General features: G+C 33.6%; 1 protein-coding gene and 4 non-coding genes across 5 annotated transcripts; 2 read left to right on the top strand and 3 right to left on the bottom strand.

Moving 5' to 3' along the window:
* Positions 1-54,440: 54,440 nt before the first annotated feature.
* On the top strand, positions 54,441-54,511 carry Trnag-gcc (transfer RNA glycine (anticodon GCC)). The gene has a single exon. It is a non-coding gene; the product is annotated as a tRNA-Gly (tRNA).
* Positions 54,512-59,185: 4,674 nt separating this feature from the next.
* Positions 59,186-59,256, bottom strand: Trnag-gcc (transfer RNA glycine (anticodon GCC)). Its single transcript has one exon. It is a non-coding gene; the product is annotated as a tRNA-Gly (tRNA).
* A 5,682-nt stretch (positions 59,257-64,938) lies between these two features.
* On the bottom strand, positions 64,939-65,009 carry Trnag-gcc (transfer RNA glycine (anticodon GCC)). The gene has a single exon. It is a non-coding gene; the product is annotated as a tRNA-Gly (tRNA).
* A 4,511-nt stretch (positions 65,010-69,520) lies between these two features.
* On the top strand, positions 69,521-69,591 carry Trnag-gcc (transfer RNA glycine (anticodon GCC)). The gene has a single exon. It is a non-coding gene; the product is annotated as a tRNA-Gly (tRNA).
* Positions 69,592-76,453: 6,862 nt separating this feature from the next.
* On the bottom strand, positions 76,454-126,287 carry LOC129003941 (ADP-ribosylation factor-like protein 4A). Its single transcript, XM_054432289.1, has 3 exons — positions 125,618-126,287; positions 80,233-80,433; positions 76,454-79,169 (listed from the first exon to the last, which is right to left on the bottom strand). Exons 2-3 carry the CDS (start codon positions 80,407-80,409, stop codon positions 78,735-78,737), a joined length of 612 nt encoding a protein of 203 aa, XP_054288264.1. The 5' UTR covers positions 80,410-80,433; positions 125,618-126,287; the 3' UTR covers positions 76,454-78,734.
* Between the last annotated feature and the right edge of the window lie 17,892 nt (positions 126,288-144,179).

Below are 144,179 nucleotides of genomic sequence, written 5' to 3'. Positions count from 1 at the left end.
ATTTTCTAAATTACTTTGTTAAATTATGTTATAATATCACGAAAAATATAGTTCATCACACGGGCAAAAAACGTTTTTCAATCTTACCTCAAAAATGAATTTGAGTGAAACTTCAGCTTGGGTCAATAATAGTCACTTTACGCCCAAGGGATGCAATATACTATTTATATTTCACAGTGAATAGGAAAGTTGAAGTTGCTCTCAAAATTAATTGGAAGGTAGTTAGGTGGTCTGGAGAGGAGAAATAACTATCAGCTCTTCAATAGAGCTCATCAAACCCAGCCCTGTAACCTAGTTGTGGCGCATCAATAAAAGACTTCAGGGAATATTCTCTTCAGTGTGTTGACCTAGATAGGAACAAAAGTGACTGAATAGGATTATTGTAACTATTGTTCCAGTAAAATAAGTAGTATTGTCTATCAGATTTAGACGTTAATGATATAACTCTCTTTAACGAAATAACTCTCGAAAATAAAAGAATTGGTTCATTAAATAGAAAACCATTGGTTCGTAATGTAAGCTTCACATTTTCAGTGTTCAGTTTGGTATACCAACAAAATTAAAAGTTTTTTTCCATCTTATTAGACAAATTTGTACGTAAAAAGAAACAAAACCGTTTGAAACATTTCCTGAACCATTGCTATATAGGCAATTATTAACTAGATTATGATTTGACACAAAATACTCGTCGAGAAAAAAATATTCAAAGTGGTATGGTAAAAGTTTGGAATGATACTTAAAATATACAGGCTCGTAAGCATTAGACCTTGTAAATAAATGTTCTTCAAATCCATAATGGAGGCAGTGGTCAAATAGAGAAAGTTTTTCTCATTTCAGATACTTATCCGTTCTTTTATTTAGACATGTGAACCTTATTGTCCTTGATCTAGCATTTTTACATAGTAAAATCCACTGGTGAATTCGAGAAACAAACCCTTGCCAACAAAGACATACATCCTAGTGTCCAGAAGATTAGATTCTTTATGAGTGTATGAACAGCCTTATATTTCGAATCCTTTTAATCACTTACAAATCGTGTGAATTTCGTCATTTTTAGCGAATTTCCCATATAGGGAATAAGCTATTACCGTAGTACTCATGGTAAGACCTGGACGCGGGACCGATTTTTTTTCATTTTGAGGTCCCTAGAGGCCAAAAACACCATCCGTTCGAATTCATATATATATATATATATATATATATTTATTTATTTATATATATGTGTGTCCGTTAGCGCGATAACTCGAGCAAATAAAATGATCCGATTTTGATTAAATTTGGTACAAACGTGTAAACCTACGTTTATTCGAGCGAGTTCGCGATCCAGCATAATCGGACCATGGGAACAGGGGTTTATGGGGGGTTTTATGGGGTAAAAATGTGTTTTTCCCATTTTTTTCCCTAAAAACAAAGAATTTTGCAATTTATTTCTAAACCGTTTTGTAGAGCTTAAAAAAAGAAATAATTTAGTATATTGAAGCGCTGTTGTATGCCTGACGGTCACAGAGAAAATTCAAAAATAGTTTAATTTAAAATTCCCATGTTATTCTTATGGAGAAAATAAAAATTGTTGTAGTTTACTTGTTTATGGATATATATTGATAAAATTTGGCAAATTTATTTATTTCATCCCATACTATTCACGTATGGTCAAAAAACACTTTTTACCTCCCCCGTAGCAGCAAACCTAAGCACTTGTTAAATTTAATCTATAAGTATAAAAGAAGATGTTTGTATATATATATATATATATATTTGGCAGTGATAAACTCAGACACCACTGAACCGATTGCCACGAAACTTGGTACATACGTGTAGAATTTCATGGAATAGGTTTATACACCATCAATTTCGTGATCTGTCCAATCGGCTCCGCCCCAGTGGCTCTGGAGTTTCCCATGTTAACCTTATGAGAAATGGAATTAATGAATCTTAACAGCTGTTTCAATTAAACAAGTTGGTTCTGTTCTATGATGTTCAATAGCATTAAAGTTACAAGGATTACCAACAGGGTGCAGCACTATTATTTCTTTTACATTTATGACAACAGCTAATTTGCAACCAAAAGGTGAGTGAGCATAGCGAACTAACTTCAACCTGGAGGCGAGTTAGTGTAGTGAACGAGCTAATCTGAAGGCAAGTGAGCGTAGCGAACGAGCTAACCTGAAGGCAAGTGAGTGCAGCGAACGAGCTCCAACCTAATGGTGAGTGAGCGTAGCGAACGAACTTTAACCAGGACGTGATAGAGCCATGCGAACGAGATCATCTTGAAAATTAAGAAGTTAAACGGGGCAAAGCCCGCGGGTTACAGCTAGTGTTATTTAAATAGGGAATAAATTAATATGTCTTATTTATGGAAATATTTGAGTAAAAATGTAATCAGACAAGTTGAAATTCGCTTAGTCTGCAGGTTTGCTGCGGCGGGGGTATTAATAATTAACATCGATTGGTCGAAGAAATCGCGTTTGGTACCGAAACAACTGCTTTAAATCATTACATATTTTGTGGGATTCCTTCCATGTAGCACCAATGTATTGTTTCTTCTCAATTTGGACCCAGATCAAAATAATCATCAAGCCAATATGTTTTCTAACAAAGCTTAGACGTTCGCTACTAATAATAGGCCTAGGTCTCCACCCACGAATACTAGAAACTAGTATTCGTGGTCTCCACCATTATTAAAATAAAACTCGATCGTAACATCGTGGTGGTGTGAACACACGATAAAAATTTATAGAATAAAGCATTATGTTTTAATTTGCGTCAAACATTGTAGTACCACATGAAACTAAAAATCCAATTTATATAAACAATTTTTCCATATATTTTTGTTTAAAATATGCTAATTTTCTTTTAGTACCGAATTCCTAAATTCTCCTCATAACGTGTCACTTTTCAAACACTCTTACTGTTTGATGATCGATGTTAAAAAATTCTGTAAACTTAACTCATAAATAATTCAGGCGTAATTGTTTGTAACATAGAGTCTACTAAAATAATGCCACAATGGAAAATACATTTCACTCTACGTTGTGTGACAGGGCTACACAGCACTTAAACAATTAACACTATACATGGCTTCGCTTTTAAACTTTGCAGTTAGTTTTAGTTATTTACTTTTCTGAAACATTTGTGATGTTCATTTTAATATTACTACGCTGTTGCATGTTTGATTGTTTTAATATAGTTTTGCCTGATGTAATACTCAGTGATCCTTATCGGTCTTTAGCACTATTGTTAACAGATTTAGGCCTACCAATTCATACATAAAGTAGCAAACTAGATTTTAAATTCAATTATTTTTTAAGATTTTATTGGATTTTCCCTGATCTGTTATACCTGAGTAAGATACTGCGATATTTTAATAAAGTTTCAAAGCTAATAATTTCTCTAAAGTCAAATTTGAGTTAGTTTGAATAATATTTTCAGACAAAAATCCAAAACACCAACTAAGAAAATTACTTTGTAATATATTTTTTATTGTAAATTCAAAAGTGCATGTAAACTTGATTATTTTATAGCGTAAAAAGATACTTCCAATACAAGAACAGTAGTTATAATCACCTTGAGTAACACAATTTGTATTAGAACACACCTTGGTACAATTTTCAATAATTTAACATAAAACAATTATGTGCAGGCTACGTAAAAATGGGAGATAAATAATCAGAAATTCATAAATAAAACCATACATAGCAATAATCGGTTATTTAACCGAGCATAATGTTCCTTACAATCGAATTATTTTCGGCTACATTAGAAATTCTGTAAAACTAATTCATCGCCCTACACATTTTTCAACCCTTTTTGACATCTCAGGATCAATATCATTTATTCCAATAACTTCTGTAAATATGTGGGGCAATGTAGACATAGAACTATGTTGCAACATGTAGGTACATGTTGGACACAACAAAGGCAGGGTTGGGGTGGTTGGACGTTGCGCACTGTTAACCTAGTTGTAGGATCAATATCATGTACATTGTACATCCTAACATACCGATAACTCCTCTACATATGTGGGACAATGTAGACAATAGAGCCATGTTGCAGCAAGTAGGTACATGTTGGACACAAAAAAGGCAGGGTTGGGGTGGTTGGACGTTGCGCACTGTTAACCTAGTTGTAGGATCAATATCATGTACATTGTACATCCTAACATACCGATAACTTATCTAAATATGTGGGACAATGTAGACAATAGAGCCATGTTGTAACATGAAGGTACATGTTGAACACAACAAAGGCAGGGTTGGGGTGTTTGGACGTTGCGCACTGTTAACCTAGTTGTAGGATCAATATCATGTACATTGTACATCCTAACATACCGATAACTTCACTAAATATGTGGGACAATGTAGACAATAGAGCCATGTTGCAGCATGTAGGTACTTGTTGGACACAACAAATGCAGGGTTGGGGGGGGGTTGGACGTTGCGCACTGTTAACCTAGTTGTAGGATCAATATCATGTACATTGTACATCCTAACATACCGATAACTTCTCTAAATATGTGGGGCAATGTAGACAATAGAGCCATGTTGCAGCATGTAGGTACTTGTTGGACACAACAAAGGCAGGGTTGGGGGGGTTGGACGTTGCGCACTGTTAACCTAGTTGTAGGATCAATATCATGTACATTGTACATCCTAACATACCGATAACTTCTCTAAATGTGTGGGGCAATGTAGATAATATAGCAATGTTGCAACATGTAGGTACATGTTGGACACAACAAATGCAGGGTTGGGGGGGGGGTTGGACGTTGCGCACTGTTAACCTAGTTGTAGGATCAATATCATGTACATTGTACATCCTAACATACCGATAAGTTCTCTAAATGTGTGGGGCAATGTAGATAATATAGCAATGTTGCAACATGTAGGTACATGTTGGACACAACAAATGCAGGGTTGGGGGGGTTGGACGTTGCGCACTGTTAACCTAGTTGTAGGATCAATATCATGTACATTGTACATCCTAACATACCGATAACTTCTCTAAATGTGTGGGGCAATGTAGATAATATAGCAATGTTGCAACATGTAGGTACATGTTGGACACAACAAATGCAGGGTTGGGGGGGTTGGACGTTGCGCACTGTTAACCTAGTTGTAGGATCAATATCATGTACATTGTACATCCTAACATACCGATAACTTCTCTAAATGTGTGGGGCAATGTAGACAATATAGCAATGTTACAGCATGTAGGTACTTGTTGGACACAACAAATGCAGGGTTGGGGGGGGGTTGGACGTTGCGCACTGTTAACCTAGTTGTAGGATCAATATCATGTACATTGTACATCCTAACATACCGATAACTTCTCTAAATATGTGGGGCAATGTAGACAATAGAGCCATGTTACAGCATGTAGGTACTTGTTGGACACAACAAAGGCAGGGTTGGGGTGGTTGGACGTTGCGCACTGTTAACCTAGTTGCAGGATCAATATCATGTACATTGTACATCCTAACATACCGATAACTTCTCTAAATATGTGGGGCAATGTATACAATAGAGCCATGTTGTAACATGTAGGTACATGTTGGACACAACAAAGGCAGGGTTGGGGTGGTTGGACGTTGCGCACTGTTAACCTAGTTGTAGGATCAATATCATGTACATTGTACATCCTGACATACCGATAACTTCTCTGAATATGTGGGGCAATGTATACAATAGAGCCATGTTGTAACATGTAGGTACATGTTGGACACAACAAAGGCAGTGTTGGGGTGGTTGGACGTTGCGCACTGTTAACCTAGTTGTAGGATCAATATCATGTACATTGTACGTCCTAACATACAGATAGCTTCTCTAAATATGTGGGACAATGTAGACAATAGAGCCATGCTGCAGCATGTAGGTACATGTTGGACACAACAAAGGCAGGGTTGGGGTGGTTGGACGTTGCGCACTGTTAACCTAGTTGTAGGATCAATATCATGTACATTGTACATCCTAACATACAGATAGCTTCTCTAAATATGTGGGACAATGTAGACAATAGAGCCATGCTGCAGCATGTAGGTACATGTTGGACACAACAAAGGCAGGGTTGGGGTGGTTGGACGTTGCGCACTGTTAACCTAGTTGTAGGATCAATATCATGTACATTGTACGTCCTAACATACAGATAGCTTCTCTAAATATGTGGGACAATGTAGACAATAGAGCCATGTTGTAACATGTAGGTACATGTTGGACACAACAAAGGCAGGGTTGGGGTGGTTGGACGTTGCGCACTGTTAACCTAGTTGTAGGATCAATATCATGTACATTGTACGTCCTAACATACAGATAGCTTCTCTAAATATGTGGGACAATGTAGACAATAGAGCCATGCTGCAGCATGTAGGTACATGTTGGACACAACAAAGGCAGGGTTGGGGTGGTTGGACGTTGCGCACTGTTAACCTAGTTGTAGGATCAATATCATGTACATTGTACATCCTAACATACCGATAACTTCTCTAAATATGTGGGGCAATGTATACAATAGAGCCATGTTGTAACATGTAGGTACATGTTGGACACAACAAAGGCAGGGTTGGGGTGGTTGGACGTTGCGCACTGTTAACCTAGTTGCAGGATCAATATCATGTACATTGTACGTCCTAACATACCGATAACTTCTCTAAATATGTGGGGCAATGTAGACAATAGAGCCATGTTGCAGCATGTAGGTACTTGTTGGACACAACAAAGGCAGGGTTGGGGGGGTTGGACGTTGCGCACTGTTAACCTAGTTGTAGGATCAATATCATGTACATTGTACATCCTAACATACCGATAACTTCTCTAAATATGTGGGGCAATGTATACAATAGAGCCATGTTGTAACATGTAGGTACATGTTGGACACAACAAAGGCAGGGTTGGGGTGGTTGGACGTTGCGCACTGTTAACCTAGTTGTAGGATCAATATCATGTACATTGTACATCCTGACATACCGATAACTTCTCTGAATATGTGGGGCAATGTATACAATAGAGCCATGTTGTAACATGTAGGTACATGTTGGACACAACAAAGGCAGGGTTGGGGTGGTTGGACGTTGCGCACTGTTAACCTACTTGTAGGATCAATATCATGTACATTGTACATCCTGACATACCGATAACTTCTCGAAATATGTGAGACAGTTTAGACATTTTTGTTATCAAGTACCGGGGACCAAAGCCATGGCTCGGTATAGTTTATTTCGATTGTAAAAGCAATACACAGGAAACTCACGTTTCATTTACACCTGATTTAATTTAAATTTTTTATGTTGTGATTGTTAACCACAACACATTAGTTTATTTTACTTATTTTTATTTAAGTCAATGATATATCACTCGTCTATTATAGCCTATACGTTGCATAAACATTGTTCTGGCAGTTTGTTTAATTAATTAAAATAGCTGAAATTTTTAAATTTATATTCTAATATACATAATATAGCCATATTTATTTCCCTGTTAAACCAAAGTTTGTTTGGCCTCAGTAATTGGGGGATTAAGTTTTGCTAGGAGAGAACCAAGTAAAATAATCCAGTATTTGATTGGAACTAATTCCCCTTAGTGTATATCGAGTAATCTTCATTGTAATCTTTGCCCAATTGTAGTATCTAATGTTTTCCCCTTGTACTGTATGTTGTAATTTGCTAATATATTGTGGATGGCTTATTACACAAAATGTTACAAGACGTATTGTTTACCTTTTCCTTGTTATTTTGTTCAACCAACATGGTTACTTGACAACCCAAATAAATAAAATTCAAATTGAATTGAAGTTAAATTTTCAAATTAGTTGTATAGTGAATTACGAATTTCCCGGAGGTAGTGGCTGTCGATCACGTTTTTAGGTCATAAATAATTTATTTACAACATTTCGAGGAAATCGTCGAAACCTCATCTGCAAACATACATACAAGCATTCATTGCTCATATAAGGGTATATAATAATAATAATAAAATAATAAATAATAATATAGAATGTCAATGATAAGTTTATATTTTCACTGGAATCGTAGATTTTTCCTTTTACCTAGTAATAGATCCTTGAGTAGCAGTATAAACCCCTGAAATGAATTGTCTCTTTGAAATTCTTTGTGACTTACATCGTAATCAAAATAATGTTAAGGATGTTATTTGGTCTTGGAAAAAGTTTGTATGACTTTTTTAGAGTACCAAACGAGTTGTAAGACCCATATTTTACTTAATATTATTCTACTGAAAAAACAAGTTTTTCATAACACTTAGGAATAGGATATCACAGTTTTTCGAAGTACGTTCTTCTAACCACACTTTTTATACATAATTTTTAAAACAGGGGTTCATACTAGTTGACGTTTTCTTGTTGCCTAATCATGGTAACAATGATTTATTGCGTAATATTATTTTTTTATTATGCTCTATTTCAAACAAAAAGTTGGATCGACTTATAATCTAGCTATGAAATTGAATGACTTGTTTTTAATTTTCACCCTATCCCACATTGATCTCTCGGGTGCAGGGTTGTAAGACTGATCTATATTCATGAATAAATGAAGTTGCTATGCTGAGTCGTCTTAACGTGAGGGTGCAATGGTGGGGGAGGCAGAATCAAGGGTTGCTGCAACTACGAGTTTCAAATGTCTTGAAACTTATGTATTATTATCAACACTTTTACTATTACTGCTTACATTAGTTTATTAGTGTTGTATTACTTCAACATGATAATCGTGATTGGTATAAAAAGTTAGGTATGGAATAAGTATGTTAACTATCACATCCTAAAACATTTAAATGTTTCCTAATACCTAATGGTATTAATGGTAATTACCATTTCCTAATGGTTTCAGTGGCACTTTTAACCAATTTAATAACAAAAGGAAAATGTTCTTTGTTTTATTGTTGTCGTACACCGATTTTCTTTTCCTCTTCACTTCATATTCATCCCGACAATCTGTATTCTTTAATATATTCAGAATCATATTTAATATATGTACAGTAATATATAAGATTTGTCCATTTATTTGAATAATGTAGAAATAAAAATAGGTTATGGATTCAAAATGAACTTTTTATTATTATCTTATACCATTTAGTGGAGCTCTCAAACACAAAGTAAGTTCTTGTCAGTGAGATCCATCTCTTTTTTTGTTTTCTTGAGAGATGAACCGCCTACGGTAGGCTCCGACTACCGGGCTAAATGCTATAGTTGATTGGAAAGATTTGATCCAGGTACTCTATGAAAGAATGTTTGTAGATACGCCTCACCCCTAAAACTATAATCCTGGCGTACCTAAAATATGATTTCACTTTATTAGGTGGTACATTTTTGAATCCTAATACAGTTCTGAGTTACTATTCTTAGATAAAGTGTCACTGTCCCAAAGATTTATTATTAAGTAGTATTTTTAGTAAAATTGTTGTGCTTCAGGTGATTAATATGCTCATACAGTACTAAAATTATTTCTAATTCCTAATACGACTTTAAAAATGCTAACTTGTCAAGTACTCCTGTTACGTTCTACATTTAGTATTCAATAGTCAATGTGTCTACACTAGTAGTAGTAGTGAACAAGAACAAGAATTTTGGAGTCTTTTAGAGAAAAATAAAACAGACTGTAAATGAATGTGTTTCTTACTACCGAGGAAAAAGGGAAGAAAAATAATATACCGTGTAAAACCACAGAATAAGAAGAGAGACAACAAGCTTTTCTCCGCTAAAGGGAAATCCGGGGTAAATCTGCAACAATATGTTTTCTTCTTTTAGGGAAATCGGATGTTTCCTCCCACATATACTTCACATGTATAAAGCAAAAAAGTTAGGGTTTCACCTCAACAGGCTTACACAAATCAGCTTGTCAGTTTTATATTGTTAAGGTATATTTTAGGAATTCTGTGAAATGAAATAGCATGTTGATACATTTGAAATAACTCGAACGTCAGATATAGTTTGACTATGCAATTGCATTCGTACTTGACTATATTTTGATGGAAAATTATTTAAGATGCTAATAATGTTTACTTTATGTAGGTTGGTTGGATTTCATCTACCCCGTTTTTCTTCAAATTTCAAGAGTAAACCAATTTTTACTGTAGCATTGTTGATTGTAATGTACCCAATAATTCCTTACCACATTGACAGTATGAAATTAAGAAACTTAATAAATTACAGGGGGTTGAAAAATATAAATAAAAACTGTTTAGTAGGTAGTAAAAATCCTAATTAATGAAAAGCCTGGCACAAGCATTATATTTCGCCTGAATCTAGAATCGATATAAAAATATAATGTTAAGAACAGTTTTCAGTGTATATAGTTCCAATAATAATGGCAGGACTTTATGATAAAGTCATAAACAGTACGAAGTGGTGTTTAATATTCTATATAGGTTATTGTTCAGCAATTACACATTAATGTAATAACTGAAGTGTATCTAATTTTGATCCATTTTAGTGGTGAAATAGTGCTAACATGTTTTTTCAACTTATAAATCTTTAAGGAGTCTTTTGGACGAGGGATAAAAGTTTGAAAAGACGGAGATAATCAGTAAATCACCAAATACAGTTGATTTGCTGCCTTTCCACAAGACTCTTTTATCTTCAGTCTTTATGTTTCGATTATGTTCTGATTTATACACTCTTTATACTCTTTTAATCTATGATATCACTAATATTGTGATAACTAGAATGATATATTTTGAAATTACTGTTTGTTCTCTGTGTTATAACTGGAGTAAAAGAAACTCAAACGTCACTGCACACACTAAACAATTTCAAAACATAGTTTTTTTAGGTATCAATATAAAACTGATTGCAGTAGTCAATGGCCAAGCATAGCCCTTGCTGACCACATCCATTAGATATTACATACACACACAGTACACATTACAGTATATACACCGGGAATTTACAAAATACTGTGAAAAACTATCCAAGCAGGTTATTCTATTCATTTCTTTTTAGATTTATTACTCTAAGGTAAAAAATTATCATTACGAAACTTTCGCAATATTTGCAAAGCTATAGACAATTAAAGACATATACCTTACGTGTAGTAACTTGGATACTGAAATAAGTATCCTCAAGATACCTATATATAGCTTGGTAAGTGGATTCTGAACCATCGTAAAATGCATGATTTGATAACTAAAACTCATTGTTGATAGGCAGGTTTTGACTTGGGCCTTCAAATAAGATCCACACAGAATACTAGAAAATACACGAAAATATTGCAAAATGATATAGGAATAGTTGTTAAATAATAACAAAAATTAACTATTTTGCTGGTTAGTTAGTTTAATTTAATTATTTGCATGTACTTTGTTCACAATCACGTTAAAAACTACTAACAATCGGTTAGGCGAAGGTTAAGAAGAAGGCAAATAAATCAGTTCGGTGAGGTGGAAATCGACAATCGACATTTTGCGCTATCACGGAAACTCGGACAATTAATTTGTCTGTGATTCATTTCATCGACTACTGTACATGTCTCGGGGTCTCAGATGGATTTTTAAGGTTTTTTTTTAGTTTTTAGACTCTAATCGTCGACCAACTATCTTACATTTCAGTAAACAAACTATAAAAAATGTAAACCATTGACTTGTGTGTTATTGTTTGGTTTACAAACAACATACTGAGTTAATTACTAGATTTTACCTACGACCGTTTATTAAAGTAGCCCACAGAGAAGTAATATAAAGAGTAGCCGTTTCAGTAAAGTTATTAGAATTGAAAAGTATCTCATAACAGCATTGTTTACTTTCATAACAGCATAGTTTTACTCATAACAACACGGGTAACGGACCAATGAGGTTCAAGGATTGAGAGAGAAGTAAAATTGTAATGATTTGAAATTCGACTAATCAGCTGTTCAGGCCAATTTAATTGTGGATTGGTGCAATTAGTGTTTTATACAATGTTTCGTTGCATCACTGTCACTGACAGTGAGAGGTTATAAACGAAAACATAATCTCTTTTAGAATTTATGAGTAGTGATTTTTAGTAATTAAAACAATGTCGTAGGTAAAGTAGTGTGTGCAACTCGCGTAAATAATGTTAACGACACTCGTAGAAGTTTTTAAGGCACTCGCCAAGGCTCGTACCTTAAATTTTCTACTCGTGTCGTTATATCTTTACGCAATCGTTGCGTAAACTACTATTCTTTTTGTTTACTATAATCAGCCACGCACTTCTTTCCGATGTAATAGGCTGTATGTTTAGTATGATTAACAAACACTTTTTATTTGCTCAATTCGGTTCAATTTGAACATAAAGATAGACGAAACACAATTAATTGGAAAAAAACTCAAATCTGTATAAAAACATAATAAACACATAACGCAATTAATTAACAACAATGATTTTTAAAGTAATTTATTATGTAATTTATTATGACCGCATGTTGAGTTTTGGCTAAGAATTATTACGAAATTAACAAGAAACAAATGATAAAAATTAAAGTCAATCTATAAATTCAAAAATGTTCAACCAAATATTTTTTTCCATATGTCAAAATCCCAAAGACTGTTCCACGCCAAACCCTAATCTGATCCCGAAACTAAATCCATCAACCCTAGTCTTGTTTAGAAAAATCTTCTCACGGATAGAAAGGCGAACCCCAATTTCTTTACAGTTGAAAAACTTTCCCGTCTGTTATTTGGCTGATCCACACAAAGTATCGGGCGAAGCCTCCCTCACTCGGGATATCCTATTACGGGGCCAGGGTGCGGGTGGATCAGGGAGGACAAAGAAGATAAGATTGCAGGTAGAAGGTCAGGGAGGTTATGGGGGAGCACCTGCAAGAACCCTGTATAGGGTGGGAACAGGGATTTTGGATTGATCTGGAAATAGTACCTCTGGAATAGCATCTAGAAAGCTAAAACGTACTGTGTAAATAATTGGAACTTTTATTGTAAGCTGTATACTTCGGGGCTTAAGGGGATTTAAATAATTTAGAGATTTTTTATAAACAAAAATTTGCATTCGGTTGGGATATGTTAGAAGTTCTAAAACCTCTTTATAAAGATACAAACAATTATTCTTGTAGTTGAAGTGCTAGACCATTATTTGAAAATACGTTTCTTTAGTTGACACTACTGTAGCTATACGACGATACGAATCACACACAACAAAAGGACGGTTCGATGAAACCACTGAGCTAACTATAAAGTACATTGAGATAACCACAGAAAAGTAGTAAAGATATCATACATTTGTACATCTATAATATTAAAACGAAACAGTGTTTTTTATTTCTTGATTCTGAATCAACCACTCGACGGATTTTCATGATTTTTGTGTTGAAAGAAAGATAATTTTAAGAACTAGGGAATGTCGAAGCCATAATTTTAGTTTAGGGTCCCAGTTTTTTTGAAATTTTAAAAAGTCTAGCAGCCGACGCTAAGATTCTAAACTAGCTTTTGTTTGGCATAAAATAATTTGCTTAACATAACAGCTGTAAACATTCAGCTTTCGTGTCACAAATTCAGCATTTGGATAAAAATGTAAAGACATACTTATGGTTGACTTATTTATACTATGTGTAATGCTAATCATTGATACGTTCAATTCTTCTGTAAGAGGATGACAGATTAATTAAATATACATAGTAAAATACTAGGATGTTCAAATTATTTTTTTAAACAATCTTTGTAATCTTCGATTTGTTTTAGAGCAATATAATTTTGTTTTAACTAACAGCTGGTTAAATATAAACTATGGAACTATGAGGTTATTTTATTTACTCTTATTTTGTCATTGATTATAGGAAATAAGTAAGATTAGTACAGATAATTAGACCACAGTTTAAAATAGTTTAGACCAAAATTAATTAAACCACAGTACAAATCGAGGCTCTGTACACGAGTCTTAATAAAAAAGGATAAATGCAAATTATTTTACTGCTCCACTTTTCAAGGAAAGATTAGATAAATAACAATGTTTACCGTACATATTTTAATTCTTCATGGTAGCTTTTTGTTTACAATATTGATGTCATAAAAAGAAGATCAAGAATAATCAGGAATCACGATTTTAAATTACCACCACAACCTCAGCCGGGTTTTATACAAAGATAAACAGATGGATGACATAGATTGAACACAGATGACATAGGTTTACAATTGTTTCGGAACAAGTTTACAACTGTTTCGGAACAAGTTTACAACTGTTTCGGAACAAGTTTAGAACTAGTCTGGAACAAGTTTACAACTGTTTCGGAAAAAGTTTACATTTGTTTCGGAACAAGTTTTCTAAATGTTTTAAATCAAGTTCACAACTATTTTGGAACAAGTTTACAACTGGTTTGGAACAAGTTCACAACGGTTTTGGAACAAGTTTACAACTGTTTTGGAACAAGTTTACAACTGTTTTGAAACCAGTTCACAACTGTTTAGCAACAAGTTTACAACTGGGTTGGAACAAGTTTACAACTGTTTTAAAACAAGTTCACAACTGTTTTAAAACAAGTTCAGAACTAGTTTGGAACAAGTTCAGAACTAGTTTGGAACAAGTTCAGAACTAGTTTGGAAAAAGTTTACAACTGTGATAAAACAAGTTTTTCAACGGTTTTAAAACAAGTTTAGAACTAGTTTGAAACAAGTTTACAACTGTTTCGGAACAAGTTTAAATCGTTTTGAAACTAGTTCAAAACTGTTTTGAAACAAGTTTTTGAACTAGTTGGGAACAAGTTCACAACTGTTTCGGAACAAGTTTAGAACCAGGTTGGAACAGGTTTACAATTGTTTCGGAACAAGTTTACAACTGTTTCGGAACAAGTTTACAACTGTTTCGAAACAAGTTAAGAACTAGTCTGGAACAAGTTTACAACTGTTTCGGAAAAGTTTACATTTGTTTCGGAACAAGTTTTCTAAATGTTTTAAATCAAGTTCACAACTATTTTGGAACAAGTTTACAACTGGTTTGGAACAAGTTCACAACGGTTTTGGAACAAGTTTACAACTGTTTTGGTACAAGTTTACAACTATTTTGAAACCAGTTCACAACTGTTTAGCAACAAGTTTACAACTGGGTTGGAACAAGTTTACAACTGTTTTAAAACAAGTTCACAACTGTTTTAAAACAAGTTCAGAACTAGTTTGGAACAAGTTCAGAACTAGTTTGGAACAAGTTCACAACTGTTTTAAAACAAGTTCAGAACTAGTTTGGAACAAGTTCAGAACTAGTTTGGAACAAGTTCAGAACTAGTTTGGAACAAGTTCAACTCTAGTTTGAAACAAGTTTACAACTGTGTTAAAACAAGTTTTTCAACTGTTTTAAAACCAGTTCAGAACTAGTATGAAACAAGTTCACAACTGTTTTAAAACAAGTTCATAACTGTTTTAAAACAAGTTCACAACTATTTTGGAACAAGTTTAGAACTAGTTTGGAACAAGTATACAACTGTTTTAAAACAAGTTCACAACTGTTTCGGAACAAGTTTTCTAACTGTTTTAAAACAAGTTCACAACTGTTTTGGAACAAGTTTACAACTGGTTTGGAACAAGTTTACAACTGTTTTGGAATAAGTTTACATATGCTTTTAAACTAGTTCAAAACTGTTTTGGAACAAATATAGAACTAGTTTGGAACAACGTCAACATTGACCTAGGATACTGCAATTAGACAAACCATCCTTTTATGAAATCGTGTTCAGTTGTGGTTACGTTTGGGGGTGCCTATATCAGCGCCCCCAAACGTGAAAATATCACTTTTATCTCAACTATGAATATATTGTAGTTTAAATTAACTAATATGGGAAATTACGATGTACATCAGTTTACAACTAATTTGGAACAAGTTTACATTTTTAAACAAGTTTTTCAACTGTTTTAAAACAAGTTCACAACTGTTTTGGAACAAGTTTACAACTGTTTTGGAACAAGTTAACAACTGTTTTGAAACCAGTTTACAACTGTTTAGCAAAAAGTTTACAACTGGGTTGGAACAAGTTTACAACTATTTTAAAACAAGTTCACAACTGTTTTAAAACAAGTTCAGAACTAGTTTGGAACAAGTTCAAAACTAGTTTGGAACAAGTTCAGAACTAGTTTAGAACAAGTTTACAACTGTGTTAAAACAAGTTTTTCAACTGTTTTAAAACAAGTTTAGAACTAGTTTGAAACAAGTTTACAACTGTTTCGGAACAAGTTTAAATATGTTTTGAAACTAGTTCAAAACTGTTTTGGAACAAGTTTTTGAACTAGTTGGGAACAAGTTTACAACTGTTTCGGAACAAGTTTAGAACCAGGTTGGAACAGGTTTACAATTGTTTCGGAACAAGTTTACAACTGTTTCGGAACAAGTTTACAACTATTTCGGAACAAGTTTAGATCTAGCCTGGAAAAAGTTTACAACTGTTTCGGAAAAAGTTTACATTTGTTTCGGAACAAGTTTTCTAAATGTTTTAAATCAAGTTCACAACTATTTTGGAACAAGTTTACAACTGGTTTGGAACAAGTTCACAACTGTTTTGGAACAAGTTTACAACTGTTTTGAAACCAGTTCATAACTGTTTAGCAACAAGTTTACAACTGGGTTGGAACAAGTTTACAACTGTTTTAAAACAAGTTCACAACTGTTTTAAAACAAGTTCAGAACTAGTTTGGAACAAGTTCAGAACTAGTTTGGAACAAGTTCAGAACTATCTTGGAACAAGTTCAGAACTAGTTTGGAACAAGTTCAGAACAAGTTTGGAACAAGTTCAGAACTAGTTTGAAACAAGTTTACAACTATGTTAAAATCAAGTTTTTCAACGGTTTTAAAACAAGTTTAGAACATTTTTTACAACGGTTTACAACGGTTTTGAAACAAGTTTAAATATGTTTTGAAACTAGTTCAAAACTGTTTTGGAACAAGTTTTTGAACTAGTTGAGAACAAGTTTACAACTGTTTCGGAACAAGTTTAGAACCAGGTTGGAACAGGTTTACAATTGTTTCGGAACAAGTTTACAACTGTTTCGGAACAAGTTTACAACTGTTTCGGAACAAGTTTACAACTGTTTCGGAACAAGTTTAGAACTAGTCTGGAACAAGTTTACAACTGTTTCGGAAAAAGTTTACATTTGTTTCGGAACAAGTTTTCTAAATGTTTTAAATCAAGTTCACAACTATTTTGGAACAAGTTTACAACTGGTTTGGAACAAGTTCACAACGGTTTTGGAACAAGTTTACAACTCTTTTGGAACACGTTAACAACTGTTTTGAAACTAGTTCACAACTGTTTTGGAACAAGTTTACAACTTGGTTGGAACAAGTTTACAACTGTTTCGCAACAAGTTTACAACTGTTTCGGAACAAGTTTACAACTGTACTTAAACAAGTTCAAAACTGTTTTGGAACAAGTTTACAACTGTTTTAAAACAAGTTCACAACTGTTTTAAAACAAGTTCAGAACTAGTTTGGAACAAGTTCAACTCTAATTTGAAACAAGTTTACAACTGTGTTAAAACAATGTTTTTCAACTGTTTTAAAACCAGTTAAGAACTAGTATGAAACAAGTTCACAACTGTTTTAAAACAAGTTCACAACTGTTTTAAAACAAGTTCACAACTATTTTGGAACAAGTTTAGAACTAGTTTGGAACAAGTATACAACTGTTTTAAAACAAGTTCACAACTGTTTTGGAACAAGTTTTCTAACTGTTTTAAAACAAGTTCACAACTGTTTTGGAACAAGTTTACAACTGGTTTGGAACAAGTTTACAACTGGTTTGGAACAAGTTAACAATTTTTTTGAAATAAGTTCAAGAATGTTTTAAAACAAGTTTACAACTATTTTGGAAAAAGCTTACAACTAATTAGGAACGAGTTTACAACTAATTTGGAACAAGTTTACAACTGTTTTAAACAAGTTTTCCAACTGTTTTCAAACAAGTTCACAACTGTTTTGGAACAAGTTTACAACTGTTTTGGAATAAGTTTACATATGTTTTTAAACTAGTTTAAAACTGTTTTGGAACAAATTTAGAACTAGTTTGGAACAACGTCAACATTGACCTAGGATACTGCAATTAGACAAACCATCCTTTTATGAAATCGTGTTCAGTTGTGGTTACGTTTGGGGGTGCCTATATCAGCGCCCCCAAACGTGAAAATATCACTTTTATTTCAACTTTGAATATATTGTAGTTTAAATTAACTAATATGGGAAATTACGATGTACATCAGTTTACAACTAATTTGGAACAAGTTTACATTTTTTAAACAAGTTTTTCAACTGTTTTAAAACAAGTTCACAACTGTTTTGGAACAAGTTTACAACTGTTTTGGAACAAGTTCACAACTGTTTAGCAAGAAGTTTACAACTGGGTTGGAACAAGTTTACAACTGTTTTAAAACAAGTTCACAACTGTTTTAAAACAAGTTCAGAACTAGTTTGGAACAAGTTCAGAACTAGTTTGGAACAAGTTCAGAACTAGTTTGGAACAAGTTTACAAATGTGTTAAAACAAGTTTTCCAACGGTTTTGAAACAAGTTTAGAACTAGTTTGAAACAAGTTTACAACTGTTTCGGAAGAAGTTTTCCAACTGTTTTTAAACAAGTTCACAACTGTTTTGGAACAAGTTTACAACGGTTTTGGAACAAGTTTAAATATGTTTTGAAACTAGTTCAAAACTGTTTTGGAACAGGTTTTTGAACTATTTGGGAACAAGTTTACAACTGTTTCGGAACAAGTTTCCAACTGTTTCGGAACAAGTTTACAACTGTTTCGGAACAAGCTTAGAACTAGTCTGGAACAAGTTTACAACTGTTTCGGAAAAAGTTTACATTTGTTTCGGAACAAGTTTTCTAAATGTTTTAAATCAAGTTCACAACTATTTTGGAACAAGTTTACAACTGGTTTGGAACAAGTTCACAACGGTTTTGGAACAAGTTTACAACTCTTTTGGAACACGTTAACAACTGTTTTGAAACTAGTTCACAACTGTTTTGGAACAAGTTCACAACTGTTTCGCAACAAATTTACAACTGTTTCGGAACAAGTTTACAACTGTTCTTAAACAAGTTCAAAACTGTTTTGGAACAAGTTTACAACTGGTCAAAAACAAGTTCACAACTGTTTAAAAACAAGTTCAAAACTAGTTTGGAACAAGTTCAACTCTAGTTTAAAACAAGTTTACAACTGTGTTAAAACAAGTTTTTCAACTGTTTTAAAACCAGTTCAGAACTAGTATGAAACAAGTTCGCAACTGTTTTAAAACAAGTTCACAACTGTTTTAAAACAAGTTCAGAACTAGTTTGGAACAAGTTCAGAACTAGTTTGGAACAAGTTCAGAACTAGTTTGGAACAAGTTCAGAACTAGTTTGGAACAAGTTCAGAACTAGTTTGGAACAAGTTCAGAACTAGTTTGGAAAAAGTTTACAACTGTGATAAAACAAGTTTTTCAGCGGTTTTAAAACAAGTTTAGAACTAGTTTGAAACAAGTTTACAACTGTTTCGGAACAAGTTTTCCAACTGTTTTTAAACAAGTTCACAACTGTTTTGGAACAAGTTTACAACGTTTTTGGAAAAAGTTTAAATATGTTTTGAAACTAGTTCAAAACTGTTTTGGAACAAGTTTTTGAACTAGTTGGGAACAAGTTTACAACTGTTTCGGAACAAGTTAAGAACCAGGTTGGAAGGGGTTTACAATTGTTTCGGAACAAGTTTACAACTGTTTCGGAAATAGTTTACATTTGTTTCGGAACAAGTTTTCTAAATGTTTTAAATCAAGTTCACAACTATTTTGAAAAAGGTTTACAACTGGTTTGGAACAAGTTCACAGCGGTTTTGGAACAAGTTTACAACTGGTTTGGAACAAGTTCACAACGGTTTTGGAACAAGTTTACAACTCTTTTGGAACACGTTAAAAACTGTTTTGAAACTAGTTCACAACTGTATTGGAACAAGTTTACAACTGGGTTGGAACAAGTTTACAACTGTTTTAAAACAAGTTCACAACTGTTTCGCAACAAGTTTACAACTGTTTCGGAACAAGTTTACAACTGTTCTTAAACAAGTTCAAAACTGTTTTGGAACAAGTTTACAACTGTTTTAAAACAAGTTCAGAACTAGTTTGGAACAAGTTCACAACTGTTTTAAAACAAGTTCACAATTGTTTTGGAGCAAGTTTAGAACTAGTTTGGAACAAGTATACAACTGTTTTAAAACAAGTTCACAACTGTTTCGGAACAAGTTTTCTAACTGTTATAAAACAAGTTCACAACTGTTTTGGAACAAGTTTACAACTGGTTTAGAACAAATTAACAATTTTTTTGAAATAAGTTCAAGAATGTTTCTAAAACAAGTTAACAACTATTTTGGAAAAAGTTTACAACTAATTAGGAACGATTTTACAACTAATTTGGAACAAGTTTACAACTGTTTTGGAACAAGTTTACAACTGTTTTGGAACAAGTTTACAACTGTTTTGGAACAAGTTTACATATGTTTTGAAACTAATTCAAAACTGTTTTGGAACAAGTTTAGAACTAGTTTGGAACAAGTTTATAACTGTTTCGGAACAAGTTTAGAACCAGGTTGGAACAGGTTTAAAATTATTTCGGAACAAGTATACAACTGTTTCGGAAAAAGTTTACATTTGTTTCGGAACAAGTTTTCTAAATGTTTTAAATCAAGTTCACAACTATTTTGGAACAAGTTTACAACTGGTTTGGAACAAGTTCACAACGGTTTTGGAACAAGTTTACAGCTGTTTTGGAACAAGTTTACAACTGTTTTGAAACCAGTTCACAACTGTTTAGCAACAAATTTACAACTGGGTTGGAACAAGTTTACAACTGTTTTAAAACAAGTTCACAACTGTGTTAAAACAAGTTTTTCAACGGTTTTAAAACAAGTTTAGAACTAGTTTGAAACAAGTTTACAACTGTTTCGGAACAAGTTTTCCAAATGTTTTTTAACAAGTTCACAACTATTTTGGAACAAGTTTACAACTGGTTTGGAACAAGTTCACAACAGTTTTGGAACAAGTATACAACTGTTTTGGAACAAGTTTACAACTGTTTTGAAACTAGTTCAAAACTGTTTTGGAACAAGTTTTTGAACTAGTTGGGAACAAGTTTACAACTGTTTCGGAACAAGTTTAGAACCAGGTTGGAACGGGTTTACAATTGTTTCGGAACAAGTTTACAACTGTTTCGGAACAAGTTTACAACTGTTTCGGAACAAGTTTAGAACTAGTCTGGAACAAGTTTACAACTGGTTTGGAACAAGTTCACAACTGTTTTGGAACAAGTTTACAGCTGTTTTGGAACAAGTTTACAAATGTTTTGAAACCAGTTCACAACTGTTTAGCAACAAGTTTACAACTGGGTTGGAACAAGTTTACAACTGTTTTAAAACAAGTTCACAACTGTTTTAAAACAAGTTCAGAACTAGTTTGGAACAAGTTCAGAACTAGTTTGGAACAAGTTTACAACTGTGTTAAAACAAGTTTTTCAACGGTTTTAAAACAAGTTTAGAACTAGTTTGAAACAAGTTTACAACTGTTTCGGAACAAGTTTTCTAAATGTTTTTTAACAAGTTCACAACTGTTTTGGAACAAGTTTACAACGGTTTTGGAACAAGTTTAAATATGTTTTGAAACTAGTTCAAAACTGTTTTGGAACAAGTTTTTGAACTAGTTGGGAACAAGTTTACAACTGTTTCGGAACAAGTTTAGAACCAGGTTGGAACAGGTTTACAATTGTTTCGGAACAAGTTTACAACTGTTTCGGAACAAGTTTACAACTGTTTCGGAACAAGTTTAGAACTAGTCTGGAACAAGTTTACAACTGTTTCGGAAAAAGTTTACATTTGTTTCGGAACAAGTTTTCTAAATGTTTTAAATCAAGTTCACAACTATTTTGGAACAAGTTTACAACTGGTTTGGAACAAGTTTACAACGGTTTTGGAACAAGTTAACAACTGTTTTGGAACAAGTTTACAACTGTTTTGAAACCAGTTCACAACTGTTTAGCAACAAGTTTACAACTGGGTTGGAACAAGCTCACAACTGTTTTAAAACAAGTTCAGAACTAGTTTGGAACAAGTTCAGAACTAGTTTGGAACAAGTTCAGAATTAGTTTGGAAAAAGTTTACAACTGTGATAAAACAAGTTTTTCAGCGGTTTTAAAACAAGTTTAGAACTAGTTTGAAACAAGTTTACAACTGTTTCGGAACAAGTTTTCCAACTGTTTTTAAACAAGTTCACAACTGTTTTGGAACAAGTTTACAACGGTTTTGGAACAAGTTTAAATATGTTTTGAAACTAGTTCAAAACTGTTTTGGAACAAGTTTTTGAACTAGTTGGGAACAAGTTTACAACTGTTTCGGAACAAGTTAAGAACCAGGTTGGAAGGGGTTTACAATTGTTTCGGAACAAGTTTACAACTGTTTCGGAAAAAGTTTACATTTGTTTCGGAACAAGTTTTCTAAATGTTTTAAATCAAGTTCACAACTATTTTGGAAAAGGTTTACAACTGGTTTGGAACAAGTTCACAGCGGTTTTGGAACAAGTTTACAACTGGTTTGGAACAAGTTCACAACGGTTTTGGAACAAGTTTACAACTCTTTTGGAACAAGTTTACAACTGTTTTGAAACTAGTTCACAACTGTTTCGCAACAAGTTTACAACTGTTTCGGAACAAGTTTACAACTGTTCTTAAACAAGTTCAAAACTGTTTTGGAACAAGTTTACAACTGTTTTAAAACAAGTTCAGAACTAGTTTGGAACAAGTTCAACTCTAGTTTGAAACAATTTTACAACTGTGTTAAAACATGTTTTTCAACTGTTTTAAAACCAGTTCAGAACTAGTATGAAACAAGTTCACAACTGTTTTAAAACAAGTTCACAATTGTTTTGGAACAAGTTTAGAACTAGTTTGGAACAAGTATACAACTGTTTTAAAACAAGTTCACAACTGTTTCGGAACAAGTTTTCTAACTGTTATAAAACAAGTTCACAACTGTTTTGGAACAAGTTTACAACTGGTTTAGAACAAGTTAACAATTTTTTTGAAATAAGTTCAAGAATGTTTCTAAAACAAGTTAACAACTATTTTGGAAAAAGTTTACAACTAATTAGGAACGATTTTACAACTAATTTGGAACAAGTTTACAACTGTTTTAAACAAGTTTTCCAACTGTTTTCAAACAAGTTTACAACTGTTTTGGAACAAGTTTACAACTGTTTTGGAACAAGTTTACAACTGTTTTGGAACAAGTTTACATATGTTTTGAAACTAATTCAAAACTGTTTTGGAACAAGTTTAGAACTAGTTTGGAACAAGTTTATAACTGTTTCGGAACAAGTTTAGAACCAGGTTGGAACAGGTTTAAAATTATTTCGGAACAAGTTTACAACTGTTTCGGAAAAAGTTTTCTAAATGTTTTAAATCAAGTTCACAACTATTTTGGAACAAGTTTACAACTGGTTTGGAACAAGTTCACAACGGTTTTGGAACAAGTTTACAGCTGTTTTGGAACAAGTTTACAACTGTTTTGAAACCAGTTCACAACTGTTTAGCAACAAGTTTACAACTGGGTTGGAACAAGTTTACAACTGTTTTAAAACAAGTTCACAACTGTGTTAAAACAAGTTTTTCAACGGTTTTAAAACAAGTTTAGAACTAGTTTGAAACAAGTTTACAACTGTTTCGGAACAAGTTTTCTAAATGTTTTTTAACAAGTTCACAACTGTTTTGGAACAAGTTTACAACGGTTTTGGAACAAGTTTAAATATGTTTTGAAACTAGTTCAAAACTGTTTTGGAACAAGTTTTTGAACTAGTTGGGAACAAGTTTACAACTGTTTCGGAACAAGTTTAGAACCAGGTTGGAACAGGTTTACAATTGTTTCGGAACAAGTTTACAACTGTTTCGGAACAAGTTTACAACTGTTTCGGAACAAGTTTAGAACTAGTCTGGAACAAGTTTACAACTGTTTCGGAAAAAGTTTATATTTGTTTCGGAACAAGTTTTCTAAATGTTTTAAATCAAGTTCACAACTATTTTGGAACAAGTTTACAACTGGTTTGGAACAAGTTTACAACGTTTTTGGAACAAGTTAACAACTGTTTTGGAACAAGTTTACAACTGTTTTGAAACCAGTTCACAACTGTTTAGCAACAAGTTTACAACTGGGTTGGAACAAGTTCACAACTGTTTTAAAACAAGTTCAGAACTAGTTTGGAACAAGTTCAGAACTAGTTTGGAACAAGTTCAGAACTAGTTTGGAACAAGTTCAGAATTAGTTTGGAAAAAGTTCACAACTGTGATAAAACAAGTTTTTCAGCGGTTTTAAAACAAGTTTAGAACTAGTTTGAAACAAGTTTACAACTGTTTCGGAACAAGTTTTCCAACTGTTTTTAAACAAGTTCACAACTGTTTTGGAACAAGTTTACAACGGTTTTGGAACAAGTTTAAATATGTTTTGAAACTAGTTCAAAACTGTTTTGGAACAAGTTTTTGAACTAGTTGGGAACAAGTTTACAACTGTTTCGGAACAAGTTAAGAACCAGGTTGGAAGGGGTTTACAATTGTTTCGGAACAAGTTTACAACTGTTTCGGAAAAAGTTTACATTTGTTTCGGAACAAGTTTTCTAAATGTTTTAAATCAAGTTCACAACTATTTTGGAAAAGGTTTACAACTGGTTTGGAACAAGTTCACAGCGGTTTTGGAACAAGTTTACAACTGGTTTGGAACAAGTTCACAACGGTTTTGGAACAAGTTTACAGCTGTTTTGGAACAAGTTTACAAATGTTTTGAAACCAGTTCACAACTGTTTAGCAACAAGTTTACAACTGGGTTGGAACAAGTTTACAACTGTTTTAAAACAAGTTCACAACTGTTTTAAAACAAGTTCAGAACTAGTTTGGAACAAGTTCAGAACTAGTTTGGAACAAGTTTACAACTGTGTTAAAACAAGTTTTTCAACGGTTTTAAAACAAGTTTAGAACTAGTTTGAAACAAGTTTACAACTGTTTCGGAACAAGTTTTCTAAATGTTTTTTAACAAGTTCACAACTGTTTTGGAACAAGTTTACAACGGTTTTGGAACAAGTTTAAATATGTTTTGAAACTAGTTCAAAACTGTTTTGGAACAAGTTTTTGAACTAGTTGGGAACAAGTTTACAACTGTTTCGGAACAAGTTTAGAACCAGGTTGGAACAGGTTTACAATTGTTTCGGAACAAGTTTACAACTGTTTCGGAACAAGTTTACAACTGTTTCGGAACAAGTTTAGAACTAGTCTGGAACAAGTTTACAACTGTTTCGGAAAAAGTTTACATTTGTTTCGGAACAAGTTTTCTAAATGTTTTAAATCAAGTTCACAACTATTTTGGAACAAGTTTACAACTGGTTTGGAACAAGTTTACAACTGTTTTGGAACAAGTTAACAACTGTTTTGGAACAAGTTTACAACTGTTTTGAAACCAGTTCACAACTGTTTAGCAACAAGTTTACAACTGGGTTGGAACAAGCTCAAAACTGTTTTAAAACAAGTTCAGAACTAGTTTGGAACAAGTTCAGAACTAGTTTGGAACAAGTTCAGAATTAGTTTGGAAAAAGTTTACAACTGTGATAAAACAAGTTTTTCAGCGGTTTTAAAACAAGTTTAGAACTAGTTTGAAACAAGTTTACAACTGTTTCGGAACAAGTTTTCCAACTGTTTTTAAACAAGTTCACAACTGTTTTGGAACAAGTTTACAACGGTTTTGGAACAAGTTTAAATATGTTTTGAAACTAGTTCAAAACTGTTTTGGAACAAGTTTTTGAACTAGTTGGGAACAAGTTTACAACTGTTTCGGAACAAGTTAAGAACCAGGTTGGAAGGGGTTTACAATTGTTTCGGAACAAGTTTACAACTGTTTCGGAAAAAGTTTACATTTGTTTCGGAACAAGTTTTCTAAATGTTTTAAATCAAGTTCACAACTATTTTGGAAAAGGTTTACAACTGGTTTGGAACAAGTTCACAGCGGTTTTGGAACAAGTTTACAACTGGTTTGGAACAAGTTCACAACGGTTTTGGAACAAGTTTACAACTCTTTTGGAACACGTTAAAAACTGTTTTGAAACTAGTTCACAACTGTTTTGGAACAAGTTTACAACTGGGTTGGAACAAGTTTACAACTGTTTTAAAACAAGTTCACAACTGTTTCGCAACAAGTTTACAACTGTTTCGGAACAAGTTTACAACTGTTCTTAAACAAGTTCAAAACTGTTTTGGAACAAGTTTACAACTGTTTTAAAACAAGTTCAGAACTAGTTTGGAACAAGTTCAACTCTAGTTTGAAACAATTTTACAACTGTGTTAAAACATGTTTTTCAACTGTTTGAAAACCAGTTCAGAACTAGTAAGAAACAAGTTCACAACTGTTTTAAAACAAGTTCACAATTGTTTTGGAACAAGTTTAGAACTAGTTTGGAACAAGTATACAACTGTTTTAAAACAAGTTCACAACTGTTTCGGAACAAGTTTTCTAACTGTTATAAAACAAGTTCACAACTGTTTTGGAACAAGTTTACAACTGGTTTAGAACAAGTTAACAATTTTTTTGAAATAAGTTCAAGAATGTTTCTAAAACAAGTTAACAACTATTTTGGAAAAAGTTTACAACTAATTAGGAACGATTTTACAACTAATTTGGAACAAGTTTACAACTGTTTTAAACAAGTTTTCCAACTGTTTTCAAACAAGTTTACAACTGTTTTGGAACAAGTTTACAACTGTTTTGGAACAAGTTTACAACTGTTTTGGAACAAGTTTACATATGTTTTGAAACTAATTCAAAACTGTTTTGGAACAAGTTTAGAACTAGTTTGGAACAAGTTTATAACTGTTTCGGAACAAGTTTAGAACCAGGTTGGAACAGGTTTAAAATTATTTCGGAACAAGTTTACAACTGTTTCGGAAAAAGTTTTCTAAATGTTTTAAATCAAGTTCACAACTATTTTGGAACAAGTTTACAACTGGTTTGGAACAAGTTCACAACGGTTTTGGAACAAGTTTACAGCTGTTTTGGAACAAGTTTACAACTGTTTTGAAACCAGTTCACAACTGTTTAGCAACAAGTTTACAACTGGGTTGGAACAAGTTTACAACTGTTTTAAAACAAGTTCACAACTGTGTTAAAACAAGTTTTTCAACGGTTTTAAAACAAGTTTAGAACTAGTTTGAAACAAGTTTACAACTGTTTCGGAACAAGTTTTCTAAATGTTTTTTAACAAGTTCACAACTGTTTTGGAACAAGTTTACAACGGTTTTGGAACAAGTTTAAATATGTTTTGAAACTAGTTCAAAACTGTTTTGGAACAAGTTTTTGAACTAGTTGGGAACAAGTTTACAACTGTTTCGGAACAAGTTTAGAACCAGGTTGGAACAGGTTTACAATTGTTTCGGAACAAGTTTACAACTGTTTCGGAACAAGTTTACAACTGTTTCGGAACAAGTTTAGAACTAGTCTGGAACAAGTTTACAACTGTTTCGGAAAAAGTTTACATTTGTTTCGGAACAAGTTTTCTAAATGTTTTAAATCAAGTTCACAACTATTTTGGAACAAGTTTACAACTGGTTTGGAACAAGTTTACAACGTTTTTGGAACAAGTTAACAACTGTTTTGGAACAAGTTTACAACTGTTTTGAAACCAGTTCACAACTGTTTAGCAACAAGTTTACAACTGGGTTGGAACAAGTTCACAACTGTTTTAAAACAAGTTCAGAACTAGTTTGGAACAAGTTCAGAACTAGTTTGGAACAAGTTCAGAACTAGTTTGGAACAAGTTCAGAATTAGTTTGGAAAAAGTTCACAACTGTGATAAAACAAGTTTTTCAGCGGTTTTAAAACAAGTTTAGAACTAGTTTGAAACAAGTTTACAACTGTTTCGGAACAAGTTTTCCAACTGTTTTTAAACAAGTTCACAACTGTTTTGGAACAAGTTTACAACGGTTTTGGAACAAGTTTAAATATGTTTTGAAACTAGTTCAAAACTGTTTTGGAACAAGTTTTTGAACTAGTTGGGAACAAGTTTACAACTGTTTCGGAACAAGTTAAGAACCAGGTTGGAAGGGGTTTACAATTGTTTCGGAACAAGTTTACAACTGTTTCGGAAAAAGTTTACATTTGTTTCGGAACAAGTTTTCTAAATGTTTTAAATCAAGTTCACAACTATTTTGGAAAAGGTTTACAACTGGTTTGGAACAAGTTCACAGCGGTTTTGGAACAAGTTTACAACTGGTTTGGAACAAGTTCACAACGGTTTTGGAACAAGTTTACAACTCTTTTGGAACACGTTAAAAACTGTTTTGAAACTAGTTCACAACTGTTTTGGAACAAGTTTACAACTAGGTTGGAACAAGTTTACAACTGTTTTAAAACAAGTTCACAACTGTTTCGCAACAAGTTTACAACTGTTTCGGAACAAGTTTACAACTGTTCTTAAACAAGTTCAAAACTGTTTTGGAACAAGTTTACAACTGTTTTAAAACAAGTTCAGAACTAGTTTGGAACAAGTTCAACTCTAGTTTGAAACAATTTTACAACTGTGTTAAAACAAGTTTTTCAACTGTTTTAAAACCAGTTCAGAACTAGTATGAAACAAGTTCACAACTGTTTTAAAACAAGTTCACAATTGTTTTGGAACAAGTTTAGAACTAGTTTGGAACAAGTATACAACTGTTTTAAAACAAGTTCACAACTGTTTCGGAACAAGTTTTCTAACTGTTATAAAACAAGTTCACAACTGTTTTGGAACAAGTTTAGAACTAGTTTGGAACAAGTATACAACTGTTTTAAAACAAGTTCACAACTGTTTCGGAACAAGTTTTCTAACTGTTATAAAACAAGTTCACAACTGTTTTGGAACAAGTTTACAACTGGTTTAGAACAAGTTAACAATTTTTTTGAAATAAGTTCAAGAATGTTTCTAAAACAAGTTAACATCTTTTTTGGAAAAAGTTTACAACTAATTAGGAACGATTTTACAACTAATTTGGAACAAGTTTACAACTGTTTTAAACAAGTTTTCCAACTGTTTTCAAACAAGTTTACAACTGTTTTGGAACAAGTTTACAACTGTTTTGGAACAAGTTTACAACTGTTTTGGAACAAGTTTACATATGTTTTGAAACTAATTCAAAACTGTTTTGGAACAAGTTTAGAACTAGTTTGGAACAAGTTTATAACTGTTTCGGAACAAGTTTAGAACCAGGTTGGAACAGGTTTAAAATTATTTCGGAACAAGTTTACAACTGTTTCGGAAAAAGTTTTCTAAATGTTTTAAATCAAGTTCACAACTATTTTGGAACAAGTTTACAACTGGTTTGGAACAAGTTCACAACGGTTTTGGAACAAAATTACAGCTGTTTTGGAACAAGTTTACAACTGTTTTGAAACCAGTTCACAACTGTTTAGCAACAAGTTTACAACTGGGTTGGAACAAGTTTACAACTGTTTTAAAACAAGTTCACAACTGTGTTAAAACAAGTTTTTCAACGGTTTTAAAACAAGTTTAGAACTAGTTTGAAACAAGTTTACAACTGTTTCGGAACAAGTTTTCTAAATGTTTTTTAACAAGTTCACAACTGTTTGGAACAAGTTTACAACGGTTTTGGAACAAGTTTAAATATGTTTTGAAACTAGTTCAAAACTGTTTCGGAACAAGTTTTCTAACTGTTATAAAACAAGTTCACAACTGTTTTGGAACAAGTTTACAACTGGTTTAGAACAAGTTAACAATTTTTTTGAAATAAGTTCAAGAATGTTTCTAAAACAAGTTAACAACTATTTTGGAAAAAGTTTACAACTAATTAGGAACGATTTTACAACCAATTTGGAACAAGTTTACAACTGTTTTAAACAAGTTTTCCAACTGTTTTCAAACAAGTTTACAACTGTTTTGGAACAAGTTTACAACTGTTTTGGAACAAGTTTACAACTGTTTTGGAACAAGTTTACATATGTTTTGAAACTAATTCAAAACTGTTTTGGAACAAGTTTAGAACTAGTTTGGAACAAGTTTATAACTGTTTCGGAACAAGTTTAGAACCAGGTTGGAACAGGTTTAAAATTATTTCGGAACAAGTTTACAACTGTTTCGGAAAAAGTTTTCTAAATGTTTTAAATCAAGTTCACAACTATTTTGGAACAAGTTTACAACTGGTTTGGAACAAGTTCACAACGGTTTTGGAACAAGTTTACAGCTGTTTTGGAACAAGTTTACAACTGTTTTGAAACCAGTTCACAACTGTTTAGCAACAAGTTTACAACTGGGTTGGAACAAGTTTACAACTGTTTTAAAACAAGTTCACAACTGTGTTAAAACAAGTTTTTCAACGGTTTTAAAACAAGTTTAGAACTAGTTTGAAACAAGTTTACAACTGTTTCGGAACAAGTTTTCTAAATGTTTTTTAACAAGTTCACAACTGTTTTGGAACAAGTTTACAACGGTTTTGGAACAAGTTTAAATATGTTTTGAAACTAGTTCAAAACTGTTTTGGAACAAGTTTTTGAACTAGTTGGGAACAAGTTTACAACTGTTTCGGAACAAGTTTAGAACCAGGTTGGAACAGGTTTACAATTGTTTCGGAACAAGTTTACAACTGTTTCGGAACAAGTTTACAACTGTTTCGGAACAAGTTTACAACTGTTTCGGAACAAGTTTAGAACTAGTCTGGAACAAGTTTACAACTGTTTCGGAAAAAGTTTACATTTGTTTCGGAACAAGTTTTCTAAATGTTTTAAATCAAGTTCACAACTATTTTGGAACAAGTTTACAACTGGTTTGGAACAAGATTACAACGTTTTTGGAACAAGTTAACAACTGTTTTGGAACAAGTTTACAACTGTTTTGAAACCAGTTCACAACTGTTTAGCAACAAGTTTACAACTGGGTTGGAACAAGTTCACAACTGTTTTAAAACAAGTTCAGAACTAGTTTGGAACAAGTTCAGAACTAGTTTGGAACAAGTTCAGAATTAGTTTGGAAAAAGTTCACAACTGTGATAAAACAAGTTTTTCAGCGGTTTTAAAACAAGTTTAGAACTAGTTTGAAACAAGTTTACAACTGTTTCGGAACAAGTTTTCCAACTGTTTTTAAACAAGTTCACAACTGTTTTGGAACAAGTTTACAACGGTTTTGGAACAAGTTTAAATATGTTTTGAAACTAGTTCAAAACTGTTTTGGAACAAGTTTTTGAACTAGTTGGGAACAAGTTTACAACTGTTTCGGAACAAGTTAAGAACCAGGTTGGAAGGGGTTTACAATTGTTTCGGAACAAGTTTACAACTGTTTCGGAAAAAGTTTACATTTGTTTCGGAACAAGTTTTCTAAATGTTTTAAATCAAGTTCACAACTATTTTGGAAAAGGTTTACAACTGGTTTGGAACAAGTTCACAGCGGTTTTGGAACAAGTTTACAACTGGTTTGGAACAAGTTCACAACGGTTTTGGAACAAGTTTACAACTCTTTTGGAACACGTTAAAAACTGTTTTGAAACTAGTTCACAACTGTTTTGGAACAAGTTTACAACTAGGTTGGAACAAGTTTACAACTGTTTTAAAACAAGTTCACAACTGTTTCGCAACAAGTTTACAACTGTTTCGGAACAAGTTTACAACTGTTCTTAAACAAGTTCAAAACTGTTTTGGAACAAGTTTACAACTGTTTTAAAACAAGTTCAGAACTAGTTTGGAACAAGTTCAACTCTAGTTTGAAACAATTTTACAACTGTGTTAAAACAAGTTTTTCAACTGTTTTAAAACCAGTTCAGAACTAGTATGAAACAAGTTCACAACTGTTTTAAAACAAGTTCACAATTGTTTTGGAACAAGTTTAGAACTAGTGTGGAACAAGTATACAACTGTTTTAAAACAAGTTCACAACTGTTTCGGAACAAGTTTTCTAACTGTTATAAAACAAGTTCACAACTGTTTTGGAACAAGTTTAGAACTAGTTTGGAACAAGTATACAACTGTTTTAAAACAAGTTCACAACTGTTTCGGAACAAGTTTTCTAACTGTTATAAAACAAGTTCACAACTGTTTTGGAACAAGTTTACAACTGGTTTAGAACAAGTTAACAATTTTTTTGAAATAAGTTCAAGAATGTTTCTAAAACAAGTTAACAACTATTTTGGAAAAAGTTTACAACTAATTAGGAACGATTTTACAACTAATTTGGAACAAGTTTACAACTGTTTTAAACAAGTTTTCCAACTGTTTTCAAACAAGTTTACAACTGTTTTGGAACAAGTTTACAACTGTTTTGGAACAAGTTTACAACTGTTTTGGAACAAGTTTACATATGTTTTGAAACTAATTCAAAACTGTTTTGGAACAAGTTTAGAACTAGTTTGGAACAAGTTTATAACTGTTTCGGAACAAGTTTAGAACCAGGTTGGAACAGGTTTAAAATTATTTCGGAACAAGTTTACAACTGTTTCGGAAAAAGTTTTCTAAATGTTTTAAATCAAGTTCACAACTATTTTGGAACAAGTTTACAACTGGTTTGGAACAAGTTCACAACGGTTTTGGAACAAAATTACAGCTGTTTTGGAACAAGTTTACAACTGTTTTGAAACCAGTTCACAACTGTTTAGCAACAAGTTTACAACTGGGTTGGAACAAGTTTACAACTGTTTTAAAACAAGTTCACAACTGTGTTAAAACAAGTTTTTCAACGGTTTTAAAACAAGTTTAGAACTAGTTTGAAACAAGTTTACAACTGTTTCGGAACAAGTTTTCTAAATGTTTTTTAACAAGTTCACAACTGTTTTGGAACAAGTTTACAACGGTTTTGGAACAAGTTTAAATATGTTTTGAAACTAGTTCAAAACTGTTTCGGAACAAGTTTTCTAACTGTTATAAAACAAGTTCACAACTGTTTTGGAACAAGTTTACAACTGGTTTAGAACAAGTTAACAATTTTTTTGAAATAAGTTCAAGAATGTTTCTAAAACAAGTTAACAACTATTTTGGAAAAAGTTTACAACTAATTAGGAACGATTTTACAACTAATTTGGAACAAGTTTACAACTGTTTTAAACAAGTTTTCCAACTGTTTTCAAACAAGTTTACAACTGTTTTGGAACAAGTTTACAACTGTTTTGGAACAAGTTTACAACTGTTTTGGAACAAGTTTACATATGTTTTGAAACTAATTCAAAACTGTTTTGGAACAAGTTTAGAACTAGTTTGGAACAAGTTTATAACTGTTTCGGAACAAGTTTAGAACCAGGTTGGAACAGGTTTAAAATTATTTCGGAACAAGTTTACAACTGTTTCGGAAAAAGTTTTCTAAATGTTTTAAATCAAGTTCACAACTATTTTGGAACAAGTTTACAACTGGTTTGGAACAAGTTCACAACGGTTTTGGAACAAGTTTACAGCTGTTTTGGAACAAGTTTACAACTGTTTTGAAACCAGTTCACAACTGTTTAGCAACAAGTTTACAACTGGGTTGGAACAAGTTTACAACTGTTTTAAAACAAGTTCACAACTGTGTTAAAACAAGTTTTTCAACGGTTTTAAAACAAGTTTAGAACTAGTTTGAAACAAGTTTACAACTGTTTCGGAACAAGTTTTCTAAATGTTTTTTAACAAGTTCACAACTGTTTTGGAACAAGTTTACAACGGTTTTGGAACAAGTTTAAATATGTTTTGAAACTAGTTCAAAACTGTTTTGGAACAAGTTTTTGAACTAGTTGGGAACAAGTTTACAACTGTTTCGGAACAAGTTTAGAACCAGGTTGGAACAGGTTTACAATTGTTTCGGAACAAGTTTACAACTGTTTCGGAACAAGTTTACAACTGTTTCGGAACAAGTTTACAACTGTTTCGGAACAAGTTTAGAACTAGTCTGGAACAAGTTTACAACTGTTTCGGAAAAAGTTTACATTTGTTTCGGAACAAGTTTTCTAAATGTTTTAAATCAAGTTCACAACTATTTTGGAACAAGTTTACAACTGGTTTGGAACAAGTTTACAACGTTTTTGGAACAAGTTAACAACTGTTTTGGAACAAGTTTACAACTGTTTTGAAACCAGTTCACAACTGTTTAGCAACAAGTTTACAACTGGGTTGGAACAAGTTCACAACTGTTTTAAAACAAGTTCAGAACTAGTTTGGAACAAGTTCAGAACTAGTTTGGAACAAGTTCAGAATTAGTTTGGAAAAAGTTCACAACTGTGATAAAACAAGTTTTTCAGCGGTTTTAAAACAAGTTTAGAACTAGTTTGAAACAAGTTTACAACTGTTTCGGAACAAGTTTTCCAACTGTTTTTAAACAAGTTCACAACTGTTTTGGAACAAGTTTACAACGGTTTTGGAACAAGTTTAAATATGTTTTGAAACTAGTTCAAAACTGTTTTGGAACAAGTTTTTGAACTAGTTGGGAACAAGTTTACAACTGTTTCGGAACAAGTTAAGAACCAGGTTGGAAGGGGTTTACAATTGTTTCGGAACAAGTTTACAACTGTTTCGGAAAAAGTTTACATTTGTTTCGGAACAAGTTTTCTAAATGTTTTAAATCAAGTTCACAACTATTTTGGAAAAGGTTTACAACTGGTTTGGAACAAGTTCACAGCGGTTTTGGAACAAGTTTACAACTGGTTTGGAACAAGTTCACAACGGTTTTGGAACAAGTTTACAACTCTTTTGGAACACGTTAAAAACTGTTTTGAAACTAGTTCACAACTGTTTTGGAACAAGTTTACAACTAGGTTGGAACAAGTTTACAACTGTTTTAAAACAAGTTCACAACTGTTTCGCAACAAGTTTACAACTGTTTCGGAACAAGTTTACAACTGTTCTTAAACAAGTTCAAAACTGTTTTGGAACAAGTTTACAACTGTTTTAAAACAAGTTCAGAACTAGTTTTGAACAAGTTCAACTCTAGTTTGAAACAATTTTACAACTGTGTTAAAACAAGTTTTTCAACTGTTTTAAAACCAGTTCAGAACTAGTATGAAACAAGTTCACAACTGTTTTAAAACAAGTTCACAATTGTTTTGGAACAAGTTTAGAACTAGTTTGGAACAAGTATACAACTGTTTTAAAACAAGTTCACAACTGTTTCGGAACAAGTTTTCTAACTGTTATAAAACAAGTTCACAACTGTTTTGGAACAAGTTTAGAACTAGTTTGGAACAAGTATACAACTGTTTTAAAACAAGTTCACAACTGTTTCGGAACAAGTTTTCTAACTGTTATAAAACAAGTTCACAACTGTTTTGGAACAAGTTTACAACTGGTTTAGAACAAGTTAACAATTTTTTTGAAATAAGTTCAAGAATGTTTCTAAAACAAGTTAACAACTATTTTGGAAAAAGTTTACAACTAATTAGGAACGATTTTACAACTAATTTGGAACAAGTTTACAACTGTTTTAAACAAGTTTTCCAACTGTTTTCAAACAAGTTTACAACTGTTTTGGAACAAGTTTACAACTGTTTTGGAACAAGTTTACAACTGTTTTGGAACAAGTTTACATATGTTTTGAAACTAATTCAAAACTGTTTTGGAACAAGTTTAGAACTAGTTTGGAACAAGTTTATAACTGTTTCGGAACAAGTTTAGAACCAGGTTGGAACAGGTTTAAAATTATTTCGGAACAAGTTTACAACTGTTTCGGAAAAAGTTTTCTAAATGTTTTAAATCAAGTTCACAACTATTTTGGAACAAGTTTACAACTGGTTTGGAACAAGTTCACAACGGTTTTGGAACAAGTTTACAGCTGTTTTGGAACAAGTTTACAACTGTTTTGAAACCAGTTCACAACTGTTTAGCAACAAGTTTACAACTGGGTTGGAACAAGTTTACAACTGTTTTAAAACAAGTTCACAACTGTGTTAAAACAAGTTTTTCAACGGTTTTAAAACAAGTTTAGAACTAGTTTGAAACAAGTTTACAACTGTTTCGGAACAAGTTTTCTAAATGTTTTTTAACAAGTTCACAACTGTTTTTAAACAAGTTCACAACTGTTTTGGAACAAGTTTACAACGGTTTTGGAACAAGTTTAAATATATTTTGAAACTAGTTCAAAACTGTTTTGGAACAAGTTTTTGAACTAGTTGGGAACAAGTTTACAACTGTTTCGGAACAAGTTAAGAACCAGGTTGGAAGGGGTTTACAATTGTTTCGGAACAAGTTTACAACTGTTTCGGAAAAAGTTTACATTTGTTTCGGAACAAGTTTTCTAAATGTTTTAAATCAAGTTCACAACTATTTTGGAAAAGGTTTACAACTGGTTTGGAACAAGTTCACAGCGGTTTTGGAACAAGTTTACAACTGGTTTGGAACAAGTTCACAACGGTTTTGGAACAAGTTTACAACTCTTTTGGAACACGTTAAAAACTGTTTTGAAACTAGTTCACAACTGTTTTGGAACAAGTTTACAACTGGGTTGGAACAAGTTTACAACTGTTTTAAAACAAGTTCACAACTGTTTCGCAACAAGTTTACAACTGTTTCGGAACAAGTTTACAACTGTTCTTAAACAAGTTCAAAACTGTTTTGGAACAAGTTTACAACTGTTTTAAAACAAGTTCAGAACTAGTTTGGAACAAGTTCAACTCTAGTTTGAAACAATTTTACAACTGTGTTAAAACATGTTTTTCAACTGTTTTAAAACCAGTTCAGAACTAGTATGAAACAAGTTCACAACTGTTTTAAAACAAGTTCACAATTGTTTTGGAACAAGTTTAGAACTAGTTTGGAACAAGTATACAACTGTTTTAAAACAAGTTCACAACTGTTTCGGAACAAGTTTTCTAACTGTTATAAAACAAGTTCACAACTGTTTTGGAACAAGTTTACAACTGGTTTAGAACAAGTTAACAATTTTTTTGAAATAAGTTCAAGAATGTTTCTAAAACAAGTTAACAACTATTTTGGAAAAAGTTTACAACTAATTAGGAACGATTTTACAACTAATTTGGAACAAGTTTACAACTGTTTTAAACAAGTTTTCCAACTGTTTTCAAACAAGTTTACAACTGTTTTGGAACAAGTTTACAACTGTTTTGGAACAAGTTTACAACTGTTTTGGAACAAGTTTACATATGTTTTGAAACTAATTCAAAACTGTTTTGGAACAAGTTTAGAACTAGTTTGGAACAAGTTTATAACTGTTTCGGAACAAGTTTAGAACCAGGTTGGAACAGGTTTAAAATTATTTCGGAACAAGTTTACAACTGTTTCGGAAAAAGTTTTCTAAATGTTTTAAATCAAGTTCACAACTATTTTGGAACAAGTTTACAACTGGTTTGGAACAAGTTCACAACGGTTTTGGAACAAGTTTACAGCTGTTTTGGAACAAGTTTACAACTGTTTTGAAACCAGTTCACAACTGTTTAGCAACAAGTTTACAACTGGGTTGGAACAAGTTTACAACTGTTTTAAAACAAGTTCACAACTGTGTTAAAACAAGTTTTTCAACGGTTTTAAAACAAGTTTAGAACTAGTTTGAAACAAGTTTACAACTGTTTCGGAACAAGTTTTCTAAATGTTTTTTAACAAGTTCACAACTGTTTTGGAACAAGTTTACAACGGTTTTGGAACAAGTTTAAATATGTTTTGAAACTAGTTCAAAACTGTTTTGGAACAAGTTTTTGAACTAGTTGGGAACAAGTTTACAACTGTTTCGGAACAAGTTTAGAACCAGGTTGGAACAGGTTTACAATTGTTTCGGAACAAGTTTACAACTGTTTCGGAACAAGTTTACAACTGTTTCGGAACAAGTTTAGAACTAGTCTGGAACAAGTTTACAACTGTTTCGGAAAAAGTTTACATTTGTTTCGGAACAAGTTTTCTAAATGTTTTAAATCAAGTTCACAACTATTTTGGAACAAGTTTACAACTGGTTTGGAACAAGTTTACAACGTTTTTGGAACAAGTTAACAACTGTTTTGGAACAAGTTTACAACTGTTTTGAAACCAGTTCACAACTGTTTAGCAACAAGTTTACAACTGGGTTGGAACAAGTTCACAACTGTTTTAAAACAAGTTCAGAACTAGTTTGGAACAAGTTCAGAACTAGTTTGGAACAAGTTCAGAATTAGTTTGGAAAAAGTTCACAACTGTGATAAAACAAGTTTTTCAGCGGTTTTAAAACAAGTTTAGAACTAGTTTGAAACAAGTTTACAACTGTTTCGGAACAAGTTTTCCAACTGTTTTTAAACAAGTTCACAACTGTTTTGGAACAAGTTTACAACGGTTTTGGAACAAGTTTAAATATGTTTTGAAACTAGTTCAAAACTGTTTTGGAACAAGTTTTTGAACTAGTTGGGAACAAGTTTACAACTGTTTCGGAACAAGTTAAGAACCAGGTTGGAAGGGGTTTACAATTGTTTCGGAACAAGTTTACAACTGTTTCGGAAAAAGTTTACATTTGTTTCGGAACAAGTTTTCTAAATGTTTTAAATCAAGTTCACAACTATTTTGGAAAAGGTTTACAACTGGTTTGGAACAAGTTCACAGCGGTTTTGGAACAAGTTTACAACTGGTTTGGAACAAGTTCACAACGGTTTTGGAACAAGTTTACAACTCTTTTGGAACACGTTAAAAACTGTTTTGAAACTAGTTCACAACTGTTTTGGAACAAGTTTACAACTAGGTTGGAACAAGTTTACAACTGTTTTAAAACAAGTTCACAACTGTTTCGCAACAAGTTTACAACTGTTTCGGAACAAGTTTACAACTGTTCTTAAACAAGTTCAAAACTGTTTTGGAACAAGTTTACAACTGTTTTAAACAAGTTTTCCAACTGTTTTCAAACAAGTTTACAACTGTTTTGGAACAAGTTTACAACTGTTTTGGAACAAGTTTACAACTGTTTTGGAACAAGTTTACATATGTTTTGAAACTAATTCAAAACTGTTTTGGAACAAGTTTAGAACTAGTTTGGAACAAGTTTATAACTGTTTCGGAACAAGTTTAGAACCAGGTTGAAACAGGTTTAAAATTATTTCGGAACAAGTTTACAACTGTTTCGGAAAAAGTTTTCTAAATGTTTTAAATCAAGTTCACAACTATTTTGGAACAAGTTTACAACTGGTTTGGAACAAGTTCACAACGGTTTTGGAACAAGTTTACAGCTGTTTTGGAACAAGTTTACAACTGTTTTGAAACCAGTTCACAACTGTTTAGCAACAAGTTTACAACTGGGTTGGAACAAGTTTACAACTGTTTTAAAACAAGTTCACAACTGTGTTAAAACAAGTTTTTCAACGGTTTTAAAACAAGTTTAGAACTAGTTTGAAACAAGTTTACAACTGTTTCGGAACAAGTTTTCTAAATGTTTTTTAACAAGTTCACAACTGTTTTGGAACAAGTTTACAACGGTTTTGGAACAAGTTTAAATATGTTTTGAAACTAGTTCAAAACTGTTTTGGAACAAGTTTTTGAACTAGTTGGGAACAAGTTTACAACTGTTTCGGAACAAGTTTAGAACCAGGTTGGAACAGGTTTACAATTGTTTCGGAACAAGTTTACAACTGTTTCGGAACAAGTTTACAACTGTTTCGGAACAAGTTTAGAACTAGTCTGGAACAAGTTTACAACTGTTTCGGAAAAAGTTTACATTTGTTTCGGAACAAGTTTTCTAAATGTTTTAAATCAAGTTCACAACTATTTTGGAACAAGTTTACAACTGGTTTGGAACAAGTTTACAACGTTTTTGGAACAAGTTAACAACTGTTTTGGAACAAGTTTACAACTGTTTTGAAACCAGTTCACAACTGTTTAGCAACAAGTTTACAACTGGGTTGGAACAAGTTCACAACTGTTTTAAAACAAGTTCAGAACTAGTTTGGAACAAGTTCAGAACTAGTTTGGAACAAGTTCAGAATTAGTTTGGAAAAAGTTCACAACTGTGATAAAACAAGTTTTTCAGCGGTTTTAAAACAAGTTTAGAACTAGTTTGAAACAAGTTTACAACTGTTTCGGAACAAGTTTTCCAACTGTTTTTAAACAAGTTCACAACTGTTTTGGAACAAGTTTACAACGGTTTTGGAACAAGTTTAAATATGTTTTGAAACTAGTTCAAAACTGTTTTGGAACAAGTTTTTGAACTAGTTGGGAACAAGTTTACAACTGTTTCGGAACAAGTTAAGAACCAGGTTGGAAGGGGTTTACAATTGTTTCGGAACAAGTTTACAACTGTTTCGGAAAAAGTTTACATTTGTTTCGGAACAAGTTTTCTAAATGTTTTAAATCAAGTTCACAACTATTTTGGAAAAGGTTTACAACTGGTTTGGAACAAGTTCACAGCGGTTTTGGAACAAGTTTACAACTGGTTTGGAACAAGTTCACAACGGTTTTGGAACAAGTTTACAACTCTTTTGGAACACGTTAAAAACTGTTTTGAAACTAGTTCACAACTGTTTTGGAACAAGTTTACAACTGGGTTGGAACAAGTTTACAACTGTTTTAAAACAAGTTCACAACTGTTTCGCAACAAGTTTACAACTGTTTCGGAACAAGTTTACAACTGTTCTTAAACAAGTTCAAAACTGTTTTGGAACAAGTTTACAACTGTTTTAAAACAAGTTCAGAACTAGTTTGGAACAAGTTCAACTCTAGTTTGAAACAATTTTACAACTGTGTTAAAACAAGTTTTTCAACTGTTTTAAAACCAGTTCAGAACTAGTATGAAACAAGTTCACAACTGTTTTAAAACAAGTTCACAATTGTTTTGGAACAAGTTTAGAACTAGTTTGGAACAAGTATACAACTGTTTTAAAACAAGTTCACAACTGTTTCGGAACAAGTTTTCTAACTGTTATAAAACAAGTTCACAACTGTTTTGGAACAAGTTTACAACTGGTTTAGAACAAGTTAACAATTTTTTTGAAATAAGTTCAAGAATGTTTCTAAAACAAGTTAACAACTATTTTGGAAAAAGTTTACAACTAATTAGGAACGATTTTACAACTAATTTGGAACAAGTTTACAACTGTTTTAAACAAGTTTTCCAACTGTTTTCAAACAAGTTTACAACTGTTTTGGAACAAGTTTACAACTGTTTTGGAACAAGTTTACAACTGTTTTGGAACAAGTTTACATATGTTTTGAAACTAATTCAAAACTGTTTTGGAACAAGTTTAGAACTAGTTTGGAACAAGTTTATAACTGTTTCGGAACAAGTTTAGAACCAGGTTGGAACAGGTTTAAAATTATTTCGGAACAAGTTTACAACTGTTTCGGAAAAAATTTTCTAAATGTTTTAAATCAAGTTCACAACTATTTTGGAACAAGTTTACAACTGGTTTGGAACAAGTTCACAACGGTTTTGGAACAAGTTTACAGCTGTTTTGGAACAAGTTTACAACTGTTTTGAAACCAGTTCACAACTGTTTAGCAACAAGTTTACAACTGGGTTGGAACAAGTTTACAACTGTTTTAAAACAAGTTCACAACTGTGTTAAAACAAGTTTTTCAACGGTTTTAAAACACGTTTAGAACTAGTTTGAAACAAGTTTACAACTGTTTCGGAACAAGTTTTCCAAATGTTTTTTAACAAGTTCACAACTATTTTGGAACAAGTTTACAACTGGTTTGGAACAAGTTCACAACAGTTTTGGAACAAGTTTACAACTGTTTTGGAACAAGTTTACAACTGTTTTGAAACTAGTTCAAAACTGTTTTGGAACAAGTTTTTGAACTAGTTGGGAACAAGTTTACAACTGTTTCGGAACAAGTTTAGAACCAGGTTGGAACGGGTTTACAATTGTTTCGGAACAAGTTTACAACTGTTTCGGAACAAGTTTACAACTGTTTCGGAAAAAGTTTAGAACTAGTCTGGAACAAGTTTACAACTGGTTTGGAACAAGTTCACAACGGTTTTGGAACAAGTTTACAGCTGTTTTGGAACAAGTTTACAAATGTTTTGAAACCAGTTCACAACTGTTTAGCAACAAGTTTACAACTGGGTTGGAACAAGTTTACAACTGTTTTAAAACAAGTTCACAACTGTTTTAAAACAAGTTCAGAACTAGTTTGGAACAAGTTTACAACTGTGTTAAAACAAGTTTTTCAACGGTTTTAAAACAAGTTTAGAACTAGTTTGAAACAAGTTTACAACTGTTTCGGAACAAGTTTTCTAAATGTTTTTTAACAAGTTCACAACTGTTTTGGAACAAGTTTACAACGGTTTTGGAACAAGTTTAAATATGTTTTGAAACTAGTTCAAAACTGTTTTGGAACAAGTTTTTGAACTAGTTGGGAACAAGTTTACAACTGTTTCGGAACAAGTTTAGAACCAGGTTGGAACAGGTTTACAATTGTTTCGGAACAAGTTTACAACTGTTTCGGAACAAGTTTACAACTGTTTCGGAACAAGTTTAGAACTAGTCTGGAACAAGTTTACAACTGTTTCGGAAAAAGTTTACATTTGTTTCGAAACAAGTTTTCTAAATGTTTTAAATCAAGTTCACAACTATTTTGGAACAAGTTTACAACTGGTTTGGAACAAGTTTACAACGGTTTTGGAACAAGTTAACAACTGTTTTGGAACAAGTTTACAACTGTTTTGAAACCAGTTCACAACTGTTTAGCAACAAGTTTACAACTGGGTTGGAACAAGTTCACAACTGTTTTAAAACAAGTTCAGAACTAGTTTGGAACAAGTTCAGAGCTAGTTTGGAACAAGTTCAGAACTAGTTTGGAACAAGTTTACAACTGTGTTAAAACAAGTTTTTCAACGGTTTTAAAACAAGTTTAGAACTAGTTTGAAACAAGTTTACAAATTTTTCGGAACAAGTTTTCCAACTGTTTTTAAACAAGTTCACAACTGTTTTGGAACAAGTTTACAACGGTTTTGGAACAAGTTTAAATATGTTTTGAAACTAGTTCAAAACTGTTTTGGAACAAGTTTTTGAACTAGTTGGGAACAAGTTTACAACTGTTTCGGAACAAGTTTAGAACCAGGTTGGAACAGGTTTACAATTGTTTCGGAACAAGTTTACAACTATTCGGAACAAGTTTACAACTGTTTCGGAACAAGTTTAGAACTAGTCTGGAACAAGTTTACAACTGTTTCGGAAAAGTTTACATTTGTTTCGGAACAAGTTTTCTAAATGTTTTAAATCAAGTTCAAAACTATTTTGGAACAAGTTTACAACTGGTTTGGAACAAGTTCACAACGGTTTTGGAACAAGTTTACAACTGTTTTGAAACCAGTTCACAACTGTTTAGCAACAAGTTTACAACTGGGTTGGAACAAGTTTACAACTGTTTTAAAACATGTTCACAACTGTGTTAAAACAAGTTTTTCAACGGTTTTAAAACAAGTTTAGAACTAGTTTGAAACAAGTTTACAACTGTTTCGGAACAAGTTTTCCAAATGTTTTTTAACAAGTTCACAACTATTTTGGAACAAGTTTACAACTGGTTTGGAACAAGTTCACAACAATTTTGGAACAAGTTTACAACTGTTTTGGAACAAGTTTACAACTGTTTTGAAACTAGTTCAAAACTGTTTTGGAACAAGTTTTTGAACTAGTTGGGAACAAGTTTACAACTGTTTCGGAACAAGTTTAGAACCAGGTTGGAACGGGTTTACAATTGTTTCGGAACAAGTTTACAACTGTTTCGGAACAAGTTTTCTAAATGTTTTTTAACAAGTTCACAACTGTTTTGGAACAAGTTTACAACGGTTTTGGAACAAGTTTAAATATGTTTTGAAACTAGTTCAAAACTGTTTTGGAACAAGTTTTTGAACTAGTTGGGAACAAGTTTACAACTGTTTCGGAACAAGTTTAGAACCAGGTTGGAACAGGTTTACAATTGTTTCGGAACAAGTTTACAACTGTTTCGGAACAAGTTTACAACTGTTTCGGAACAAGTTTAGAACTAGTCTGGAACAAGTTTACAACTGTTTCGGAAAAAGTTTACATTTGTTTCGGAACAAGTTTTCTAAATGTTTTAAATCAAGTTCACAACTATTTTGGAACAAGTTTACAACTGGTTTGGAACAAGTTTACAACGTTTTTGGAACAAGTTAACAACTGTTTTGGAACAAGTTTACAACTGTTTTGAAACCAGTTCACAACTGTTTAGCAACAAGTTTACAACTGGGTTGGAACAAGTTCACAACTGTTTTAAAACAAGTTCAGAACTAGTTTGGAACAAGTTCAGAACTAGTTTGGAACAAGTTCAGAATTAGTTTGGAAAAAGTTCACAACTGTGATAAAACAAGTTTTTCAGCGGTTTTAAAACAAGTTTAGAACTAGTTTGAAACAAGTTTACAACTGTTTCGGAACAAGTTTTCCAACTGTTTTTAAACAAGTTCACAACTGTTTTGGAACAAGTTTACAACGGTTTTGGAACAAGTTTAAATATGTTTTGAAACTAGTTCAAAACTGTTTTGGAACAAGTTTTTGAACTAGTTGGGAACAAGTTTACAACTGTTTCGGAACAAGTTTAGAACCAGGTTGGAACAGGTTTACAATTGTTTCGGAACAAGTTTACAACTATTCGGAACAAGTTTACAACTGTTTCGGAACAAGTTTAGAACTAGTCTGGAACAAGTTTACAACTGTTTCGGAAAAGTTTACATTTGTTTCGGAACAAGTTTTCTAAATGTTTTAAATCAAGTTCAAAACTATTTTGGAACAAGTTTACAACTGGTTTGGAACAAGTTCACAACGGTTTTGGAACAAGTTTACAACTGTTTTGAAACCAGTTCACAACTGTTTAGCAACAAGTTTACAACTGGGTTGGAACAAGTTTACAACTGTTTTAAAACATGTTCACAACTGTGTTAAAACAAGTTTTTCAACGGTTTTAAAACAAGTTTAGAACTAGTTTGAAACAAGTTTACAACTGTTTCGGAACAAGTTTTCCAAATGTTTTTTAACAAGTTCACAACTATTTTGGAACAAGTTTACAACTGGTTTGGAACAAGTTCACAACAATTTTGGAACAAGTTTACAACTGTTTTGGAACAAGTTTACAACTGTTTTGAAACTAGTTCAAAACTGTTTTGGAACAAGTTTTTGAACTAGTTGGGAACAAGTTTACAACTGTTTCGGAACAAGTTTAGAACCAGGTTGGAACGGGTTTACAATTGTTTCGGAACAAGTTTACAACTGTTTCGGAACAAGTTTAGAACTAGTCTGGAACAAGTTTACAACTGGTTTGGAACAAGTTCACAACGGTTTTGGAACAAGTTTACAGCTGTTTTGGAACAAGTTTACAAATGTTTTGAAACCAGTTCACAACTGTTTAGCAACAAGTTTACAACTGGGTTGGAACAAGTTTACAACTGTTTTAAAACAAGTTCACAACTGTTTTAAAACAAGTTCAGAACTAGTTTGGAACAAGTTCAGAACTAGTTTGGAACAAGTTTACAACTGTGTTAAAACAAGTTTTTCAACGGTTTTAAAACAAGTTTAGAACTAGTTTGAAACAAGTTTACAACTGTTTCGGAACAAGTTTTCTAAATGTTTTTTAACAAGTTCACAACTGTTTTGGAACAAGTTTACAACGGTTTTGGAACAAGTTTAAATATGTTTTGAAACTAGTTCAAAACTGTTTTGGAACAAGTTTTTGAACTAGTTGGGAACAAGTTTACAACTGTTTCGGAACAAGTTTAGAACCAGGTTGGAACAGGTTTACAATTGTTTCGGAACAAGTTTACAACTGTTTCGGAACAAGTTTACAACTGTTTCGGAACAAGTTTAGAACTAGTCTGGAACAAGTTTACAACTGTTTCGGAAAAAGTTTATATTTGTTTCGGAACAAGTTTTCTAAATGTTTTAAATCAAGTTCACAACTATTTTGGAACAAGTTTACAACTGGTTTGGAACAAGTTCACAACGGTTTTGGAACAAGTTTACAACTGTTTTGGAACAAGTTTACAACTGTTTTGAAACCAGTTCACAACTGTTTAGCAACAAGTTTACAACTGGGTTGGAACAAGTTTACAACTGTTTTAAAACAAGTTCACAACTGTTTTAAAACAAGTTCACAACTGTTTTAAAACAAGTTCACAACTGTTTTAAAACAAGTTCACAACTGTTTTAAAACAAGTTCACAACTGTTTTAAAACAAGTTCAAAACTAGTTTGGAGCAAGTTCAGAACTAGTTTGGAACAAGTTTACAACTGTGTTAAACCAAGTTTTCAACTGTTTTAAAACAAGTTTAGAACTAGTTTGAAACAAGTTTACAACTGTTTCGGAACAAGTTTTCCAAATGTTTTTTAACAATTTCACAACTGTTTTGGAACAAGTTTACAACGGTTTTGGAACAAGTTTAAATTTGTTTTGAAACTAGTTCAAAACTGTTTTGGAACAAGTTTTTGAACTAGTTGGGAAGAAGTTTACAACTGTTTCGGAACAAGTTTAGAACCAGGTTGGAACAGGTTTACAATTGTTTCGGAACAAGTTTACAACTGTTTCGGAACAAGTTTACAACTGTTTCGGAACAAGTTTACAACTGTTTCGGAACAAGTTTAGAACTAGTCTGGAACAAGTTTACAACTGTTTCGGAAAAAGTTTACATTTGTTTCGGAACAAGTTTTCTAAATGTTTTAAATCAAGTTCACAACTATTTTGGAACAAGTTTACAACTGGTTTGGAACAAGTTCACAACGGTTTTGGAACAAGTTTACAACTGTTTTGGAACAAGTTTACAACTGTTTTGGAACAAGTTTACAAATGTTTTGAAACCAGTTCACAACTGTTTAGCAACAAGTTTACAACTGGGTTGGAACAAGTTTACAACTGTTTTAAAACAAGTTCACAACTGTTTTAAAACAAGTTCAGAACTAGTTTGGAACAAGTTCAGAACTAGTTTGGAACAAGTTCAGAACTAGTTTGGAACAAGTTCAGAACTAGTTTGGAACAAGTTCAGAACTAGTTTGGAACAAGTTCAGAACTAGTTTGGAACAAGTTCAGAACTAGTTTGGAACAAGTATACAACTGTTTTAAAACAAGTTCACAACTGTTTCGAAACCAGTTTTCTAACTGTTTTAAAACAAGTTCACAACTGTTTTGGAACAAGTTTACAACTGGTTTGGAACAAGTTAACAATGTTTTTGAAATAAGTTCAAGAATGTTTTAACACAAGTTTACAACTTTTTTGGAAAAAGTTTACAACCAATTAGGAACGAGTTTACAACTAATTTGGAACAAGTTTACAACTGTTTTAAACAAGTCTTCCAACTGTTTTCAAACAAGTTCACAACTGTTTTGGAACAAGTTTACAACTGTTTTGGAATAAGTTTACATATGTTTTGAAACTAGTTCAAAACTGCTTTGGAACAAATTTAGAACTAGTTTGGAACAACGTCAACATTGACCTAGGATACTGCAATTAGACAAACCATCCTTTTATGAAATCGTGTTCAGTTGTGGTTACGTTTGGGGGTGCCTATATCAGCGCCCCCAAACGTGAAAATATCACTTTTATTTCAACTATGAATATATTGTAGTTTAAATTAACTAATATGGGAAATTACGATGTACATCAGTTTACAACTAATTTGGAACAAGTTTACATTTTTTAAACAAGTTTTTCAACTGTTTTAAAACAAGTTCACAACTGTTTTGGAACAAGTTTACAACTGTTTTGGAACAAGTTTACAACTGTTTTGGAACAAGTTTACAAACGGTTTTTAGACAAGTTTAAATATGTTTTGAAACTAGTTCAAAACTGTTTTGGAACAAGTTTTTGAACTAGTTGGGAACAAGTTTACAACTGTTTCGGAACAAGTTTAGAACCAGGTTGGAACAGGTTTACAATTGTTTCGGAACAAGTTTACAACTGTTTCGGAACAAGTTTACAACTGTTTCGGAACAAGTTTACAACTGTTTCGGAACAAGTTTAGAACTAGTCTGGAACAAGTTTACAACTGTTTCGGAAAAAGTTTACTTTTGTTTCGGAACAAGTTTTCTAAATGTTTTAAATCAAGTTCACAACTATTTTGGAACAAGTTTACAACTGGTTTGGAACAAGTTCACAACGGTTTTGGAACAAGTTAACAACTGTTTTGGAACAAGTTTACAACTGTTTTGAAACCAGTTCACAACTGTTTAGCAACAAGTTTACAACTGGGTTGGAACAAGTTCACAACTGTTTTAAAACAAGTTCAGAACTAGTTTGGAACAAGTTCAGAACTAGTTTGGAACAAGTTCAGAACTAGTTTGGAACAAGTTCAGAACTAGTTTGGAACAAGTTTACAACTGTGTTAAAACAAGTTTTTCAACGGTTTTAAAACAAGTTTAGAACTAGTTTGAAACAAGTTTACAACTGTTTCGGAACAAGTTTCCCAACTGTTTTTAAACAAGTTCACAACTGTTTTGGAACAAGTTTACAACGGTTTTGGAACAAGTTTAAATATGTTTTGAAACTAGTTCAAAACTGTTTTGGAACAAGTTTACAACTGTTTCGGAACAAGTTTAGAACCAGGTTGGAAAAGGTTTACAATTGTTTCGGAACAAGTTTACAACTATTCGGAACAAGTTTACAACTGTTTCGGAACAAGTTTAGAACTAGTCTGGAACAAGCTTACAACTGTTTCGTAAAAGTTTACATTTGTTTCGGAACAAGTTTTCTAAATGTTTTAAATCAAGTTCACAACTATTTTGGAACAAGTTTACAACTGGTTTGGAACAAGTTCACAACGGTTTTGGAACAAGTTTACAACTGTTTTGGAACAAGTTTACAACTGTTTTGGAACAAGTTTACAACTGTTTTGAAACTAGTTCAAAACTGTTTTGGAACAAGTTTTTGAACTAGTTGGGAACAAGTTTACAACTGTTTCGGAACAAGTTTAGAACCAGGTTGGAACAGGTTTACAATTGTTTCGGAACAAGTTTACAACTGTTTCGGAACAAGTTTACAACTGTTTCGGAACAAGTTTAGAACTAGTCTGGAACAAATTTACAACTGTTTCGGAAAAAGTTTATATTTGTTTCGGAACAAGTTTTCTAAATGTTTTAAATCAAGTTCACAACTGTTTTGGAACAAGTTTACAACTGGTTTGGAACAAGTTCACAACGGTTTTGGAACAAGTTTACAACTGTTTTGGAACAAGTTTACAACTGTTTTGAAACCAGTTCACCAGTTTTCGGCCTCAATGTCAATATTTAAATTCCAGTGAATTAACTGTTCATAATAAGGAATTATGTTTAGTCAAATTATATTTTAGAATACTGTGAATGTACTATAGTCAAAATTATTTTTAAACCCGAAATATTTGGTCAATTAAGTAAAAACAATATTTTTTGACCATAGATATGTGTTCTGTATTCTTGTAAAATATATCATACAGTTAATTATTGATTAGGTTTGTAACCAATAACGCATTAAAATTTCTCAAAAATGTGCACAGATAAGTAGTCTAGATATATTGAAAAGTTCCATGGGTCATATTTTAATATGACTAATCATTATGTTTATTTGTTTGAATTATTTGCATTATTATGATAAAATTATGTATTACCATTTTTAAAGTGAGTAATTGTTGTTGTGAGTAATCCTACATAGAAGACAGGTGAAGAGGTAAGTTTGCGCCTTCAATAGAATGAATGTCTGCAATGGAACAACAGCGCGGTTTGCCTAGTCCTTTTGGCAGGAGCTCAAATATTCCAGGTCCAACTGCTGTACTAACTAAATCAATTCTGTAGTTTGGAAAAACTAACTATTTCAGTTGCCTGTTACTTCTTAGAACCATGAAATATTAAAACCCCAACTACGTACAAGTTTTCTTATACTGCAGAGTGTAAAGTTTAGAAGTTGAGCACTTAGTAATGCAGAACTTTACCAGTTTTGGTTGGTTGAAATTTATTACTAACTGTTAAACTTAGCAAAACTGACGAGTAGTACAGTTGGATGCCTTAATTTAATTTCACATTCTGATGAATCTATATATTAATTTGAAACTGTTTTTCTTTGTCACAGCTATTTTGAGAGAACGGCTGGGCGTAGAAACTCGGTAGAGGTGTCTAAAGAAAGGTCTCGGTCTGTAGATGAGCCATCAAAAGAGAAGCATGGTGAATTCCCTTGGGGCTCTGCTCCAGTGGCCTTTGAATTCCCATCCCATGTTATTCTTATGGAGGAAAACGGGGTTTTTGTCACAGCTAATTTGAGAGAACGGCTGGGCGTAGAAACTTGGTAGGGGTCTCTAAAGAAAGGTCTTGGTCTGTAGATGAGCCATCAAAAGAGGAACGAGGTAAATTCCCTTGGGGCTCTGCCCCAGAAGCCTTTAAAGTTGCCTCTTCAGATTTGTTTACATTACGACCATACCGGTATGCATAATACACTACTTTTTAATGAAACAGCTGTTAATATTTAAATTGTGATTTATTGAATTTGACAAAATGAAGTACAGTATTTGCAATGGGTTTTTCTGATTTTAAAATGGATTTTTTTCTGCACCGTGTCATGTTTTGCAATATAATGTTCTATTACCAAATCAGTGGAAAATCCTAATATTACAGTAACTCTTAAAATTATTTCTTTTGGAGTTAACTTCTATTGTATGGGTTGGTTTCTGCCTTTTTTACAACTTCTTGGAGATTGTACGTAGGTGATATTCTTTGGCATATTGCTTCCGTAGACGAAACTTGGGTTGGTGTAATTATTAGAATGGAAAAGAGCGAGAAATCCTGGACAGTTTGATATAGGCTAAACATAAAACTGAATTAACACTGTTCTACATTTCTTGAGCAATCATTGAAATAACCGATTTGCAAACAATGGAAACATAGAAAAAGTCATAGAACACAACCAAGTAGAAGAAATGGGAATAATGTTTTTTTTTTCATTTATAATCGTTATCATAGACAACGTAATGCGGCTATGAGAGGGAAGAATTTGTAGAAAACACTAAAAAAACAAGATCAGCTTTTTGGAAAAAGATAAGATATTTATAAAAGATTTTGATTATATCTAACTGTTGTGTAGATTGTGAGTATTTCCATAATCTTTGAGTCGCCTGTAATGCTTCGCAATTGCTCGAATTCGAGCAACAGGTACACTAGTAAATGTTTAATTTGAAAGCAGTTATGCAGTTTGTAATCGGGTGGTTTACAAACTGAAAAAATTACATATTATGAACAATTATGTAAAAATGCATTCCATAAATCTAAAAATCTCGAAGGATTTTATCGGAAATCTTATCGGAAAAAACAAGTTTAATAAGTTTTTACTGTACAGTAAAAATGTAGTCACCCTGAATACTCTAGTACATAAATATTGCTACTATCATAAATATCTAGTCCAGGTCTGGAATTCGTTGTTTTGTATCACCAATATCTAGTTTAGTATCATTATTCTTTTAGATTAATATGTACTCTAATATCAACAATATCAATTCTAGTTAACTATCGTCAAATTATTGTCTAGTATGCCAGTTTTTTTAGAAAACTAACAATTTCAGAATATGTTCTAGTATAATCAATCTCAAATAGAATAATCAAACTAACATTTTCTTAGGTGAAGGTAAAAGCAACAATGTTCCTTTGAAATTGAATACATCTGTAAGTTGATCCTTATTAAGACCCACCCCTCTTCAGGTCGCAATAAATTTACATCAGGCTGTCTTTGCTAGGTTTATAATATAATGTACTGAAGGAGTATCTTTAAATTGCTGTATCAATACTTACTTTGACCACAATTTTGAAAATTATAAACAATTATGACAATATGTTTGCAAAATTTATTTTGGAAATTTCATCCAAAACTACGAGCCTTATAAAGAATTATAACAGTGCAGGAGGAAATGATCAGCAAAATATAAAAATACACGTTCGTATTTATTTATTTATTTAATTAATTATTAATTTCCATTTGATAGACCCAATTACAATAATGCAAACATTGGTGACAATCTTATGGCAAAAGATTTGATAGCTTGAACCAAAAACTTGAGTTCATAATTGTAAAAAGTCAAGTAAACATAGCAATATAAATAACAAGAATATTTAACAAATTATTAAAAAATAATGGGATTGTAACACGAATGAGCACGATGTGCAGTGTGCAAGAGAACGACATTTTAAGGTAACAAACAGGATAACAACACCCGTATGACGTGATAGAATATACACACATTTCTTGAACAAAAATCCCTACATTCATTATCATGACAGAACAACTAAATAACGTGTGTTTTTTAGAATTCACATATCTTGTTAGGCGTAGAGAATAATTTAAAATATACAAATCATTAAACAAATTACGCCAACACCTGTAATAACACAAAGACCGCATGTAGAGCTTCGGCATGGAATTATTACGAAATTGACAAAAAACAAAACAAATTATTAAAAATTAAAGTCAATCTATAAATCCAAATATTATAACCAAACATCCAAATGTTTGTTTGCTCCATATATCAAAATCCCAAAGACTGTTCTACGCCAACCTTTAATCTGATTCCGAGACTAAATCCATCAACCCTAGTCTTGTTTAGAAAAATCTTTTCTCACGGATAGAAAGGCGAACCCCAATTTCTTTACAGTTGAAAAATTTTTCCGTCTGTTATTTGGCTGATCCACACAAAGTATCGGGCGAAGCCTCCCTCACTCGGGATATCCTATTACGGGGCCAGGGTGCGGGTGGATCAGGGAGGACAAAGAAGATAAGATTGCAGGTAGAAGGTCAGGGAGGTTATAGGGGAGCACCTGCAAGAACCCTGTATAGGGTGGGAACAGGGATTCTGGGTTGTGATTGTAACCCCTGGAATAGTATCTAGAGCACTTGATCGTACTGTGTAAATAATTAGAACTTTTTGTGTAAACTGTTTACTTCGGGGCTTAGGGGGATTTAAATAATTTAGAAGTTTAAATTTTAAAATAAACATCGATTTGCTAGATCAATAACAAAGTGCTAAGCTAGATCATTATTTGTAAATAGCTAGGGACGTTTCCTGACTGTTTCTTTTTTTGGGGGGGGGGGGGAGAGGGTGATTTTAAAGTAAACACAGTTTTATTTAGTTCGGAAATGTCAGGTGCTCTTGGGAAACACTTATCCATATCTGTAAGATATTGAGATTTTTTCGTGTAATTAAATATATAAAATGTTCTTAAAATTCTTCCAAGCAGTTTGTTTAATATTTTATTTGAGTAGGATTTTTGATTTTCCTAATATGATGGTCATCCTTTATTACGTTAAACATGTTTTAAGTGGGTAAACATTATTAGATATTAGTTTGTGCTACTTTAGGTTATGTTTATGTTAGAATCTTGGCGAGGTAAAGAAGAGAGAAATTCTCCAAAATGAACGTTGGGGTAACAATACCGTACAGTTGATAAGGCTCAGTTTACATAGGTTGTGACAGTTCCATTGTTGTCTACGGGAATGGTTTGACGATAGTTTGACAGTAACAACATCCCCGAGCTCCGGTTTCACCCAGTATGGGCACGATCCGGACAAAATTCCTGATTTCAGGAGATGAACAAAAATAGAATGCTTATTTTTGAGACCGTCCATCTTTTTCAGTCTTGTTGAGACGGTATATCGGAAAAAAGATTATTAACTCCAGTGGCCTAATTTGTAAAACCCACCTAAAAAACGCATTAAGGTTGTTAAAGAACCGGATGGTATCCAGTGTACGTTATACATATTTTACTTGCTGTCCTACTGCACGAAAATTAGAACCCATGGTGGGTTTCTGTGTCAAACGAGTCGTCAGCTTTTTCGCCCTACTTATAAGAGGCATTCCCCGTGTTTAGGCTGAAACTGATTCCAAAAGTATATTTCTGTTAGGGTGTAGGGCAGCCATTCACCATATATCATGGTTCAGCCTAGATAATATCCAGAACCAAAAAGCATTTATACCGTGAGACAGAATTCCTTGTTTTATATGTACTGTATTTGCAAAACATATCCTCATACAATAGTCAGTTTAACAAGACCGGGCATAGGTTTACATAACTATTACCTTTAGGTTTACCTTATCTAGTCATGCCAAAATGTTTGTCATCATACTAACCGACCAAAGACCATGAAAATATTACTTGCTACTTGACCATTGGTTGTAAAATGCAGTTAAAACAGTGACGCAGACGGCGTAACGAAGCGCAGTAAATTTCAAACTGAGAACATTTGAGCTGACAACAATACAATAACAAGAAGCTCGGTTAGCTGATTTACAGGTCGTATATCATGGCTTCAAGACCACTCTATTGGAACAACAATTCAGGCTTAGCTGTAATCCATACCATGAGCAACCAACCATAGATTAAACTTACTACATTGTAGACATGTCTTTATGGATCAGCTGAAGGCAAGTGAAGTAGTAAACGTTTATGTTGCGACGTTGATAGAAAATCGCAACTAACATTCTGCATTTATTGTATTAACTTTTCAGAGACTAAAGGAACTGCCACCTCCTATCCTGGACAATGTGTTCTGGTATGAACTATCACCGTGGTCCTGGAAGAAGCGCAAAGGTATTACATGCTACATTTGCGACTTTCTTTCTCTCTCTGAAGAATCATTTATCTTCTCTCTCTCTTACAATATGTTCATAAGCATCGGTGGTTCAGTGGTAGAATGCTCGCCTGCCACGCGGGCGGCCCGGGTTCGATTCCCGGCCGATGCATACGTTTTAACGTTTTTTAGTGAAATATGATTCAGTACTACCATAGACAAAAATAATTAGTTATAGACCGTCAGCTTTGCTGCGGTTACCATAGGTTCTGGCGCACACCGCTGGGAGCGCAATGTAGTTACGGCGTACGCGCTACACAACTACCCGGCGCTCCCAGCGGTGTGCGGCAGAACCACCAGAACCTATTGTAACCATGGTAACCACAGCACGACTGACAGTCTAAATTTAATTCTTTTTGTCTATGGTACTACTGAAATGCTAGCAGTACCTAATACAATTAGACGGATGTATGTATGTATATTAAATCAGTCTGAACATTAAACAAGTTAAATTGGGTCTGCGTGTTAGTCCTATATGACCAAGAAAATCTCTGTCTTATTCTCGCTCCGAGTGCTATATTCTCCAAGTTACCTTTTAAACCTAAAGACATTTTTTGTCCCACCTTCAAATCCTAGGGTGCTAGGTGCTCTCCATGATCAATACTCGGTCCTGTGCAGAATGTTAAGGTGAGCGTTTAGTATTGTGAGGTGATTTGTGTACTTCGGTTACTGGCAAAGATCACCTGTTTATTTAGTTAGGTGTTTGATAGCCTTTTGACCCCATTGATGAAAAGTAATACAAAAAAAATATGTAAAGATATTATCCTCGCATTACTAGCTGTTTCCTAGCTGCTTTATATAATTTAAGGTTGCTAATCAGTTGCAAAGTACAGAAAGAGCTACTGTGCTAATAAACAACACAAGAACACATACTTCATCTAAGAACGAATGTTTATATTTATAAATACCTGTTATGCATGGAAGCAAGATAATATGCCTCTGGTATTCCTTTTGATCCGGCAATATTCTGGAGGATTAGATACGCTTTGTTGTTAAGAAACGTTTTCACAGTCATAAAGACATTTTAGTATGAGAAGTATGAGAAGATTACATCATAATGCCGAACGTCAACGTACGTAATCCTTCCAGGAGAAAATTGGATGTAAAGTCAGATGCATTCAGTTTAGCTTGGTTGACAAGTTCAAGTTGGCATATTATTTTATGGAAATCAGTAATTTACACCAACGCACTCCCTCGGTGGCTCAAAACAACTACGATTGCATGTAATACAATGTCCAGATATGTGAAAAACATTTCAATAAAACTTAATTTATTTTCATTCTAAACAGGCTGCAACATAACATGATAATAATATGTCAAGTTATATCTATAGTCGAAGGATAAAGTTAACTTTTAAAGCCTGATAGGCATCAAGGGATGTTAACACCGGAGATAAGGAATAAATTAAGTATACGCCTATGGCTTAGTTCAACTTTGTTAATTTTAAGTTTAAATTTGGCTATAAGACATCCCATCTATATGGATCATCTGTCGCCAATCTTTTACTAAAAAAGAATGTAGTTGTGTGAGCCAGTCACAGATTGCGCTAGTGTCTAATACCAATGAATACAAACCTTGTATTCATTGCTAATACTCTATTTTGTACCCTATTTTTTGTTACTGACATAGTTGCTGGGTCACAACATATATGTTGCTATAGCTCATAATAAGTCATTCCATCATGTAATCGGCAGAAGTCAGTAATTTTGATCAGCGCAATCTGTAGGTGGCTCACATCAACTAAGACAAATGTTATTAAAAACCTGGCTACAACTTTAATATGGGGATGGAATGTCTAGTTGTTGTATTAATAGTACAAACTATAACTTAATGTGGGATTGAATGTTTACTTTTGTCCATAGTCAAAGGTTGAAACTAAATATATACATGTAATAAATTATTTAAAAAAAATAAACTAGTCTATAAATCTAATATTAAAAAAAAACCCGGGAGGCAGAATTATATTGGCCGATTATCCAAGGGGCCAGGTCGATCAGTCAGTAGTTCATAAAGAACAACAACAAACAGACATACTTTTGATTTTGTACATATTTGTTATATAGTACATGCTCTACTGTGGAATACCGCAAGGGAGTACTCTCGACCCTGTTCTATTTGCTATTCCCCATCGTCATCCACGCTCACCTGCTAGTCTGCCTGGCCTACTTCCCCCGTTACATGCCATTTACCTCGCCAATGGACAGCCGATCATCTCCAGTCAACCTGCATGGTCTGCTGTTATTGAGGATCTGCATGAGGAGCTGCAAAGAATAGCGCATTCAAATCATGCTTGGATTGATATTATGTTTTAATACATCTTTCTTTTCCGTGTGTTTTCGACGCCGTTGACACTTTTGTATGAAACCCTAGTATTCTTAATATTAGCGACTTTTTGATAGATAGCATCATGAATTCTATTGTATTCCGTGTATTGAATAGATACAGCTTGAGATTTCAGTAACCTCTAGATTTGAAGGCGAATAATATATTCACTGGGGGATACCCAGATAATATATTAACCCTTTATTTATATTATGTGTTAATACACCAACTACTAGGTGGTGGTACACTATACATACAGTGGGGCGTGACGGCTGAGAGGAAACGTGGAGTTCGGTTTTACACTATAAATAACCCTACAAATCCAATCATATAGAACTTAACCTAAACCGGGATTCGAATTGAGCAAAAATCAAATATTAAACATATCTATTAGCTCATCAATCCTTTATAAAAAAGCAAAAACATAAATTTTTCACCTGTTAAAAAAATTGTTGCTACAGAAATTAGTGAAACTTGTCTCATAATAATCAGAGAAGTAGTTGTACACAATAAAACACCAGATAACAGATTGTCTGTACATATATTTATCGTGCTATCAGAAACAGATGCACCGTGGGAAGTATTCGAAATTGACTTTCCATTGCCAACACAAAAATATTTATTTTTGAATTCTGAGAAGTGTTTGGTTTAAGCTAGACTCGGGCAACTCAATGGATATAATGCAGATAATATCTTGTACGGTTTAATTTACCCGGTTTAAGTCCTGTATCCATCACCCATTTATATTAGTAAAATGTTTCATAAGGCAACATTTTGAAAAAATAATCCCCTAAACAAACACTGTGTCATATATTATTCCAAAAATGTATTGTTTGCCTCTTTGGACTTTGGACTCTTGATACTGGTTTATATTAATATTGGAGTTTTTAACACTGGGCACCCCAACCCTTGAAATTCAACGTGATTCATACCAGTTTACATTTATGCACATATCAAGTTTTAAGTAAAGGAATTCAACCTGTGATATTTTTCTATAAGCACTTGACACTTTGTTGGACTGTATGGTCCATTTTTATCTGCCCGAAGTAGTTGACACTGAACATAACCCCTCCAGAATTATTTTTCAAGGTAATGCACATGTATGTATAGAGTAGATACATTTTTGTATCAACACTTTTACTCGATGGAATTACATAAGCCTCCTTATTTTCATCTTCCGGTAGCAGTAGTGTCCATCATATATTTTACTACCACCGGATACAGCAGGGCGTTGTCGCCTGCTTCGAGATTACGCGCAGTGACGTCATGCTCAACGGCTCGACGCAGGGGAGGACCGGGATTGCGCCAGTTATGTGAGTGTTAAAAAAGGTCAGCCTGGCACACACCGGGATTGCGCCAACGCTTCCCCAGGTAGCCAGGTAATCGGGTGGAAGATGGAATGTAACCTAACCTAACCTAACCAGAACCTAAATGAGGGGAGTAACTAAAGTTGAGCTGTGGTTTGAACTGTAAATGAGATGTGGATACCATTGTTTGCACACTGCTGGGGTTGTTTCCCAGAAAATTCTCTGACAAAAGAAATGCAGCATTGGCGCAATGACGGTACGTTTTGGGGGGTAGATTTGGCAGTGGAACTTTGCCGGTGTCTCCCTGGCCCTAGTGGCGCAATCCCGGTGGACCGCGACGGTAGGCGCACTCACCGCACTTCCTCAGTTTATTGCAATTAACAGCTGATCCCATAAATAAGCAGCAAATGGGTTTATTAAACTCTAGAAGAATTGTTTAATTTATTTCCGTCACTGGTGGTGAATGTAATAATATTGAGAGGTGCGATTAAATCACTTTTCGGCTCGAGATTTCTATTGAATATTTCGTCTTTGTACACGTTTACATATTGTATTGATAGGATTCATAGTTAACTATACACATTTATAAAATTCTCTTTTGTATCCATTTGTGTAATGAAGAAGACGTATGTTTTTGAAAATGACGTATTGTAATGCATTGTCTGTTGAAGATGTTCATTTATTTTTATTTTTGGTACAGCTGTACTAGTAGTGAGAGAGAAACCCCGTTATCCTAAAGCAAAACCCAGAGTACAAATCCCCATTATTTGACTTGGCTTTCAGCTATTTTATGATACTGTTAGACAGTGATACAGAAGCAACATTAATCAGCATGTTCACCACAGTATGAATGTACAAAAAACTTAAATCTCTTAGCAAACACCACTTTAGGGTGTTCTATTATTAACATTGTATTGGACAAACCCACATACGAAAAACAACATTCTTGGTTAAGTAAAATTACCGGTACTTGGATTAAACACTTCACAAGGTAATTATTAATTTATCCACATTATTAATAATGTAATGAATTTTTGATTTCCTGTCTTCAAAATTACTAATCCTGAAAACATACATCACTCATTGTTTCTAGCATTAGCAAACAGGACATTGTTTATGTATTTCCTCCAAAATTATTGGCAAATTGCAAAAGTCTTTGCATCGGCCGGGAATCGAACCCGGGCCGCCCGCGTGGCAGGCGAGCATTCTACCACTGAACCACCGATGCATATAAATGATAATGAAAGAAAGGGTGAAAGGTACATCTGCTTCAATGAGTTTATGCAAAGAAATGTGTCCGAAGTTTCACGAAGGCGGCGCAGCGCAGTGTACAACGGGGGCCAAACTGTCTGAAATACAAGATATGTACGCCGAAGAGTCTTTTAGTGGACTGTGAGTACCACAAAAAAGACAATTAGTTTAAAATTATTAAAAAAAATTTACGATTTAAGAATAAATTACGAATTTAGTAGCCTAGAAGGTTGATTGACATAGAACGGGCTTACGTCGCAAAATGGTGTAAATTGTTGAAATTTCCCAATCATTTTACGCTGTTGAATAATCCGAAAGTACAACAGATTATAAATTGAAATAATTTGGTTTAATTTTTTAAATTGGTGGTCGAAGGATTGTCTAATGTTCCCAAAGACAACCAAACCACAGATAATATAACCCCTACTAACCAAACCCAAGGTCAGGGCTACTCCAGCATACAAACGGCTTCCTGCCAAGTGCAGTAAATTCCAAATCGATTGAGGTTCAAACATAAAGAAAGAAACTGGGCTAGGGTCATTGAATTCGAACACTTCGCAAAGAAGATATTAGAAACTTGCTGGGATCGTACTAAAAATACTTCATAGTAGTCAACGTTATGGTTTAACGTTTGTTGATTCTCTGGATGGAAGATGATGACGAATGAATCAGCTCACCTTTGTACCATTGAGCAATCACATAGCCTAGTTTGGCGATTCTGTAAGTGTCCTAGTTACAATGTCTATCACTGTAGTGTTTTTACTAGACTAATCAATCGCATTGAGCTTTGCCGTGTTTTGTAAAGTCTTAAGACTTTAATTTTGTTTAATGTACTATTTTGTTCTTTAAACCCGTACATTGGTGTGTCTTCGACGTAGAAATCTTATAACGCTCAAAAGACTGTTCGGGTTCAAAAACAATTTGCATCAACGGAATCCGGATTAACAAGGGATTAATATACTCAACCCTTTGTTTGCCATATGTATCGATAACAACTCTAATCAATAAAGTAGGCCAACAAAATCAATTACTCTGCCTTGCCTCGAACAACTAGTTTTGTATAAAGATTAATTTGTCCGGTCGAAAGACCTACTGTAGTGCTTTGTATGCGGCTGGATCAAAGCCATCGTTGACAATGGACGGAGTATGAAAGAGTCGATCCATCCTCGTGAACGACACGTCAAAACACGAGATGGCTTAAGATGATTGTCCTCGTTGATCCAATGAACGTCAATCTGCAGCCCAATTGGTCACCGACTGGTACAGACTAGTAGCACTCGACATCGTTTGAGCATTTGTATTAAACTTTGACACCGCTGATTATGTACTATATTATGTGTATAATGTTGGAACAATTTTTGTGAATTTATAAATTGAACGTAGATTTACAGTCTAAAATTATCTACAGTGACTGGTACAAACTTTTTTAGTAATATTCAACGTTAAGCATTCGGCTAAGACACCCAACGACATTACTAAATATACACTATATTGTTTGATAACATTATATCTTCTTTAAGACAGTGTCACACATCTAGGTGCGTATTTTAAGTTGAATATGGATGCAAGATGAGTGAAGATAAAGTGGGATGATCTGTGTAGCTTTGTTACTGACTAAGATCAGCTGTTTCTTTGGTCAGGATTCTTTTAAAGTCCATTAAAAGTCCAAAGATCAGGGACAGCCAGGTCCAGTTTCAAACCATCAAAAACTACTGTCTTTTTTCAGGACTGATCCGGCAACCTTTTCATAATGAGGTTAACACTAGATTATCCAGCTTGGCTAATTAATAAAGCTTTAATTATTCAGCTACTCCCCCAGTCTATACATTTGGTAACTTTTTTGACACATGACAAATGACACATCTAAGAAAGATCATTATCATCACGTTTACATTACACACAAATTTAAACTTATCCCAGTGTCTTCCATAGCACAATTCATCCCAGTTATACAATAGGTTACAGCTATATTGTGTTTCCCTCCAAATGTCAAGATGTTCCCGCCATCCTTGAACATCCTCCATCACGTATATTTGCGATGTCTCGATGACCCTGGGATATTGTCAGTCCGTCCTTGCTGACTTGGCACGACTTGAAACAGCTACAGCTGGGCTGGCTTCAACTTCCCAGATAGAAATAACCCGGTTAGAATATCTGTTAGCATCTGACACGCGTTGAAGAAACAACACTGTGTTGTGATCTATTTTATAAGTTACTGCAATACTATAGCAATTCAATATCATTGACTACGGAGAGTGCGAGTAGTGTATTCGGCACTTTTCTGTTCTACATTTCTCATCCTTATGAAACAGCTGAAGCAAATTTTATAGTTAGTTCCATCCGGTGCACTGTAGAGGTCGTGTTTTGTTTACAATTTGTTTCTCGTTATTTCAGTCATTTAAAACCTCGCTTGACCAAACAAAACGATCTAATCATAAACAATAATTCATTCTCTACTTATACTGTATAACCAAATGTTGTCAACACAAGCGATCAAATCACCGGACATGAACTAGGCACGAAAACGAGCTTCAAAATTTACAATGGGATGAAAAGTCTACTTGTGTTGGTTATTAGATAGTCGAACCACATTAGATTAAGCTAAGTTATGCTATTCGTACTTTATAAGAATAAATTTACTTTTATTATCATTATACTTTGAGATGGTGACGCCACATAGGTGCGTATTTTAACCCTAAATTGAGTGCAGGATGAGTGTAATGCCTTGTGTAGCTTTGATGCTGACTAAGACCAGCTGTTTCATCCAGGACAATTTATTAAAAGCCCAATGATCAATGGTCCTAAAACAAAGTTTTCTCAGGATCGAAGCGGTGAACTTTTCATTACCAGACGAGCACTTTAAACCACTTCTGTGCTGCTCTTCTATAATTAAAATGTTTGGTTACCTATCTTCTTCTTCTATATAAATAAAATTAGAGTTTTGTCTGTACTTTGCTCAGAATTATATACTTTTAGGTTATTTTTACGTTTTATACATTAAAGAAGCAGAAACGAGTCTTATCTCTATTTCTGTCTGCCTTTCCCTTTGTCTGTGACACTCAAGATGGCATTTTACGCAATCTTCTCCGTGAAAACCAGAGTACCTATCAAGATCCAAGTCATTTTAATGTATTCACTGGATTGGCGAGAGTGTCTTTAGTGATTTAAATATAGCCTCACTACTTTGTAAATAAAATTACGGACGTTCAAAAATGCAGTTTTGTGCTATTTTTGTCAAATTTTCGTTCAATTTTTATCACATAATCGTCTATGAAATAACGAACAGCTGTTCGGATCAAGATTATTTTTTCTAGCTGTCAATGATATGTTTACAAATGTTGTTTACAAATACCGCAACCATTTCGAATCACGTTTTGAAAGCAAATCCCAACCAAGTGAGATTAAAAACGTTTTTCTTACATAACGGATTTAATTAATCGCAAGTGCAATAATATAGTCTAATAGTGTAACCGTAAATGAAATTAAATAACTAGACATCGTCCAAATCGGAACCAGAAATTCTTTGAGTATAAAATGTTTCTTGAGTTTTGACAACCAGAAAGAAGACCTTGAATCAGTGTTGTATAGGGCTGGACACTGAAATGATCGTCGCCAATAGCTTACAAAAAAGGTTTCCACTCATTGACGGCGCTTCAATGGCGGTTGTGTAAAGTGTAAAGTAAAAAATCACAACTGCAGTGGGTGATTGTAACAGAGGTTTAACAGAGGAAGTGCTAAACTCGCTTTTCCAATGTGTCACTTTCTGTTTCTATTCACCGTGTGATGCAATCGCTGGACCATACAGCCAATAGGCCCATAGCTCATATCTTGGGTACGTAAGCCTACATATTTATTCATAACAACCTTTTTGACGACGATCCTTGATACCGGTACTTTTCCATAGAATACATGGCCTACCTACTTAAGAAATATAATTACAAATGACCAAAACCCCAACATTGTGCGTTTTCGTTACATTTCCTTCTAATGTTAATAGATATACTAATCATTGTTTAGAGAATGGGTAATCTATTAAATAACAAAAAGTTGTTTGGGTAAGGTTGTTTTTTTTTCAAACTGACACCGATAAGTTTACGCTATAACTTTTTACGAGAAAATCCAAAAGCAAGAGATCAATAACTTCGGGACTAGATATTAATGTATTTAATTGGTCGGATGTACTATAGTTCTTAGGTAGGTTCTTACGTAGGTACTGGTTCTTTTCCTTAGAACCGTTGGTAGCTGCTAGAATCATTTTTACGTAGGTACCAACACATCACTGTAGTTTACAAATTAGTTATCGTTGGTGTTGCACCTTATTTATTAGAGCCGTCCGTATTCAATTTAAGTGATGTCTTAACTCTGTATAAGTTTTGCTTTTTCTGTCTGGATTTCAAATCTTAGCTTACCCGGTATGCTAAGAAAATGATAACCTATTTGAGTAAAACATTTGTTGGGCAAACCATCATGAATTGTTTACGCCTTTATATTGTTTATGTATCAATAGTTCGTGGCCTTTTTTGGATTGTTGTGTGTATGTCTGTTGTCTGTTGGTAACGCATTAATGTCCTTATTTCTCAGTGTTTCACGGAATGGACAAGAGCACCTTTGATACTGAAAATGTCAACCGGAATAAAGTGTAAATGGTGAGGTTGAGGTAGTACTTTAAATACGTTTAAGTTAACCGATGTGGAAAGTAACTTTCAATTATAGGCCTACTTTAGGGCTACGCTTCATGGATCTATAAAACATTTTTTAGTTTAGGCCTAATCATTGGACATATGGACCATAACGATCCGGGTGAAATTTAATTGCGAAGCATTTATTTTGGCTTGAACTGTCAGATACTGTATTTGCGAAGGTTTATATATAATAGTTTTTCCAGCATATCTGCAAATATGCAAACTAACTGCTGTTCTTAATCTTAATATAAGAAGGTTTTAACTGACTACTATAAGATCCCCGTGCGTAGAACGGGCACACAGCTAGTCCTAACTAAACTTATCCAACCTAACCTGGTGGGGTCAGTACGACGGCAAAGTGATGTATATTTTCATCTTATAGTAAACATGTGATCTGAATCGGTGAAAGCTTACATCTGACTACTACATTATGTTTTACAATATGTGCCAATGATTTTCTATTGTGAGCTTTGGTACTGTATGTCTCTAAAGGAGATGCACTTGAAAATTGTAAGCCTTGGCTATTCAATTTACTAATTGTCAAATGATGTAGGTATAACGTTGCAGTCAAGGCGTTGCAATGAAATGCGTCCACACAGTACAGGGTTCAGCACCAATAATATTTAATGTAGTTTTATGATAACTTTCAGTGTATGTGCATGTAATATCATGGAAGGTGGGTTACAGTGGTCAGTTCTATGGTTTACCTGCGCAGGTAAATCGTACGAGAGAGAAATCCTTGCGTGTAGAACGATTTGTCTGTAAAATAATCTTTTAATATCCCTGGTATTGTGTAATCAAAGTTGAAGTAACATTTTTTTAATTCTACGAGCTCAAGACATTAATCTGTCATTTAAAATTGAAGCTTAAGAATGTAATGGGTGTAAAAATTAACTTGCAAAGTCCATGGATTGCCAAATTAATTATTGGAAATACGTCAAATATTAACATGTAACCAAGAACCTATAAAAGATCTTTGCATCGGCCGGGAATCGAACCCGGGCCGCCCGCGTGGCAGGCGAGCATTCTACCACTGAACCACCGATGCTTGAATGGGATGGGATGCTGCTAGAAACTTGAGCACTCATCTTCAACATCCACTTGACTTGCTGGTTTGCATGTCCAAGTCAGAGCTACTAGAAACTGGTACTGTAGAATTTATTATTTATAAGCTACATTTATTATACAACACTTTTTAGAAATCAGACTAAAGCAGAGAATTATACATAGATGTGCTTATTTTGTTACTCTTTGCACCCTTAATGGACAATTATGGGGATAATTATTTATATTTAATTTCACTCTAGGGGTTTTTCGATAGAACAAATAATAAAACTGACACAAAGCTCCTGAATCAACTTTGCAAAAATATTACCCGATGTTTTTTTCAAAGTCTTATTGGGATTACAAAGAGCTCAATGTTTTCTAGTTGAATTACAATAAATGTTATTCTGTATCATAGTAGATTGTCTCCATCCAAAGGGAAGTTTTCAATAGTAAAAGTAGGCAGTTACACTAAGTCCCTATGATTAATTATGAAAAGCATGAGTAACTGCATAGCCTCCTCTGTAACTTTTTAGAGTTTACTATAGCCTATATCAAAAGTAGATGTATATTATGTTTTCTCAAATATATTAAAGAGTTACATTGTTCCCTTCTGCGTACTCAATCCCATTGCTAAGGAACTCTGTAGGGTGTTTCACAATCACTTTTGGAATTATGTAACTATTTATTGTCAACGTGATGGCAACATTTAATCTGGAAGATAGTACACTTGACTTATCCATTACAACAGTTTTCGTTTCCAATCATCAATTTATAATTACTGTATAACCATTACCGACTGAAAAGGCATCAACTAAGCATAGTCAAGTTTATCACCAGCTGTGATTGAATATCTTCAGTAACAAACTTTGAAAGCATTATTGTTCGTGACAATACAAAACTACTACAAACGTATGCAACTTTCGCAAACTGAAAGATTGTTTTTGTCAGTTGAGATTGATCGTAGCAATTTCGTATGATAAATTGAATTCGAGAATTTGTTTTTCTTTTACCTTTGATATCAGTTTTGTCAATGTAAAACTTTTGAACCTTCCAATTTATGTCTAAAGAAAGAATAAAATTACCTTACTTATATTTCTTATATTGCTTTAGTGTCACACGATTTCGTGTCTTTCAAACTCTTCAAATATAACTCAAGCCACCAACAAATTATAGGAATGCGTTTAACAATGATTTATTAGAAAAACCAACGATAACAATTATAAAACAGTTTGTTGGTTAGGTGTAAGAGAGAAATTGTGTTATTCTAGACGCATTTTTATCTACTTTTCGTAATAAAATACCAGTACGAATTTGTTTTTTAACCTGAGGTTTCCTTGGAAAATAAGAAAACGACTACCTTTTTTAACAGATACAAATCAGTAAGAAACAACCCCAAGACAAAAGGCAAGAGACAAATGGTTCTGAGGCTGTAAAAAACGGGCACTCCTGTTACGCCTAAATCTCAAGCTGGGCATTATTTCTCTCTGGAGTGGGAGCCTTCCCTAGGGCCCAGGGTTAATAACGTATGATTATAGAATAACAGCTGGTATTTATAGTAATTTTTGGACGGGAAGGAATTAATTGATTTAGATCACCGGTCATAGGAATTTTGAGGTATTTATTTTTTTACTAGTTCGTAAATGACATGGTAGAACGCATAGCGTGTTTATATATCGTGTATATTGAATTGGGTGTAGGTATATAATGTAAAAAAATACATATATTGAACGCAATAAAGATTCTTCACTCTCAAATACATTTTAATCTTAAGTATGGTATTTCTTAATTAGTACTGCATCGTAATTAAAGGATCGATAACGTATGCAACTAAACTTGATTCTGAAAATAGAAATTCTCTTTATGCAACAAAGGTTTATTGACTTCTTAGTTTATTTCAGCAAAACAGACAGGATAAAACCTGTATAAGTCAAATAAATCAAGCCATAGTTGGAAATAAAGACAGCAGATAACGCAGTCTTGTGGAAAGGCAGCAAATCAACTGTATTTGGTGATTTACTGATTGCCTCAGTCTTTTGAAACTTTTATCTCTCTCAAAAGACTTCTTGAAGCTATTTTACTCGATAAAAATAGTTTAGACAACCATACACTTAATATTATCAGAATAAGACAGTATTTAAGTCAATCATCACTTTATATAGTATAATTTTGAAACTATTTACGTAAATCGATTGACTATGTTTGTAAAACCGTATAGTTCATTTCATACTTATACGAGTTGACAAAAATATCAACTCAAATGAATTAATCCTCGTCTAATCTTCTGGCAGTTGCGAAGGACAAATACATTTTTAATGTCAAATAAATTATTAATGCCATTTTGTTACTAATTAGTTGCAAAAGGTCGTATAATCTTAGAAACTCTTTACAAATCTATGTGACTTATCACAACTATTAAACGCAAAGTAATAAGGACATTAATTAAACCGACTCCCTTACATATTTGCTACCTTTACAGATCAAAAGTGATTCAAAGGAAAGTTTATGCAATGATTACGAACCTTATGGTTTATATTCATGTGGTTATGCAGAGTATAGTGACGCTAGGTGCGCTGACGCCTTTTATTTATTACTGATTTACTAGTGTTAAAAATTAATTAATAAATTAGTATATTAATGTAAGTATTACATTTTAAAAAGGTGATTGCATTTTCTGGATAAAGCAACTCTGTAAAATTTACTTAAAGATAAACGTTGGAATATTTTCTTGAAATAAACACACTCAAAGGTATCAAAGGTAACGGATTTTACGAGATGAAAATTCGAAATGAAATACCCAACGTTTGTAGATTAATCTAGGCTGCTAGTCTTGTAAAAGACTAGGCGTTAGCCCGTAACAAAATATCATTAACGTTTTTATAGATGTTTAGTAACACTTAATGCAGCGGTTAGCAATGTTTACTATTGTTACGTCAGCATATTGAAATGTATGTGTGCACAAGTTGACCTGGGAAGTATATGGCTAGCCAACGGTAAAGACTAATAGTGATTGGTTTTCAATTTTGATTGTTATTTGTACTCCACTCAATTAATCCAAGAAAGTGGGTCATAGGTTAATAGTTTTTATTGCCTATAGTATTATATTTTAATGATAATAGGCTACTTGTAGAATGATTTGAATTATTGTTACGATGAGAAAAATGTTCACCCATTTTACAAACGTAAAACTTATTAGAATATTTGAAAACATTATCACATGACTATTGTACATTGTGATTGCACAATGGTACAAAGGTGAGTGAATTCATTCGTCAACATCAACATAATATCTAATTTCTCCCGTTATTCTCCCGTTAGATTCTCCCGTATCTAAAAAACTTACAACGTTAATGATATAAGTAATAGCGAACTCCTACGAGTTTCAAAAATGTGTTTTGCAAAGTCCCCGATGGTTGCAGCCTAATTTGTTTGTTTATGTTTGAAGCTCGATCGATTCAGAAGTTATTGTTATTGCACTTGTCAAGAAGCCGCTCATTGTACACTAGAGTACAGCTCGTGACATCTAAGCTGGCACTTGGCCTATCGCTACTAGTACCTATTTCAAAAACATTATGTTCCGCCATGCGGGTTGCATCAACTGTCCTCGCGACCCATATGAAGGCGCTCAAGTACAATGCAAGGGGAGTCAACCCCGCGAGGCAGCGGAAATGTTTGCAGTCCGGTCTTTTCCCTACCTCCACCCTCCTCCCGCCTACACTGCCCGCGCTAGGCCAAGTGCCAGCTTAGGTGTCACGAGCTGTAACCCTGCCTGACCCTGGGGTTGTGTATCGAATTGTGTAGACGAATTTCGACTAAGGCAATCCTCCGATAGTAAAATTGAAATTTTAAACAATTATTCTTAGATTTAAATTTAAATAGATGTAGCTGTACCAAATCTGTACCAAAACATGTAAACGTTTCCAGATGAAATGTTTTGTATGAGAGTATCCTCACCTCACTACTAATACAGATACTTATAAAAAAATGACTTCATTAAGGGTTAACCGATGAGTTCTCCCTTTTTGATAAAAAGGTGAATAATCGTATGGTTCTTAGTGGAGGCAGTTCTCAAATATAGAGAAGGTACTCCTCACTTGAATGAATATTCTTTTTAGTTTTGAGATATCTGAACCAATATCTTCAGGAACTACAGGGTATTGACATAACAAACACACAAATCCATCGGTGATTAGCGGTTCCAATGAACTCCTGGACGATACTGTAATTCCAAAACACCGTTAAACTATGGGATGTATGCATTTATTTAATAATTTCAAAATCTCCTAGTTTCTTGATTCTACATTATTTTTGACGATAAATTGACCTTTCTTGCCGCGTTTTTGCCACAACGCAACGATCACATGCACTACGCCACCTACGCGGAGAAAGAGCGTTCAGTCGCTCTCAAAGACGTACTGACGAATAGAACCTCTGTACGTTTTCCCCTCTCACATATTGCATAACAAATAACAAATAATCACTATTCACCTTTCATCCAGCATCTTCGTATCATAAGCATCGGTGGTTCAGTGGTAGAATGCTCGCCTGCCACGCGGGCGGCCCGGGTTCGATTCCCGGCCGATGCAAAGTATTTTGTAATATTTACTTTTTAGAAAACGCATTAATGTAATGGGGCTGTTTCAACACAACTACAAATATACAAAATGAAATATATTCTCATAGAATTATAAAATTTGTTTTGAGAGCCGTATTTTGCTTAATCATAGCAGTAACAGTGATTTCATTAAATAGAAAATTCACATTATTATAGTGTGTACACCCAAATACCTTTCATTACATCATCACTAGGGAGAATTCCATTTGGGGCAGTCAAATTCAAATTCAAGCATACAAAACAAGTTTGTGATCTCAATCCTAATCTAAAATTGCTAGTTGATCGACCGAAAAAAGTAAAATTTGGCTTAAGACTTTAGTATACTGTATAATAACTGTTATTCCTTGCTCAATTTACACACTCATTCAAATGCAAAATGTAATAAGACCCAGAATGAACGTATACACACATATGAATAATTCAACAGAAGTCAAGAGCCGAGAAGTGATTTAATCGCACCTCTCAATTATTACATTCGCCACGTTAATTTGGCGTGTCGAAAGCAATTTAAACAGTCCTAGAGTTTAATAAACCCAGTTGAAGGTCATCTACAAATCAGCTGTAAGTGCAATAAACTGAGGAAGTGCGGTGAGTGCGCCTGCGCCGAGCCGTTGAGCATGACGTCACTGCGCGTAATCTCTACGCATGCGCCAACGCCCTGCTCCTTCCCCTGCTGTATCCGGTGGTAGTAAAATATATGATGGACACTACTGCTTCCGGAATATGAAATGAAGTGAACTTTCATCCCATCGGTAAATATGATGATGAAGGTACATTTTGTAAAAGGAAACTTTTGGATGGTTTACATAGATGAATTGCTTCACAAACCGCTAAGTCAGAGTTTCTTTGTATATAACTGGACAAATATTTGGTTTATTAAGTAGAAGAGTAAAGCTATATTTTTAGCCAGAGGGAAGGTCGTATACAATTTTGATAAGAAGCTTATAAAGGTCTCAGTATTGCTAAAGTGAAGCAGGAGACTGCCATGGCGGGTTTTGCGCTGAGATACCTCCTCCAGGAAGATCATCTTAATAACCTAGTTTGAAGGTACTCGTTAAAAATTAATCAAAACAATGATTCATTGTTACAGTGTTAATAACAAACAATTATTAATTATTGCTTCTTAGCTCCTGATTACCATATTGTAACATTTTCTTTACTAAAATATATAAATAAAAACATTTTATTCACTAAAATATATAAATAAAAACATTAAGCTCGCAATTCTTCATAACATCGTGTTCAGAGTCATATAATAGTTAGTTATAAGTCTCACTGTCACTCTTAATACAAACTTGCAGCTAACCCGTTGCCAAAACGTGATGGATCACTGTCAGATGACAAATGGCTGAAATAAATAAAAACTGTATCCACCCTGGAGCAGCCATTAATATCCCTGGATACCCTGTGTTGTGATTGCCACTCTATTGTTTGGTGTCAGTCAACTAAAACCCGCTGTGCTTTTGTATCCAGGGCCGCAGCCATTTGTTTCTGCTTCACGCTATTGGGTTTAATTAGTTTTGCTAGAGACGATTCTTGGGTGGTTTCAACATTTGTCTCCAGATAGGTAGAAGTTCAGTGGCAGAGCGTTGATTTGGATTGTAAAACATTGGTGTTTATTTTTGCTGGCGTGTATATTTTAAAGTTATATAGTTTTTTGGTTGTGCTTTACAATTGATTAAAGACCAATAATTATAAGCTTGGGTGTTTTGAAACGTATTCAAGTAATCAGATAGGGGTCCTTAGACGGATTAGACCTAATGTGGATTCGGATTGTAAATATTTTTGGATATTTTATGTACTGTACTTTTACAACTGAAATCCGTTAAGGGGCTTCGTTCATTTGCCATGTACAAACCGACGAATTAAATATTTAGGTAATTGGATCTACAATTAACTTACTAAAAAATCCGATAAAATTGAAATTTTCTGTAAGTTTTGTTACTTATGTTGTGCTGTGCGTATGTACAAACACAATGCAAAAAATAATTTCAAATTGAACTGCAAAACACGACTAATTAGTATACGGAACCATACGGAATCGATCGGTAGGGTATAAACAAATGATTTACAACTGATCAGTGAACACCAAATAAATGTACATCCCCCTGTATTTTATCATTGATGCAGAGGTGTATAGTCAATGGGTTTACCTTACATCTAGTCACCATTAAAATCTCTCTATTATTATTTGTATGTTATCTAATTTATATTCTTTATCGTTTGTCATCTTATCTACATTATGTATTACCATAGTTTAACTATCTTGCCACATATATGTTCTCACTATGTAGTTCTTTTTATTTTAATTAGGCCTCTCAGTTTGTTTTCTTTAACTCATAATGCCACCTTGATCACTGTAATTGACGTTGTAAAATGGTATAATCAGTTGGGATGAATAAATAAATAAAATTATAAACTTTAAGTTTGGTATTTACATTACTTTTAATTTAGCAAATCCTAATGTTTGCTCAAATTCAAACCTCTAATGTTTTAACTTTAAAAAAAATTAATCCTTGTGCAATACTACTTTTGCATATACAACATTTTGAAAATGAGTGGTAAAATTACCTATTTCCTTGATACTTCACTTATATAACCTAAAATAAAAAAAGGAAATGGTTGATATAATATTGTGGTATTAAAAACAACAATTTACAAGCTAACAACCAAACCTACGATACGATACAATGGTCGGAATACAACCCCCTTGCAACAATACCTGGCTGGTTTGTAAAAAAAAACATTTTATGTATTAGCATCAATCGATTCTTAAGATGTTCATTCAAGGCTACGTTACGTTAAGCAATCGGCACAGACTATAGAATACTGTAATGGTTTACTCTATAGTTTGTGCAATCGGTGTGAAGAAGAGAGAAGCTCTGCAGCGAAAACGAGTTCTATAATGACTTGGTATCTTCTTGGAAAAATGATTCTGTGTTTAAAATCCCTAAACATGCAACTAAGTGTCGATGTTTTGTTTTGCCACTGGTTTTATACTTTGTTGGTTGTATTACGTGATTTTGGAACTAATTCCTAAACGAACAATTAACAAATAAAAACATATATGTATTGTTTATTGTTTGTCTTCTGATTGTATAGCGAAAGCTAAAGAGTAAAACTCTCCATTTCAGGATAAAAATGAAGAGCAAACATACTCGACATCAGCCTAACCATATGCAAATAAACATAAAACCACATCAAAACAAGTTTCAGATTTAATAATAACATGATAAACCTTCTTTAAGTTTCCAAAGTCCTTGCTCATCTTTTGTAAATCGATAAAACAATTTTAACGCAGCTTATTCTTAGTTTTAGTAAGAAAAGTTTTCCACTGTTGCCAATTTGCACAATATTTGTTAACGTATCTCAGAAATGTACATCAAGGTTATTCAGTGGTGTTCTTGGTATCCCTTATTGTAATCATACACAGGTTTATCACTCAAATAACGGTTAACAACAATGCCTTGTTATCAATGACCTTGGCGTTATCAGTTGAATAGACGTCCACGACCTCTAGGAGGCTAAAGTACAGAGAACATTCGTTATTCAAGGCTATAAACATGTGTAACATAAGGGTAACAAGAGTGCAGTACTCTATAAAATATGAACATATATTATATTCGACATAGGAGTTAGTTTAAGGCAAATCCCAATAAATGGGGGTTTGGTTTGTATTGGGATAGTAAATACAATGCTTTTTTTATTTGATGACATCAAAACTATGATTTTTGAATCTGCAACTCTAGTCAAATTTAAATTAGCTGATATCAACAGAACCATCTTACACTGCAAGTTTCACTCTTTAGTCGTAATTTTACAAGGGAAACAGTAGTTTATAAATAATATTTTTATTTCGTTAATAATTTTTTAAAGGTTAATCATATAGGCTAACAGAAAATTAATAAAACCCCCTGTAACAAAAAAGACGGACAAATTAATACGTTTACTTTGTCTTACATTAAAGCATATTAAAAATAATGGTAAATATACTTTATGAATTTAAAATAATAATATTGGACTTACCTGTAAACATATTAATTGCATTGAATTAAGTAATACAAATTACAAATTTTATTGTATCCTAGAAAATAAAAAAAAATGTAATAGACCTATTATAATGGGGTTTGTTATTTTATCAAAGCGATATGAAGCGTTGTCATTCCAGAAAAGGAATTTGTAATTGCTATGTATGGCATTAATTGGCCTAATATTTACCATTCCAGGATTTTTTTAAAATTCATAATATGATATTATTATGATAAAGTTATTATAATATAATTTCAGGCATTTTGAATATTGATTCAAACCAATATATTATATTGGTTTAAATCAATATTAGTGACTGTGAGGAAATGCCTGAAATTATATTATAATTTCTTTATCATAATAATATCATATTATGAATTAATAAAACTAATATTTAATGTAACTAAATTGTTCACAATCGTGGAATACATTTAAAATATTTAATAAACACAAATGGTGTCTGCAAACATATTGTATGCTATTGTTGTATCTTAAAATTAATATCATGGAATTTGTAATAAAGATTCGCCCCAACTAAGGGAACGCCTCGAGGACTGTGGGAAACGAACCAACCCCCACTTGACTGAAGTGAAGGAATGGGGTGAAAACCTCGCCAAGCAAAGGAATGCTTTAAAATTATTTACTACCAGACCTAAATAGAAATCTAAATTTTAAGTAAGGTCTTATATAAAATGAAGGTGATTAATTAGCATTTTGCTTCACCTGTAAGAGAAATAATTACCTAATTTTTATTTGAATATTAACACTTAAAGTGATAAAGCATTGTTGCGATCAGTTTGTAAATTTAAATGTATATTTAAAGTTTAGCCCACAGAGATAAAAAGCCCTTAGCAGTCTTAAACCCCTTAGCATTTAGAGAAAACCTTGAGAAAGAAAGAAAAGGTAGTGAGGAAAACGTCTTATCAATGACCTCACAAGTCGGTGATAACGCCACTTATCAAAAGAAAAGAACGTTGACCTGAAGACGTGAGATAGAGGTGGAAAGAAACTTTTAAAACTGTTATCAACAATTTATCTTACAAGCAGCCCTCTTTTGTTGAGGTTAAACAACCTGCACGTCTTTTCGTCTTTATTGAAGCATTTAGTACATTTTCCTCTTAATGCTAATGTATTTTTGACTTTATTTGTAAAGGGCCATGCAGATTTCGATTTACTTTTAAAAAGACACTTTTAGTATACAAAACATATGAATTTCATCAAATTAATTAAAGCATTTTTATGAACAGAATCCAACGTTTTATAACAAACATTGTTTATTTAAACCAACCTTGTTTCGACATTTTCTTAAGCAACATCATTATCAAAATTCAGTAAATCTATTACTATATTATTAGAGTAATACAGTAAAATTAGTGTTCATCGTTTAAGGTCGTTCTATAATGCGTTACACATTTGTCTATCCTTTTGAATGTACACAAATTGGTTTATTTCTCCGTTATAAAGAAGGTGTTTTGAAAACTTTGAGTTCTACATATAGTTATTTTATTTTAAGATTTCTTTGCCAAAATATGTTTAATAAATCTAATCTACAAATCAGACTAGCAGTTTCTTGAAAAATAAATTGTTAAAACCAACATAAAAAGAGTATTTCATTATAAATATTACAATAAAATAAAACTTATGAATTCAAGCATCCAAGATTATTCACTAACTGTAACGAACTTTCCTAACAAACTTGAAATTTACAAAACAAAGCTTTACATCAGCTCTTCTAACCAACTCGGCTGAGTTGAATACTTCACTTTTGATCAGAGGACAGAAATTAACATACTTTTGACGTTGGTTGAACTGCTTGAATTAAACATTTTTCTAATGTTTTCTTTGAGGCTAATGTAGTTTTAATTTTTTAAACTTTTCTATTATCAGTTTCTGTAAATTTCAAAATCTTGAAGACAACATATCAATTTGGCATATTTTAAAGTCATTTTTTTTTTTAGAAATTATATATAAAAGTGAAATTCCTTGTGTAGTTTCTATTTACTTGACCAGTTGTTTCTTTAGTTAGGATAATTTAACTAAAATGTCAATGATTACGAGCAGCTTTAACGTATCACAAAGATAGACTTTTCTCAGGATCGAACTAGTGACCTTTTGATTACCAAGCGAACACTTATATCATTGACATCATATCATTTTATACCATTCAACTATTTGGCTAAAATTAGTAAAATAATTTTAGTTTTTTATTTAATTTTTAACGTAATAGTGTCCCAGCAAACATTTGAAAAAGAGAGGCATGATCTGTTTAATATTAACAAGTACCCATGATTCTAAGTGGTCGATTTAAATGTAGATATAGTTGATAAAAACTGAGTTTATTTACCCACTAGACGTTTATAGGAAACAACTTGCTTGCTATACTTTATGCGTTATGAGATTGGTACCATTTGAATGGTTTGTGGAGTGTTCTGTAGGATTTGTTTAGTTTTCCACTATTGTGTACAATACGTTATGATCAACCCTAACGTAGTAAATTGTATTTCATTGTGTTGAATAAACCAAAATGCAAGAAAATGTATTCGCCTGAGGGATCCTTATTGATAGATGGACCCAAATCTTTGACCAGTATGTCAAATAGCAATTTAATAGTCAAGAGCCATTAGCGAATAACGGGATTTGGACCAGAACCTTTAGGACAGGAACCCCATTCTCTCATATCTATACTAACTTTACTTGCAATGCCAGATAACTTTTCCAATGCATTTCCATGACTTACCAATGCTTCCAACAGCAAATGTCACATTTTCTAAATTATAGTCGGGACTTGGAAACCAAAACACTAATTACGATTAAATATATACTTTATTTTATAAACATGATAATTTTAAGCATATTAATTACAAAATCTACATCTAAACATAAACCGCCCGTCACGGACTCGAGGTTAAGCGGTACTGAGCAAAACTAATGGTAAATCATATGTACAACAAAATATACAATAACAATTCTCATGACTAGTATAACAAACAAAGCATAACACCGACACGGAAAACATTCAATATAGAAACAAACTCGGAAAACAACAAACATTTTCAGTCAAGCATAAACGATTAAAATATGCCGTTTTATATAAAAATAGATACGACTAATTTTGATTTTTGCACAAAATATAACCGCAGGGAAAGAGGTTCAAAATATAGCAGATTATACATTCATGTGAAGGGTTAACTGATTTAGCAAGTTTAAAATAACATTAGTTGAAAAAATGTCAAGTGTAGGAAAAAAACAGAGTTTTAATACATTTGACACATATATCAAACTAACACAACCCATTTCATGAAATGCAGTTTAAACAATTTCCTACGTTGATTAAAATTATGAGCGTATAAGAAAATATACGAGTAGAGTTTACTGTGACTAGCTTATGCTGAAAGATTCTATTGTGGAATATTACTGGGAAATCTTATCTATTTATTGTTCTGGCATTTTTTCTAATACGAATAGTGGTGTGAAATCTGAACTGCGAAATGGCTGGTTAGTTAGGCCTACTGAGTATTAATAGAAACAATTTGAATTGATGATGATGCATTGAGGTTTTTTTAATAGTTTTTTGAACTTAATAACAGAGAACTTTAACAGAGAATTCATTAGAGGTTTGATTTTAAAACAACATAGTTTCTTTTTTATTAAAAATTGTTTACGCGTATTAAATAATTTTAATGTAGGTAATTCTGTAGAAAGATGTATAAACAATATAAGATTGCAAAATCCGCCACTCAAATATGGTAACAAAAGACTCGAATCAAAATCTAAAGGTCACCGTGGTAATTTTTAGTTATGCAATTTTATGACGTAAGCAGACGTTTCGCACGAACTCAACTCGTGACCCTATATTGATTCGCTCTCCGTTCTCTTTGCCCACCGGAACCAAAATTCACTTCCGGTTCAACGAATTTCATTTCCGGTTTACTAATCAAACCCCAGAACAAAAACAGGTTTATCTCCAATCGTGGCGTATCTCGATCTCTAGTGCTCTGAGTGTATAGTAGAGCAGAACCGGAATGAATTGAATGAAAATCTCAGAAAAGTTGGGTGAATAAATTATTAAAACTAAACAAATTTCCAAATTCATCATTACTTCAAATTGTTTCAAAATTAAATATTGACGGTTAACTCCATCCTTAGATATTTTGTGCTTTAACATTATATATATTAGTGTTTACTACAGTCTACGAAATTCTGAATTTATTTTCCTATATCACTTACAAAAGAATGTCACTTCCAAAGATTACGATAAGGCACAAATTAATATAATGGACTATTTTATTTCGATTAAAATTAAAATTGCGCCGTCAGAATTTATTTACCCGCTTGAATACGTCTAGCGTATATAATTGGTCGCAGATAGGTGGGTTTACACAGTCTAAAGGGTATTTACATAAATAGAAATATCTTATGTACAACGGTTACGGGTTAAAACTGTTAAAGCAAAGTGTCCTATTCACTGACTTAAATGGGTTAACTAACAGTTTTGAGTGTAAGTAGTTCGATAAATTATTTGGCTACCAAAGTAGGTCGAGTGAACCACTAACCGACCAACCACAGTGCCAATGCATTAGCCGATAAGTTTTGCTATGACCTCGTTTTCGACAGGACTGTTTTATAAATTGGCCTTTCAAGTGTTGAAAACAGTTTGAAAATTAGGAGGGTTTTAACACTTTTATGCTCATCAACTGTTGGAAATTACACTTAAAATATTCATATCACCCAGAGGCGTTTTATATTAAAGAAAAGTGTGATCACTGTGAATGTTTGACAGATTCTTTTTATGCCTGTCAACCTTTTGTAGCTAACAATTGTTTGTCTCTGTTTAATAAAGTATACAGTTACTTGATAAATTTAAATTATATGTAATTTTTGGTAACACAAACTATAACAACGGGAATGAGCGTTAAAATGAGAGAAGACATTCAATCCGGTGAAGAGCTAGTTGTCACTAAAGTATTTTGTCAATTTTGCAAAGATTCTTCATTGTGCTTCCTCAACGGACACTTTGCCAAAACAGCAACATCTACAACAAAACAAGAACAGACGGAGAAGACTGTACAGGCTACTAGTGTTGTTTTATCTAGTCTTTTTCTTGCACTGTTTCGCGAGTTTCCTCCTCTTCAGAATCATCTCGTACAAGGCCTCCATCCCTTCGTGAAGACCATCCCCCGTGATGGCACAGGCAGGTTGGATATGCCACGAGTGGGTACACCCGCCCAGTTCGTGGAGTCCTAGAAGTTTCTCGAGCTCCTTGGGTTCCCTGGCTCCCGGAAGGTCCTGCTTGTTCGCCAGGATCAGGATAGGAACTCCCGTGTTTTCCGGAGACCTAGCGGTCCTCACTAGTTCCATCTTGGCCTCTTCCATTCTCTCCACGTCAACAGAGTCCAGCACAAACACAATACCGTCGGTGCATCTGGTGTACGACTTCCAGAGCGGCCGTAGTTTCTCTTGCCCTCCGACGTCCCAGACGAGGAAGTTGATGCCTTTCGCTCTTCCCAGAGTTCCTTTGACCTGGAAAATAATTTTGGTGAGAATGATGAAAGTACTCTAAGGAAGGTTGTCAAAGGGCAAGAAAAAACTTAGATGAGGTCACCAATGATTTATTTAGAGTTTTGCAATAGTCAGTGTCGTGGAAATCAATTAGGTATCCCAAAAATAATTTAAAAACAGAGAGTTTCGAATTTCCATGGGATTTAAGTTTTTTCGTTGTTGTGCAGAATTAGTAAGTCCAATTTTACACAATTGATGGGATGAACAGGGATGAACAATCACAGTTTATTGAATAGGTTGCACTAATTCAATCCAACGAATATGAAAGGGGTCAAGTTAAACTTTCAGCCTGGTTACTACACAAACAATGACTTGGAATCTGAATATCCACTGTGCAATATCGCCCACACATTGTATGGAACTCAAACTCTTAACGCATACGATCCACTGTTGTTATAGATTTGCAATGTAATAGTTTTGTTAGGCTTAAGCTATTTTTTTTTAGAATTGTGTTACTTTTAGCTGAATCCTAAGATTTACCTCTTTACTTCTAGTATGAGTTAGTTGTACGCTTCTCTGCTGTTTTTAAACATCTTCTCACTTCTAAATCCTAATTTTTATAAATTGTTTCTCTAAGCAACCTCTCACCCAGACCAAATCGGAAATCACTAGGATAAACGTGAAACATATTATCGTTAAGAGGTGTACGTAAAATCTTTAAATCCATAGAATATTTTAAGGTGTTTATGTCAATGTGCGAATGGTGTTCCTAGCTAACGTAACGCTGTTCAAATATACTATAGTCTGTATGATGGAACCTGTATTCTGACCTGGTCTTTCTGGGGATTGACCAATGGTTTAAGGCCCGGGCCAGTCAAAGCTAGGAGGAGGGGAAGAAATCAGGTTCCACCTCACAGACTATAGGGTGGAACATTTCACATAGGCATGGAAAAAACCCGACCAATACTAACTTAATCATGTCAAGATTTCATTGGTCTTCGCTCAAGGAACGTTTTAAGTTACAGAACAGCTGATTGAACTGATCCAAAAGGAGTACATTTTAGAAAACGATCAACTTTCATACCTTCTCGCAGTTGAAGCCTATGGTGGGCACTGTGTTGAGGTACTGGTCGAACTTGAGCCGGTAGAGTGCGGTGGTCTTGCCAGCGCTGTCCAGTCCCAACATGACCACGTGGAGAGTAGCCTGGGTCGAGGGCAGAGAGTCCAGGAAGGAGGAGTTCTTGCCCATGTTGGCTCCCATGACCCAAGCTCGGATCTCACATCACTGCAACAATTAAGTTCGGATTAATCTAAGTGGCAAAACTCAAGAGATTTTAGTGGATTTGTCAGGTTCTTAAGGGAATTTGAAAGATCTACTTGGAAAGAAGTTAGTACGTAAGGGACGTATATTCCAGGTATATAGTTGAGGTCATAGTTCAATCCCAAGTTAACAGCATACATACAACATGTTAACTATGTTATGCTGCAGGGTTTCATCTTAGGTTTTTTGAGACCCAGGTTTCACTCATCATATTCCTATTTCAGCTGCACTCAAACCATCAAAATGTATCAAAATGTAACACTGTAAGTTTGGTGGATAACCACGAGCGATTTCCTTCACGACGTCATTTTTGAAATCGAGCCCTTGACCACAAGCAGAACGGGATGTACTCTAGAAGCGGTTTGATAAGATGGTTGTATCTTGTCTAAAAATAAACTGCCGATAGCTATGTTTTTGTTAGATCATAACAGTGATGACTTTTGGAAAGACAATTTATAAGTAGATCTTATTGACACAAGCAGAATATAGTGTAATATAGAGGTTTGTTTGGTCTACATCTGGTCTGAATAAAATAATTGCCGATCCAATTTGCTCAGATCGCCTAATAGGAATATGCACGTATATTAGAACAGAAACGGCAAGGATCCTAATCATAAACTAATGACGTCACTGATACGAACGTCTATATTATAATAGCTGTAACAACTGGTTTGAACGTTTTTGTCAGTTCCATTTATATTAATATAAATTATTAATATATATATATATAAATATTAATATAAACATGTTCACTTTCGGGCCTGTGACGTCATTTGTTTATTTTTATGATCCATTACCGTTTCTATTCAAATATTTGTGGGATTATCTGAAAAAAAAAAAAACTCATCGAATAACGTGACATCTTAGTTATCACAGGCAATTCTTTCAAGTATGACATAACGTTTTTTAACGACAACTTGAACCATTCAAATCTTTCATCCTGTACGTTGCCAACAACAACTTGGATGTTGATTCAAGTCAATGACAATTCCACATAAAGACAGCCCACTCTGGACGGGTACAGGTCTGCCTACCTAGAACAGCCTGACTGATGGACAAGACAACATCGTACAGAGACCTAGCAAGGTGTGACAGGAAACAGTCCATTACTTGCGTATGTGTGAGTGAACGGTCCATGAATGGGGCAAATGGTCAGCTGGCCATTGAGCACGACCATTCACAAGATGCCTAGAAGTCTGGTCTAGTCTGAGATTTCTACGATCCTCAGATGGTAGCTAGCACTGAAACGTAAACTCCTAGAAAGTTGGTGTCCCGCAAGGTTCTACTACCGGGCCGAGTTTTCATCGCTATAGAAGTGGGGATGGAATAACGTTCGTTTACTTCTACTCTACTTCTACTTATCGTCAGTATGGATATTTTAATGGTTTAAAGAAGTTCATATGTGTGGCTAGAAATTTTACAGAAACAATCAAAGGGCTGTATAGAAGCGGAAAATATTAAGTGCTAAAATTATCAGATATACAAGTGATGGACTGGGCAGTTAATAAAATATATAAAGCAAAAAAGTCTTATGAAGCAGTTGAAGGACTGTAACGGTATCATAAAAAAAGAAGTAAGAAAATCTGTAGAAGCAAGTAAAAGACTGCACTACGAACTAGAAAGAGCTCACTAATTGTATAGTACGAATGTTTTTCGGTGAGATATAAAAGTTTTTCGGTAGTACACCAAGTAGTAACAAAATAATAGCTTTCATAAAGATATAAAGAAAAAACATGTACAAATATCTGTCAGAACTGAACAACTCATAAATTACCATAAACCGGTACACGAAGAATAAATATTTTGAAATTAGGTTAGAACAAAAAATAAGGTTGGTTTTGTCAAATCAAAAGTCTCAAATGTGAGATTATAATCAGTCCTTTTAACTGCCCAACTAATGGGCTTAAACTACATCGAACAATCAATAAAAATTAAATTACCTGTGTCCGCCGGTCAATTCTGTTGTGTCCTACTATAGACCGGCGGACACAGGTAATTTAACATTTTATTGATTGTCACACCGATCCGGAACAACAACAAACAACATAAAATGTACATTGAACAGTAAAATTAAATTGACATAAAAACTTAAGTCACAGAATAACAAAAGTATTCACCTATTCACATATACATGATTTTCCAATGTTTACGTTCTGAGAAAATAAAAACCTAGAGAATACACATACACAATCAGTTCAGAATTTTCTCACGAACGTCTTTTCAACGAATAATCCACGAACAATGCAATAAAACATATAAAAACTGAAACACATAATGTAAATTTGAACCAAGAGTCCATTACACTGGCTTAAATCATACGATTCACTTCAAACACTTAACTGGAGCTTCTTCGTCTGTCCTATCACTGATACGGAGAGGAAAGATAACTTTAATGAGACTGATTGAACAGTCGGAATGGTGGGAGAGTCAAACACTTAAATCATTCTCTTATCTTTAAATGTTCGATGGTTGAGTCACAGTAGTGACGGAAAGTTGACAAGAATTACGTACCAAATACACTATGGAGGCTGGACAGTTGAGAAATATAAATAAAGGATGTTTGGATTAGCGCGTCACAAGCAAAATGATATTAGTGTTAGAATATCTTCACGTGTAAAGAGGTAACGTCCCGGTCCAAGGATTCTCTGAAAGATGTGAGGAATTACGTACTTAAAGTACTAAGGAAGACACGGGAATTGAATTTTACTATACCTAATAGCTTTGAGATAAGCGTTTTTCTTAAGATTTTGGTTTAATGTATCGCTTGTTTACATGAGACACATGTTTACATTTGTAAAATGAAATGTCAGTTTAGTTTTGTTGTAGATACATACTTTTAATAGGTACTGTATGTACATACTGTATGTTACGAGTCGTTTCGAAACGTAATTTTACTGACGAAAATTGTGTTTCACGGAGACATAGGAAATAACTAAACTTACACTGTGAAAATAACTCACCTGATATTTTATTTGGTTAGATATTTCGTTCTAATCATAACATAGTATTGCAATGTTGTATTTATTGGTTAAATTTAATTTGTTTATTGCTAAGGCCTATAAGAGTAATAGCGTAATATAGGCTGGCGTTATTCTGATATCCGTTTTGAACCCCATTTCCTTATACACTTATGGAAGTTTAATGGCGTTTGACCAACAAATGTAATGTAACATTGTTGGAACAGGAAGGAACACCTGCATTTTAACTGCAATTGAGGGGGTTAACTGAAAAGGGGTGTAGTTCAAACGAAGTAAACTCAATGACTGATGATGTAAGCAGACCAGTGATGACTGCAATTATAGAAGTACTGTAAATTGTAAATTCATACCCAAAATATGTATTACTCTCTAGTTACCACTGGCGTTATAAAGCACCTAGCAGATAATGTGGGAAAAGGTTCTGCAGGAAATACAATAATCCGTACTAATAATTTCTTCTTAAGTTATAGCATTGTAAGCCTTACTTCGATACATTAATGTTCAATTCCTAAACATAAATTTAACATTAGCGAAGAAATTGTTAAACTATGTTAGAGAGTGAGGTAATTGAATGCAACCCGAGAGAAGCGCAATTTCGCCAGGAATGCAAACTGCGAATCAACATGCAGAGCAAACATCTCGGATAACGATGTGATAAAACTGTTTACAACTACGTATTCCCCCTCTTAATGGGGGAAAGCTGGTTATGCATGGCGTTTTGCTTACTTGGCTACACATTATGCGCGAGATACACAATACCTTTGGCCCCTTCATTATAAACGTGATTGTGAAAACAGCAAATATCGTTTATAGACGCAGTTCAGGAAGGCTAAGGAAACGTAAAAGTATGCCTTAGTAAAATGAATGAATCAACTGTTTACGAAAACGTGAGCTTATATTAGAAGAATCGATTGCTTTAAAAGCTATCACACCAGTAGGCTTTCCTAAATGGAATTTCACCGTCATCGGCGTATATAATCAACACCACTCAATGTCAACACATAACACGTACATAATTTTACTTACTCATAACTCCATTTATACGAAAGGTATGCAAATTTTGAAAAAGGTCTGTGTTGAATACAAGCAAACAAAATTATAATGATCACAATATGTTTTTTAAGAAAGTTGAACTAAAAAATATTATTAAGCTTACTAACAATCATCAAAATGTTCTCATGCTCAAGAGTTACTATCATCCTAACATAGCTAGTCTATTTATACCTCACAGCACCAATTTTAATCTCCTACCCGTGAATAATTTGTTCAATCCGACCCCAAAACATTAAGCTCCGTAAATGGCAGTTTTGCACAATCCGGCCCGAAGGACCATTTTCTTAATCCGGCTCGAAGGACCATTTTCTTAATCCGGCTCGAAGGACCATTTTGCCCAATAATTCCGCCCGCAATTTGGACTTTAACACTTTCCGCCTCATCTGCCGCAAGATGCGCTTATCTAGGTCTCGTAAGTGGGACATGCACAATTACAACACCGACCATCAGCTAGCGCAACTACCAGGTGGTTCGCGCATGTTTCAACTTGCCGCAATCAACCACATTCCCAATAACGGTGGAACCAGTTGGACGTTCCCTCTCTGCACTCGTTCTGCCCCACTTCTTCCACGCACTTTCCACATTCTTCTTTCACGCAATTCCCTTCTCCCTTTCCTGTTATGATCCTCCACCTGACATGTGCCACAAACACCCTTGCTGCCGGTTGGGCGGCCTACTTGGTCACCGATGAACTTTTACGACCTTTTGTGTCTGGCATGTGGTTTTCGTTTGGTCACTTGGCTATGCTTTCTCTTGACCATTTGGGTCTTATGGTTCCTCCATGTTTTTACACTTAAGGTAAGAGACCTGTAGATTGTTCTATTATTTTTTAGTGAAAATAATCGTAGCCAATTTAGACATAACATAATCCATAGATTAGTCATATTCAAAATAAATTATATCACAAAAAAACTAGATACGTAGATAGAATATTTGTTCAACAAAAACACTTCAGTTATAACGTCATGTTGTGTTATTTTTTTTATTGTCCTAGGACGCTAGGCACGAGCCTGGAATTGTTTTTCACATTACTTCAGGCTAGACCTAGGGGTTGCGGCATTATCACTTGGATAAAATCCATTGGTGACTTAGCGGGGATCGAACCCGAGACCTCAGGGACTGAAGTCCCGCTCTCTAACCACTACGCCAGCTCGCTCCCCCATGTTGTGTTAATAGGTGAAAAACGATTGATTTAGATACTTTTAAGTCTTCCTTCTAATCTTTATCTAGACTCCATCTCTAAGGCAACCGTATTTTAATTAAAGTAGGCTGAATGAAAATACGTCAAAACAGTTATTACTACAATCATTGCTACAACGTTGTAAGATGTAAATTCGTCCGAGTTTTAATAAATCCACCTCAAAATTGTGCGTATCAATATTTCGAAGTTCTGTTAATGAGCGCTAAAACAAAACAAAAATACAAAATACAGTTTAACACGAAACTACGTTGGTTTTCGAATCCACACACAATTTAGGCACAAAACGAGGAAACTGTAAACACGAGCTGCAGAAAGCAATCAGTTAATGTAGCGGCAGAACAGGATCAAACACACCCCTCGTGTGTTTTGTTTGAAAAAGTTTTCATCAACATTTGCTTGCCTTTGTGCCACTCCCTCTTCACTTGAGGAGTAGAATGATTAGCCTTTTGACAATCCCAAAATCGTTACTAAATTTTATATTTATTTTTCAAACACATCGGCAGGATAACTATCAAATTCGTGTTAATCTTCTGATCACAAAATTTCAAACGAACCCTTTCAAAAGCTACAAATTATCACAATCATCCACAAAATTGGTTCAAACATAAACTGAAAGAACGACCTTTCGCATAGGATTTACTTTTCCCTTTCTAATTAGGCTTAGAATGAATGAACGACGTTCACGCCCTTGAAAGATTCGTCGGTCACGATGAAACCCACTCAACCTTGGGAACGCAAACAAGTGTACGAAGTGTCAACACAGCGCAGGTGGGGGAATGCGTATGACAATGTGAGGTTATGTTAGGGGAAAGTCGCGGAGGTATGCGCATGCGCGGACGTTCACCTGGGAGCGGCGCAGGCGCTACGCGGATAACGGTCTCACGCATGCGTATCGCAGATCATATCAGCAGAATCCGGCGAAGGACCAAATTTTACCTAGATTAATATGAGGTCAAACAAGCTCAATGTTCATACTAAATAAACATCAGACATCAGAGAGGCTTTGTATCAACAAAGTTCAACTTTCAATTCGTTATAACGGTCAACATTTATCAATAAGATAGTATTATCAAAGAATTGGAAATACTGTAGTATTCTTTAGAAGAGTTAAAACATTAGTCTCATAACCAAAAGATGTTTGCTACCAATGAATTACTTTATAAAGATTCCAATCCGTAGAGTTTTTTTTTAGTTTTTATTCAGTTCAAAAATGACTGATGAGCTTTAAAATGTAATTATGATACAAGGCAATAAAAAATATGTCTACAAAACAAAAATACAAAAATAAAACAACAAAAAATTCACAAAATATTAAAGCAGTTTACATGATTGAATTTAAGCAATAAACATGCACTATACACCACATTTAACTATTCACAAATCCCAAATCGTTAATGTGCTTAGTTTCTGTGCACAAAATGAAGTGTTTAGGGAAACATCAAATACATATTGCTGGAACAAAGTTATGAATATGGATGAGAATTTGAGGAATTTTAATTCCAAGCAGCATCTGGTCAATAAAACCTCAGTCTAGCCAGTCCAGACCGCTTCCCTATCAGCTATACAAGTGCTCTTGGGCTGTTGATCGGAGTATTTCCAATACGCTTGCCAACAACAGAAAACTAAAATATTATGGTGTGGTGAAAGTAATATTAACGAAAATTAGCGAGATAATATATGGAAAATATTGGAGCGTTTACTTTACAAAAGTAAATTACAGTTGTATTTTGTCACCAGTTAAATGGGACACCAACAGTTTTAAAGGTTATCAATTAAACTCCAGCAACGGAATTAATATCACATACATAAGAAACATGTTGATTAACCGCATTGTGAATTTCCTAGTAAATACGTATTCGATTTTCTATTTTTAAGTTTTGGTTTACGACCCCAGGAAGTATTTGAAGAAAACTAATGTAGATCTTACTAGTTTATTATTAGCGAGTAGTTATTGTCCGGTAGCTCTCGAGTTCATTGACATCTTTCTTAACCAAACGTTCATTGAGTCACTTTAAAAGTAGTGAACCCAAAAATACCTATTATCGGATTTCAAGCTTACCAAACCATACACCAGTGAGTCTTTCTGATTATTTAAAAGAATGAGATATTTACTTGCATTACCCTAGATGAAGAGGCATAGTATAAAGCATAGATTTAGTAATACAAGTTCAAGTGTGGAACGAAAAAATCCAAAATTGAAATTTAGAACAAGGTTATTTGAGACATTGCTATGAACGTTAAGGTGCTTCCAATGGTATAGTTCATAGAAACTACACAAGTAGGTTTATGTCCTATCTAGTCGACAGCAATCTAATATTATTACTCTGGTAACAAACTCTCTTGGAAACCGGCTCTTACGAGAAAGCAAAAAAGTCCCGGAAGGTAAGACTGTCAACCAATTAGACGAGTTGCGCAACGATTGTCCCAGATTCTACCCTTTCATGGTAAGACCGATCGCTCCATGGTCGACTGACTGAGCCAAGGGGGCGTGACCGAGGACTGCCATGACGACGTGACGACGAAGAGTTCAAGACTACAATCGTGACGACTCTGGAACTGCAGGTTTGTATTGTGTTTATGGCGTAGGACAATGTTAATCATTCTATGGTGACGGATGAATAAGATTTGTTCCGCACCTCGTTTCCATGCTTTAAAATAAGATCGCTCAGAAACTTGTACTAGAACGATTTAGGCACATTTGGATGCTGAAGGAGTATGAGTATGCTGGAGGTTGAAAGAGCATCTAATAGAGTGTGTTATTCCCAACGTCATATTTTATTTTCCATTTTCCATATTTAAGTAAGCTAGTTGATGGGAACGTAAAATATTTTACATTTTAAAATAAATAGCTCTTATAATATTCCACTTTTCATTTTATTTCATTTTTAATTTAACAACAACAGCAATGGAGAAGCAGTAGGGAATATTTCGTTTTTATATGTTGTTAAAGGAAAGGCAACAAAGTCATGGATTCGAGTGCCCACTCACTTAAAACTTATCAGTAGCCTACAGCTAAATCTTTTCCTACTTGGCTTACCCCTAGCTTTGCTTGATGCCCTCTTTTCACAGCCCTCGGATATGGAAACATAGACAGTCTAGTTCAAGGATGAAAGTTTTTTTTTAGGAATACATTATTTAATTTATTGCGCTAGCATTTGGAAATTTAGAATCGTAGAATCAACCTAATGCAATAATTCTTGTCGTCAAGACTGCAGTTTCTAAAAATTATGAAAATAATAATTTATTTAAATTACTTTTCAATAAAATAATTTATGAAACTATTTAAGTCTAGTTCTAACTATACAAACTACTATCCTATATTCCATGGAATATAACGTAACGATTATTTACGATTTTCAATGTGGCAAAGCTAAGGCAAAGTTGATGGCTTGAATCATTCTAAGAACAGCTGATGGCTGATGGCCGAGCCGATATATCTTGACCTTTGCTGAGTTCATATTCTGACGTCAGAGCTATATCCGGACTGTCATTATGGCCTTTCAAGGTGCAATTGAGTCTAATAATAATAATAATAATGTTATTAGAAAGTTGGAATGTCGTAAAGGGTTTTAACTTTAATTGCTAGAATAATAAAACATTTAAAAGAAAGTTAGTTTGAGTACAAAATTTACTTATACAAGATGCGTCAATACAGTAATTAATTGTATTTACGCTTAGTTCATTTTGGAGATAAAAAAACTAATTATTAAAGGGTACGTGAAAATCAATTTCTAATTATAAATACCTTGAATTTTGTATTTATTGTAAAAATTTGGCTATAATAGAAAAAATATTCCAGGATAAAAAATTAACATCAATCAATCAATAATTCTGTAAACTGTTATTTGTGCTGTAAACAGTTTTCAAAATGAGCAAAATGCTGTATGTTTTTTACCATGCAACTGTTTAAACTGCATAAAGTTAAATCAAACTAATTCTTAGACGATACATTAAAAGTATGCAACGAGGTCCAAAACTCAAAAATATGACAATACATGTATCGACATAAGTTAAATAACCAGCTAATAAAATTACCCTTTATAGAACGAATATTGTACAAGAATTTCCTAGTTTTGCGTTTGTAGGTAGTCTTAGCTTGATAAGTAACGAGTAAAAAAATATAAGGGTTTATTTCAACAACATCAACCCTAATACTTAGCGTTTTTCCAAGGCAATATCCCCAAACAACAATATTCTCTAAAGTTTTAGTTGTTAGGGATAGCTACTGTAACAACGAATGTCGATCTATCTCATTTCTCATCAAAACAGTTTCAACATTTCTTTGGACCAAGACAACCTTGGTTTGGCCACTATTGTAGCGTCAAGTTACCCATAGCGGGCCCCTGACTACCCACAGACAATAACTACCTTCATGTTGTGGCGAATGTAATGACCAGACACGGAGATCATTCAAACCTAAGTTATATTGCGGCGAAAACACTTCTGATTAGGTTGGTAGTTTGAACAATTGATAAAATTTTGTATTCAAGACAATTTAAATGATAGGGCTCTGAAATGTATGAATATCGAGAGAATACACTCTTTCGATTTAGTAAGAAGAGATCTGTTATGAGAATTCAATACCACTATGTATTTTTTTTTTTTTTCAGGATGAAATGTTGTAATATCTACAAATCATGGTTAGCATTAGGTTAGGATAGGTTAAAAACCAAAACATAAATTAAACTTTATTGTGAGTTACACACAAATTATAAAGTGGTACATTTAGTAGTGTGCTGACGGAACATATCCGAAAATTAGTTTTAAGCAATGTTTCGGGATACTTTCAAATCGAAATTGTAAAATGAATAATTAATGGAAGTTTTAGGTCTAGAATTGGAGTTTCTCATGTAATAGGATACATTCTTTACAGAATCCTCTTTCATCTTTACGAAACTCCATTGATCTGTTCAAAACACTCCTTTTTTAAGAATTTTCACTCTTGCTCTCTTATAACTCCAATACTCTTGATCATTAATAGTGTGTATTACAAAACACTAGTTACTCTTTACAGAACACTATTTACTCTTTAAAAAACACTATTTACTCTTAAAGAATAACTAGATGAAAACTACAGAAATCGACGGTTACTTTCAAGGCTTACGCTATTCATTTAACTGCAATAAATAAAATGAAAATATCAATATTTTGAACATTTAGCTTCGTTTAATGAGTAATAAATAAGTGCAAACCAATAATTACTACTGTATTGCGTAAGGTACAAAATATGGTTGATTACTCAATAAATAAAATATGTCCAGTACGTCATCTGAGTAATTATTACTACGTTATTTGGTTTCAGCTCCTTCTTTAAGAACCTTTGGATAGTATTAACATCGTATCGGTGGATCTCTTGTGGTAAACACTTCCGCGATTTCATCAGTGCAAGGAAGATTAAATCTATGTTCTTATTTGAGAAATCTCTTTGTTGAGAAAGCACGTTCTTACTTCAAAAGGGACGTCTACCCTTTGCAGTAAACTATTTTTCTGTACATAACGGTAAAACTATTTTTCTGTACATAACGGTAAAACTATTTATTGTTTACAAAACTATTTTTCTGTACATAACGGTAAACTATTGATTGTTTATAGAACTCTTTAGAAACCCCAAACCTTCCAAAAAAAAACATAATTTTCTTTTAACAGAGTGTTATTTACTCTTTAAAGAACACAATTTCCCTTTTGTAGGACTTCTGCTCTTTACATTATACTCTTTGCATAGATTAAGTTAGACGGTGACCTGTTTTATCATTGAGGTTAATGACTACTTGCTCCTACACTAATGCGATAAGGAAATACTTTACTACAGAAGCTAATTTACCTACTAAGATAGTGAGTTGTTAAGATTGCTACTGTGACTGTGATCCGAAATTCAGACCTATAACCGTTCGTGTGAAAGACCGGAAAAGTCGAATGATTTTACATACATCATTTTACATACATAGCCGAAGTGGTTTATTCAGACATTTAACAAAATAAAAATAAAACATTTAGGAGAATTAAAATATAAGATGGCCTAACTAACTGTTGAATGAGAAGATAGTAAATAGAGACCACCAAAAGGGGATTATTTACCACAATCGATTGTAATAAAAAACTAAAAATAATGTGTATAATTATAACATTAATGTACAATCGTTTTATTAATACAATACATTTTATACGTCTGCACTTCGCGATCAACTGTGGTATTTGTCAAAGATAACCTCATAAAGTGTGTATTAAGCAATATGTATGTATAGTTAAATATCGACTATAATAGTCGATAAATAGTATTGTATATTTAAGATAGTCTTAGTGAAAATTAATTTGTTTTATTCAAAGCTTATACAGTAGGCCTACTAATTATTGTAAAATTATCTTAAGGTTTGATTATGATTCTATGTTTATGAACCTAGTCAAAAGATCTTGAATATTTGAAAACTTATAAGTTTTTATTTTTTTTAAACATTTAAATTTTTCAAAATATTTAAAAGATTAAATACACTTTATATGAGTAATACAAAAATAAATCAAACGTGAAATTAATCATTAAAAACAACCTTAACAAAAAATATGTTTGTTTACTGCAAAATGTAGTAAGGATGACAGCAATGGTGTCATTATAATCATCATTACCAAGATGCCGTAATTATCAGGTCATTACTAAGGTCGTTACCGGTAGTCACTTCTCACTGATAAGGAGGTAATGACCATATGTTTACTGCAAAATGTAGTAAGGATGACAGCAATGGTGTCATTATAATCATCATTACCAAGATGCCGTAATTATCAGGTCATTACTAAAGGCGTTACCGGTAGTCACTTCTCACTGACGAGGAGTTATTGACCATATGTTTACTGCGTAATTTAGTTAGGATGACAGCTGTGGTGTCATTATAATCATCATTACAGTAGCAAGATACCGTAATTATCAGGTCATTACTAAGGGCGGTGCCGGTAGTCTCTTCTCACTGATAAGGAGGCAATGGCCATATGTTTACTGATAACACGCCTAACTTAACTGTGTTGGGAATTCTTCATAAATATATTACTTATGTTTACTTTGTATACAATGAAATCTTGCTTAATCTTTAAAAGCAAATTAAAATAAATATTGTAGGATTTAAAATTTTTAATATATTTTCTATTTTTATTCCAGCAACCTTTAGAGGAAGCGTAGAGATTTTGTTTTCTAAGCATGTTCCGCATCCCTTAGGGTCATTTGACTTTAAAATTACTTCCACCCGTTTCCTATTCATGATATTCATCTTGTGTCTTAACATTGTCTTCAATTAAGCTGAATTCATTAAATATAAACTGCTTAATGGAATAAAATGGAAAGTGCTATAATCTTTTCTTAAATAAGCTTTAAAATATGCTGTATTTTCGTAACACGTTATGTTGGAATTAACAGTAGAATTCCATATAAAATAACAGCTATGTGGTAACGCAACTCAATTTCATTCTTTGTTATATTATTCAAAATATCTTTAATTTCTTGAAAATTTATTTAGAGCTTTCTGTAGAAAATCGTTGTTATCTGCCCATGTTATTTGAATTGCTAGTGCATATAATATAGGTAAATTTAATTTTGAATTTTTTACATTGTAAATTTAAAGAGTACTATTTAGTTGAATGAATCTACTATTAAGTTTAAAATTCTAAACACTATCAAACAGTTACCGATAAGCCTACGCTATATTTTTATAACACATTACTACAAAACGAAAGTACCTTATGCCTAAATGTTAAGAATAAAATATAACTTATTGATAATAGTTACCATTCAGCGTTTTATTCACATATTTTCACCATACCTGAAAAATAAAAGTACAATTAGAATACAAAATTAAAGAGATATTGTAGGCAATAAGATAACAAATATTTCACAAATAACAATTCCATTAAAAACATATACACAAAACACAATGTGTTGTGTTTGTATAGAGATATTAAATTAAAATTACGAACAAAACAGGTCAGAGTAGTGTTATTAAACGTATTGGAAATCGAGGTAAATAATTGATAAATCCAGTCCTAAACGGACAAGTTATCCTTGCTGAGTTAACGATTTCGATGTAACCCGATTTGATATCTGATCGCCGCCGGCTTCTCGATTTAGCAACAATTCCAGACCTAACAATTACCAACGGCTGGTATGGGGGGGGGGGAGACCGCCATTGGCAGACAATGCCCAATTAATTGACATTAAGTTAATTGGCAATATTCAGACTGGTTAGGTAGTTAGGTACTGGTTAGCAGAGGGGTTGACGACCGCGGATTATGCAACTTTCACCCCTACGGATTTAGATTCTAAAATTAAGTGATTTAGAAGGATGAGGGTTAAATTGTGCTAATACAGTGCTCTGGTCTAATTTTGTTCAGGAATACTTTGATTTTTTATATTTTTTGTCCTACGACGCTAGGCACGAGCCCGTGGTTTTATTGCAAACCCGTTAATAAGCCAACCTTTGTAACAAGTCTGATTTAATAATCCCCATGAGAGTATTATTTTGGGGTTTTACTGTAGTCCTTTAAAGGAATGGTTTACAGGCGCATAAGTCAGTTTGTAAGCTTATGTTTTGTTTGAAAAACAACTCAGGTTAGTTTGAATACAACTTAAGATCCGTTAGAAAACCACAATTGCAGGAGTTAATGAACAACAAATACAAACGGGCAATTACTACAACAAATAATGTAAGTATTAAGATATATTCGGCAAACAAATTTTTCATATTTTGTGTTCATGACAATTTGAAAAATGTTTCCACTTTTAAGTTATTTAACAAAATATAATTATCTTTTAAAACTGAACAAATTTTGAACCTCTCTAGTTTAAGCTAATGTTGGACAAATAATTTACGAATATTAACGAATACATCAAAACTCTATAACTTTGAAAGATAAAATGAATTTCCAATCATCGAGGGACAAAGCCGCTGTTGATAGAATGTAGTTTATGTGCAGATTCGATTATCCCTTATAATTGAACGGTGCCTTTGCACACATGAGGCAGCTTCATCAGCATATGGTAGTGAAGACAAGACCTTATATAGCGCTGTGACGTCACTACGACAACAGGACGATAGACTGGGCAAATAAAGTAAACTATTGATGACGCACGATGTACGGATGAGCTTGAGTGAATTATCATGTTTATCACGCTTAACATAACCTTAGAGTGTCATAAAATTTTATAGAATATCCTCACGGTTCATACATAATGGGATTTGCAATAACACGTAGTTTTTAATGTGCATGAACAATTACATTAGGGATATCAATTGAAAATGAAGTAGAGGAAATAATGAACTACAAAATAACTACAAAGGACATATTTTTAATAACACACAAGCCTTTTGAAACTACTATGTAATAGCTACTAATGATATTTCATTGAAAAGAATACACAATAGAAAAAAAATAAATAACAAAGACGCATACCAGATTTTTGCTTTGGGTTAGGAAAGAAAAAAAATAAATTCCCGCCACTTACACACGAAAAGAAGTTAAACAATACATTCCAGAACAAAAAGAAAGAAAAAAAACTATAAACACCTAAAGAACCTAAAACGTATCACAAACAAGTATGTTCATAGTTGAACATTGACTATTATTTTAATAAAAAAAAAAATATTCCAGCATAAAGAAATCGACCCAACATTTTAGTAAACGGGATTTAACTTTTGTTGAATCGGGATATGAAATGAGTTTAGTTATACATATATTACAGTGTTCAACTTTTGAACACAAAACTCGCAGTTTTATAAAAACAGGTTTACACGGGACGTACCCTCATAAAGTAGCAATATACTATACACGTACTATATTTGATTTTATATACTCGTCAACAATTCAACCATCCTGTCAACATATACCGTACCATCCTGTCAACATCTACCATTCCGTCAACATCAACCATCTTGTCAACATTTACCATCACGTCAACATCCATTCGTCTGGTGAAAACAACCTTCATACTCATTTCTCATCAAACCTTGCAGTTTCTAAACAAAACAGTAAGGTGTGTCTCGTGATTTACATTTGAACAATGTTATGAAACAGTAACAGTTGTGGATAACTTCCTAGCAATAGCAATAACCTTGAGGTAATAGGGTTGGGCGGAAGGCCACCAATAGCATAACAGTATTGTCAGCTGTTGAAATACGATTCGTATACGACCATTGTTGCAAACACTCCATTAAACGTGTTATATTACCACTCTAGATTAACAGTGGGGGACTTGCATTTGATATGATGACGTCTTCGGAGTTGAATGATTTTAAAATGGTGTAAATAGATTTTTTATCCTAATTTCTGAATAATGGCGATATGCTTTGAAAGCGTTGCTCTCTCTTAAAAGAAAATGGTTTTTATGATTCGTGCTTTATTTTTGTCAAACTGGTTAGTTTATGCTGGTTACGTGGTATGCATGTTTTCAACGTGTTAAAAATATCGTTTACGTATAGGACTTGTACTAAAACGTTTCATAGTTTACTTTTTTTATTCATTTAAAAAACTTTGTACGCTCAATGTAAAGTTAAATCACACTGACTGAGAAAAAGACAAATTTTCATAAAAGTTACTCCTTTTAATTTCCACCAATTTGGAGTTGTATTTCGCTAAAATGATTAAGAAATTAGGCTAAGAATTATATTGAAGTAAGTAAAATTTTAGTTGGTCAACACAAATGTACATCAATTTTAAATTTATATATAATATCACTAAGAATGTGTATACATACTCAACGATAATATCTCACCGATGATAAAGGAGAATCCGAAGATTCAAATTTTAAAAAGATTTATTTTGGAATAAAAATCAATCTGTTTAGCGAATATACGACTTCAATGAAAAGTTATATTTGGGAAGAGGGAAATTAAAAAAGTGTAATATTTTACATCCCATATTTCGATTCTGATATGGACGCGTCAGTGACGTTTTAATTTCCTAAAATCAAATGAATAAAATCCCTTTGTGATTCAGGTATCGGTATTCCAATCTGTTACAAGTTCTAATTCCATTAAAAACATAAAATTGTTTTGAAGTTTTTGCATTTATAGTGGCAATTAAAGTTATTAAATGATTATTAAGAGAAGTAGATTTAAATGTATTTTGAATTGAAAAACTAACACTGACGAAGACGTTTCCTTAAATTGTTTTATCTTAAATTGTTTCATGGTAATTGGAATAGCTTTATTTATTTTAACGTCTATTTTAAAGTACTGTAATTACTTCCATTAATGTCCTAAAGTTATATCAAACCATTAAGTAAGTTATAAATGTTATATCTCATTTTACCCCATCTTTATAAAGTATTCTCGATCCATAATTCCAGTATTAGACATACTTTCCCATTGCGAACATTGAAACCCCTTACTTTTACTCGACATACTGTTTTAACTTATTCAAATGAATAAGGCATTCTTATGGAAATAAAACAACTTAAGTATTCAAGAGCTTTTCAAAATTTTAGCAGGATCAACTTCAGGTAAGCTCTACTTTTTACTTAAAACAGTACTTCAGTATCAACCCCCTCTAAAATAATATAAAATAATGACAGTAATAGAATCATGAATATCATGTCATTGTTTAGGCTTTAGATGTACTTCCGAGACAAAAACTGGTAATTACTGTAGTAAAATCTGGCTACAACAAGTATTTTTATGGGTAATCCTCTTTAGTATCAAAAGCCAATGGATTTACCAAACTCCAATAACTAAAGCATTTTTAGCAACCGTAGCAAATGTTCTAACACAAAATATCTCAACCTATTGGATTCATTTTGAGGTAATTGTTTGAAACTCAAAGATACGTGATGGTTCCAACGTTACAAAGCTTTACACTTTAGAAGATGCGACACACAAACAGTTGCAACAATAGCGACGACGACACCGACTACGACACAACCTGACAACAGACAATGTCTATTTCCATAGTTCTATTTCTGGGGGAGTTCATCGTACAGTGGGAAACCCAACAGCCCATCATGTGTTCACCAGATGAAGAATTATTTTGGGTTCTTTCTGGTTTGTTCTCAAAAAGCTAATTGTTGGATTCGACAACTTTAAAGGCTGAAAACTTCAATAAACGGCGATTTAATGGTTTTCTACCGTCGTAGGGTGGAATCGTATATATGTATATAACCACAAAGTCTTAATTAGTACTACTTTTTACACAATACATAACGGCGTGACTTGAAATAAACCAAAGCTAACGGGTATTGCTTTCGATTTATTCCAGGAACACAAAAGTAATACTACTGTGTTAAATAAACGTTGAAAAAAAAAAATAATAATGTAAAAACCCTCTCGCACCCTGCAACTACATGACTTGTCCCATTCAACACCAAAAACGTTCCCCGACTCATTACCCAGAGAAAGTAGCCGTCTAGAGCCTAGAGCGGTGGGAAGTGTTGTTAGAAGATGACTCACGGGTATAGCTGACAGTAGACTCCCACGGGCGAGTACCCAGGGGTCGGCCTACGCGGAGGCGACGACCGACGACATTGGACCTTGGTTATGCAACGGCGTAGGTGTGGTCGTGGGAGAAAGTGATAGAAACATCAGAGATCTGATTGTAGAGGAGGAGGTTGGAAGAGGGGTGGAGTTGATAAGGGTTGTGAAGAGGGTGGATAAGATTGGTCAAGGTATGCGATACACAGTCAATATAGGGTCTAAATAGTAAGTAGGTAGCTGAGTATAAAGTAGATAGTTTGCACTAGAAATTAATAGGTGGTTTAAGAAAATATTGTATACTAATATCTCTGACCACGCTTCTCAAAAGGTAGGGAACACAGAGGAGAAAAATAAGGTTCTTTAAATCTACCGTAAAAAATAAATACACCGACCATTGATTGTACCTAGTAAACTCAATGGTACATACTTATTGCTTATTTTAATGGAGATATTTTTACTTAACTTATTTGCCAGTCGTGTGGCAGAATCAAATCAAACAACCATATCGAAGGTACTGTAAACATAGAAAGTCAACATTATGAATCAAAAGTTTTACTCAGGAAAAAGTAAATGGAAGGATTAATGCACACCATGTAAAAACTGTCGCATAGTAGTCAATATTTTAAATGCTGTAGAATACAACCCTTAAATTAGAAAATTGATCGTGTCCTCAGGGGAAGGTGGGCAAAAAATTGATAATTATCTGAGAAATTTCTAATCGAGAAATTTCATTCAGGTATGCGGGTGCGGCTTAAGATTTTCTCATACGTTCCTGTTCCTTATTAAAGTTATATATAAAATGTTAAAATATTAAAAAACTTTAATTTCAATTTCAAATGTGCACGATTGCTCTAACCAGACAAACAAAGTTTAGTACGACCCATTCATCTGTCACGTTTAAAAGCTTGTCAACTAACGAATTACTTTTCAATATAAGCGTAAATAGTTGTAAAAGCGCGTCGCAATTCTGTCGTCAAGATTACACGGTCTAAAAGCTTTTTTGTTAGTTTGAAACTCGGACAGGAGACAGACAGGCAAAGTTTCTCGGAACTTTCTGTGACTAAAAGCCACCCAGGTGCTTTGCTAGAGTTAAACTGGGACAAATCAATCTTTGCTGGAGCTCCCGAGAATTTGCAAGTTGGGAAAACTCGAAGAGGAAATCTTCCCAAAAAAATGTTGGAATCAAAAATAAGACTGATTGGTATTGTAAATCTCATTATTACTGAAAAATTTAGCATCAAATAAAACTTGTGAAATCGTATAATTTTGAACTGTATGAACGTCTTGCACCTTTCACCATACTGGAAAAATATAGAATTTATTTATGGCTCCCACTATAAGTAAATATAAATTTATAATTGTTATTGAACCAAACATAAAATAACTATTATTTAAATATAGCAATATTTTAGGAGTTACGAATTATGTTTCTAGTTAATTAACAGGTTTAAAACGTTCACCCCCCAATAACAACCATGAAGGTACAACATTAGATGTTTATGAGAAGTTTTGTTCTAACAATTTGGTACCGTAAATTGGTCAACGTTTTAATGTCTAGAAATCTCGAAGTAACTCCTGAAATGTAAGAAAATTAAGATAATCATCAGCAAATTATTTTTCATACGATCATTGCATGCAATTTTAGAGAAACATTCCTAAACTCATTATAAATTCACGCGATCAACTGTTTGCATCAATAAAAAAAATTTAAAAAATTGCAATTAAAAAAATCTTATATCATAAACTAAATTCTTCTTTAAGTGTCGCTAAAACAAGTTATTACCACTTCAAACGAAACGTGTTGTAAGAAGTGTGAACGAAGGAGTAAATATTGACTCTAGAGCCGTAGGACGGCCCATCCCATCCTAAAGCCCCCAGTACACTCTCGCCGAGGCAAGGCGAGCGTTGGCGAGTGCGAGAGTGTACTCGGTTCGCTTGTCTTCTCTCGCCTTGACTCGGGTCGCCTCGCCTCGCCTTGCCTCGTGCTCGCCGGCGCTCCATCTGGAGTCGGTTTTTTGACACGAGTCAAAGGACCCGAGACTGCACGAGTGGCGAGCGCTACTTCCACATCGAAGTTTGTTCCATTTCGACTGCGAGAAAATGCGAGAGTGTACACGGTTACCTCGCATAAGCTCTCGCCCGAATTACTCGGCGAACGCCTCGGCGAGGCGCCTCGGTGAGCGTCTCGGCGAGAGTGTACTGGGGGCAGAGATTGTGCAAACAAACACTGATAACAAAAATATTCATCTTTACCCAAGCTTCTGGGGGAGGGAGGGGTGTAAAGGAGTGTAGTGGTGTTAGAGACCTCTGTCTTGAAGTCCTGGGTGTCAATCCTGGGAATCGCCAATTACGTTATTTAATGCTTGTATGTCATGACCATTGGTTCAGAGCTCGTCTAAAGCTACTGGTCTATCTATGGACATAAATAATGGGTATTTCGCTAATATGAGAACAGTGTCCTATTTGGAGGGTTCTCCTAAGTTAAAACCAAACAGTTTTAACGAAGGCCAAATAGGAATACGGAAAGTTAACTAACTTATAATTAGAGATGAAATCTTGTGACCAAGTCTGCAATGTTAAAAACCTACCATGTTAAAATGTTAACAGCTAGTGTATTTTATGACAAAAGTGAATTTATTTAATAAACAATAATCATATTATGTGCTTAGAAACATCAAATATATTACATAAAGTGCAGTAGATCAATAAAGATAGCATAGCCTGTTACAGTATTATGGACGAACTAGAACGTAGCTTAGTGAAACCAGAATTCTTATACTTTAAACGAATTGTTGAAATGAATATTTTCTCATCGATCTATTCGAAAGTAGGATTGTGGATATTTATAGGTATGCACTGTGGATGGGATACTCCCAGGTGTGGATTAACGTCCGCACTAGTGAGTATTACGACTATCCGTAGTACTATCCTGATAATTAGACCAATTCGTATATACCAAGGAAAAAATGTGATTCGGATTCCACTATAAACTGTAGGTCCCTGAGTTGCCATTAGCTGTTTGGGCTATTAATTAACAGCTGTGTCTAAGGAATGTCGGCCTTAGTCACTAACAAGACTACAAGATCGCGCCACTCATCCTACACTCATCTCCATTCATACTTGGCTTAAAATACCTACATTGTATGGTCGCCATTTCATAAGAAAGTATTAAAGTATTAAAGTATACGAGTAGCCTACTGTATATGAAAAGACTGCAAGTAAGTAATAGTATATTTCACTACTATTCACGAAAGTGACCCATTTCGGGACGAGATAGTGTTTTACGTGCGACGTAGAAGCATGGGAAACGTTATCGAGCCCAGAAATGGGACTTTCGTGACGAGTAGGCCTATTGAACGATACTTTTATCACGATGAAAAAACTACTTCATCGAACTTAAAAAATATCTGATATTTCGTAATCAATTCATTTTTCTAATCTAAATACGGCTGTAGAATGAATTTTAGTGTAACATTCAGCTGATTGTAACTTTGTTGATGTCAGGCAAAGTATTGTTTTTGTAGCAAAAGTAATGTTTATATAGCGAAAATAATGTTTATATAAGGAAAAGTCATCTGATCACTATTTGTTTTTGGTGTATGGAAATTAAAGATTTTCAAAGATCTCAGCTGTATGGAAACGTGCTATTTTCTAATACAGTCATAAAATATTCATTTAAACAATTAATTTAACGTATTTAAGAATTCTAGATCACTAAGCTACGTTCTAGTTCGTCCATAGCTTGACCTTGTTATGATTTGTTGAGTCATTAAACTTGATTGAAGTCGATATCAGCAAAACGTCGTTAGAACAGATGTTGCAATACATCGATGACCAACGTCCAAAGTTTCTGCGATTAATCGTTGGCGTTTTTTAAGTTACGTCATTGTAAATCAGCAATTGTTGTTTGGAAATATTCCAAGAAATATTACTTAGTAACTGAAGTAGTAATAACATTATAGTAACTGAAACAACCTGGTTATTTGTTTTCTGAATAATCGAGTGCAGCATAAGGTAGGATAAACTCACGCAGAAAACACGGTACCTACAGTAAAACAATATATGTGCTTAAGTACACATACAGATTTATAACTAGTAAAACCATTCTATCCTGCTACACTGATGATTTTGAGAAGTGTTAGCCCTATCTAGACGTTACCATAGCTACGACATTTACAACCCTGTTAAACTACTTTTAAAACGTTCGAGATCGCACACAAACAAAGTAGAAATGTCATTCTATGTTCGCATGAGTAGGCGACCATTCTGACGATGGAGCAGGTGGCAGACTGGGGGCTCAGGTTGCACCGCCAGAGGGGCAGAGCCCCAAGCCAGCCAGACGGGCCTGGGAGAGAGCTGTGCCACTTTTTGTAGCCCGACTACCTAGGGCTTCGCCAGATTGGGTCCAAACATAGCATATTTGAAGCTCATTAACAGTTTCAACGATCGCAGCGTTCAGCAAGGACCCTGTTGTTAGTAGGTACTAATTTATGTTGATATTTTGATAGATATCATAATAGCTCAACGACAAATTTCATCTGGATGAAGAATTCGCCTTCCTGGGGTTTATCCAGAAACCAGCGAGCAATACTCCATCGGACATATAATACTATACAAGTTTTACCTGCAGGCGATAATATTATATAGCCTACTTCAAGGAATTTGGATAAAACCTTAATATCTCGACAGATACGGCCTAATACAAATAGAAAAAAAAACAACATTGAAATTCTTCCAACAATTAATAGGATATACGTGAGTGTCAGGTATTTGGTTATAATATATGTGGAAAATGAGGTAAAGCTAATGATGAAATCTAGAACAATTTCTTGACACAACTCAAATTTGCAACTGACACAGATAATAAATTGCTGTGAAACATGCATCCTGGTGTATTTCTAGCGCAATTTATACAATCCTGTAGCGTGTAGCTTATCTATTATCCAACACGTATATTACAACAGTGCCTGGGAAAGGTAGTTAGACAAACAGTAAAATACTGTATAATACTGATGAAACATAATTAACTATGATACATGCACTAATAATGCCGCTTGAAAATCAATAGTCATAAATATTGCGAACGTAACCAAAATTAAACACATAAAAAACTTCAGTTTTTACAAGAGAATAAAAAGTTCGGTTCAATGCCAACGAATATCACAGAATAAACAGTACACTACCCAAAACAAAGGCATTAAGCACAATAACATTTATTGGATAACCGCACAATAAATACAACTAATAATTTACAATCCCGATCAACAATGGGCTCAATGTCCGTGATAAAACTATTAACCTCTGGCCCACTCTCCTACTTTTGCTGTCCGAAGGGAAATAACAATCAGCTATTTCATTATCGTTAGACGAAGATTGAAAACCAATGGCTATTTAGCCTTCACCTTTGGCTAACTATATACTTCCCACGGCCAACTTGAGTATACATAAATTTCAATTTGCTGAACCAACAGCTTTTACGTGGCCACACCTTGGCATAATGCTACTAAACAAACCGTTATACATCTATTGTTACAGGCTTATGATTACAATGGAATGTTCATTTGATTGGAGTAGAAGCATTAATGAAATAATTGATTTTTTAAAGTATGCATAACCTAATGTAATACGTTATGAATAATAATGAACAAATATTGTTCCATATATTTGGAACAACCGAATTAGAGCTTAAAATATGTGATGATTTGTTATCCAAACACTGTCCGTTATATTTAAGTCATCGTCTTCATTATTTTTATTTGAATTATTCTTGACAATATACTAATTTATTATGGCGTGCTTCCAGTAAGTATTGGTTTTGTAAATTAAACGTAAACAGATTACCTTAATATCGTTGAGAAGTTCATTCAAACTGGTTACTGACCTGTAAGGAAAAACTAATTAAAATTTTAAATAGAGCAACAAAGCTTAGAGTATTGACACATAGCAGTTGAATATATAGACTACATACATTTAAAGTGAACTACCTAAAGTAAAAGGATTAGGCAAACATAAGGAGTTTTATTCACAGCTTTGTGTATTTAGCATAAATAGGCTATACAATAAATGGAATTTACATGATGTTGATGTTAAGTTTTTTAACACTATTCAAACCAATTAAAACCTTTATGAAACCGTCCGGCTATGGTATTAGGAGTAAAAAAAACCACCCCTCCCTTAAAGCAACTATAAATCATCAAGGAGAAATGGGCTAATTTAATTCACAACATCCCAATATAACCACCAAAACTATGTACCCCAGGCATTTAATTAGTTGGTTCAACTATGCGTTCTCTGACAGGACCTGGATTAGCAATCATACGCTATCAAATCAAAACCCAGCTCGGAATGTGGTTATCTAAGCCAGTTTCACGAGTATCTGGTTGGTTGGCAGCTGGCTGTTTGTTTGAATCGTGTAGTTGGTTTGATGTTTTGGTTTGTTTGCGGTTACAGTATTTGGTATGTTGGCAATACTGTATGTTTGTTTAAAGTAAGTAGATGGCAACTTGGTAGCCCTGCGTGTTTGTTTGAAGTGAGTTGAGTATTAGGTATGCGTCAATCGTATACCGTATGTTTGTTTAGAAACAGGAAACTGGTATGTTGCCATTACCGTGTGTTTTAAAGCGGGTTGTTTGTCTCAAAACACTGGAAATGTACACAATGATTTCCCCTGTTCTTATCATTGTTTACTGATTACCATTGCTGTGAAAAAATGCACATTTAACAAATATTTGCAAATATTCGTTGTTTGTTACATGAAAATAATCAAGCCGAATAAAATAGTGGTATTTTCGATTTTTAGCATTTAAATGAGTTTTTAAATCATTATTCCTACTTTCTCTTGGATTAAATTAATTTTAGTTGGTTGCATTATTTTGCGTTATAAACTATCTTAGCTTGAATTTTAATAATTCAACATCAACACAGTGATAAAATCAATAATGAGCTAATTCATGTGTAAATAATATATTATACAAACATTTTATCCAACAGCATTATTTTATAACTGTCATAAAACTGTTATTGTTTTTAGAATTTAATTACCAGACTAAAAACTTCATTGTTATTGTGGCGTAACATGTTTTATATCACTCCAGTGAAAGAACTGAACACTTTCATTTCGGTAAAAACTTCGAAGCAAAACACGTTTTCCACCAAAGATATAATAAGAAATCATAAAATAACCGAGGAAAATTATTCTCGGTGCAGTTATTATAAGAACGTTCATGAAAGAGAGACGGGTCATAAGCGGCAAGAACGGAAGAAATAAATTTTGCTTCTTTTCACCACAAATTAGGGGTTGCTGTGATGAATCGTTTCGTCTCAAATTCTCGACGCCTCATTTTGAACCCCTCTGACCCTTTTTGTTCATATTTATACCTTCCACAGCTTAATGGATGCTATTGCTACATCTTTTGAAAATACACATGAAGCAAACGTACAACGTTAATAATAGGTTTATAAACATACCATTTTACAAATTTTGAACATTTTACTTTTGTATGGTTTTGTGTGGGTTAAAAGCAAGTTAAATGAAAACTATTATTAAAATGGGGGATTTATTTAATAAATACTTTAACACTAAGAATATACAGTTCAGACATTTTGTTGGTGTGATTTTCGTGTGTGGCTTAGGTTAAAACGTCGAATTGTTTCAAAAAGAGGATCTTATCATTAGTTTTGAAGTAATAGTAAAAATAAATTAAAACTCTTTGTTCTTGCATTTCTTGATTAAACGTTTTTAGGACAGCTCAGGTAAAAAATGAGGCGTAAAAATAATACAACAGATGTATATGCACAGTAGAAGACAAAGGAAATATGAAACATAATGCTATAGATATTAGGAATAAAACTACAGAAAAGTGTATAATTTATATCAAGAGGTTGAATTAATTATTAGTTCTCTAACTAACTTTGTTCGTTAAAAGTTCAAATTTGACTACTGGATGCGAATCAGACTTAATTCTGATTCAAAAGATAATTAGTGCACTTCATTAGTAATTTAAACAAATATTTAAACTATTACAGTTTGATTAAAGTTAATTTTCTATTAACTTATTAAAGTTTGGATTAATATTTGAATGGAACAAAGAATTTTCAAGAGTCAAGAATGATTAATGAGGTACGTTTGTTTATAATTGGGCTCAACTTATGTTTATCGATACACTACCGTGGAATTTATACACCATTTCAATGTAACAATCGAAATCAGTGGGTAAAAGATTGTTTGATGAATCGAACCATCGACAGCGTGCTGTAAAATAAGTTTTATTTCTTACCACGACTTTTTAATAGGAAAGAAGTCAATTGTAATCTAGCAACATCTTTTATGGCCCCAGCTCAGTTAAGTTATACAAACATAAGATAACATGTATAGATGAACAACATATAATATCATCTGTCGAATCAAATCCTACTAAAGTAATCTTTGAGAATAAATTTGGAATATTTATTCAGGATCCATAGTCAACGATTTCAGTATCAACGATGTAAATTTTTGGTAATATTTAAGACTTGATCAATTAGGTTAATCTAGCCCGATAAGTGTGTATACAGGGAGGCAAGCTAAAAGCGGTTTTCGGAGAACTAATTAAATATGTTAGATAGTAACAACAAGACCAGGGTTTAAACGGATCCCTTTCAAAACTTTAAATGACGCACGAATAGACACAAAATAAGTTCAAAGACTATTCAACGTGTTACATTTAGCCCTGAAAAATATATTAATATAGCCATCCCAAACGAGGGCTTAACTCACCTTTGGGGTTGAAAACCGCACATTTTCGTCCCCTCATTCGAAGCCTTACACCTAATACCGGCTTAGAAAGGTGATCCCAGGGACAAATTGACTTAGGGAAATTCGATAAAGGGCCCAACTAAACTGGGATAAGCCTCGACTAGGCCACCAACTGTGATTTGTAACCAATCTACGTGTTCCCGCCGTAATCAATGCGAATTGGTTACATGCGCCGAGAATGTACAGATGTTTGTGACAAAACATTTTGTGTTTAAATTTTATAGAACTTTGTCAACCTTTTTGACGGATTTACACTGAACCGAGTAACGCTTAATCATTGGTCTGTTCATACATTTGCATTGGGCTTCAATAAGATTTTCTAAATTAATGATTTCATGTATCACTTACATTTTTTACTTATTTTGTTTGATTTCCAAAACATATTACAGCTTCAATAAGCCTACAACACCAAGTGGTCTATCATTATAGCCCTCCTACCTTTTGGCGTTGGCGTACATCGAATTAATTTATATATTCTGAGAGTGTATGAGGGATTGATTTGGAATTTAAAATGCTTATTTTATGCCAATTTTGAGATTTATTACATGTCACCGTCAAGACAATAGCACCTAATTGCTTATGTATAAATACGAAATTTAATAAGAAACTTTCTATAAGTTACTCAAGTAAAATTATCAAAAACAGTTAACCCTCACAATAAAGGGAACTAAACAAAGAACTGATTTTTCAAGCGAAATAAATTATGTTATTGGCTTAAGTTACCATGTAGCCACACTAAATATTTTGCACTAAGTTTGGAAAACTATCTCGGGCTTCATCAAGTAGTTTTTTTAAGGCAATAGTTAACATTTTTGTTGGTATAGGTTAGTTATTTATTTGACAAAATATCAAATATTGGAGAACAAAACGTCCTTATATTCCAATATTAAAATAGCTCACGCCAAACAAACATTTACCGTTCACCAATGATGGAAAACGTCCCAATCCAGTGTTGCATGCTGGATAATGCGAAATTAAAAACGATTGCAATACAATTACAATATTTTTTCACACGACTGTAGTTGTCCGTCAGCTGTAACGCAACGCTGTAATTTACGCGGTAAACCGAGGTGTTGTACGTGCGAGATATGAAAGTGGTCGCACGGAATTGTGGGAACACTTTCCCGCCAATAGCGCGTCCAGAGGTACCACGCAAGCGCGTTAACACCTCAGGCCGAGACGAGGTGGTTTATGGTTGGTCAATCATTGTTGTTGTTTCATAGAGGAGACATAAAAAACACATAAAAAGGTTTTCAATCCTCGGATAGGAAGCTTGAATAATTTAACTTAAAACTAGTCTTGTGTCCACAAATTAAGTGGGGAAACTCAAATATCGTTTTCAAAAATATGTACAGTATCTTATTGTAAATGCGACCGATAAAAAAAAATACATTGCAAGGAAATATATTCACACTTATTACAATATATTGTTTCACGTACACGTTATATAGTGTAGTGTAGTGTGAAGTGCAACTTGTAATTTGATTTAGTGGTTATGAGTTTTTGCACCTACGATATACCCAAATAGCCTTTCTTCCACTTCCTGCTGTGTCCTCCTAGAGGTTCCTCGGACCGTGCCCTCGTCACGCACCTACCTCCAGGGTCACTCCCTGGCCACGGACCCTGGTAGTGGACCATGGAGTACAATGTCCTACCTTCACGCGATCTCTGAATAAACCTAGGTTAACAATGGAGGTTCCTCCTTCGAAAGGTTACCAGTTTTTGTGGTTAAAACTGTAATAACATTCATGAATGGCCCTATCTAATCGCTCTCGCGATGAAATGGTTACGTGTAACTATTGTTGGATGAAAAGGAAAATTACACAGATCTGTTATTCAGTTAAGGTGTGAAATGTCTGGCTAGGTATTACTTGTGAATGTCCATAAACTTTACTAGTTGATTACACTGGTTTTATTGCACGAGCCATGCTGAGTCCTATGGCTAGGCGCTTTCGTATCAGCTTTGAGAAGAGGGCATCTTATTTTGTTTCGTTTCGATAAAAATTAAGAGATAAATTACTAACGCAAGTAAGTTCAACTAAAGGGTTTTTATTTTCACAATTTGAGTTGACTTTGGCAGGTTATGAGAAGCTGTGCAACGATCAAACCATAAAAAGAGTATGTACAGTATTAATGGTATTTGGTTGAGAACTAAGTCATACAACATAGGCCCTAACCTCAACAAATGTTTTTGTAACGTAAGGACATATTTTGAGACATAATTCCACTCGCTTGGGCTCTAGGATAAAACAAAAATGTTATCACTAAAAGAAACTGTTCCTGCAAAGTAATGAGAACCCTTTAAACCACCTGGCGAGACTCATAAATCACAACCCTTGAGCCAAGGTGTTATTAAGGCCAGTAATCGCCAAACTGATGTATTGGAGGTAGAAATATTGAAACCTTTATCATGTTTTTTGTTGCCTTGCAAGCAATAAATATTTTAAACGTACTTTTTTTTATAATATACATATTCTTTGTATTCGGATTGTATTTGTTTGATAAAGCAACATATTTTTTTATTGAGTCAATAAGAAGAAGAAATCTTTTAAACATAAATGATGTGGGACCGAACTGAATAAATGGATGTCCACGATGTATTTTCTCTCTCAATACATATTTCAGGAGGCGCGGGTTGCTGTGGTTGGTCTAAACAAGGCCCTGGCGATTCAAAAAGTATTTCTACAACTTGTTATCTTGGTTTGAAAGTTTGAGGCCCCATAAAAGGTAACTTAAGGATACAGGGTTTGTCTAATTAATAAAATTTGATATTACAATGATATATAATTGACTTATGAAAATAAAATAAGTGTTGATGACTCGAAACTGCACCCGGCTGTTATTAATCCTTTTTCAAATGTTATAGCTTCATGTTTTGGATTATCATAACTTTTAAAATGATCAAAATTAACTTTAAGACTATAATTTTACTTCAGTCGTATCTTTATGTTATAAAATCGCCCCAACAAGTAGTGTTCATTTTCAATGTATCCACCATTAAAATAGTCTCAAGCAGCAAACAAAGAAGAGATTAATATTTCACTCAGACAGGCAACGTGCCTTGAGAGCTTTATTCATTCATAACGCCGCGTTACGAGACGAAACTTGTAGTCATTCATACGTTATCGGAATTGTGTTTCGTCTGAAGGATTGTAATTCCCTGAATCGACGTACATTTCTCATTAGGATGCAGACGTTAAACGGATTAGTACAAGGATCACGCACTGTAGCTCGTGCGCAGGTTGGTAGCACCGTCAGTTGTCATTCGTACCAACTGAAAAAAATAATAGTTATTGCATTGTTGAGTGCACTGCGGAATAGAAATAGGTTAGTTGATTGTTGAAGCCAGCAGATGATTGGAAACCAGTAAAGAAATCGCTTTTCTGTTAGTTTTGAAATTTAATTGTGAAACATTTTTATAAATATTTGGGAAGTGTGAGTATTTGGTACAGGAAATGTATTTGTATTGATACAGTTTTAATAGATTCTAATAGCTTAGAGTTTTATTTTGGATTGAGTTTTTCCAAAATTAAAAAGGTTAGTACTAAAAGAGCCACAGTTAGTACCTTAGGCACATCGTGTCGTTCAATAAAAATACAGTGGTAAATGTAAATAACCTATGATATTACTAAATACAGAAAAAGATGACCAAATAATTTTTCAAAAAGTGTGAAACAAACAAAAATACAAAAATACAAAACATAAAAAATGTTTTCACATACTATTTATGCTAAGTGTGGTGCATAAGTATGATAAACAAAACAAACACCTTTGTTAGATTTACAAACATAATTATAGTTAGTTGTTTGTCTCAGCACCATGATGGTATCGAAACGGAACGAGGTTGTTACTTTCGCAACACTGACGTCCATTCGCCGGTCTGGTGTTTTGCTCACTGGTTCAGGGATTTAAATAATGAACTGATCATAAGTAAAGAGGATGGATACAATGTAGAAAAGATAAAGATAAGCACAACAATATACAGTTATTAAGAAATATAACATTAACAGTGTCTTTAAACCATGAATTGTAAAGGAAAGTTAATATTTTGCATTTGTACGAATCTCTTTCACTCAAACCATTTTTTATATCAAGCATCGTTAATTATTTATCGTCCAAATAACAAGTACTGGGCAAAAATCAACGTAGCTTTAACCTAACCAATGCCCTATCCACTATCCAGTCAAATAAAAACGTGGCAATGAAACTGAAATTCAAACAATTAAGTGAATGATTACCTTATTACAAACTTACTAAGTGAATTAGCAAACCACAGTAATCATATACCTGATGTTTGTGCAAATTTGAATTTGTTTGTAGACTTAAAAGAACAGACCAACAGCTTCAAATCTTTGTACTGAAATATTTCGTTGGCAACTGTTACCATTCACTTAATACACTGTTGTGATCCTGGGGTTAGTGATATTAATCTTCTAAATCTTCTGAACGTGATATGGTAAAAACTGTTGGATGTGTAACCCTTCAATGACTGGTTAGAAACGCACGTTCCGGCGATTATTCATCCAGTGACTCCAGAGAGTGATTCAAACACAGAAGAAACTGTTCCAAGAAGGGTCGTGGAGTCGTGTACGATGATTCTATTCTGGCTCGCGACGGAAGTTGTCAAAATAAAATTTTCCCATACCAGTCATACCGTACATCAACATGTTAATCATACGAAACTACTAAAATTGTCTTTCCACCTTCAATAATCATAAAGGTTTGACTAAAGCGAAGGTTAATTTAAACTTTAATGTCTATATTAGACATAGATAATATAGAGTTGCTCACCGAGTCACTGCTAGTTTGAAATTGTATTTTCATCCTCAATTTGTGTCACTATCCTCCATAGTTGAGGTGACATAACAGATGCTACAGTTTTATTGCAGTTTGGATTGGTTCAAAAGTTGGCGAAATCGACAACGAGTTACGACGGCAGCTTAATAAAACGTATATTCGATAGTCAAAAACGTACTATAAACTTACACATGCAATAAAATGTCTATTTGTTTCCATAATTGAAGGTAGTACACAAGAATCTAAAAACTGTAACATTTATTGATCATTTGAAATTCCGTTATCTTGGACTTTTAACAACCCAAATCGTAAACTTCCTAAATTTGATTTACACCGTGGAAAATAACAAAGAACTTGCCAATTTCAAGATACGAACTTTCTTTGAACATCGCCAAAGACAGTTTAATTTAGATCCACGAGGTCTGAAAACTGTCTTCGCCGCTATAAGAACACGAGAAGTTTTCCAATCTAAACTTCAGTTTTCTTATTTTGTCTATTTATAGGTTTACTTAAACCTGAAAAATTCACAGTATAAGCAATAGAATAACATTGAATTCAGTTCTTTTACGATAATTTATATGGCAAAACATAAAAGTATTGGAATTACAATGCCTGTACGTTTTTACACGTTTTCAGAATTTGGAATGGGGAAATATCACAATATAGAGACAATCCCTCGGCATTATTTAGATACTAGGATAGGTACATGTCATGTATATAATCCAACTGCAAACAATTCTTTCAAATGGGACTTGGTTAAATGAGTGGCAAAAAAATAGTACTTTTAACACTGTAATTTCTCCCTCACCTGTAGATACTTCGATAATTGATAGCATAATATACGATACTTTCCGTTTTGCTTTGTCGAAATTGGTGTATGCGAGTATGACCTTTAACTAGGGATTCAGTTAGACATTCTATTTTCATGTTTACGCTTTAGACAGTTTCAGGATAGAAATATTAACGAAGTTAAATTGAGCTACCATAGTAGGCTGATAGTTTCCGATTTCTATCATATACTCCAACTTTTTATGGAAGCCAAACTGTAAACAAAACTTATTGTAAACTATTGCACATTAAAAAATTCAATTCTACAACTTACACATGAAAATATTTAATTTAACTATCTTTAGTTTAAACTTCCACCTTGTATTGAACTACCGAAGTCCCCCAAGCAACGGAGGATGTTTGGAAGTGAGCTTAACAATCGGGGGAGCCGGTTATTTTAGTGGCAGTAATTGACTAATTGAACGGCAGCAGTTTAATGAGGACTCTTCCAAAACAACCTCCACCTAAAAACGGCTGTCCCTATGGACGTAGACGAAACATACTGAGTCTATGCTTTGGACTAGGGTAACACAACATGGCTTGTAGGAGTTACTTCATTATTACATGCAACCGATTGCCATAAATTATATTGTGTATACACTATAGTGTATGTATATTGAGTAATCTAACTGTAACATCGGTTATAAAGAGTTTGATTAAAATCTGAAGATTGATTATGTCTCAAATCATTAACACTTTGTACGTTTATACAAATACGGAACAACAAATTTTGTTATAAAACAAAGATTCGTATAGGGCTTTAGTTAAATAATGTTTTTAAAAAAACTGTTAATCCAAATTTAAGAGTAAGTGTAGAGAATTTCCTACCAATTTTAGAGTAAAAAGCATGGAATTGATTGAGCGATATATTGTACTACTGTAAGATATTTTTTTCTATTTCTTACAGTGTTTAGGTGAAGTGGTAGAACATTATGGATATGGTAGATGTGTTAAATTACAGCATATCGTAAATTTAAAGAGCCAAGTTTTCTCAAACCGTGTCCTCCTCCATTGCAAACAAAAAGCATATAACTGCAATAAGCCAACCCCGTACGCAGGGCGGTAACTTTGCTAGTCCAAACTAAAAATTGCCTACATAAGGTACATTAATGAAATATCTACACAATACTTTGTTGTTAAAATGCCGACACGAACGGTATGATACAATTTACCCACAAACAAAATATTACAAAATAAAAATCCCGTATTTTAAAACTGATAATACGCAATTTAAATTCCTGCCCAACTCTTATGAGGCAACACAAAACGGGAGGATTATCGACCCCACTTTCTCCGTAAACGATATTGCGAAAACCTAATACACCAATAGCTGGCCCTGCGCCCAATTCATGTGGCGAGGTAACCCTGGGTTGATATTGCTTAACTACACTCACGGCCGTAAGCGATTCCGACTGACCTTCCACTGATTGGAAGTAAAACACGGGCAGATACGTGTAGATATTGGACACAGTTCCAAATCGGCTTAATTTAAAAAAATAACACATTTTATCGGGTAAACACAATCTTTGGGGTTCAGTGTTCAAATGTATAGATGGAAATTCGACGGATCGTGTTTTACGTTGAATTATAAAACGGTTGGAGTTCAGTAGAAAATAGAAATATACATGAATTTATGCTGTTGGTTCATACAGTAAGTCAATCATTCCTATAGTCTTAAAAAAAATATTTAACAAGTTAGTCTTAAAACATCATCCAAACATAATTTTTTGTTTATAGGGCTATTGCAAGTGTTTACATTATCTTTCAAGTGTAACATCACACCAACGTCTAGTAGCATTAATATTTTGTTGGTAAATTTGCCACGTAAGTAATATTAACTTCAAGAAAATACTAGACCTAATTCTCATAAAAAAATTATATCACAAATATAAAAATAAAGATTCGCCGCATCAACATACATTAATGATCAAGGAGCAATTACCTTTTAACCCAGAGGATAAACCATGTGGTTTAACGGTTGGGTAGCATGTATAAAATGCTGTAACTAAGACAGTGATTAAACTCAATGAAACGTAATAGTTTTTACAAATATCAGTTAAACATAAAACGTGAATTTGTATTCTAATTAGTGTAAACTAATAAATTTCTTTTGATATAGGAAATGTTCATTAATAATTTCTCCAAGACAATAGACATTTCTTCTTTTTTGAGATGGATCTATCTTGCCTAAGATTGGTTCCAACTATCGATTCGTTGCATTACGACATAAATAAAACGAATTGATGATACTCGGAATCCAATCCTTAGTAGTTGTTTGAAGGACGCTGAAATATTTTGAAACAATTAGCAATCGAACGTGTTTTATTTTAGGCCTAAATATAAAATAATCTAAAATGTGCATCATTTAATTGAACAATACTGACTAATTTGTCTGTTAATATTTTATTTCAGATAACTCAAAGTGGAGTTTTTTCTTGGAGTTCTTTGGAATGGATGCGATTCTAAAAAGGCAACTCTGATGATTTAATTCAAACTCCCACTGTTGTATCAAGACAAAAATATCTCCAGGCACAGAGTTCTTTTAATGATAAAGTTAAGTTGTTGCCCACACTTTTAAGTTTCTAGAGGACGGCCTTTCCTGAAATCTGGAGTGGGTGATTCCATTAGGCAGTTTCAGGAAGGAAACTACTTTTGAAACTTTGGATAACCAATTTAAACTCCTGCGTCAATCCCGATCTCAAGTTATCAAGAGTTAAGTAATTTGTGGAGGATCCAAGGTAGTTTGGATTTTCTGTAGCAATATTTTTGTTAGAGATAAAAAAATATATATATCTTTTAAGAATTAAATTTGCATTTACAAAAAGTTAACTAAATTGACTTAACTAATGATTTTTATTTACATTGTAATTCTGTGGTCCTGGTTTAGGGTTAAAGATAGGGAGAAATGTAGGTACATTGAATCATATTGTAATTGATTAGCCCTTGCTCTAAATGGCTTTAGGACATATTTAGCCTATTTTACAACAGAACATTTTCCTTTCAAATATGATAGTATATCGTTTTACATTACACTACATTGAATTGACATTGTTAACAGACCATTGACCTTCAATTGTCAAATAGACTGATATTCATGTTGATCACGTTTGGGTGCGCGTCGACAAAATGTGTCGCTTTTATTTCAATACTGCCGATTCCGGCTTTTCTCTTTGTATATTTTCCCAGGGGACAATAAATTGGCAACAACTAGATAGTTTCGTTTGGTTAAAATAGTGTTAGAACCGGATGATAATACAATGAATGAACAAAAACAATCTCCATAAACCCGGAGATCCAATCTTAAAATAATCTTCAACAGGTCCATAAGAATGATAGATCCATCAAATAAATATAACGTTTAACTAACACAGCCAGGCATAATACAAGAAATATAGTGAGGAGAATTGACAAAAGAAACTAAATAAACAACACGTATCCTATTTCAAAACACACAACTAACATCAGGTCAAACAAGTATATAACCAACAATTAATCAAGTTTCAAAAAAGACACTGATTACAAACACAGTAATCCAGAAGTTGTTTTAGACACAAAACTGTCAACAAGTTGAATCAAAACATCTACACAAGCCTCTAAACTGAAGTAGCTTTTGTAAATAATCAAAACAGCATCAGCATTCGCTCTAGTTAACGTTAGACTTTTCTCCTTTCCATTTTAAATTAATTTTCTTCCCTCTTTAATTACAGACTTCAAGTTAATTGTTTCTAGAAGCTTCTTTTGCGTCTTTTATATCTTATTTGGCTAACGAGATAAGCGCTTTGAATATTCTTTTGAAAGACTTTTGGATGCGAGAGGTAATTACGGTTTACAATGATACAGGTAATATTTTCACAGCGATGTTTTATTCCCATTGGGATATCAATGAAATATTTATTGTGTTATATATTTATAATGCTATTTATTAAACAGTAGCCTATGTTACTTTTCGTAGTATTTTCCAATTTACACAAACAATTGCACCCTACATTTGGACCTAGGCATACTTAGGCTACCTTAAAATCTTCTTAACAGATCCGAAGAAAATGTTTATATTATCTACAAACACCATATCTGCACTATTGTCAAAACGTCCACGAAATTGTTCCCTCCAGAACAATTTACTCAATCTTTAAATAAAATTAAGCAACAACACTCGCTGTCTCAACATACTGGAACAACTCTTAACAATGTCTTCGACCGATCCACAAGAAGGAAATTCAGTAATGGAGCTTAATCAATACTATTGTCAAAACACCCACGAAATAGTTCCCTCGAGAAAAATGATTCCGTTAATTAAGAGAAACAAATCACGCACAAGAACTTTCCCATGGTCCAGTCCACGACACGACTAAGTCCGTTCCCAGCTGATGGCAGATACGTAATCAGCTGTGGTGACGTCACAGGTGTAAACAGCTGATCGCATATTGTTGACGACGTCATGTCGCTGTAAAGGTCGCCGGTAATTCACGCGGGCTCGTAACATTACGATTACACACTCCTTTTATTCCCAGGTCCAGGAAGGAAGCGGTTTTCCCGCTTTGTCGGTAAATGACCTTGCGTCGCGTAGACGAGGTGAATTGATTAGGTTGTAAAATGTGATCAGTTTCGGGAGCCGTGAGTGCTTTATTGAGCGAACAGTGAACATTGGTTGATTTAAAAAAAGACGCTGAGTGGAAAATAGTCAAGTTAAGCAGGTTTATTTGAGTTAAAGTATTAGACTTATTTTTATAAGAATTATTTGGGTAAAGTTGATCCAGCGAGTTGATTTTCAGTTTTCACCTTAGTTAATCTGAATCTATACTTAACTCTTTTCAATATTTAAATAAATCCATAAATGAAGAATAATCTGAGATATGCAGTATAATTTTAGATTTTTTTTAAATACAAACACCGTTAGTGTAGCCGACTTTTTGAACTTCGTACTTTTTTGTGTTTGATAAGCACTTATTTAGAATCCTTATAGGGATCCATCTAATCGCCTACTGTGAACACAAATTAATAGCTACTTTAGGTCATCAATAATTATTGTTACAAAAACGTATAATGGATAGAGAAATGCTTCATTACAAAAAACTAAGCTAAAAACAACAACACAACAGCTAGGGTAAAAAACTCAAGTTCATTGGTAAAACTAAAAAAAAAAACTTCCATGCGAATGTTATGTTATCTCAAAGAATAAACTGAAAACGTACAATTGATTTAGCAATAACACATACTATTAACCTAATTCAGATTAATTTAGGTCTCTAAAGTCTCATTCAGTTTACAAGAAAATTAAATTAACTCACTGGTCTGTATAAGCATTGAGTATACACGTATGTATAAGTTTATATACCGGATACACGCTATGCTGACGTAATGCTGACGCAGAATACAGCTGCTGATGTACACGTGATACGACCAGCCACTCAGCTCAGCACACACTTGCTGAAATAGGTTACTGGTTACGTGCTGAGCAACTAAACTACCAAATGCACTTCGCCCTACATTGATTACAACCAGCTTGGGGACTCAGCATGCTGTGGCTTGATATAACGTTTTACTATCTAGATAGCACAAATCTGTAAAATATACATTCCATTAACTTGCTCATTATTGTCAGGATATCTGAGAGAGTGTAGTGATCATCTTCAAATCGAATACTGTTGTTTGTTCGACCCCTGAAGGTGTCGATTACGGACCCAAATGCCATTTGCTATTGATCAATCAATTGATGTTGTAACAATAGATTAACCTAACGAGGTTTGGAACGTTTCCTGGCAAATCACCAACTGATTGGAAAACTTAATCTTCGCTCTTAACAATCAGTTTCTTTCACTTTCCACAATAATACCTTATATCAAGTAGTGAACGCCTCAGCTAGTTCCGTTTTACACAGAATATTTATTTTCCATACACAACACACCTTGAATGTAGATTGCATACAACTGGAATAGCATGGTTCTTTGATCAGAATAATTCGTCGAGTACTCATTTTTCTTGGTTCTTTTATCTATACTTATTTAATACGCAAGCATGATTTTTGTGACAATTACTCCTCCGAAACTACTGAACCGATTGGCAAGTTTTTGGTGTCATTGGAAAGAGCGTAACGTGAAGTTGTGCAGGAAACTTTCTTTTTAGGTAAATAATTAGAGAGTGAGGCCCTAGGGCCCTTTAAAGTTTCATATTCCTCCATAATATTTACATGGGAAACATTGTTTTGAAACTTCAGCTGTTGTCAGAAAGTAAATATTAAATCATTCGTTTCCATGGAAGCATGAGAAAATTCACAATGTTTACATTTGCTTTAAAATTTTATTGTAAACAACCAGAACTGTCAAATTTCTATTTCACAAATTCCGAAAGCTGATCCAAAAAAATGTATTTTCCTTTGACCATGTAAAACAACTATGTGGTAGATTTATTTAATCTTAAACTTTATGATAGATTATTTATTATAAATCTATTTCAATGATTATGAAACAGATTTTTCCCGTTGCGAAGCAAAAATTAATAGTGAGAAGAAGAACATATGTAAAACAGTCAATGTGTAAATTATCTATGTTGTATTAAAAATGTGTTTAGTATTGGATGTTGGTTTGTGTTGAATGATATCGGTTATTAGTTATTGCATTTTTATTCTAAGGATTTGGCATATTATTAAGCCTATGATAAATAACACCATTTCAGAGTTCTGTCAGTTTTTGCCTAACTCTATCCTGTAGAGTTTAAAGTAGCCTACACCTTATTGTCTACATATTGGCTAAACAACTTAGGTACGGTACTTTATAAAAGCTGACACCCTTTTTACGTTGACTTGATGTAAGCTTACCTTTTCACGTACATGGACATATTGATTGTTAAAAATCAACCCTTTAAACTGGAATAGGACTGTCATGTAAATAGTGAGTATTTCCTTTAGTTAATAATCTTATAGTTGACTCTTTTAAAATCATCAGAAATTATGACTGTTATTATTTTTAAACAAGTTATTTGTTTATAAATAACTCCTGTACTTCTTTGCAATTGCTCGATTTCGAGCAACATGTACACTAGTGGTTTTTAATCTACCATTTGACTTTGTCTCAAAACTCAAGGATTAAAAGTAGGTAAACTATGTAGTTTCTTAACAAATTGCATACCGGTAACTGATACTAAGTTAAATTAAATCTTTTATAATTTTATAATTTAAATGTGCCTTATCGCATTTTGGTGTACACATAATTTTCAATCGACCTATTAGAGAGAACTATAACGACTTTTGCTCGAGGATAAAAAATTAAGTATGGTCAGTGTCATCATAATCATTTCTCCATGCTGTACCTGTCCAAGGAGTGGGATGAAAATGGGTAAGAAAGTGAAATAGAAATCAGAGACTATCAGAGAAACCTCTACAAACTCTACAAAGAGAAGCACGTCAGATCTGAGACCCGTCTCTTGGAAGTAAAGAATGCAGACTTTCCCGGCCCAGCGAGCAAAGCTGAACAAAGCGTTCTAACCGTGCTGATTAAAATGCAATGCTTTGCTAAACACCTTTTGTTGAAAAAATGGGATTTAATATTAAGTTCAAGCGTTTCTGGGATTGGCGGAAATACTGATTTTGAAAAAAATGTTTGCTTGACGCATTTGTTGGAAAACAGGGATTTAACATTCCATTGTACAAGTGTTTCTGAAACTGACAGTGACAGCAATATTCATAAGAACTGCGAGGTAGGAATGTACATTTTCATCTGCAGAGAAAAATATTGAGATTTGTTTGTCATATCCTATACTATGTGTTCACATATGGTGTGATTATTATTTTACTAGACTCTATAACTAGAGCAATATTTGTTAACATAATTAAACGATTGGATTAAGTTAAAAATAACTTAAAGCTTTAAACTTTTTGTACAGTTACCTAAGAAAACCTACCAAACTGCTGGTTTTGAAATGGATTATAACATTTGTAACTAATCCCTGTATCCTTAATGTTTCCAAGATATTTTTGTTTTCTTGCATATGTTTAGCCTACTTTTCCGCGCTAAGGATTGACAACATAACAACACTAAATAAGTTAAAATTACTAGAAATTACGTAACAGCTAGGCAAGGTACACAAGAAAACATTTGCTGAAATTGTTCGAGCTTATTTGAAGACAATTGAGGAAAACAACACTGACTGTAGATCAGCTGTTTCACTGTTTATTGTTGCGGGAAGTTTTGAATAGGACAACAACCTTAAATAGACCATATTATTGCCTTGTTAGATTGTTAATGGATTCAATCGTCATTTAAATTTTAGCATGATTGTTTCAAATTATAGGAGAAGTGAAAATAATTCTTAATATACATGGACAGTTGACGAAAATAATATTCTTAGTTTGATTTCCCTAATTGCATGATGGACCAACAAAATTGTGGTTTGCTTTATGTAGAAACCATGCAGTTGTGTCACTCTACGCTAAACAAGTGTTCAATTTGCGTCATTGGCTTGTTTACGATTTACACATCTGGCAGAAATTACTTCACTCCAAGTGCGACTTACACAATAAGCCACAATAAGTTTAGCATTGGCGGATCAGGAATCTAAATCAACAATTGAACAGCTGTTTATAACAACAGTAGATTGATTACACTAAAGTAGATATCTTAGCAGTTTGAATCAACTGGAACCAGTCATTCACTTACAGTATAGAAAACATAGTTTAGAGTCAATCAGGGAGTTTGATAAGCCTGTCATGGTTCTATTTTCTCGTATATTTTCATAGAATACTATAATTATAGTTGATAGATATTGTACTATGTTGTACACTTAATCTATTACTTAATTATCTTGCTTGGTTAGGCTTATCCAAAAAGTCCATTAGCTAGGAAACTAACTGCAAGGAATTTTATCTCCAATTTAATTTTATTGAATATGCGCCGATGAACATAAGGGTATATTCAATTAAAAAAATGTCCTGGGTTGTTTAGTAGCATTCCATTGTGTTAAATATAACAAATTCAATATACAGCGTTATGTCATTTGAAAGAATGTATACTTTCGACATGATTATTAATAATTTCCTGTTTTAAATCGTGCATTAAGACACCTGCAGCTAAAGTTCTACTTAAACCAACTTACAGGAACCCTACCAAACTTCATACTATAAAGGCACTTTATCAAAAATCAAACAAAAACCAAACGTAGGCCTACCTATTTTCAAAAGTAAATAATTGAACGTTATACACTATAATTTGCTATTACTTTCAGTGGTTAAATATATTATAGAATTCCTAAAATATAAAAACACAGTGTTTTGAGACGAGGTATTTTTTATAAAGGCAGTGCCTGACGGTAAAGCATTGAAGTTATGACCTCTCGGAATGTTTAGGTCAAGAGGTCAAACTGTTAAAGCTATCTGCGTGACTAATGATGTCCTCAAGATCAACATGTGTGGTCGACGAATATATAAGTACGTATAGTTCCATGGATTAAAGATTAAACTCACTTATAGATCATCCTTAGGGATAATCTGAAGCCAATTTGAGATTTGTTTATGTCTATGCTAAGTCTTCTCTTTACTTATTTAAGTCTTTCTGTTTTGCTTATTTAAATTATTACAGCAAAAGAAATCGATACACTTGTAAATTACTACTCATCACGTGGTATACTAACCAAAGAGTAATTTATTGTATAATCAATGGTGAAGAGCTCACAGTAAAACCATAAACTAACCAACATGAAGATAGAAGTACTCAAATTATTAGTTGATACAAAGCGTCACTGATCATGAAACACACAATTGAAGCTTCAGGTTTTACAATATGATGATGTTGATGTTAATTAGGCTATGTTATTGTTATGAAGATAAGGGTCCAGTAAACAGTGTGATAAGACTTATTTTTAACGAATTAACTTTGTTTAAATTTAAATTAATTCAATATTTTTTTTGCTAAAGAGCAAACCTTGGTTGGAGAAAATGTAAAAAAAAAATTCTTCAGCTCAAAAAACAAAAGGTTTTTTTAATCTAGGCATCAAGGAAAATGTCGACAAGTTATTGTTTGTTTTTTTTTTTTTTTATTAGATGTAGCCCTGTTAACTCTCCCTTGAATTATAAAATGAAGGTCTCCGGGTTGATCCTAACGAGATCAGATGCATCTCGAATGTTTGGGACTGGAACACTATCCTAAATCATTTGGGGCATACTAAATTATCCTGGCAAAATGCTTATTGACTTCGCTTTTTTGTGTACAATATTTTTACACACATTCACTTATAAAATAAATATTTTGTATATAGGCCCCATTATTGATCTGCGTTAACTTCTTATTCGGTTTGATCTTAAGATCACGAAAAAATAATTCTACCCAACTCATAAAATCTGGGTAGAATTTCCGAGACACTAATTCCAAATCCGACTGTCGGAGTGTCGGGGCCGAAAAAGATAGATTGTCGTCTTGATTAGCCCCAGACGACGGCACCTTGGGGCAAAAAATGGGCCGAGCTTTAGATGAGGGATGGCTGTTTAGTGTCGCCAGCCCTGTTGATTATAACAGAACACGACTTGACATGTTGACATACATGGGATGATAAAGGTCTATAGAGGCTGAGAAGTTTTAAATGCGCATCTATCCAGCCTAATAAGAGTTTAAAAACCTGTTGAGCAAGAATCGAAACAAAATTTTCTAAGGAAGGGTATGAACTAATGAAAGGTCAACTTGTCCAAGAACACGCATTTGAGAATTTTCTTGAGAGGTCTTGTAAAAAGTTTAAAATTGAATGGACACCGGAGTTTTCCTGATACTTAACCCTAGATTATTGACTATTTTCGGTACTGAGATTTTTAGGAGCCGAAATTTCTCCAGTAGGCCTACTCCAAAATTTCTCCAGTATGCTTCGGCAAGGGTGATCAAACGGGTACTTTTCCAACATATAATGTAGCCTAACTTACAGTATTTATTTTGGAACAAACAACCTTCTAAGGAAACCTCCATTAAGAAGAAAACCTTGAGTTGTTTACATTCTTATATCAACACTTAAACAGTTTTTAACACCAAGGAAAATTGTTAAATGAGATTTGGAAGTGACATTAAGACAAAAAGGAATCCCAACCTTCCATTCTGATTGTCGTGTGAAATATTTAAAGTGAAAAAAATATTAAAGGTCTAAACTATTTATTTATTTTTGTTCTTTAGCTTTAGGATTTTGATTATAGGTCTTAAGCTGGGTTTTCCTAGACGCGGAGTCGGCCAGCGGAGAGCGGACAACGGAGAGCGGAATTGAAATTAACATGGCATTCCGCTCCGCTGCTAGGAAAACAGTAACATTAAATTACCTAAGACAAGCTGAGTCCGCTCTCCGTTGTCCGCTCTCCGCTGGCCGACTCCGCGTCTAGGAAAACCCAGCTTTAACGAGGAAAACGAAGCAGAACTTGTCTTAAAATATTTACAAAATACATTTTTTTAACTAGAACATTCCACACTCATATTTTGACCACATTCAAGTTCATCGTTGTGTCAATGAATACAGTTTGTGTATTCATTGGTTGTGTTCCTAACTGGTAACAATAACAACAACATTGTTGTAATCAGCTGTTGATATTATTGCATTGTTACCATCGTCCTATACGATCAAACATATTACCTCCTACACCTGTACTGAACAATTCAAAAACTTTCACAAAATAACCATGTATTTTCCTCAAATTCGTCGTTTGAGCAGTTCCCACTAATAGTTAGGCCTAGTGATAAGATAAAGATGTTTCACACTTCTTCCGCCAACAAAATGGCGACATAACCAGTTGGATAAGACGTGCAACCACGATTGCGACACGTTGGTTGTTGGTTGGTGTTTCTCTTCAGATATAACGGCGTCTTTATTACACCAGCTCGAATTGGCCACAGCGTTGCTGAGGCGCATAGCTTATTCGAAACTATGTTTTGATCAAGGACATTGAACCCTGTATGGAGATGGTAAAAAATTGCAAACTTTTATCTTGGATAAATAAGTGAATAGCTTGCGATGAAGGTGTGCTATGACGAAATTAGCCTACTTTCAGATTTCATACACAGAATACCTTTCCACCAACCAAGATATATTTCTGATGAAGTTGATGAACATTAAGTTATCTATTCTGTTACCAGACTTGGCAACACCTTCTGAATCTAAATTTCGTTAAGTTTGCAAGTTCATTTTAAATTAGTGAGTTACTGAATGTGCAGACTGGTCAAATAAAATTATCTGTGCATCTTTGTTACAGAGGAACTTTATGATCGAAGGAAGCTCTGTGCGGCTTCGAAACAGCCAAAATCCTACTTTACTTTTTTACTGTTTTCTCAGGATCGAACTGGCGGTCTATTAGATTGTCAGACAAATACTCACTCATTTTCGTATTTGTGTCATTGTATTTCTTCAGAGCCTATGCTTACTGGGAAAAAGGCTATTTCATATTAAATTTGGTTGAATAAATTAGGTTTTGAGTCTTTAGAGGCGGATTTTCTTACCTTTAAGAATCAGATTTAAAAACACTACTTTGATTATAGAACTGTATTCTAGGAATGATAAAACCAATGTTTCTGTAATCAGTTTGATCGTTTTTGTTTCTCAGACTATATACGAGTGACGCGCACCACTTGACCTATGTAAAATCTTTTCAAGTAGTTGATAAGAGATAGGTACCATACATTTAATGCATGTTTAAAAAGTGATTAATCTGTTGTTATCTATGATTGTTTAATGCTACGATCATTGCCGGTACACAGTTTTCATCCTAGAAGTGATTATTTTTGTTACCTACGTTTTTCCTCTCCGTCTGCTATAACAAGATTTGTATAAGTTTTGAGCTTGTAAAATGTGGAACGTGTATAATATTAGCGAAAATCAAACCAATCATTTGAACTCAATAAAATCAACATTGGCTGAAATCAATAGAGCGTAGAGTAATTTACTTTCAATACGGCCAAATAAAAGCCCTTTGCAAAGCATATTTGATTCACTCTAGTGGAAGGAGGGTTCTACATGCTTTATTCTTCTGCCTTGTATTTCTTCACCCTTCTCCAAACTCCCTTGGGTTACAATAGGACAAAAGACCAGAAGGGGTTCAAACTCTTACCTGTAAACGTAAGTCCCAGGTTTTCCGGTTTGGTGAGATGTTGGAACAGCTTTTTGTTTTGGGTCAAGCACCTGGTTCCAAACGGTACACTTATTTGATCCTTCAGGCACAGACACATAATAAAAAATACACAAGTTTAATGTTTTGATTTCCTAACACAGTGACACTTCGGTTGTCAACTTTGTAAACACTCGTTTTAACTAATAAGAGTTGAAAGCTAAGTTCACATTGCTCATTAACGTTGTTTAATTAAAAATTGTTTAATTAAAACAAAATTTTAATTAATGTTTACCCTATTTATTTTTTGTTTAGTGTAAGCGACCAAGAATCAATTTGTTACGAATGTTTTAATTTAAAAGGTATTTCTAAAAGCCTTCACACAATTACATAAATCGTAATAAAACTCATCCCTCATTACTCACAAGGGTGTAATAAAATCCATTGATTACACTTGCGAATATAGGTCATCACACCTGCACACGATCCACAGCTGTTATTGATTCACGGAACACTGCACTGGTTTCCACAGATACTCCACGAACTACGGACACTGTTTTGATTGTGAAAATCAAAATAGGTAATCGCGAAATTCTAATCTTGCAGACAACTCTAACCTAACCCCCCATGGCTCTAGCCTCTGCTCCAACGGTTGCCCAGCCTAAACTGAGCTCTGAATTCAAATGTGTCGGAGATTGGTTCGTGTAGGCGACACAGAGCGCTGAAGTCGCGTCAATCGCAGCTTTGAACAGCTCTGTGAGCCGATCATTGTAAAGATTCGGCTCAATTTGAGAATGAAGAACGATTTAAAAAAAAATAAATATCGAATATCGATGTTCCTCGTGGCTTTATAAAATTGTTATACAACAACCATACTACAATATAAAATTGGTACGTTAAAATATCTTTTAAATAAGGCTTACTGCAGGAACACAATTTAAATCATTTTATCCCAGTTATCTTTACCTCCTCCATTGCTTGAGACCAGCTTGCATGGATAAGATGCGTCCAAACAATTTGATATACTCTATACATATGTACAATATTTATATTTCTTCCGAGATGGACTTATGAATGTCCCACAGATGGCGCAGACCGATTTTTGAAAAACTTACTCAAACTATTTAGGGTTTTTCTCTCATGTTTAATACAAATCATATTTGTCATATTTACAAATGACCTAAAAATATACTTAACACAAGCAGTTCATTCATCCACAAAGGATATTAAATTATTCTTAATTTTCTTATTGATATAATATTTATGTCGATTGTATTATTTATATTATGCTCATTAATGGAAGAATATTAAATTATTCTTAATTTTCTTATTGATATGATGATTTATGTCGATTGTATTATTTATATTTTGCTCATTATGTTTAATGACTTTTTGATGTTTTGTATTCAAATAAGTTAAATAATCAATTAATAACGATATAGGGCTGCATTTTGTTGATAACAAAATTTTCGATCGACTATATTGCTGTAGTGTCATTCTCCATCTAAAAATGTTTATATTCAAATAAAAAATATTAAAGGCAATAAAATGTTTTACCAACTAAAAAATATTATCTGAGTATTGTTACAAATCGGTTATATGGGCTATTAAATAATAACAAATTATATACTAAATTTCCTCCTGTTAAATCAAAATTAAATCTTTATTAAGTCACTGATGCAGCTCGCTCACTATTGAGCTGATCTTTTCAAAGACTTGTTCACCCAAACAGTTCGCCAGAGATTTATCATGGCTGTAAACTCACATTTCATCAGTTTTACGACTAACAATCATCCGAACCAAACTGTCGTAAAGCCGTAAAACAATCTTGTCACGCGTTTGGGAAAGATATGCCTTCATCCCGATTGAATTCACGGCCCGTTTGATTAAATTTTGTGGGCTTTTCCCCTCCAAAACAATCGGATTGTGGAGTGTGGTCCATTTACGTTTAGGAAACTAAAGGTCAAATTTCGTTCGTGGAACGACTATGTTTTTGCCATACATAGAAAAATCATACATTAATATGTAAATATTTACTTTATCAAGTAATTTAAATATCAACCATTCATATATTAAATCTATGAAGTTCACCAAATATGGCCAAATAAAGGGCCCATCTTGGGCAGTTTCGTACATTTATTAACATATATTTTACCTTATTTTTTTTTTTGCTATATAAATGTGTATAAATATTGAGCACATGCTACCTGCTACCCAAATAATGTAATTTACTATCGTTAATCAACTATTTAGATGGATAAAAAAGGGTTTTTAAATTCCTTTTTGTAAAAAAAAAGGGAATCGAAACCGATAAATATAATTCATAACAATAGCCTACCTAAGGAAAAATATACCTAACAGTTTTCATATTTACGTCATCGAAAGTCTTTCTACAGACACTGCAAACATTGTAGTTTTTGACCTAGCGGCACAGGTATAAATTATTTGATCTTCCGGGACTGTTGACTTCCAGCAACATTCCCCTTTAAATACTTAATGATTACCAAAAAGCTACTCTATATTAATATTAAATCCCGAATCTTCAATCATACAGTAGACACTCATTTTGTTATTTAAAGCCCACATCCAGATCTCAGCTCGGCGGGCCATTTAAACTATGACGTCAAAGATCAGCTGTTCCGCCGGAACTGGTGCATATGGAGCTGCTACTTCCGGTCCACAGCTCCCCGTGTTCCCGGGCCGGGTGTCACTTCCGGTTCTGTCTAAACACATTTAAATGCCCGCTTTCCCACAGCAAATGCTCCCCTTCCCATGTGTTGGGGCCTATTCTTGGAGCAACAAGACCTTATGGGAATTGAACATACACACTTGGTGACAAGATAGTTGATGCAATCTTAACTTTGGGTACTACCAGGGTTGCCACATTAGGTCAGGAAAAATTCGGGACATTGCCCCTCTCCCTCCCAGATTAACATAGGCATAAATACGGGAATAAGGAACCACAATGCCTAAAAGTAGGCTTGAAGATTTCATATTGCGAAATATAGAGTCTTTTAAGTATGTTTTATGACATTAAAGTGTGCTTTTTTGACTAAACATTCTGTATAGTAAAGGTGAAGTAGAAGACATATATTCGTTGGGATCATTACTAGGTATATTTTTATACTATGCATTGCAGTGTAGGGCATGACAAACCTACATAATTAAGTGAGGTAGCCAATTAATTCCGTCAATACGCAAAACTAGTTCAGGTCTTTATTAAATATCACAACAATAACTATCATTTCCCTTATATTCGACCAATCAACTATTTCCCGTCTCTAAAACAGGTATACAATCTACATAACCGCAAATGTATGAATGAGTTTAATTGAGGACTTCGGATTGTTCGGCTAAATAACACCCGTGTTAGGCAAAATCCTCTCCGTTAGTTCTAGGTTTGGAACAGAGCCGAGAGAATCCTACAATGGGGTCAGCAACGACTACGGTGGTAATCATTTTAAATCAACCCTCAGAGTGCCAACTAGTCTCCAAAAGTAGTTGAATTTAGTGATTCCATTTGAATTTCATAATTGAGTTTTGTAAGATTAAATTTACTGCGTTGAAATCTGGGAAAGTAGAAATCATGAATCCAGCAATAATAATAATGTATTCTTGTATAGTTAAGATGCAAATTAAATCGGTTTACAAATACTTACACACATACACCATATATTGTACCGTAAATAAATAAATATTGTAAAATTAACACAAATATTATATAAATAACAAATATAAATATGTATATGCAAGGCAAAAAACATATTTAATCGTTTATTCCAGTCAAATTTAAAATTTACAAAAAGTAGTTCAGCGAAAACTACAAACACAGAACCCAATACAGTACATGTATTTTAATAATTTTAGGTATTTTATTTCTATTATAAAATTATTTTTTGACAGTTTGTGTATTTTGATATCAATAATTCAATTCAAATGAAAATGACAAACACGCTTGATCTATTCCCAGCGTTTAATTTAGTCAGATATGAAGCGTTGACTCAAATATAGACACCAATATTCCAATATTACCTTCGTGGACACATGCCATTGCAAATATTTATTTTTTCTGACGAACATTGAAATTTTATTTTCTTAATACCGGCAATTTAGAATGATGATTTAGTTAAACCGCCAATAGCATGATAAAATCGCCAATAGCACAGTTTTTGCATAGAATGTTTAGTGATGATTCAAAACTGACTCCTAATTTTGTAGATAGCCAAAATAAATTGTTTTTGCCATGGATTAATAAAAGAATAAATCTTTTTTCTATTTTTTACAAACTATATTTAAGATTTTGTCATAAAATTTTATTTTGAAGATTTAGACACCTATTCTTTCAGTAATACTCACCACTATAGTAGTTTTCCCTTATATACGGTAATTTCAAACAATCCGGACAGTAATACTTATTTTATCATCAATAAATCAGTGGCCTTACTGTATTTAAATTGCAATAATTTCCACATATAAATTAAATCTTTTACTGGATATTCAAACAAATGGTTTGCTCGAATGTTTTAAATCCATGTATCAAGCGAATGTAAACATTTAGTTTTGGAAATTATGATTGGTCCACCAATAATTGATCAAATGTATTAAAAATCTTTAAAAGCTTATTTATCGTAAAACATTGTCTTTCCTCAAAGCTCAAAGTTAATTCAACATGCGAAACTAATTTCGCAAATTCACAATCATTATCGTGTATTTCCCCTAATTCCAAAACGAGCCACGTACAGACAGTTTTGAGGTTAAGGGATTAACTAAAGAATTTTGTGATTGGCAACCAAGAGGAGATTTACGGATAATCTGAACTCAGTCCATTACATGTAGAGATTGGTCCCCTCCCCCCCCCCCCCATCAACCTGTATACGCTACCCTACCTATCAAATGCACTCTCCAACCCCTGACCTGATAATTCATCAACAGGCATTAGCCATTATCCTGTAATGACATTGATAAGTCGCTTGATTTATCCTTCAGCAATGCACATTTACACAAGATATTCGTACAGTTGCACGTCCACTTATAACTTCCTAACAAGTAAGTAAATTGGTTATTCAATAAGATTATTAAATAAATTTTGAATTGCTTTTATTTGTTGGTTATGATTGTACAATTTAAACTATTTTATTTTTATTTATTGGTTATTTTTTTGTAGGTCTATTAATTAATTTGTGTATTTTTTATATTTATTTAAGTTTTTTTCAGTCATTAGATTTTTAAATACTATTGTCTACACATACCCACAGTAAAATCCTCATAGTGTGTTATTTCTTTAGTTGTTTATATTTTAGTTTGCTTAATGGTACGATATCAGCTATTTTACACATAAATACCACCTAATTTTAAATTATTTTTATTTATCTGAATATTAAAGTTGTAATTTATGTGCAGTAGTTGGTGGATTTTGTTTTGATTTCCTAATTACTTTCTTGTGTCATGTAAAACCCAAAGGCCATGGAACAAATCCTACTGTAAAAGCAACATATGGTTCCCTCACTTGCATGTTTAGTTAATTAACTCTTTGCCTCTTCGTGTGATAACATTTGCATCTCAACTTTATATTTTTCAATAATCTCAATTTTTTTATTGACAGCTTTCCTGTGCAACGGATAGATTTGTGAACTAACGATGTGATTGAAATTTAACAAATTATTAATGTGGGGGGAAATAATTGTAATACTTTATGGATCACAGAGTTGGCAGAAAAAATCACATATTAAACTATCAACCTGTAAAACCATATACAGGGTGTCTGGTCATCAGTGTTGCACACATTTTTTGGTGTAAGTACAAAGTAATAGAAGTGTGATGATGTATATAAGAGCTTCCAAGTCTGAAAATTGGCTTCCCAAAGAATTATTTTAAGTTTTTAAAAAATAACCATGTTTTTAAATACAATACAACAATTTTCCAATTACCAGTAAATGGATTTGAGTAGATAATGTCATTTTCGTATTCTACATTAAATTTGGAGTAAGAATAATAGAAAATGATGGAGGATCAATAGTAAAACTCCATTGTAAATAGTTCCAAATATAAAAATTAATGTCTACTTTCTAGTTTCCAAGTGTGAAGCAAATGCGGACGTTGGCACAAACTTGCACCGTATTTTAAGCGCAACATTCTTGCCTCGGTGCAGTCTAGCTCGGACCAACGGTCATATAAAGTGTTAGTTTACTGGGACGTGTATGATATACTAGTATGTAACCAGCAAGTACTGCATCCTAAACACTGTTTTGAAAAATTAATTCCCTCTAAAGCTAGCAAGTTTAACAACACACTCAAAAAAAAAAAAAAAAACTTTAACTATGTAAAGATTGTTTTATAGGGTGCTTGCAAACCAATATTTAATACTAGTATTTTAATAATTTTATGTAGTTTTGGAAGTAGGCTATAAAATAGTATCACTAGTTTATAAAGTGACTCTTTTCGACAGGAACTCAAGTTTAGTGTAAGAAAGCCTTATCATATTTATAACAATTATAAATTATTCATCTTTTTCATCAAATATCTTTGACACGTGATACAGACGAACTATATTTTTTGCTTTTCTTAACCATTACTAATTTTCCAAGTGAAAATTTTGTAAATTTTAGAATGAGACATAAGAGAAATAAGACGACAAGATAGACGAAAATAAAATCACATCGACAACATCGGTTTTGCTAATAAAACCCAACAACTTGCACCTCCGAGCTTGTTGGTTACCATGTTATTTATCTGTTTGGTCTGTAACTATTTCCCATATCGCTATCTTATACAGCTGATAACAGTGGAACAATGAACTAAAACATCGGTCAGTTTACAATTAAAGTTTACAAAAGATGAAATTAACCAGCTAATGTTTCCGGCTGGTTATTTTTTTCATATAAAAATAAATCCCTATTTAGCTCTGTCACGCAAAATAAAACCGTCATTTTTACTGCATTATGACGAAAATAGTTTTAAAAGAAATGAATTTGTTGCAAAAGATTACGAGTGTGTCGTTTTTCATTAACTTTTTGCACCTGACACATTTGATTTTTAATGAACATTAGGATAAAAGAACATTTTATTTTAAAATTATAAATAAAAGTTAATTTTCATTTGTTTGTAAAACCCTAGTACCTACATAATACAAATAACTGATATTTCAACGTAAGAATATTAAATCTTAAGTGTAATTTTATTACTAAAAAAACTTTTAGAGTTTGTAAAATAATCTCAAGAAAATTGTTGGTCAGTACAATATTGAAGACTTAATGAAACGTGAGAAATGCAGATGGACAAATTACGTTCAGTTGACTGTTGGCTCAAAACCTAATATTCAAACCAAATATCTCTACAGTTCGGCCAGTTTCTCACGTTCAAATTTGTACCACCACCACCCATTGTATAATGGAATTGTTTCAAAAATCCAACTATTGTAAACAATACATTGTTTCGTACTCATTTGTTTCACGGTTAAAATTCATTCAACATTAATTATTCAAAGACTGTGGGAACCTAAGAAAGTGGAGATCGCCCACAAAAGTTGGCCGAACCATTTTTGGACGTTCCCCATTTTGGGCGCCCACTGTCCAGTCGTTCTGGGCCTCCTTCCGGAGCTATCGCTGGGATCAAGCCTGTGTTTTAACCCGCCAATTAGAGTTTGAGTGGACATGTGCCTGAGTAGGCGGAAGTGTAGGATTGTTAGTTCCAGAAGGATGTAGCTACTGGGTGTAATTTGTATTTATGATTTGATTACTAAGTAGTTAAAAACTAATTGTGCATATGAAACTATTAATTGTATTAATTACGAAGATCAAATAATGGCTCTAGTTATGACATCGACCATATATTATATGGTTCATGGTGGTACCTAGAGCATTTTTGTGTGATCACATAGTAATCAGAAGGTTCCTAGTTCAATCCTGTTCTGAATAAATCTGTTATCAGCCATTGGGCGTATTATGAATGACCTTGGTTAAAAAAGACATTTGTTGTTGAGGGTTATTTAGCCTACCTTACAAGATATTTGATCAAAATCAATGAACAAATAACACAATGTACTTGAATAATTCGGGAAAATGTAAAACAATATTGAAAAACTATATCATAGACATTATATTAACCATGTGTGTGGTATGAGAAAGGTAAAAAAAACTTTGGTTCTGTAATCAGGTCCCATAATGTATTGTATTGAAACAAAAACGTAATTTGTAGGTATTCAAAGTCAGAATCTCTATTTTAATATTTTAATAGTCATCCCAAGTCATTTTTAAATTATGTACCCAGATTAAATTTTTTTTTAATGAAAAATACTTTATTCTATCAAAAAACACAATAATTGTTACACAGAGTTGTACAAACAGATGGATTATTCCCCACATAGGCACAGCCTGGGTGTGGGGAATGAGATGTCATCATTATACATTCTGAAAAATATCAAATGGTATAAGGTTTTATTTAGGTTAAGGGTTTTAACTTACACTGTACTAAGGACCATTACTTATATTTAGATTATATTATTAATACATCAAGATTCATTAAGATGTCTAAGTTACCTAAACTATACTGTTCACGTTATATTGATTACTTTACAATTAACATTAGGTTACATGTACTGACGGTTTTAAACTGAATCTAGATTAGTTTCACATAATATTCTTTACTCATATTTGGGTAATACGCACCTATTCTCAATGATTGATAAATTTGATAATTGTTATGAAAACCATAAACTTAAAACAATCAATTTCACTAAATACATAAGGTTAATTTGTAATACTAAATACCACAATTAATTATGAACATTTAAAAACTATTTTTGTAACCGGTTTGACATAAAGAAAGCAGTACCTCTGAAGGAACTACCAGAGATGCTAATGAAAGAAAGAGACGGAGATACACGAAATGCTAATGAGAAACAAAGAGATACATTTCAAATGCATCTCACGTCTCGTAGCATTGTTTGCTCGTTGGCGACGGAATGTGAGAGATGGAGAAGTCTCAGAGATATGAAGTTTACATACCTGAGAGATGGGCACTGGGCAGTGGCACAGAAAACGTACTACTATAACGTGGTTATAGTAGTACGTTTTCTGTGGCAGTGGTTAGAAGTGTTTGACTTGATTTTAGACGTGAAAAACCCAAATACCCTTCCAGACAACTTACAGACAAATCGAATTTCATTTTCTTGATTGAAAGTTCACTCAATATTACACAACTTTTACTGTTTAACCATGTAAAATTTCTTCCCTATTTATATAACATTAAGATTACCGAGCACTTTGGTGTGTTGATACAGAGAGGGTAAAAAAATAAATCAAAGGATTAGTATAAAAGAAATAAATTTGTTAAATTTGACAAAAATTATCAATTGACAAGCAAACCACAATACTTTACTTATTTTTCATAGTAATAACATGGGGGAGGGTTAATTTTTTATTTATTTACATTTTATCCGTAACCAATAATCGTATAAAAACATTCCAAACTAGTTTTGAGGGTAAGAAAATTAGAAAAACAATTTTTACATCATATAACACCGTTCCAATAGTCCCCATCCCATGTTCGCGATGTCGTTCGTATAAACGTAGGTTTACAGGTTTTTACGAAAGGTCGTCGAAATCAGATAGTTTTTTAGATTTATCAAACTAACGGACATATACATGTAAAGGAACGGGCTAAGTTTTTGGCCTCTGGGGACATCGAAACGAAAAGAATTGGTCCTTGATCTAGGTTTACCATGAGACATATAGTAATTGCTTATTTCTTATATAGGAAATTTGCTAATAACCCCATTATATGCATTTCAACATGGAAACCCCTACTGGAAGGAATAAGCCAACACAGAGCATCCATTCAAATGGACTTCAACTGAGGTCAGACTAACCGACAGACAGACAGACATACTATACCAGCTGGTCATGCATGTGCCAATTAACAGCTGTTTCAGTCAATTAAGCCCACCAAACAGATTAAATGGGTGTTGAACTTTTTATGACCTCTCTTATGAGGCACGCGCCAAGAGTAAAAAACCGTCTTCCTGTTGTAGTGATTTGAACCACGTTAATGAGATTTGCAATGCAAATCTTAACGCACTTTAAACTTATAGTTGTTTACCAAATATTTATTAATATTATTTCTTTAAGGTTATTAATATTATTTCTTTAAGGTAGTAAATTTAATTACAACCGAGCACTCTGAAAATAATATTTATTCATGAAGGAACATGTATCGGATTAGTTAATTTTAAAACTTAATAAATACTTAACTTGGCTTATATAATATTAGCTTTGTGTGCATGTAATTTGAATTAACATAATATTAATTTTTTTAGACAGGATTTGGAAATTTGTTAACTATTGATTACCTAGTTATAAAACCCTTAAAATGGGATTTCTTAAAGGAATTTGGCTATTTAAAATTTGATTGAGATTTTCTTTGTATATTATTTATTTTATGTCAAATCCAATGTGTTACCTTTGTTTAGAATTTGTAATGTTTTCACGTTATTAGTTAAATTTGTATAATCATGGTTAGTTGACAGTATTAATTTATAATAAGAATAGTCGACTTAGTCCGTTCACAAAAAAATATTTATTTCAGGGAGCTCAGTTGTTAATTAGTACTTAATATATATTATCTGCCCTTTTTTATGAAACTCAAAACATACATTATTTAAATAATTTGTCGACTAAATGATTTGAACTATTTTATTGTTAAATTATTTCACTGTATTGGGCTTCCATGTTTATTGCTAAACACGTTGACTTTGACACCAAAAGATCCACTGCTAACACGAACTCGACCACCTGCTACTAATGTACACTAGGACAAGTAGAATTCAATTCCGTGTGAAACTGCAATTTCAACGTTGGAACTGGAATGCCAATTCTGGGGTAATGAAGTCATGTATACCCCGGTCAGTCCAAGTCCAAATGGTTGAATCTCAGCTGGACTCTGGTCCAGTTCTGTCCAATCTGAACCTCATCCGTTACATTTCCATCAACCTCTTTCACCATTTACCTCCACACCACTTCTCACTCAATTTACCCCAATGTTAGCTTGGCTTGTGGTTGACATTGCGTGAAACTGTAAGAGAATTAGATTGCTCGGTAAGGTATTCAATGGTAGTGTAGTGAGTGTAAATGCCGATTAAACAGTAAACATTTATACATTTAAATAAACATCTGATCTTAGACTCGTACACAGCGTCAAAACCATTTACCTCCGTCCCTATTCTCGATCAATGTACGCAATTTTCACTTGGCTCTGGGATTAGCCATTTAATTGTAAAAAAATTGTAAAAGTTAAATTTACACAAAAAAAATACAAAATAAATTAAGTTGCAATTTGTTAGGACCGATCCCAAGTTTATATCTAAGTAATCAGCTGATATTTGGAAGAAAGCCACACAGATTGTCACATTCCGTTTTACCATTGAGTGAGGAGATCATGATGGTCGATTAATTATCAAACAGGGAAATAATCAGTGATTTTACTACTGTTGGTATTTTAGTGTTGTAAAATAAATGAAGATAGAAAACTTTGCACCAAAGTAAGAATATGTGTAAATAGGAAAGTATGCAGATGTATATCTTCACTGTAGTTAGCTATGCACACAAACAAAGCATGACATGCGTAAGTGACTGAGCATGTGCGATAAGTACTCACAATTTCTCACCGCTTTCTCATGTTAGTCTTTTTTTTCATCATGACTGTTTTTTTATGACTTTCTAATTCTGATTTAAATATTTTTAGCAATCTGTAGTAGACAAACAAACAACCCACTTAAAGGATTTCCCATTATAATAATTACTTTCAAATATATAAAATTAGAATATAATTTTCATATTATTTAGAGCCTTAACATCAATACTTGTTATACTGTTCTATACACGGATAGCATTTAATTCTATATAAAATAATGTTCTCTTATTCGCTTGTTAACAACCCTTATCATATTTTAATAATCTCATATTTTATAATACTTTATGAAGAAAATCACAGAAGTAGGAGTTGCAATTAATTTCAAACCTGCAATTTTTACAATATTTGTCGTTGAGCCATTTTGTTTAGACTGAATGGTCCATGAAATACTAACATCATAGACTAAGGAACCGTTTATGCTAACATTTAATCATAATCGTTCGAGCCGTTTTTTGCGCAAATCCGACCCACCGTGGCACAGCTTTACAGGTAAAATCCAGTGGTGATTGGCAGGATTTGAACCTCGGTCATTAAGACAGAAATTCAGCTCTCTAACCACTATACTTTGGTTTTTTTTCATAAATACCAAGATAAAATCAGAACACATTGTTTCTTCTAAATTGTGGAAATACGGCTAGGATTTTATTATTATGAAAAAGAATGTTATAGGAGGAACCACTCATGATTTTAACACTTTAAGCATTTGTGTGCGGACCCAAGGAGTATTTATTGGAGGGATATAAACCTAAACGTTCATGGTTGAATTCCCACGCTTTAACCACTACCATCCATGTATAGTAAATCAACTGCATATCCCTACGCGACTCCGTTACGCTGCGAGGAGCAAAGTAGTTCAAAGAACAGCGAGTAATTCCTACGATCAGCTGTTTACCCGACAGTTACATAAATGACAGGCCGGCATTACATTTGCACGTGCAGCCCAACGGTAAGTCTAGAGATGTAACGGGTTATATTAGACAAGTTTGCGGTAACCACTACTGCAAATTATAGTACTGTAATACATTTCGTGAACGTTTAAAACTGCTTTTACCGTCAGGAAATAGCTATTAGTTTTTAAATGTTAGTTATTCGTAGTTGTGTTGCCTACCCAACTGGTTCCTACAACATAATTAGAGCTGGTCTAATAGTGGAACGCGGGGCTTCGGCCACCGAGGTCCCAGGTTCAAATCGTACCATTCACCAATGTCCTTGGAAAATGTGGCAAACCTCTACGCATAACCTGAAGTGACGTGTAGAACGGTTTTAGGTTCAAATATAGCGTAATATCATGCGGAGGAAAGATAGTTAAAAATCTGTTTTTAGTTGTACCCACAGTATCCATAGGATATGCAATTCCTTATTTAAATTTGATCGAACGCCACGGAAAGCACTTACCAAACATTTTTGGTCAGTGTAGAACAATCAACAGACAAATCAAAGTTCCCAGAACAAAAATAAAAGTACACAAAGTTTTCTTTTAACTTACATAAATATAATTAAAATTTTGTATGTTTACGTTTATAATGTTCTTGAAAATTTGCCTTTTTCGAACGTCCTACACGGGGAAAGTACATATGAATAATGAACAGGAGCAACTAACCAGGACTTGTCATTGGTCATTAGAATTGACAACAAGATCAAATTTATGGGTGGATGTTGTGTTTCAATTAGTTCACTTTCCTACCACGGCAGCGCTGCATTTCACCAACTTGGCGGGAGAAAGTACAGGTTAACCTGAATCTTACAATCAGCTGTTATTTATTACGCTTGTAAACATCTGTTGATACTATCTCCTCACGAGTCTATTCCATCTGTTGTGATTTTGAATGGAAAGGTTTCTCCTGTAAATGTTAAATCAATAAGCTCTGAGCAAGGTACAAAATGTGATGTATTCTAGTTTTAGAGCCTAAAAAGTGACAAAATATGTCAACAAATTATTCGTTGAGACAAAATTCGGTTTAATTCGTTGCTCTTCGACGAAATTTATTATTGTCTCAACAATAAACGAATGATATGACGTGAAAGAGACTCAGCTGACGTTTTACCCATGATATAACCGGGCCCATATTGTAACATGGAGCCATGCAATGTTATGGCTAGACACCTAATAAGGAAGGCAGCGTTCCGCCCCATGAAGCCTCGACTGCTTGTTGTTAGAGACGCTCTGTTAGTTTTATCTGCTGGACTGACGATGGCAATACAGAAACCACAGATTGAAACCATTCACGACCAGAGAACGGTTTGATACACGGATCTCTTTGTTTGGATCTCTGTTGGTTGTTGTCTTGAGAATTGGGAAGAGGGTTTGAGACCAAGGCATTGAGACAGGCGTAACTCCGAATAATACTGCTCGAAACACATTTTAAGAATAGCTTTCTGGAGCAGTGCTCGGTCGTGCAAGCTCTTTCGTAAAAGAGCCTTCCCGTCTCATTTTCCGGTCAGAACCTTGTTGTCAAGTTTGTTTCGGCACAGAGCCTTAGTACAGCTTTTCGTATAAATGCCAATCACCGATTCGATTCTGTTGACCTTCAATAATGTTGGATTTGTAATCACATTTGTAGAGCAAAACTTTACTACTCAAGATAGTTTTTAGTTCCAATAAATGTTTACTCACATTTGTACCAAACGACGGTAGCTCACTGTGTCATCTTATGACATTCTACGAGAACCGAAGTCACAACGTCACTATCTTATCATTACTTCAACATTGGCTTGTCTGTCTGACTTTACCGTAACGGTACTTCCTGTATATAGATCATCTCACAGACCAGTTAGTTATGGTGACACTGAGTTCAGGTTAAGCTTCAAGCACTGTTTTGTTGTCGGAATTTACCTTTTGAAACAAATGATTTGTGAAGAAAGTTAATTTGTTGTAGCCACATTTATCATACTATCCAAAATATTGAATCTGGTATAGTTTTGTAAGCGTATAACCAAGTTTTAAGCTTTATATGGATTAAAATGCAAAAATAGGATTGTAATTTTTTATTCTTAAAAAATCTCGGTTTATAATTGATTATCACGTAAAGTCCTCCTTAAAAACAATACATTTTGTTCTTGTTTTCCTAAACTTACTGTCTATTATAAACTCAGCCCTTACTGTACAATCTTACCGGACTCTTTTCTATATCAGCATGAAAAAATTGGCATACTCTTTTTTGCTGCAATGAATACTGTACATATGAAAACAATGTCATATACATTTAGAGCAGTTCCATAATTTACCGATATAAATTTCCTCTGTGATTTCCAGCAGTATCTACTAAATCAGTTGTGATCTATCATCTCAACAAAGCCAGCGACGGGAGGTGAGACAACAATGCAGTCTCTCTTTTGGCGGCAAACCAACCTGTTTGGCGGGTAGCGGGAGACGTACACGGCCAAAACATGCCTTCATGATCTCGTCGTTGTATTCGACTCAAGGTCAGTTATTTGTCGTAATGATACCAGACTTGATTTTGCGGTAAAAAATATAAAACAAAAAAGTTGTATGTAAATGGAAAATATAAGTGTACGTTGGAGAGGGTTTTTACCACGTAGTATTTAATTCAGTGCAATGAATATAGGTTGTAGGGCCAAAAAAATGTAATATTCAAAGATTTTTCAAAAATTAACCCCTTGAATTTCCTCTCATTTAACCGAAAACTTGGTTATTCGAACATTCCAGTCTAATTCCTGTATTTCGGTACGGTGGGGTTTTATGGTAATTTAAAAGCACAAAAATCAAAGTGATTAAAGGCAGGACATCGCTGTGTACAGTGCGGTGTAGTTCATGCATATTGAACACTGGCTGTGCATTTACATTGAACGTGGTTCAATTGAATATCCGAGGCTTGTACAGGGATCAGTGAAGCCGCTCTGAGTGCTCTTAGAATACACTTTGGAAATACCATCCGTGGGAATGATTGCTGAACTTATGCTGTAAGAAAAGTACACAAAGAAGTATGATTTTTTTTAGTTTTTCGACCGATTGACTGGAGGAGCCAAAGACATTGAGTTTAGATATTGATGTAGACATTTCATATACGTAGACATTGACTTTGAATAGTGCAAGTAGACTTCAATTATTAACCTATTGCAAACACTTAAGCCTGTTTAACGTGTATTTCATGTTGGAGACGTTTGAGTAAGCTCTTGGCTACCACTAAAAGTTGAAAATTGTTCTGCTTTCGTAAATATCTCACAGCAAGCAGGTCGACCAATTGTTTGAATTAATTAAAAAGAAACCAATTGATAACAACAAACCACTTCCTACTCAACCTGTACATAACTAACATAAACACTTGCATAGGCTTATCTGTAAAAAGATTTAATCAGAAAGAAGTGTGATCTCAGGTTTGATCTATGAGCTGCAGAAAGTTAGATGTGTCTCTCAAAAAGTGAGCAGCTATTGAAGTTATTTTCCCTTATGGCTTTTTACTATTCAAATACCATTGAAAGGAATTAAACATGAGAGACATCAGAGTGACATGAGGAAAATGTGTGTAAAGTGAGTGATATTTGACCTAAAACCTTAAACAAACACGTATTCCACAGTATCTATAGTCAATGGTGCCACCTAATCTTAGAAACTGTGAGACTACTTAGAAGAACCAAGGAGCAAAGGTCAGGAGTAACAGCTGATTATGTGAAGCAAATATTTAAAAAGTAGGAAGAATATATACCAAGAAAAACTAACAATTACAGAAACTCACAGTTTTTTTATGCAAATCAATATCTCTCAATGTAAAGTGATTAATAGTGCAAAGAGAGTCTTATCAATCAATCGTTCATTGATCAAAAGGAATGTCACGTGGGAACTGTCATCTATTAATGGATTCATGTCGTTTGTCACATGAGTAATGGATTGAGTGTGTAGTTGATTAAACCAACTACGTAATTGATAGCATGGACCTAAATCCAGCGAAAGTTTTCTTTTATAAGAGATCAGTTGTAAAAATCCAAAGCTAGAATAAAATAGAATTTTAATCAATTATTGAGTATGTTGGGTCATTTATAGAGTTGTAGATTCAGAGATGTTAAAATGGAAATAAGTAAAGTCTAAGAATGAACTATACTAACTACAGATATATTATTATTAGATTATTAGCAGGCGAAAGCAGTTTTAGGATTTGTTATATGTAGACAGATTACGTGTTGATGTTCCCAATTCGTTGTCAATTAGTCAATTAAAAACTATTTTATCAAAATAAGTTTACCTAATTGTTTTGAACCCTCTATCTCCACATAATCTGGCCTTTTTATTTTCGTCAATTAGGACGCGAACCGCATTTGATTCCCTTCTTAACTGGTAACTCCCGATCGAGCCATTCAATACGAGGCACTGTGCTACCAAAGACTCATTACATCGTCCTAATTGATTTTATTATTAGGTACTGTATCTGATTTATCTGGTTGTTCTTCAATATTCTTTCTTGACCTTGAAGCTCGACCTTGGTTATCAATAAGCTCGTTAGCAAGAAACATTATAAAGAGGTTAGGATTTATGATCTTCTAGTGAAATAGTTGTGCTCAAATCAATAAAAGTATTGTTGATTGAAATTCTGGATTCAGTTTTCTAATACGTACCACATTATAACAGACAGTACTAGAAACTCTTAACAAAACCTAAATGAATTGTCTTCTTCCCAACTGCTTGTTAATGATCATTTTCTGGGTATTTAAATATCTATCTTTTTTTATTAAAACTACACTCGTTGTTTTCTCGTTTAAAACACTTTGAACAACATCTCACCTCATATGACTCATTTTGGAGTGATTATTCTCAAATATTTTCTCGTTAACTAACATTTCGACTTTCGTTCTTAGTGTAAAAAGAAACTTTATAAAACGGCTCGTAAAACTTTTACTTCTCAACTGGATGTTCCCAAATCTTTTGTGAGGTGGTCGGAGCAGGTGAAACACAATGTGAATTAAAAATCAAGGCTGAAGACAGGTGGCGGGTCGGGGCAGGTGGTTTTTGGGGCGGAGGCAATCAAAAAGGTGGAATCATCGCTCGTGTCAGCAACAGCTGTTTCACCTGCTCAGCTTCCGACCAATAAACAGCTGATGTTTGAGATAAGCATCCAGCATTTAGCAGCTGTTAGTGACTTCTTCAGGCGTCGCCGTCGAAGTCAAGGTGGCAAGCGTGTCTTTGTCGCTTCTTTGTCCATTGCTCTTGTAATTGGTTATTGATAATCCTGAAATTTTTCATTGATTACCTGCTAGAAACCTCCAAAGCAAATTTCCAATATTTATTACAGTAACCGGTAAAGAACTCGGGTTATTTGATACTACAGTAATTCGTTGTAAGTTAATGTTTCCGAAACATCGTGAAGGTCCTAAAGGTTTCATAATGGTAGGCATCACATTGATTATAACATTTTAAAACTATTAAATTAATGTTGTTCCTTATGTTTGTGCATTCTGCCATTGGTTATATCATATTTATTGTCTATGTTTCTAAATTACCATAACCAAGCCATATATCCGAGCTGAGTACCCTTAATCTTCGGGAATTTTGTTCTGTGTAGCTTAGGAAAGTTTCTGTCTTATTCCCAATCTTAATCCCCTACGAATTAGTCCATGTTAGGATTTATTCTATTTGTTGATCCCCATGGAAACAGCAGGTAAAATAAAACATATGGATTTGAAATAGTTTTACGGTTTGTTTCCTAATATTTTGTATATAAACTGATTTTGTTAGCAACAAATATAATACCCACGATTTTTACATTTTATTTGTTTATGTTCCTAAACCAGGGAAAAATGGTAATACTGATTGTTTTATGCAGTAGGTTGAAAACACTGTACTCAGCCCATACCCTGTTGTAAAGCATTCGTAATCGTTTTGTATTCTTTCATTTGACATTTAATAGAATAAAATACTTAACGCTTATTT

Source organism: Macrosteles quadrilineatus, unplaced genomic scaffold (genome assembly GCF_028750875.1).
Source record: "Macrosteles quadrilineatus isolate MER2022 unplaced genomic scaffold, UCM_ALF_1.0 Scaffold_9__3_contigs__length_116548681, whole genome shotgun sequence".
Lineage (NCBI taxonomy): Eukaryota > Metazoa > Arthropoda > Insecta > Hemiptera > Cicadellidae > Macrosteles > Macrosteles quadrilineatus.
This window is presented reverse-complemented; position numbering and strand designations above follow the sequence as displayed.

Excerpts from the sequence above, each read along its gene's own strand:
- LOC129003941 (XM_054432289.1), bottom strand. The coding sequence starts at position 80,409 with ATGGGAGCCAACATGGGCAAGAACTCCTCCTTCCTGGACTCTCTGCCC. Across the intron at positions 79,170-80,232 it reads TAGGCTTCAACTGCGAGAAG|GTCAAAGGAACTCTGGGAAG; the intron begins GTATGAAAGTTG and ends ATTATTTTCCAG.